The 113,969-nt window shown below is 35.1% G+C and overlaps 6 protein-coding genes across 13 annotated transcripts; 5 read left to right on the top strand and 1 right to left on the bottom strand.

Moving 5' to 3' along the window:
* Positions 1-3,401: 3,401 nt before the first annotated feature.
* On the top strand, positions 3,402-11,704 carry LOC138314779 (ATP synthase subunit beta, mitochondrial-like). Its single transcript, XM_069255311.1, has 10 exons — positions 3,402-3,560; positions 4,989-5,165; positions 7,513-7,687; positions 7,941-8,062; positions 8,533-8,717; positions 9,084-9,242; positions 9,653-9,775; positions 10,157-10,369; positions 10,738-10,939; positions 11,302-11,704. The coding sequence occupies exons 1-10, from the start codon at positions 3,443-3,445 to the stop codon at positions 11,394-11,396; spliced, it is 1,569 nt and encodes a 522-aa protein (XP_069111412.1). The 5' UTR covers positions 3,402-3,442; the 3' UTR covers positions 11,397-11,704.
* Positions 11,705-13,779: 2,075 nt separating this feature from the next.
* Positions 13,780-17,491, top strand: LOC138316495 (uncharacterized). The gene has a single exon (XM_069258188.1). It carries the CDS (start codon positions 14,246-14,248, stop codon positions 17,489-17,491), a length of 3,246 nt encoding a protein of 1,081 aa, XP_069114289.1. The 5' UTR covers positions 13,780-14,245.
* Positions 17,492-17,580: 89 nt separating this feature from the next.
* On the top strand, positions 17,581-19,662 carry LOC138316497 (uncharacterized). Its single transcript, XM_069258189.1, has one exon. It carries the CDS (start codon positions 17,581-17,583, stop codon positions 19,660-19,662), a length of 2,082 nt encoding a protein of 693 aa, XP_069114290.1.
* A 3,215-nt stretch (positions 19,663-22,877) lies between these two features.
* Positions 22,878-34,282, top strand: LOC138314781 (cAMP-responsive element modulator-like). Of its 8 annotated transcripts, none has more exons than XM_069255313.1 (7): positions 22,878-23,029; positions 24,940-25,145; positions 25,354-25,436; positions 26,116-26,258; positions 31,198-31,359; positions 31,628-31,772; positions 31,986-34,282. In XM_069255313.1, the coding sequence occupies exons 2-7, from the start codon at positions 24,948-24,950 to the stop codon at positions 32,128-32,130; spliced, it is 876 nt and encodes a 291-aa protein (XP_069111414.1). In that variant the 5' UTR covers positions 22,878-23,029; positions 24,940-24,947; the 3' UTR covers positions 32,131-34,282. The 8 variants fall into 8 exon arrangements, with proteins under 8 accessions (XP_069111414.1, XP_069111417.1, XP_069111418.1 ...); XM_069255316.1 differs by having other exon boundaries at positions 31,201-31,359; XM_069255317.1 differs by having other exon boundaries at positions 26,116-26,252.
* A 3,386-nt stretch (positions 34,283-37,668) lies between these two features.
* On the top strand, positions 37,669-48,175 carry LOC138314780 (phosphatidylinositol 5-phosphate 4-kinase type-2 alpha-like). The gene is made up of 9 exons (XM_069255312.1): positions 37,669-37,959; positions 42,621-42,718; positions 43,218-43,314; positions 43,715-43,864; positions 44,139-44,285; positions 44,695-44,733; positions 45,575-45,688; positions 46,708-46,984; positions 47,806-48,175. The coding sequence occupies exons 1-9, from the start codon at positions 37,843-37,845 to the stop codon at positions 47,988-47,990; spliced, it is 1,224 nt and encodes a 407-aa protein (XP_069111413.1). The 5' UTR covers positions 37,669-37,842; the 3' UTR covers positions 47,991-48,175.
* An 11,643-nt stretch (positions 48,176-59,818) lies between these two features.
* LOC138316498 (neuronal acetylcholine receptor subunit alpha-10-like) lies at positions 59,819-82,012 on the bottom strand. Its single transcript, XM_069258190.1, has 9 exons — positions 81,952-82,012; positions 76,803-76,948; positions 70,193-70,237; positions 66,751-66,860; positions 65,620-66,158; positions 61,397-61,590; positions 60,677-60,816; positions 60,343-60,463; positions 59,819-60,214 (listed from the first exon to the last, which is right to left on the bottom strand). Exons 1-9 carry the CDS (start codon positions 82,010-82,012, stop codon positions 59,819-59,821), a joined length of 1,752 nt encoding a protein of 583 aa, XP_069114291.1.
* Between the last annotated feature and the right edge of the window lie 31,957 nt (positions 82,013-113,969).

Consider the following 113,969-nt stretch of genomic DNA (forward strand, 5'->3'; position numbering starts at 1 on the left):
TTATATTTATATATAGAGGACATTGGAAAAATAATGATAAGCGTTTTCACTGCGGTAGCCACAGGCACAAGAAGGAGAATCAACAAGATTAACACGATACAAATCACAATTAAGGATGTATTCTTCTGAGGTTTCAGTCCCGTTGAAGTCTCGTTTCGACTTAGATCAAAGAAGTTATGAATTTTTCAAATACAATTTATCAATATCTGTAGCAAGTTGCCAGTTGTAAATTTTGTCAAAAAAATACATTTCTATCTTTAGAAGATTTTTTTAAACGGGGATTTTGAGAAATGACGCATTTGGCGGCCATTTTGAAATTGTGTCTTTTTTTGCTTTGAGTAGAGCCACATTTTTACCATTTTTTACTGAAATTGTTTTTACTAAAATCATCACTGCGCCACCATTTTTAGCTGTATCGAGCAAATTTTTGCTGTAAATCTTTACTAGGTTCTTGGTAATTAAAATATTGAGCATTAATGTGTGAAATGATACACTTTTGTCACTTTATTTTCATTTAATGGTAATTTGAGCACTTTTATTTTTTATGCTAAAATATTGAAAAATAACAAACATTCAAATGGGGCAAAAAAGTAAGCACACATTTTTCTGCCTGATTTAGAAAGAACAACCATTTCTCTATCGATTTGTAAAATATTACCAAAAGTTTAATACCAGAACTGTTTCTATAAAGGGTTAAATTTGGCAAAAAAGGTCGAAAATGACGCATTTTGTAGCTCAAAATTAAGGGGTAGGGGTAGCATATGTTGTTTTTCTGAGAAAAATATGAGTCTTATAAATCAAAACTGGTATATTTTTAAAGAAGACCTCCGGAAAATAAATTCTTCAAACATCCATACATATCAAACACCTAATTAGGAAATTATAGCTTAAATCTCTTATATGTATGGTCAAAACGGCAAAATTCCCATAAAATCCAATATTTTGTCAATTAGGCAACTTTGAGTGACAATAGCTCAAAAACGAGCACACGGACATATGTTTTTTCTTCCAATTTCTTTTATGGTGTGAACTCCAATTTCCAAATATTTATATGAGAAAAAAGTTTAATACAAGAAAATTTTGACTTCTCATGATCAGAGGAGTACATCCTTAAGATGGCTTCAATTGTGTCTAAGTTTAGTTAGTAGAATATTCAGATGACGTGGTCCGTAGTTGAAAAAAACATGGCGGCTTATGGCGTTCAGGAGTGATAGCAGCTTTAAATTTGCTAATTGTGGTTTGTTGCCTTATTGGTTTAGAAAGATTGTTCCAATTTACTGTGGTTGCCGGTATAAACGAGGACCTAGTACTAGCAAGACTATAATTGTGCACTGTATAGTTATTATTATTTCTTAGAGGGTATGGGTTTCTATCACCTACTAAGCTTGGTAGCAATGTATTAAGATATGGTGGCGTCATTTTATTATGCATTTTATAAAATAAAGTAAAATTTCTTCGTTCTCTTCTGACTTTTAACGTATCCCACCCGGTTTCAAAATACAACGATTGTCTACTGGCATATACCGGCAACCCTGTAACCATCCTTGCGGCTTCCAGTTAATTTTTTTCTAACATGTCAATATGAGTATTAGATAAGCCACTCCAGAGTTCACATGCATACTCAAACACAGGTAAAATGAAATTGGTATACATTTTACTAAGGGTTTTCCTATTCAATAGGAATTTTAATTGTCTTAAAGCATTTATTCTTTTAGACGCAATGTTACAAATATTTTCAACATGATCACAGCACATGATCTTGCGCACTGGTAATTTCAACTAATTTTAATGAAGTAAAAAACTTATTCAGACACAAGAAGTATACAATGGCAACGTAAATTCTGATACAATCTCAGTTTTTAGTCTAAGGTACAGAGGAACAGTGCTTCAATGGGGCGATTGTGGAAGAATGGCGGAAAGTGACGTCTGATTTAAAAAGTCGCCAACATTTTTTTTATTTGACATTTTAAAAAGTTGCAAGCTGATCTATAATTCAATTATGTTGTTTTTCATTGAAATTTGAATGGTCAGCTTAATAAATTTAACATCATATTATGATTAAAATTGGATTATAGTGTACTGCGCAGTATCATGTGCTGTGTTTACTTCCAGTTCAAACAGTCGATGTTTTTCGTTTAATTTTGGTAAACTAAAAAAAAAAAATTTTATTTTTGGAAGGTACTGAAAAACAAATGTTTGTTCCTTGCTGTCACCATGATATAACAATAAATAAATATTTAATTAATTATCTATCGGCTATGAAACTTTTATGTGCGCAAGATCATGTACTGTCGGCATTGTACTGGTATAAGGTACAGATGACCTAGATGGCGCTATGTATTATATAAAACTTTGTACACACTCTGTGTATTCTACCAATCAGAAGACATTCTTTCCATGACTACTGATTGGTCAAAAGGAATATTATTCAATGAACAGGGAATTTATGAATGGAAGTTTATGAATGAAATGGTTCAAGAGATCACCACAAGATGTCATTGTAGGTCAAGTCCTACAGTGTACAAATCAATAGTATACCAGATAGCAATAATATAAATGCTACACGCGTTGTATTAAAAAGGACAATTTATACACGAAGGCATAACACGAATATATCGCAGTCTTCTAAAACACGCACCATGCACCATGACCACGCACTTCATACATGCAACACTACTGCATATATATGGGAGGTCCTCCTTGCATGGCCTTGGCTGTTAATAGGGCGTTTATTTAATCAGACAAACAAACATTTACAGATTTAGAGATTAAGGTACCTTCAAAGGATCATCGATTCTCTTTTCCGAAACGGTTTTTAAATTTTAAAATGGGTGGGGAACGAGATTGATAATTTTGAAGAATCGAAAAAGTTATCAACTTACCGGTAATTCTACACTTATCAATACACTTATCATAACCTTCTGAACATTCTAATTAAAATAAATCAAATGTTAATTTTCGTCAAAACGTTTCCCGTCGTGCCCGACGGCGAAATGAAATCTAGGAAATTACACTGGTTTGGTGTTGTTATTTCATGTTTCGGAAATTAAGTGGGCCTTTAAACAACAAAGATAGACTTACAAAAATATATACACCGTCTAAACACAAGATATGTTTTAACTTGTGTGCATTTCTCTAGCTTACATCGTCGACGGTCCTATCAGAAACATGTGTTTCTGGGCCTGTATCAATCAATTTGAAACAGAAACAACAAATATACCTTTGTTCTCCTATATTTGAAAAATATGACTTAAAATATGTCACGATTTCCACATATGAGAGATAATCATCGTGTTGCTCGTTTTCTCTTCGTAGCACACTTTTCCGAAATATACTATAGTTCTGTCAGATTTTGTATATATGACATATCTGGAATTGACTATACATAGTCGATCCCGTCGTCCATTAGGTGTCACGTGACTATCGTCCTTACCCTGCCGCCATGATGCATGCTGTAAGGAGAGCATGTTCCGGGGCATTGAAAGCCACAAAAAGTGGTTTTTCAGCCCCAGCGACAGTACAGTCAGCTGTAAGAGCAGTACCTAGTTTCTTCACAACTCGTAAGTCTGTGTGTCGAAAGTAACATGTCCTGCAATTTGTTGAAATTTGTAATTGAAAAAAGCCGGTGTCTGCAAAAACATGCCGGGCCTCCATTGCTATGTTGTTGTCCTTGACTCTCGATAAAGGTTACTTTAGTTTCTTGAGTAATTTTCTTGTGGCTTAATACCTTAAAAGTACTTTTACCGTACATGAGTTTAGTATTATTTCTAAACACAATAAAAATGCTGTCAAATAATCACATTCGAATAGTTACCTCCTGTTTGCACTTGACGTGGCTCTGCAAAGGTCACAGTCCGTCAAAGTGACTAAAATCGTTATTTGAGAAATATTGATAAAACAATCGGAGTATTTAACAAGCTCTTTAAAAATGTTCTTTTTATATTAACAGTTTACCACATTATCGTAAAAAATATTTAATCCGAACGGAAATGCATTCGTAGTTTACTGTAACGGCATTCAAATCTAAAATTGATAGGATTTCGATTGGCTTGTCCATAATATTTTAATGACACACAGGACAGTTCCAACATTGGATAAATGAAAATCGCTCGTTTGTCATGATAACTAGACATTCGCATTTTTGTGTGTGAATAAAGTAATTTTCTTGTTTTATTATAATATAGGAGACACTGTTGTACAGGGTAAATTGATTGAAAAGTTGCATTTGAATAATAAATTCAAACAAATACACATACAATGGTGAGAACAATACTCGTCAAGTACCCATTCTCGCCTTTGATGTCAGTGATTTTTCTCCTTATATAACTAGGGTCGATAAACGACCCCATTCCAAATGCCAAACCCCCCCCCTATTTTCTTCCATATTACAATGAAAAATTACCAAATCAAATCGCTGAAAAACAAATAAAACTGGGAAATCTCTCCCCTTGTTCTTTAATCTATAAACAAATTACTCTGAATCTGTTGTGATGTTATCACCTTTTGATAAAATGAAACGGTTAACTGTTTTACAATTGATATCTAATCACCTATAATACCATGTTCAGTAATGGGTAACTTTTTCCCAAAACTTCTCTTTTTGCAATTAAAAATTCCCAATTTGTTACAAAAATTTTTATCCCAAAATACCCCGAAAAATCACTGGATATGTATTCGTATGATTACACACAAATTTCCAATCAATATTTTCGGGAAACTGCATGGAAGTGTCTGATGACGCTTCCATGCAGTTTCCACAAAATATTGCTGGGAAATTTGTGTGATGACGCTTCCATGCTGTTTCCACAAAATCTTGCTGGGAAATTTGCATGTAATCATATGAATACACATGCAATGGCGAGAATTGGTCGCCTGCCAGTAGGCCTGAAAGAGAAATGTAGTTGCGGTAATAAAAGGAATGTCTGATTAGTTGGAAGCTGATCTTCATGGACAATGAAAGAGCCTTAAAATTAATCTTTGTTTTGCAGGGGATTATGCAGCAGAGGCCGCTAAGGCTAAAGCCAGCACACCATCAGGAAAAGTCGTAGCCGTCATTGGTGCTGTGGTGGATGTCCAGTTCGACGATGAGCTACCACCCATCCTCAACGCCTTGGAGGTGGAAAACCGATCACCAAGACTTATCTTGGAGGTTGCCCAGCATTTAGGTAAAATATGGAATCAATTTTAAATCATGTAATTAATGCATATTCCGTTTATTGTTTAGTGGAATATTACAGGAAAAGAAACAGAACAATAACAAAAGTTCAAATAAAATACTCTATATTAACCTTGAGGTAAGAATGACAACAGTTGTTATGATGCTATCTTTCGGGTCAGATTCACAAATGCTGACACCTACCCAACGTGTACTGAACAACCGTTCTATCATAAATCGAGCTATTTTCAGATGTAGTAATTTGAGGTTTTTGCAGAATGTAGTAAATTGGTAAGTTTATGAGACCAAAAACCAATAGCTCTATAACATAAAATGTTCATAGCTAATGTTTTCATAGTTTGGACCTTTCAAAGTTGTTCATGGTTGTCTTTTGGAACAGCGATTCCAATATTCACGTTTACCGAACAGTGTTTTTCCTGCCTATATATTTGGGGCCGAAATAAGGCCCCATTCCCAATTGTATTTCTTGTTCAGTGAGTTGACGCCTATTTTGTGTGACGAAACAAAAAATTCCAGAAATCCCAAGTTTGAACGTCGTATTTTAGTATACATTCTTATACTTGATTCTTAGAGAAGGATAATTGTTTATTTCTGCCTTTTCCAAAATTTTCATAAACACTTAAAAATTTTCATTTCCTACTTTTATCGCACAAAACTTTCCAATTTTCACCAACGGCAATTTCCCAAAATACCCAGGAAAGACACTGCCGAATTTGTTAAGCTTTTATATTCATAATTCAACTGCAACTACAACAAAACTTTCTACACAACAAACATTTTATGTTGTATAACTACTCTAGAAAGTCGGGTCAAAATTTTGTTAATGTTTCATGGGATCATATTGTGTTCACAAATCAGTAGTACTGGAACAGATGTCATGATGCTATCTTTCGGGTCAGATTCACAAATGTTGACACCTACCCAACGTGTACTGAACAACTGTTCTATATCATAACTTACAGATCAAGCTAATCTCTAAATAGCACTGCAATTTGTCATTTGATTATAAAATGAAAATATAGCTATATAGACAGATTTTCTTTAGGTTTTTCGTTTGGATAAATAATTCATATTGTTGAATGTTGGTTACTTGTAACATTTTGTAGTTCGAACACAATTTATTGGTGTCTTGATTATGCAGAAGGTAGTTAATTGGTAAATTTCTAAGACCAATACTATAACATGAAATGTTTGTGAGTACTTTAACCATTTTGAGCTTTCAAATTAAAAATTTTCAAAATTTTGGTACAAAAACGTCAACAAAGCCGCAGTACTGGAACAGTTGATATGATGCTATCTTTCGGGTCAGATTCACAAATGCTGACACCTACCCAACGTGTACTGACCATCTGTTCTTGATATCATTCTTTCTTTGAAATCTATTTTCCTTAAGATTTTTGAATGTTGATGAAACTGCAGAGCCCTGGTTGTAATATATTGTGACCTTTTTGCTTTCAAGGACATAACATACATAACAACAGATGTTTTAAAATCATAATTTTATTGTGATGTAAAACAAAATGGGTGGGATTATGAGATGAAAAATTGAAAATGTTTTAGAATCTATAAACTAGAAATACTAACAGAAATTTCTTGTAATAAACACACTTTTTAAATATTTTTGATAATCGCAAATTTTGAGTATTTCGGATGTCATGATGCTATCTTTCGGGTCAGATTTACAAATGCTGACACCTACCCAACGTGTACTGAACATCTGTCATAAAGAGAGAAAATTGAAAATGTATCTTTATCTAGTGCTGTCAGAAGACATTAGCTGGTGTCATCAGGTTACATTTTGATAAATAAGAAAATGGTTTCCCAATTAAGTCAGTCGACAGATTTGTCCTTACAATGGTTGTGAAGTTGGATACACTATTCTCGGTAATGTGGAATTCATGCATTCATATTTATGGATTGAAAGTCCTACTTCATTCAACAATCAACTGTGTTTATACCCAAAAAACAACCGACACATTTGAAGCAATTCATCCTAAAACAGATGTCATGATGCTATCTTTCGGGTCAGATTCACAAATGCTGACACCTACCCAACGTGTACTGAACATCTGTCACAAAAGAAAAGTTGACTTCATTGTCTGTCATCATATATTTCAAAATTTGATCCTTACTATTAAAATAATTTGCTTGTCTGCTCCAACATTTTAATTTAACAAAAAGAGTTTGTGTAAGTCCTGATTTCTTGAGACATTTTAATCAAGGCTAGATTGTTATTTCTTGGCAATATTAATTGGCATGTATGAGATCTTGTTTATCAGATTGTTGTTACTTTTATTTTTAACAGATTTTTTCCAATGAGTATTTTGTGTTTATAGGAGAGAACACCGTACGAACAATTGCTATGGACGGTACAGAGGGTCTGGTACGTGGCACCAACTGTCTCGACATTGGCTCCCCTATCAGGATCCCTGTGGGACCTGCCACACTGGGACGTATCATGAACGTCATTGGAGAGCCAATTGACGAGAGGGGCCCCTTCAACACAAAACAGTAAGTACAGAAATGAGTTTGGAAAAGCAAAAGTATTCATGGGATTTAGCATCTTAAATAAATTGGTACTTTCTGTGGTATTGCTACAGTAATGTTATCAGTCATTCATTGTTAAACTTTTATATGAATTATTTTGAAAAAATGGATTCTGAATTGTTTACAATATGATGCTTTACCCTAGTAAAAGGTGAAAACTCATTTGTGGAACTTAAAAGTTGATGAAAAAAATAATTCATTGTGGTTTTAATTTCAGTTTTGCATCAATTCACGCTGAAGCCCCTGACTTTGTTGAGATGAGTGTAACACAAGAGATCTTGGAAACAGGAATTAAAGTTGTAGATTTGCTCGCTCCATACGCTAAGGGAGGAAAGATTGGTACGATGTATAATGTTTATGTTCCCAATTCAAAGTAGCCATATGTTTTGCCCAATGGATACTTCAGAATTATGAAATGATAAAACATAAAAATTGTCAAAGGTCTGTCATGTAATACATTTTTCGTCCTGTATAAGACCCAATTCCCACTTCAAAGTAGCCTCATGTTTTGCTAAATGGATACTTCAGATTTATGAAATGATAAAAGATATAAGATATAAAAAAAAAAAAAAAAAAAAAAAAAAAATGTACACAAGGCATGAAATTAATTTCTTTGAGAAGTATTAATACTGCAGCATGTTTATTAAATAGATTCACAATTTCACCAATTATGACATAACATTCTAATTCAAAGGGTCTTGTGCCATTTCTCAAACTAGTGCAGTGTGGTGTGTGGTTGCAATTTGTAAATTTTGTTAGTCCATATTTAAAAAATTTTGATGTAATACTGAGATGTTCTATATCTACAGGTCTGTTTGGAGGTGCTGGAGTAGGTAAAACTGTACTCATTATGGAACTGATCAACAACGTTGCCAAAGCTCACGGTGGTTACTCTGTGTTTGCTGGAGTTGGAGAGAGAACTCGTGAAGGAAACGATCTGTACCACGAAATGATCACATCTAAAGTCATCAGTCTTGATGATGACTCATCTAAGGTCGGTATCTTGTTAAATGGAAGCAAGAAACACTTGTTGGCCAAGATAGCAAAAATATATCTGAAGTTTATTATTCCACTTTGGCACTTTCAAATATCAATGCATCAACACACATTGGTGCAAATATATTAGATAAAATGTTACCACAGAATGCTTACCATTTTAACAAAAGAGCGGCTGCCATATAGAATTTTGAAATTTCATGATTTAAGTATAAGGAATTTGTCTTCTTCAACTTTATGAATTTCAGCATTTCAAAAGATTTCTGTATTTTTAGGTTTAAGCTTATTCATAAAATAAATAAATATATTGAAATGATGTGTGGTTAAAATCTCCACTAACTAAGACTTTCTTTCTCTATGACAGGTATCGTTGGTATACGGTCAGATGAACGAGCCTCCAGGTGCCCGTGCTCGTGTTGCCCTGACAGGTTTGACCGTTGCCGAGTATTTCCGTGACCAGGAAGGACAGGATGTATTGCTTTTCATTGACAACATTTTCAGATTCACACAGGCTGGTTCAGAGGTAATGATAATTTAATAGCATTCTATTCCGTATTTCAAGACATCTAAATGATCAGTAATAATAACTTTGGGGGGGGGGGGGGTGGGGGCGAAGAAGTCAGAAAAATGTTTAGATGAAGGGAAGAATTCCGTGCTAAAGTTTTGAGATAAGAATTTAGTTTGCAATTATATTACCCCTGCTCTATAGAAAGCTCCAGAATGTTATAGGAATTTTAATAAACTGTATAAACCAGTCAAATAGTATTATATAAATTAAAGGTCCTAATTCTCCAGTACAGCATAGAGACAAATATACCACTAATCTGCAGTCACACTATTTACCATATATCTACACTGGGAATGTTCAGTAAATGACCATAGCTGTCAATAAGATGGTATTATTAGTTCATGACCATTTGTTATTTTGTCCAGGTATCTGCCTTGCTGGGACGTATCCCATCTGCTGTAGGTTACCAACCCACACTGGCCACAGACATGGGTACCATGCAGGAAAGAATTACCACCACAAGGAAGGGATCCATCACTTCAGTACAGGTAGCCTCATTTACAATATCTGCTTAAATACAATGGATGTACAAATATAAATAGTATAATGTTCTTTGATTGGCCAAACTGAAAATGTCAAAATGAAATACTGTTTTTAGTTTGTTGATGTCATGAAAATCAAAAAAATGTATTGCTGTGAAATTCTGCAAATGATTTGATGCTGTTTAAAGTTACATACCTTACTGACAGCAAATTAATTGGCATCTGGAAAATAAATGCATTTATTTTGCTTGGTCTGTTAATAAAAACAATGAATTGAATTTCTGAATCTTGTGAAAACTACCAACTATTGTGAAAGATTGAAGTCTTACAAGTTCTTACAAAACAGATGTAGAACTGTTGTCTTACTTCTGTTCTGACATGTTCCAGGCTATTTACGTGCCTGCTGATGACTTGACTGATCCTGCCCCTGCCACTACATTTGCCCATTTGGACGCCACCACTGTGTTGTCCAGAGGTATTGCTGAGTTGGGTATCTACCCTGCTGTAGATCCCCTCGATTCCATCTCCCGTATTTTGGACGCTAACGTAGTAGGAGAGGAACATTACACTGTAGCCCGTGGTGTACAGAAAGTGCTGCAGGTAAACAACTGGTGAATCATGCTAAAAACCAGTCAGGCACAATAGATTTTAAACAAAACAAATGTATAAAACACAATGACATTTTGTGTACCTGGTAAAGTATCATGTTTAAAGGATGCCTGCTGTGTGCATTATCTAGTTTCTATTGATTACACAAAAATCAATCTTCAGTGCTTTGAAATGCATATACATGGAAAAGATATTTTGGAGGGAATACATAAAATGTGCAGGACAATGCAAATTAAATATTAAGTGATAGGTTTTAATTTAATTTGGTTGCATGACGGAAATTTCTTCAGCTGTCTCTGTCAAGTACGTTTAGTTGTGATCTACATACTTTGAGTAAATATATGACCTTATATTTACAGGACTACAAATCCCTCCAGGATATCATTGCTATCTTGGGTATGGACGAGTTGTCTGAAGACGACAAGATGACTGTGATCAGAGCTCGTAAGATGCAGAAGTTCCTGTCACAGCCCTTCCAGGTTGCTGAGGTATTCACAGGCCAGGAAGGCAAATATGTACCACTCAAAGAGACCATCAAGGGATTCAAGGACATTTTAGCTGGTATGTTTTCTCCTTGTTTACTGTGTAGAGTGTATAACTTTAATATTAAAATCTGTCTGGGATAAACATTCATGTCCAAATAAATTAGGGGGTTAGAAAATCGCATCAATAACAACAAGAAGAATCAGGGACACATAGTAGACACTCCGTTTACCATCAACAGGCATTCAAATCATGCCAGATATGTCAATATGAGATAGGTAGTTAGAATATCTTGATTTGGAAGTATATTTATTGAAAATGGGATTTGCCCGTTTTATAAAGAACTATCCAATTTAATCATTGTTTAGTTGTAATTTTTGCTAAATCTATCGTCTTTATTAGTTGTATGAGAATATTGAAGTATTGCCTCTGGTTTACAGGACAATACGACCATTTGCCTGAAGTGGCGTTCTACCTGGTGGGCCCCATTGAGGAGGTGGTGGCCAAGGCCGACAGACTGGCAGAGGAGTCGTAATCAGACAATTAACATAGACCACTTATTATAATATACTGTGTCAGAAGCTGAATGTGTGTGTGATACTTTACTGAAGAAAAACCAGCAAGCAAAAGTTGTTGGCTATTCGCTGTCAAATTGGAAGTCGTAATCGAGGAAGAGCTACGGTGATAATTCTATACAAGGATGTGTTTTTGTTTTACAAACTAAGAACATAGTGCTGTTTGTCTAGGTGAATGAGTTTACCAATTTCAGGTTGTGTACAAAGGGATGTTTTCAAACAACATGTCCCTCTGTCATACAAGTTGAAATAAACTATTTAAATCTAATATTGATTTCTTGTTTTTACTGTCCTTCACTACATCCGTTTGTCCATATCAGGTATCAACATTGGTGTTTCTCTAGGGCAGCGAGACATCATTTGACCAGTATAGTTATTAACAGTCTTTATTAAGAATCATTTGATATATTGCAAAGGTTGAGAACTAGATTGAGCTCTTCATACAGAATTTCATTTGGTCAAATCCTTTGGTCAATAAAATATTTTAGCATTAAAATTTCTGATCCTAAATTCTGCAACTGGACATTGATAATAATTCAATAAAAAATGAGGTGCATCTGTTTTAGATCTTGCTTTGGAGAATATATTTAATGTGTCAGGCACTAGAAAAAAATCAATTCTGATATTATTAACATTTTACATTTCCTAAATGTACTACTGTATTTTTAGCCTGTGGTCATCAGGTGGGCTATTCAAATTGCATTTCATCTATGGTCTGTCCATTGAAATTCTTGTAACCACTTTTTCTAGGAAAGTACTGTAGGGATATTTCTCATTTCATGTGTAGGGCCCTAGTTGTACAGATTGGTCAACAAGATGGCAGAAAGGCCGCCATCCTAGATTTTGATAGCTGAACTTCGTTAGCTATTTGTATGAAACTTCAGAAGGGATCTGTCTCTTATTTCATACGAATAGGCGGCAATAATGTCCTTGTGCACAATACAGATTGAGCAGACACGCAGCCATCTTGGATTTTGATAGTTGATGTTTGCAAAGTAGAGACAGATCCCTCTTACCATTGTGAGACAGATCACTCATTAGCGGGCGCCAAGATCCCTCGGGGATCGCTTGTTGAACCACGTCATAGATTGACCGTGGCTTGAAATGCTTGGGTTAAGGTTATGGTGCAAGTAATGTAATACTGTTATCTGTAACAACTAACATTAAATTCTAAAACAATTTTTGAAATATATAATTGTTGTGATGGGTATGGACAATCTAAAGGGGGAAAATGCTGGATTTTGACTTTTGAGAATTTCAAGAGCCAAACACTTGCGTACATTGCGATATTTTATAATACTGGTAAATTACAAGGAACCTGAATTAAATCAACAAATCTCCAGATCTTCAAACAGCTCTTGTAAGTTCAGTTCTTTATTACTTTAAACCATACACACTCCTGTAGTTCATTTTGAAAACCAGTACTTCGCATGCCTGTAACGTGCAATGGTGGAAGTAATCTGACTCTGCCCTTCATGCAATACGAATGTTGTTTAGTTTGTGCCCGGAAATAAACAACAAAAATCTTAATTTAAGGTCACGGGTTCAGTTATTCTTAATCTTCACTAAAACAAAGTAACGCCAGGAGAATAGAACATGTCCAAGAAGGGCAAGAAGAATCGACAAAACAGATCCTCTAGGGAAATGCCACAGCTAGTCTGGCTCCTGATGCTCTATGAGATCACAAATTCAACGGTCGAGGGGATCATCAATTGACATCCAAGGAGGTGGTTGGAAGTCCCCCAAGCTTTACAGCAGAACGGCAAAACTCCCAACTTCCTCTTTTTTCATTAGTTGAAGAATTCAGGACAGAAAAGGCACTGACAGAAAGTGGTCAGCACCCAGGGCAGTCAACGAAGCAGAGAACCGATTGCGACACAAAGAAATTGTGGGGACAGCCGCAAAAGGGAGGCAGGGCCTGAAATGAGAACAACTAAAAACACTCCCTTGAAAAAAGCTGATGTCACAGAGAGGCGATCTTCGGTACAGAATGATATAGGAAGTAGTGAAGAAGAAAGAAGACAAACAAAAGCAGTGGGCCTAGACAAGGTGGGACACAGAACCACGTGTACTGTCCTGGACATAAATCTAAGTATCCGCAATTCCAACTACAATTTCTCTTCCGTTCTGTGTATGATGTCCGGATTATCGAGGGTCCACTGTACTACCAACACCAGCAAATCTCTACAAATGGGTCCTTGTAGAAACACCGGACAGAGACTAAGAGGTACTCTCCACCACATACTCATCTCCTGTCATGTGACCATAGCACAACGGAAATATACATAGCACCACAACCAAATCCTAAGGAAGGTGGCAGATGTTTTGGAAAAAGAGCGAAAGAGCATTAGGTCCACTAAACCATGCATCCAGATCTGAGAAATCAACCTCCAACCTCAGACCGGATATGGTTCTTTGGTTTCCAGCAACAACAAAAAAAAACATCGAACTAACAGTCCATGAGAGGAAAGGTGCGGTGAAGCACGTGAAAGGAATAGGACATAGTATGAGACACTGCTGATGGGATGCATGAAGCATGGCTGGCAGACATGGAACTACCCTGTTGAGGCTGGATGCAGAGCCTTCCTTGGACAGTCTGTGTGGCGAATTATTGTGTATTTGGCGCCAACGTAATTGGCGCGACGTTATGCGACATGTACTTAAATGACGTCACAACGATTGTGACGTTATACGCAGTTTTATTAAATAGTCAGTTGATCAATGGTATTCAAACGCGTTGGTTGTGTTTTCTCTCACTCTATCACATTCATGACATTGGTGCCGTGACTAAAGAGACGTTTTTAAAAACATGGCTACAAAGTTAAAGGCAACCCGCGCAGGCCATAGAAGTGCAGTTACGAGGTTTTTAAAACGATTCGAGAACACAAAAAATGAAGAAGATGTTGACGTTGAAGAACTATCTTCCATCTTAGATGTGATTACGGAAAAGGAACAACTACTACAAGAACTCAATCAACAGATACTGGATCAACTCAACGACGATGAAGTGGAGGAAGAAATCGCAGATATGGATGAGTATACTTTTAATTTAAATTCAAAAATACGCAGCATGCGGAAGTTACTCAAACCCACAAACACACGCAGTACTACTTCGTCACTCAACGCAAACGCACAGAGTTTTCATATGCCAGAAAATGATGTTTTCAACAGAACACCTTACAGTCAGTCCATTAACACGGACTTGAGATTTCCCGACAATAGGTCATTTTCTACCATTTCGTCTCACTATCACAAGCTTCCGAAATTGGATCTTCCTAAATTTAGTGGAAACATTTTAGAATGGCATTCGTTCTGGGATTCTTTTGAATCATCTGTACACTGTAACCCATCACTAAGCGACGTACAGAAATTTAACTACCTGAAATCTCTACTCCAAAACGAAGCTTTACAAACTGTCACAGGATTTGCTCTTACAAACACAAACTATAACAAAGCAATATGTTTGTTACAAGAGAGATTTGGTCAAGAATACAAAATAAGAAGCGCACACATGCAAGCCCTTTTAGAAGTCCCAACCCCACGAAATACTCCCGAGAGTATGAGAATGTTTTACGACAGGACAGAGATTTTAATAAGAGGTCTAGAATCGCTAGGACAAGATCAGGACAATTACGGATGTCTATTGATACCGGTAATACTGAATAAACTTCCGGGTGAAATCAGGAAAAACCTCACGCGCGAACATGGCATGAACAACTGGACATTAGGAGAGTTAAGAAAATGTCTGTTCAAAGAGATTAGTATTATGGAAGCGGGACAGTCTTTTGATTCTCACACAAACACCCCTTCATATACAGCAACATTTTTCACCGGAACTGAATCGAAATCGAAAGACGCGAACAACAAAACGGAACAAATAAAAAAAACATGCGTTTTTTGCCAGGAGATACATGCTCCCAGTAGCTGCACAAAAGTTCCGGATGTAGAAAGTCGGATACAGATTATAAAGCGTGATAAACTTTGTTTCAATTGTTTGGGAAAACACAGAATCTCTGATTGTAAATCTCGGAAAAACTGTAAGAAATGTAACCGTCGTCATCATTCGAGTATATGTAACTCTACACATCGTCAAGACAACATGCAAAATGACGCGATCACATACACAACAAAACACAACGCGAAAGAACGAAACAACGAAAATGCGACAAATCTCAAAGAACCTACTACTTCAGTGATGTACACCGCATCAGAAGTACACTCTTCACAAGTATTATTGAAAACAGCCATCGCACCAGTTTGTGTGAACGGTCAGTGTGTCCAAAGTAACATTCTATTTGACGAAGGTGCACAAAGGTCATTCGTTACACAAGAATTGGCAGATAAATTACAAATGGAAACCACCGGGAAAGAGACAATTAATATATCGGGATTCGGTCAAGTCGGAGACAAGGTGCGTCATCTCAGCTCTGGAACGGTTTACCTACAAACCAATACACGGGAGAAAATACCGGTCAAGGTTTTAGTTGTACCGACAATAGCAGTACCGCTTAATTCCAATAGGAAGCACATTGCAAAATTACCACACCTAAAAGGTTTGAAATTAGCTCACCCCGTTTCAGCTGACGAAACGTTTGAGGTATCACTTCTCATAGGAGCTGACCATTACTGGGACATTGTCCAAGACAAAGTCGTGAGAGGTAAAGGACCTATTGCTGTAAAATCGAAAATAGGATATTTGTTATCCGGACCATACCAAGGAACTTCATCTCTAAATCAGCGACAGAACATGTCAGTTATGAACGTGCTAGTATCACATAAAAAAGACGAATGCGATTTAGAGAAATTTTGGAAGGTGGAATCGCTTGGCATACAGAAAAAAGATGACAAAACCGAAGATGAAAGCTGCACGTATCTTGAAAACTACAAACAGTCGTGTATAGAGTTTCGCGGAAATAAATATATCGCCAAATTACCGTGGCGAGATGACCATTCACCACTTCCCACTAACAAAGAAGTTGCTCGCCGGAGAACGGAAAGTGTCATAAACAGATTGAGCAAGGACCCAGTTATGTTGAAGCATTATGCATCGATAATATATGAACAGGAACAGAGAGGTTTTGTGGAAAAAGTAGAGAACGATCAAATTACAAGCGGTAAGGTGCACTATATACCTCATCACCCAGTAAAAAAGGACTCGTCAACAACACCAATACGGATTGTCTACGATTGCAGTTGCCAACAGTCGAAAGATAAGCCAAGTTTGAATGATTGTTTACGGAACGACCCGCCTTTGCTAAATGATATTACATCAATACTTCTGAAATTCCGACGCAAAAAATTTGCCGTCTCCGCAGACATTGAGAAAGCCTTTCTGCAGATAGAGCTAGAGGAAGAAGACAGAGATGTAACAAGATTCTACTGGCTCAAAGATCCCTCTGATCCTTCATCGGATTTAATAACCTACAGGTTTAAGGCTGTATTGTTTGGAGCGACCTGCTCGCCCTTCATACTGAACGCCACGTTGCTACGACATTTAGAAGATCACAAAAGTGACGTTACAGATATCATCAAGGATGATATATACGTTGACAACGTCTTATCAAGTTTTGAAAGAGAAGAGGATTTACTCGAATACTTTCATTCTGCACGATCATTAATGCTCAACGGAGGGTTTAACTTACGTTCTTGGGCTTCAAACTGTGATTCGTTGAACGAACTAGCCAAGTCAAAAGACGTGCTTGACAAGGACAAGCAAGTAAAAGTTCTCGGATTACGATGGGATAGCAACAAAGACACGATTACATACGTACAAAAGCCGATTTCTGATGTCGATGAAACGTTGCTTACCAAGCGAGAAATACTTAGCCAGTCATCAAAGATTTTCGATCCACTTGGGATTATCAGCCCGGTGACAGTACGCGGCAAGATACTGATGCAGGAAATATGGAGGAGGAAGTTCGATTGGGACGAGATATTACCAGAGGATATCCGGTGTCAATGGATGGAACTAAGTTACGATTTGAGGAAAGTCTCAACAACACTGAAATTCCGAGATATTATTTCAAAGACTTACCAGAAGACACAGAAAGCATAGGTACGGTACTTCACGTGTTTGTAGACGCCAGCAAGAAAGCGTACGGTGCATGCGCATACATAACCAGTGGAAATCAGTCGCAATTAGTGATGGCGAAAAACCGTGTAGCACCATTGAATCCCGTGACTATACCACAGTTGGAGTTATTGGCTGCTGTGACGGGAGCTAGAATGGCAAAGCACATATTGACAAATCTGCAGTGTTCGGATGTATTCTATTGGAGCGATAGTCAGATTGTCCTTAACTGGCTACATTCTTCCAAAAAGATGAAACCTTTCATTGGAAAGAGAGTTGAGGAAATAAAAGACCTCACACAAGAATTTACCTGGAGGTATTGCCCAACAAATGATAATCCTGCGGATCTTTTGTCAAGAGGAATATCAGCTACAAACTTTGGTAAGAGTACCAAATGGATAAACGGTCCAAGTTGGATTACCAATCAAACTCACTGGCCACAGTGGAATAGGAACGAATCGATCGTCCTCACAACAGTGGATTCTGATGTCACAAACAACAATGACAGTACGCAAACTCTTAATACAGATATCGGATGTAGTGTTATCGACATAACCAGATTTAACTCATACTCCAGGCTCTTACGGGTTACTGCCTATGTCAAACGATTCCTTTATAACTGTAGAAGAAAAGCAGAGGATCGGAAATCCGGAATTTTATCTCCAGATGAATTGAACAAAGCGTCAATTATTTGGATTAGAGTCGTACAAAACAACAGCTATCATGATGTTCTAGAAAGTTTGAAGTCGAATAAAAGCCATCATCTCATTCGCCAGCTTCGACTTTATTTGGATGATGATGGTCTTGTACGATGTGGAGGACGTATCAATAACGCCCCAATACCGTTTGACACACGATTTCCATATTTGGTTTCCGGGAAACATTCGTTTACAAGGCTTCTGATTATGGACACGCATAGACGAAACATGCATGCAAACAAAGGTACTACAATAACGTTATTACGACAAAAGTATTGGATTCCATCAATACGAAATGTTGTTGGAAATACTTTGCGGAAATGTGTACCATGTAAGAAAGTATCGGGTAAAGCATACTCGTCACCAGATCCACCTCCACTTCCCAAGGACAGGATGTCGGACGCTGCACCATTCACTGTTACTGGCGTAGATTTTACCGGTGCAATACATGTGAAACACAATGGACGGGACAAGAAAGTATATGTATGTCTATTTACATGCGCTAATACACGTGCAGTACACTTGGAAATCGTTCAGGATTTAACAGAGGAAACATTTCTCATGGCTTTCCGTCGTTTCATTAGCAGGAAATCCTTACCACGAGTTATGATTTCAGACAACGGAACAACATTTGTTAGCGCCGCAGAAGAAATAAGGAAACTTACGGAATCGACACTTGTACACCAATCTCTTAATAATTATGGAACAACATGGAAATTTATTCCAAAGAGAGCACCATGGTACGGCGGATTTTGGGAAAGACTCATTGGTCTTACTAAGAATTGTCTACGAAAAGTCCTCGGACGTGCATATGTGAATTACGACTTGTTAATGACAGTTATTACAGAGATCGAAGCTATACTCAACGACCGACCGCTCACATACATCGGTGCAGACGTTACAGAACTGTCACCATTAACCCCATCACACTTATTGTACGGAAGAAGGATTAACTCAGTACTTTACCCTTTGCAAGACACAGAAGATGAAAACGACAACTTTTTCGACATGGATACCCACAGAATTCTAAATAAAGAGATGGACAGACGATTCCAGTTAATAGAACATTTTTGGAAGCGGTGGCGCCAGGAATACTTAACTTCTTTGCGGGAATTTCACCGTGCTTCAGGCAGCAATAGTCAAGTTATCAAAGTAGGAGATATAGTTCAGGTTCACGATGATTCACCAAGGACGACGTGGAAAATTGCTGTTGTGGAGGATTTAGTATATGGTAGAGACAATCTTGTGCGATCTGCAGTAATACGCACAAGTTCTGGTATCACAAATCGACCGATTATCAAGTTATACCCTTTGGAAGTCCGTCAGGAAGACGACAGAGACGCCAACGATGAGTCTAGTGGAGACGAGAACGATGGACCATGCAGAGACGTGAACAGAATACCACGAGTGGCAAAGATAAAAGCGAAAGAAAACATTAAGAACTGGTGTAAAAGTTAAATACGCACAACATAAATCCTAATTTATTAAACTCTAATTAATAAATAATGTCTAAGTATATATATATAATTGATGTGAAAGACTTTAATTCCACTTTTTACTTTTAAATATTGTTTATTTACATACTTATAATATATATTACTGTGAACATAATATTCGCGAGGCCCCAGGATATTGTGTATTTGGCGCCAACGTAATTGGCGCGACGTTATGCGACATGTACTTAAATGACGTCACAACGATTGTGACGTTATACGCAGTTTTATTAAATAGTCAGTTGATCAATGGTATTCAAACGCGTTGGTTGTGTTTTCTCTCACTCTATTACATTCATGACACGAATGTTATCTGCATTAGGATTGTCCGGTCGGACCAGAAAGGCAGCAGCGCACAGGATGGCTAAGACAGCAGAACGATCTTCATGCAGACTGTTGATGAAAATAAACACAAGTAGCTGGACACCCGAAACAAGACACACACACACCCTACCATGTGAGTGTACCGAGTATTAAAGGGGTCGAAACACGCAATAAGTAATGACCTCGGTTGAGGACGTCAGTGTCGCTGCAGCATACCATCACAGCTGTACTCGGGTAATAATAACTGAATCCTCCAAGAGGCTCGGAGATCAATACATGGAAAACAGCCGTGAATAACCTCCTGGTTCAAATCTTTCAATGACTTGATATCTACATTAAGAACAGACCTTGCTACCAAATTCAAATTTTATCTTGCTGAATTACGTTTCTTCCCGTAGGCTCCCATCAAAATAATTCGAAGTTGCATTGCCTTCACTTTGTTTTGACTTCAACGTGAGGAATATAACTGGCACTTCGAGCTCCCTTTGTTTAGCTTTGATGAGGATTTATAAGCTGTAGAACTTCTGTTTACGAAGAATATTAAAGTTATATTTTTGATAAAGAATTTAAACTTGACTTGGTACGAAAGCCGTGAGGAGGGGGCTATCTATTTTGACCGCATCTTGGCGCTCACCCCTTTTTTTATTTCGAAGTAAGGTCATGTTCCCTTCAAATTCCGTTCTCATTTCGAGTTTTGGCGAAGAATCGATTAACAAGAGTTAATGCTTCCTTGTATATATTGGGTTTTTTTCGAAAAAGAGCGTAACTCAGCTGAAGTAAGCATTCCATTTTCTAGTTTTGGGAAAGATTCGTTATTCTAGAGTTATCGCACTCTTTTCTGACTTTCGAAAAGAGTCATTATTCTAGATTAAGCGCATGCATTCTATTCATTTTTTGGCTAAGAGTTATTCCTTACTTAGCGCCATCTTTTCTAATTTTGGTAGAGAGTCATTATAATTCTATTTATTAATAATAATTATTGTACACATTTTAATGCGTTTTATAATGAGTTACTAGTTTCAAGTTACTTGGAAGAAGGTTCTGAAATTGCAACATCCCTGGGGAAGAGACACGGGTTTTGCATAAATGGTGGCTCTGGCCATCCTGCATGGGATCGGGATGAATTTCTTTAAAAATCACTTCTTGTCGTAAAGACGTTGACGATTGGCCAGAAACATATTTTGGGAAAGGGGATCATATTTTGCATAAATGTTGATTTGAGCAATCACAGGGATCTGAGAATTAGTTACAGATTATATAATTATGGACACACCGGAGTGCCATAATACCATTTTAGGCGTTTTAGGGGTCTAGATAAAAAGAATCGGTAAAAATTATATATCTACTCTATATAGTTTTATACGTACGATTTTTACCGATTTTTTTATCTAGAACGCCTAAAATGGTCTTGGGCCAATAATTGTATAATCTGTAACTAATTCTCAGACCCCTAGCTGTGGGAACGATAAGGCCTAATAGAAAGAATTTCTTAAAAATATAAATCGCTACTAGTCATAAAGTAGATGTGGTCCAAATTTGAACTAAAACATCTTAAGAGAGACAAAGATGTTTTGCACTAGTGATAACTCAATGTTGCTGTTTCTAGAACCGGTATCTAAAGGAAAAAATGGGGATTTGACCGAAAGGTCCGAGTATATCTTCCGAGAAACTCATCGTCGTCATATTGTGACGTCACAAATGCAAGTTAATCATGTTGTGACGTCACAATCGCAATATTAACACTGTTTTGACATGACCACGGTCCAAACTAGATCTTTAAGAGTTTATGTTTTAGATTGCTAATACATGTATACCTGACATCTAAGCTATTGTAGACACGTAAAAAAATAAAATACTGATTACTGACCGATAGGAAAATCAATCTGACCGTGTAGGAAAATCGCCCTGACTATGTAGGAAAATCGCCCTGACTATGTAGGAAAATGTAGGAAATCCAGTCTGGCCAGATGGGATACTAATTTCGATTCGTAAGTTCCTGACGGTGGATTGTTATTAACCACTGGAGTAGGCCTAACGTTTTGTTAGATGCGCCCTACCCGTAATCCAACAATGTAAGAGGTTAACACGACAAAATACTTTTTAACATCGTGTTGTGTGACATATCCAACCAATGTAATCAGGGTAAAATGTACATGTACAGTTAGGATATAGATTATATATGTGTACATGTTTATGTAGATACGTCGCCAAGTAAAATAATTATGTTAAGAAGTTCATTTTCTTTAAAATATAAATATTTTGTTCAGTTACTTCAAAACAATTATTTTTTTCGTCGCATAATATAAGTCTACCTAATTTCATAATTTCCGGATCTGTGGTCTTAGGCTTAAATCGCCCACACGAATCGTCCATTAGGCCCTGAAAATGGAATAGTCCATAGGGGTGAATTATTTCAATTCATAATAGAACTTGATCAAAGAAGCATAAAGCACATATTCGATTCATAAAAGTATTACATAATTGTTTTCATTATCTCAACAATAACTATAAACGGGTATTTTCAAAGGACTTAACTTGTGTCTTAAATTGCTGTGTACAAGGGCCACCCCTAATGCCTCATAACCGAAGTACAGCACATTCCATTGCCTATATAGCCGCCAGCAAATATAGTTCGTAAAAGTTCTCACAAGGAACGAGTATTTTCAGAAATATTTATTAAAATTTTCATTGGAAAATATTAAATTTTACAATATACATGTACAAAAATGTTTATTATTATGTAAGTACCATATATTATTAAAGACGCAAATCACTTACGAGAACACATGAAAAAGTAGTTCTGAAAAGTGGATGAAATGACGTCATTCTATATTCAGCGACCAATCAAAGTTAAGTATTGTGGAAATCCGTGTGTATGAATACATTGTAATGCGGTCTTGTTGTTCATGATCGTGACGCTGCTGGTGTATTTTGACGTGGCGACTACGTATTCTGCAAATTTATCCACTCCGATTGCTGCAAAGTTGGTGACGAAAAGTACGTAACTGGTAAGTACTCGATTGACGAAACACAACAATCAAGCGTGGTGTCAATCATGATACCATCTCAGTGGATATCAAGTGTCAAATTCAGCAAAAATAATAAGCTTGAAAATGTTTTACCAAAAGAATTTTTTACTTGTCGATGGCTAAGCACGAACTTGTTTAGCCCTGACTTTTGACGGGAAGTGTTCTGCTAACCTCCGGAGTTTCCATGAATGGGACATTATAAATAGGTACGCTTCGTTACGTTGTCTTTACGTCAAAGACATCATCGGGTGCTTTCCATATTTGGGATTTCCTAACAAACTAGGCCTATATACGAATTTGACCAGAATAAAACTGCAAATATGAAAACAAATTCATATTGCACGCTTAGCATAGATGTTTTTGTTTTGATTTATATACATTTCAACTAAAAATTTATGATTTTTATGGTATACAATTCAAATTAATTGAGGCCCTCTGTACTAAGATAATTTAGGCCTAATCTTTCTTGCTGTATGCACATAGGCCTAGATCATCACAAAATACACAGCATACTGCAGTAGTCCCTAGCCACACATTTTTCTTTGATGATTTTGCCAGAATTAAAATTATTTTTATTTTATGCAAATTAGGCTTGATAGTGACACAGAAGAGCATGGGTTATTAGAGTATAATTATAAACAAACAATTTTAAAGTTTGTCTTGAAATTGTAATGTGTTTTCTTCTTATGTTATGATTTGCACAGTATGACTTGAGCTATTTTCTCTAAAATTATTCATCAGATATGAAATATCATTCTCTTTTTATTATTTGAATTCTGAAAAATTATTTAATTCTTCTCTATGTTTACACAGTTGCAGATATGAAGTTGACTTTTGGATATTTTTTTTGAGACAAAGAGTACTAATTTTTCTATTTCAAAGAAACATCACGCAGACTCAGTAGATATCATTATAAAGTAAGATATATCACTGTTTGGAATTTCAATAGGTCTAATTTATTTAAAAGAAAACATTTATGGGGAAAGTAGTCAAATTGTGGAATATAGCGAGATTTACAGCATAAACCAGATTATTTTATATAAATTTTGTACTGGTTGACGACCCAATCTTGTCAAATTTTATCACCATCACACGTAAGTCTGTAATGTCATGTTTTTCGCTGCTAGTCATTTAGACTAGTAAACACCAACATTTTACTTATCTGTCTCTTCAATCACTAGTTCAAATTAAATATATACTGTTTATACAGACGTTTTTCTTCAGTACTAAAGTCATCATCATTTCAGAATTCGGACTCTAATAATCGCATATGGAATGCACTCCAAATGTGTTGAAAAATGTAATTGATCACCACTTTTATAGTATTTTATACCAATTTTAATCGGGTGGAGCCAATAGTCCAATCAGACTATTTCATTACAGTTGGCACTAATCATGCTGTAAAATTGCTAGCCGTGTGCATCAGACTAGTGCTTAAAGTCACAGACTGGCATGTGTACTTGTATGGTCACTCAGAAATGTTCAGACATTTTTTTGTGGAAATCAGCATGATAAAGTCTTCTATCAAAATATGACCTTTAATTTATTGACCTGAATTTTTGTGGTAAATGTATATATACACAGATATAGATCTATGCAATGTTGAGAATTGGTACTTGGTTAGAATTAGTTGCTATCTAATAACATTTTTGAATGTCTTTAGGAAAAAGTAAACATAATTTTTTTTCTGTCACCAATGGATAACTATAACATTTGCTTTATGAATTAAATGCATCCAATTAAACAATTTGTGGCAGTGAAGATTTTAGGATATTAGTTATTTTATATATTCATCAAATATATTAATACTTTTCTTTTGAACTATTGATACACATGATATAGAAATATAATTTTGTTTTCTTTCTTCTTTTAAAAAAAATCTTTTGTAGCAGTTTAGATGTTTTTGCAGCCTTCTTCGAAGAGGATGTCAGAGAATGTGAATTCTGATGACATTGATGGGAACCCTGCTGCCATGTCTGTGGTACATATGCCATCCTTGAACCAACCAGTTCAAGTACAGTCTGTTATCCACTCAAATCAACCCTCTGTCATACAGACTGCAGGACCAAATATACAGACAATTCAGGTTGTGAGAGTAAGTGATCAAGCCTATAATTAAATTTTACACTATAGAGGTAATTCCAGGGAGTTTAAATACTACTGTATTTATTAAATTAACCTTTTTGATAGTTATCTGGCATGCTAATTCAGTTATTTGTTTATTCAAAATGTTCATATTGTGAAGTAAAAAAACTAAACATTGTCAGCTCAGAAACTTATCTTAATTGTCATTATTTGGACAGGTGGCAGCTGTAGATGATGATATGAATGAAGACTCTGAAGGGAAAAAGCGTAGAGAAATTCTATCAAGACGACCCTCTTACAGGTAAGAACTTCAGAAGTACCATGGTTGAGCAATTACAAAATTTGTATTATTCATTTTGTTTTCCATGGGTTTTATCTAGTCAAATTATATACCATATTCGACCCAATAGATACACACATCCCTTACCTTTTTTGAGATCTCAACTTCACATATACCTCAAATTAAATTTCAGGCTAAAGATACGAAAACAGTAGATTTCTTTGACAATTTATTTGGCAAATTGATCTATAGTTTACTTTGTGCAGTAATTTTATGGGAGATTTGTCCAATAATTAAGAACCTCTTTATTTATTTAAAAAAGTAAACATCTCGGGCAATTTGGTCAAATACTGTAATAATACTAATTTTGAAGATATGGTTGGAAAGTTGGGACTATATGGCCATCTCTCTTGATGCACTGTGATTTAAACATATAAAAAAAAATTGATGGATGATATATTAGCATACTATCATTTAGACTCCACATTTTGCAATTATTTAGTTTCTTTGTTCCATATTTACATTCCTATTTATTTTGAGGATGAATGAATATTCTACAATTTTCAACATTATTTATTTGTAATCTTCTGCAGATATATTCTGATATCAAATTACAAATGCGTATTAAAACAATTTGACACTTCATAATAAAAAATGTTTAGGAAAGTAAGGTGAAACAAAAACATTTTTGTCTTGATAGAAAAATATTGAATGAGTTGTCATCATCTCCGGTACCGAAAATTGAAGAGGAGTCAAATAGTAGCCAAAGTCAAGATGGAGAGAGCCAGGAGGCAGCTACTAATCTGTCCACACATAACAATGTCCAGTTCCAGCAAGGTGACTGTTAGTATTTCGCTTTTATATCTTTTGCTTTCAGTTCAAATATCTCCTTTGCTATATACTGAGAATTGGTCTAATTAAAATCATTTAATTTTGTTTAAAGAAAAGAGTGGATAGTTTTATGATTATCATTTTGTTATATATATGCAAATTTGTAATTTTTCTTTGATTATAATTTAAGCTATTTTCTTCAACTGTTTCCTGGCATACCCGTTGAGACTTTCTCTTAAAAGGTCCACTACCTTTATAAAACTAAAAAAAAATCTTAAGAAAATTTATGTTGATGGCCTAAGATGAGGTTACATTAATACAACATAAAAAATGTGAAATTCCTTGTGTAATCTGTGTTAACAGTGAAGATTCATTCTGTTGTTATGCTATCTGACACGCTGTGATTAGGACAGCGGTGGGAAACATAATACAACTCATGTTATAATAATTGACATGTAGTTAATCAATGATTTTTCTCCTTATATAACTGGGGTTGGTAAAAGACCCCATTCCCCATGCCAAACCCTCTATATTTTTCCCAATTACAATGAAAAATTCCTAAATCAAATTGCTGAGAAAAAAAGCTGTCCTGATAAAAGATTGTTTTGTTGACGCAATACAGGTCCATGTAAAAACAGCATGTAACATCAAATGAAACAGTTTTACAATATTTAATTACCTATAACACCATGTTCAGAAATGGGTAACTTATCCCAAAAAGCCCTGAAAAATCACTGTTAATTATTACTTATTTAGTTGTTCAGAAGGTTATGATTAGTATACTATTTATGGTAAGCTAATAACTTTTGCGACTGTACAAAATTACAGATCTCATTTTTCACTTAAATATTAAAAATCAAAAGTCATATCGGAAAGGTAGTGGGCCTTTAAGACTATAAATTTCTTCTTAAAGCGAATAGTCGGGCAAGTGACTGTAAAATTGGTAAAAATGGTACTAATATATCCGGTATAATTTCTTATGAATTAGAAAAATAAAACTTTCCGTCAAAATCGCTGTACATGCGAAGAAAATAATAATATCTATGGGAATCCTAAAAGTCCTCCCGGACGGCTAAGAGTGCAGTTCAATCTTAACGCATGCGCAACACCCACCACTCTCCGTAGTAAACAAAACATGGCTACCGTAGTTTTGAACCAAAATGTTTCCGCCAAAACAACCAACTGACTCACCTAAAATGCGAAAGGAAAGGCAATGGAGCAGCGACAATCCCAACAACTGACTCGGTAAACATTACGACGCATGGAGAGTGTTAATACAACTTGTTATAGTGAAGAGAACACGCGGCTCCGGACCGCTACTGTACGTACCTAGGCCTACTACGTACCCGGTACTCCCTGCTCAGCTGATTGTGAGTGAGTCTTCGTATTTTGATCATTATGTAAATAGTCCCTAGCAGTATTTTTTCATAAATGAGTGGTCACATATGGTCACATGTTTCATACCTGTTCCCCAATCGCGTAAAACGTAACCTTGGGGTAAATAGCGGTTCTTTAGTGGGGCCTCTTTAGGGGTAATGAATGCCCTGTATGCTACCGGCCAATTCATACAGTTCTGATGTATATATTTATAGATTTTTAATTTGTAAATTTTTGTTCTGTACATGTTCTGGTAGTGTTATACACATACATTGTATATAGGATTTACATTGTAGGTTAATTGGTAAAATTGTATTGTATATGTTCTGATATACACATATACATATGTACATGTAGGTTTTAGCTTGTTCTTTAGATATATTTGGAGGACACATACAATATTATTTCTGGTCATAATAATAAATAGTGTTTGTATATTTATTACAACTGTACCTGGTTCATGTGTATATGACAAACTTTACAGAGTTGAAATGTACTGCAGCCATGTATCATTTATAATTATTCTGAATTTTTGTTGGAACTATAGATAATGAATTTTGTATCTTTTTTGAAACAATATTCTATTCTATCAAATGCATCAGTGACACATTCACAACTTATAAAATGTTTTCTCTAAAATAAAAAAAACCCTGTAGAATGAACCTACATTTATTCATTTATATATATTTGAAATTGATCATTTCAATTTTTGTCATATTCAACAGATATAAAAAATTGCTGGTTCTTTTTTTCAGGCACCATGCATGCATAGTGACATGAATACAGAAAGTTCATCCCTTGGACCTGTATACAAGTGTATGTATACATATACATACAATTAGCATCATATGAAGACTGAAGAATGTTGATTTGAGTGCTCTTGAAAGTAAACTTTTCCAATATGGACCTAGAAGATCATGAACAGAACATTTAAACAGTATTAATTTATTAAATGTTCCTTTCAACTGTAATCATTAAATAAAATTATGATGCAATACTTTTTCATTGTTTAACTTTGTAGAAATATCTGTTTATATTAGTCCTCTAGATCTAGCTGCAATATTTTAGCTCAAAAGACTTTTTGACAGAAAATGGTGTCTTTAGAGCTACAATTGGTGCCTATTACTGCTAATGGAGCAAAGTAATGATAATGCAAACCATTATATAAAACGTGTTTGCATTTTATCGTACTTGTTTGATATCGCTTACCTACTAGGCAATAAAACTGAATCACATAAACTATCAAATTCTCAGCGAGGCATTAATTTTTTACATAATACATATGAAGGTCTTTCTGAAGGGAATTTATACGACAAGTTCACAAATTGTGAATTTGACGTCTTGTGAATGGTACGGTAGATATTAAGAATGGTAGTTATGTTTGTTTTGGACAAAAATAATATATAAATGCATGTTTACGCATAAAATAATTGGAAACCTACAAAAAAGTATAGAAAACTGTGCCCGAGTGATTTTCGGTGGCAGTGCTCCACTACGACACATAGGGACCAATTCGTACCCGGCCGAAAGGTATAGTGGGCCGTGTACGTATATTCGTTCTACTCTAGATCCAGTGATTATAATTCTTGCATCCATATGCCTGCCCATTTGTTTGTCAGGGCTTGTGAGATAGCTTTTCAATTACTATTAAAATATAAGGATTTTTTTTACATATAGCAATATAGATAACATTGTCTTAGGATTTCTAAATTCTACTTTACAAGAGAGTAGACTCAACATATAAATAAAACCATAAAACTAGCAAGTTATCTGAAATGTTAAAAATCTTTTTGTCTGAACCAAATTTCACATTTATTGTCTATGTGTAACTTGTACATAGACCATTTATGTATTAATACTGTAGTAACAGTGATTACAAACACATAGACTAAAATGTAGTATGTAGTACTATGTACATCTGTCTTTGATTTGAGTTCTAAACAAAAAAGTGGTACCTATTGGGAAGTTGTGACTTGGGCGGAGGGTGAAATACAGAAGAAATAGCTACACATGGAAAAAAGAAAGATATACAGTACCATATGGATTCAAAGTTGCTCCAAAATCAATGAGACTAAATAACCAAAAAAAAAAGCCATGTAAACCCCAAATATGCAATGACCAGATCAATGATAAAGCACCCTTCCACTTCCAGTTATCTGTAGCTATTTCTTCTATATTTCAACCCCCCACTCAAGTTACAACTTCCCAACCTCATGATTCTTCTGTCTTTTAGCCCCCCCCCCACCCCCCAACACACACATACCTGATTGATTGTCATGTTATTTCAGGTTCCTATTCAGGTATTATTCCTAAAAACCAAAAAGGGTATACACACTGTGTACTCTCAAAGGAGGGAAACCACTTCATTCAAAAATGGAATTTACAATTTCATCTTAATTTTGAAATTTTCAATTTAATTATTAATTACTGGACTATTAAAACAGTATAGAACCCCTCGGCTACAGACAAAGTACTGTGGTACACATTTCTCTTAATTAATTACTTTTCTTCAACTCAATCATCTTTTTCTCCAGAGCACAAAAAAGAACAGGAAACAACAGAAAAGGAAAGTAACATACATGTAGGCCTATATGTTTTCTGGAAATATATATGATGTGTTAATTCTCACAGCATAGGCCTACATGAATTTGAAGAATTAAATATTATCAATGTTCGAGAGAATTTCCTAGTTGTAATTCTATAGCAGCTACATGGAATGTACGTTTACATATATACATTGTACGATACATATACATCATAAAAGTTTCTTTCCTTCCAGCTGGACATTCATGTCATCTCTCTCCAGAACTCAAATATTGTTTACAAAAAAAAAAAAAAAACCAACCAGAGACATAGATAATTTAATTAAATCTCTGCAAAAAACTACACGAATAATTGAACACATATATTGTACTTGTAAAATATCTATGTATGAGCTAATTTATTTTCACATCTTTGACAGCTACATGCACGGACGTTCTATGGAACGTTTTCGTGTGGTTTTAAATGGGAAATTATGTTACGATTATTTGTATTTAACCTTCATGATTCGGTTGATGTAAAATACGACGAATGCTATGCTGCAATAATTGCCCCTTGCCGGGGCCCCATCTCTGCATCGGCCGAATATTTGTGTCGATTTCCATGTACAAGATGCTTTTATCGAAAAATGCTTACAAAGCATTGTCATTAATGTAAGAATACTTCATTTGCATCAAATGTATCATCTCAAAACAACAATTTGCATACCGCATTAGTGGTTTATCACACGAAACGAAACCGACACGACTGAGAAACACATGTCCATGTTGACATTTCCACGCAGCCTCGTTTTCAAAGAGTTTGGAGAATTTATATTTAGAACTGTGCTAAATTTACACGGGGCTTCCCCAAAATTTCAATGGTCAAAACTGGACACCGTAAGCAGAACTTGACCATCATTATGGTATAAAATGACTTTTGGAAGGCCAAAGAACGCATTTAGACTGGTTTCCTTTGCCCGACTATTCACTTTAAAATGTAATAAAAACCGGTTATTTCATTTCTCATAAATTATGATTGTTATTTGTTTCAGTAGTCCCCTCTGGAGCTATTCAAATAACATCTGATGGCACATCAGTAGCACAGGGTCTTCAGACATTGACCATGACCAATGCCAGTCCTACAACATCTGCTGCAACAGGTGCAACCATTGTGCAGTATGCACAGGGGCCAGATGGACAGTTTTACATACCAGGTACTTGACTGAACTAACCTATTGAAATTGCATCATTTGATCTTAGAATACAAATAACTAGAAGCTCAAATTTTTAATTTTGTATATTTTCTCTTATTCCCATAATGCTTTTCTAAATATATATGCAGTTACATCATATCACATATATTTATAATTATGTCCATAGAATGATGTTAAACACACATGAATACTTATATTAATATTCTTCAAATCTGATGCTCATTGTTTCTTCCTATTTAGATTGGATGTTCATTAATTTATTTTACAGGTACAGTACAAGCGTACCAAATAGCAACATCTGGTTCAATACCCCAGGGTGTTGTGATGGCTACAGCTGGCAGTCCAATGTCTAGTCCTACCAATATGGGAGAGGAGGCATCACGCAAACGAGAACTCAGACTTTTGAAAAATAGGTATACTGCATTCAGATTTTCAAAATGTTCTTTATCTTGGTTTTATCGGTGGAATTGGCCCCAGTAAATGCAGACAGAAAAAAGGTCCATGATCAATCTTTATGAACTTCTCTATTGTGGTTGATCACTACATGTAATATCTGTTATGAAAAGTTTTGTTCAGAGTGTAAAAAAACCTATTCTTAGATTTAGAAACAAATTATATGTTTACAGGGAAGCAGCTCGAGAATGTCGTCGGAAAAAGAAAGATTATGTTAAGTGCTTGGAAAACAGAGTTGCTGTTCTTGAAAATCAAAACAAGACATTGATAGAGGAGTTAAAAGCTTTAAAAGAACTGTACTGTCAGAAGGAAGGATAAAGGCTGCCTGTGATAATCCTTGTTATAATTATTAAGTGGTTTAGCCTGCACAGGGACCACGGAGGCTTTCTTAGAGCTACGCAAGAAGGTTGAAATCCCAATGACCTTTCACTGGTGAGTGCTAGCCATATGGCACCCTTGCTGGACACGGGTATGCCATGGTCCTGTGCACGACGTTGATCGTCTGATGCACAGCGTCCTGACAACTAAACCCACATAGGGTTTCTTACACAAGATCTCCGATGGAAATTATCACTTTTTTCAAACTCTACTTGTTGAGTGACTGTCTGAAATTCCTTGAGAATATAAACTGAGAGAAATTTCAGGGCAAAAGCGTTATGATTCACAAATATATTGATATTTTCAGTTCTAAAACCTTTACTGCAGAATTTAATAAGTTCACTATCTAATATCTGATTGAATTTTTTTACAAGTTTCAAAAATATTTTAAAATCTGAAAAGTCATTCAATGTAATAAAATTAATTTCCTAAATTTCTAAGAATGCTGTTATTATAAATATATGGCTTGCTGAGAGTTTTTCAAGGGCAATGTCAAGATTTGATTTATTTACCTTAATACAGTATATATTGTGCATCAAAGATCTGAAATTATGTATTTTTAATTTTCTTGTTATTTTCTGTACTTTCGGAAAATAGGTAAAAATATATTGTGCTGTATTTTGAGTCTGTAAGGAAGGAAAATTTGTTTCCTTGATAGATACTTCTGTACTTTAATTGAAATTAGGGTGCCTTATATACATAGCTACATGTCAAACAATTATCATGCATAAAGAATTACGGATCATGTACGTAGTAGTTATGGTTATGAGTTGTTAATGAGTGTTTATGGTAAAGTTTACTTGTTGTATCCTTTGCTCTTCTGTTAAGTTTTGCAAATTTATTGTAGTCACTGTCTTTTTCTCTTGACATTGAGTGGTATAACATTAGATAATCTTGTTTAGTCCTAAATATATAGCATTATGATTTTGTTATGTCTCTTGTGTTTTAATATTTCATGATTGGTTTTTAATTTTGCATATTTTTCAGTATGCACAATGCCATAGGTTAGTTTATGGAGACGAAAATAATTGGTATATTGTAAACTTTCAATGGGAAAAAAATCTTCGGTAATATTTGTATAATTAACTATCATAAATTATAAATGATGAAGGCAGTTTTGGTGCATCTATTCAGCTTGCCTCTAAAAATAAGATGCTAGTCAATTACAATCTTTTTAGGTCATTGCCAGGCTTTGTCTGTCTGATAGATTTTAATATAGAAAAAAAATGAATCTCAAACTAGATCAAACTCAATCTTAAGTGTTCTACACAGGGTAATGGTAACAAATAATTATGAAGTTAGAATAAAGATCACTTACAGTTGAACTGTGTTAGCTCAAAATACAAACTTTAAGACACAAATCTCATACATTGTGGCCCAAAAAATCCTCTTTTCAATCAATGTTCTGAAGATAATATGGGGAAAAAACTAGCGATATGAAACAATGTATAAGTTATTTGGCATAAAAAATACAATATGACAGAAATTATCTTAACTATTGCTAATATAGCGATAGGTTATTCATTAGAAATGAAATCAATGTTGTATTGGTTCTAAGTATATATGGTATTGGTCCTTTGCACAATAATAACATTGTCACCCAGATCTACACTGTCCTGCAGATGCCAGTTTATAAGGAATAACTATGTCTGATTCATGTAGCAGAAAATCGTTGCTTTACAAGATTTTCACTTCATTAAATTTGAGGACTACATTTTTGTCATAAGGAAAGTTTACAGTTAAATGCTAGGTAATATAAATAACATGACATGAAGGACTCCAGATTGAAGATTCAAGTCTATCATTTGTCATATTAAATGACATTGTTTTTAATCACATTTGCAGATGCTCAATTTATATCATTTTTGTGAAGTACTTACGAACATTAAAACAGCACAAATTCATATATTTGTGAAAATACTGTTCATTTTGAGATGATGCTATTTATTGTGAAATTTGAGTGATATTAACTTCATGGAAAGATAGTTTTTTTCAGCATGGACATCTTGATGTTTTAACTTAATTTTTACATAGCTGTTAATGATCTGTTACAGCATTGTCATCACCATAATAAAATGTATAAATTATTGTCCTACTGTCTTATTGTTGTTACTTAAATTATGTATAATAATTGATGTTCCCATTTCACATCTAGAGATAAATTTCATCTCTAAAGCATTCTTCATGTCCAAACATTTTGATATTTACACTCCCTTGTGAAGTCTGATAGTATTATATAGTTTCTATTTGATAGATGGTATAGAACATTCTATGCTATAATATAAGACTCTTTCATATGTGGATATGAAGGATAGTGATATTCTACCTGAGGGTCACAAAATGTAGTAAAACCCGAGGCTTGCCGAGGGTTTTACAACATTTTGTGATCCCGAGGGTAGAATATCCCTATCCTTCATATCCACTTAAGAAAGAGTATTTTTCTTTCATACCTCGACGTTTTATTGTAATTTTACAACTATAATATCCCGCCATTTTGAAATAAATTCAAAGAAATCCATGACTGGAAGTAAATTTTCCATACATATTTTCAACACAAATTCTGTGTTTCCATCTTTTATAGGAAAACCAGTCATATTTGTGGTAAAAAGTTAAAATTTACAGAGGAAATACAGATTTTGTTGACGCTGTGACGTCATGAGGCTTTATTGCATGGGTAGCTATGCAATACAGCCTCGAGCGACATGACTGTATTGCCCTAGACCAGCCAGTTTTACACGTTTAGGTATGAAAGAAAATCAGATATACCTACATCTATAAAGCGATGACCACTAGTCCACTATAGACGAGACAGAATAAGTAATTCTTATTTGAATTGTCATTTGCCAGGATAAAACTAGTCACTGGGACTGAGGACATGCACATACAATGTAGACGATTTGATGACCTATAGTCAGCATGCTCCATCGTTCACGTCAAGTTTTCATTCAAACAGCTTCTTTATAGCCGAAAGGCCTAGGGTACTAATGCAGGGATGAAGAGCTACAAATGAATGACCTTAACCTTCATACAATGAGACCGAGGTTTAAAGGCTAAAACCTTTAAACAATTTTTGTCAATATCTAAGGGCCCTAGAAACTTGATATTGAGCCTATAGCATGCTGGCAAGAAGGGCTACAAGGCTCAAATGAAGGAAATATTTGTACAGCTGGGGATAGACAATTGCTAGCAGATCTTGAGGTCTGGTACAGTTTCCAAGAGAGATAATTGTGATAAATCAAAGATCAGAAATTGTCATATGGTCTTTGTCGTCAAAATAGGTTTCCTCGGTTAAGTTGACCTTATCATCGGAAGAAAGGATGGATAACAAAGGTCTACTAGAGGAAGCGGGTCAAATAAGCATGATATATTGAAATAACTGTCTTAAAATCTGAAAGGCGACAGTCTGCTACTGTTCCATTGGAGGTCGAATGCACTAACATCAGAAACATGTATATATGTTTTTGCCAATATCGCTAAAATTTTACCAACAGCGTTAGTGGTTTTTTTTTTCATGACGTCAAACGGGCGGCCCCGGTATTCAAATCGCTTTTCGTCCGTAGTCCGTCTTACCACAGGTGTCTGCTTCTGGTTTGACAAAAATATAATAAACTACCCCTACTATAGTAGGTTAGGACATTGTATTTTTTCCAAAACCAGATGCAGACGCCTGTGGTCTAACTGTGCGCCTATTAAAGTTCTTGTTACAGCAATTTCTTAGAATGGACTGAAGGGATCTTTCTCAAATTTCATATGTAGGTTTATCTATGACCCTATACTCTCTGGTTGTGCATATTGCATTTTGGAGTCAATCGGTGAACAAGATGGCCGCCGGGCAGTCAACTTGGATTTTGATAGTTAAAGTTTGTAACCGCTATTTCTTAGAAAGCACTGAAGGGATCCTTCTCAAATTTCGCATGTAGGTTCCCCTAGGTCCCTAGTTGTCTATAACACATTTTGGTACCGATCTGTGAACAAGATGGCCGACAGAGCGCAACTGTTTAACTAATCAAATATATCTGAAAACAGCATTATTCTTTATTCTCCAATATTGATATTGGATTCGCAAGTCATGCAACTTTTACGTACCCGTATTAATATAAAGGGAAAGAAATTAAGCTGCCTGTTGGATAATTTACGTTTTATAATTTTAACCTCAGTCAGGACCTTAGAATCACGGAATTTTGGAGAGGTCTCTGTGAAATCTCTGGGAATCGACATCTTAATTTTAATTGCATCATTATGACGTCACTATCAGTCTCCTTCATTATGACGTCGTATGATTGTCAGCGTAAGTTATAGCCTTTCACTATCTAAGTGGGCGGTTGCTACAACTGACTTGAAATTGCAGATGTGAGCACGTTCATCCTCCAAAATAAACACATTTAACGAGCATTTGTATTGGCTACAATAATTTTAAAAATGTTATCATCTCATTCAGGACGTTACCGTTTGTCTATGATATTTTGAGACCAAAGAGTCCGTAACGCAATTTAAAATTCATCGGGCCTAGATTTAATTATAAATAAGGATTAACTTCGCGGTATATCTCTATAATAGGTTTTGCGCGTTATATCTCTATAACAAAAAATATATTAATCTAATTCTTAAATGAATAAAACTGAAAACATTTCATGAACTTTAAGTTCACTTGTTCAAATGTGTTATATATGTTGCTGTATTGATAATTCTGGAGGGACCCATTACAATAAATATCAATCAATGTAAGTCTTACGTGTGAGAATGCTGAAAGGTGTGAAATTTTGATGAACAATTGTGTGGAAATGAATTATGAAGCGTAGGTGCAATCAGCTATTGATCACACGGTCACACAGAAGTAATTATAACTTGACACGACAGCTGTAACAGTTTGCTTCTTTGTCCCGTGCGTGGTGACCTAGCTATCCTAATCATCTTTGTTTATTATGTAACTTCCAATAGCTTTTAGAGATAAACGATGAACATGATATGGTATGCTATCTTTAAATACGCACAGTGTACCGGTATCTATGCGAAGTTTACCTGAAAAATTTATACACGTACAAGTATGAATTTCCCTATACATATATATATATGTGCATATATAAGATATCTTATTTTACTAAGCGTCTTTATAGCTATAAACTTGTATTGGTTATATCATGTCAAAAAAACCTTTTACAAAACAAAACAAAAATGCAAAGTTTAACATTTGAGAAGATGATATCGAGTCATTTCTGCCGTGAATGATTTTTATTGAATGAGTTTACTAAAATATGGTAGACGATTTAATCAATTGGTCTTGTCTAAACACAAATTCTGATTGTAATTGTCATAATCACTATACCTTTTTTTTTTACTAGGACCGGTTTTTCAACTCCGTTATGATTTCCGAAGTCATGGTCTTTTGTATGTCTCGTTTATTTTGCAAATGCGCATTTTAGGTCCATTTTATCTGCATAATATTAGAGACGAGTCAGTAGGAGTTGCCTCCCTTCTCCATTACAGTCCACTGCTGGGATATTTGTTTTCGTCGCCATCTTGGATGTTGAGAGGTGTTGCAGCGATAATGGACCGTCTACATTGATGTGGATATAAAGATGTGTGGACTTCTTTACATTCTGTCATCTTGACAAAACCTTCCAGATCGTGATTTTTATCTAATTTACTCTAAAAATGGATAAGCTCAAGAAAGAGAGGATTCGGAAAGTGAATCCTGTGTCACAGAAAGTCAAGCTCTTCCGTGCTTCAGAACCTCTGCTCAGTGTCTTCATGTGGGGGATTAATCATACGGTATGCATTCAAAATAATCTTCAATTGAATCTGATATTTAATCATCGTTAAGAGATAATGTCTAATTGTATCTAAATTGAGCAGGGCGTTGTTTTGTGTTGATTGTTGTATATTGTAAATGAAGACTTGTAATAGGAAATGCCATTTCCGGTTTCTAGTTAGTAACTGTTTTGCAGCTTCTCACTCCATGATTACTTGGAAATGATATTAACATCACATGCTTTTTCATCTACACAACACGAAGTATCATTTGAAATGTCTGATTTATATGCATGTAATAAATATTTCCATTAATGATATGCGTGTTGACGTATTTAACACTGGCCCACAAAATGCAACTTGTCAACAGGTAGCCCTAAGAAAAGTAGCACCCCAAAATTATTGGTCACAGTAGCAGCTAGAATATAGTATAGGCCAACACATTTGTGTGGAAATCATGGATGTCTGTTGTATTTCCTTCATTGATAATAAACAGGATTTTCACTATGACACAGAGGGCGTGTCTTTCCCATATCTACAATGTATACATGTACATGTGACTCGAGGATTATCTCTATTGTGATGTCTCTATATTGCTACAATACCCATATGCCCAACTTTACATAAATCCACCCAAATCTACCCATAAATCTGTTATCCTTCTGAAATCAAACAAAATGTGATATAAAATCTATCCAAATTCATACCAAAATATTCCGATATTCATTTGACAAAGTTAAGTGGCATTAAAAGTATAGCAGCATGATAAATGCATGTTTATGATGGTTATAAATATCAATTATTTATTGCTGCTTGCAATAAAACATATCAAAGAAAATGAAACAAAATAAAATTGCTGTATAAATTTAATATCTGTCACGGAAGAGGAGAAAATGTAGCGGCCAGACAGAGGCTTGAATCCAGGACCTCCAAACACTAGCCGGATGCTCTATGTATTGAGTTACCATGGCCAGCTGGTAGTCGATGAATGACGGAATTGGACACAGTACAGGCCAGTCCCGCTACATTCTTAGCTCCCTCCTAGATTTCCCAAAGTCTTGGGCCTCAAAGCTTAAGACACACAAAACTCTTATACCGCCACCATTGGTATTTTGTTAGGCTAGGTACCGCCACCATTGGTATTTTGTTAGGCTAGGTACCGCCACAGTTGGTATTTTTTGGGCTAGGATGTCAAGTTTGTGACATTCAGAAAAGTTAAAGGAGAAAATGTAATGGCCTCACCAGGGCTCAAACCTGGGACTTCTGGACACCATAGCCGAATGCTCTACCAATTAAATGAGCTATACTGGTTGCTGATAGCTAATCCAGTCTGTTCCTGCTACACATCCTGAACGATGAATTTGAAGTAGCTAGCTATATAGGGAGATACCAATAATCTGTACTGATGTACAATTTCTAACGAAGTGAATAAATCAAATAAACTCCAAAAAATGTTTATTATAATTTGATTTTTATGTAGCTATAGCTATATATATATCCTAATCTATTTGACTAAATTAATATTTGGGTATATTTAGATGATTCATCGCTCTCTTATATTGAGACTTGAGTAAAGTGCATTTATCCAGTCCAGTATAGAAACTTGTATTAGTGAATATTGTCCATAAATCTCAATAAAAAGAGGAGTTAAGAGGAGTCATCAGATGGTGGGCTATTCAAATCGCCCTGCGTCCTTGGTCGGTGGACCGTCGGTAAACAATGCTTGTTATCACTATTTCTTAAAAACTACTGCAAGGATTTTGTTCAAACTTCACATGGAGGGTCCCCTTGGTCCATAGTTGTGCCATACAGATTTTGAGGTTGATTGGAAAAACAAGATGGCTGCCATGCATGAAAACATTCCTTGTCATGTCAGCAAGTTTGTTGTTCATTATAACCTCGCTTTCGGCCAGCTTTCGTTTTGTGCTCCAAAATTAGAATATGACGGTCTATGTTTATCTTTTTTGAGGTAGGTATTCTCCACGTTTTCCTGTCGTTTTAGATAACCAATCATTGTTATAAAATATTCCATAAACATCTAAAAACCATATCTAAGCATACAGAACAGCTTATTTAAAGTTCATGTCCCTTTAAATCATTGCTTTGAATGGATATTAGCTATATAGGCAGATATAATTATATGTTGAATAAATAATGTGTCACTTTGTGCAGGATAGTTAGGAAGATTGTGACAGTAATGTCAAAACAAGTGTAAATGCTGATATGTTTGCTGATTATTTCCTCACTCTCTATATATTATTAAGTCCATTTCCAAAGTTTTTATTGCTATACATTAAAGAATATCAATACAACATCTAGATATCAATAAGGACACACAGTTAAACCTTGAGAGTATATGTGTACAATGTACAACACCCAAATTCATGATATCTTGATGTCAGCTGACACGTCATATTCCCTAGCTAGTCTGAATAGTTCTGTTGAGCATGACCAATCCTCTATATGCCCCTTGAGCAGATGAACTTCAGAACTTTTCCCCTCTGCATATAACTTATACAGACATGCGGGTAAGGGTACTCTATAAAACAATAAATGTTTTGTAATTCTTATCATAAATTTAAACCTTGATATTCTTCATCATCATTTTCTTTATATATTTGTGGTCATTATATATTTCATCATTCATGTTTTACGGGAGAAGACGGACTATAAGTTATTCAACTTGTGTCTGATCCCATTTGTATATATGCAAATAAAATATGTTTAAATAAAAAAAACCAAGTGTAAACAGTGCAAGTTGGACCTGAGCTGATCACCAATATACTACGCACTGTAGTTGGTTGTAAACTTACTGCTTTAGTGTTTTGTACAGTCAACTTGCATTGACAATAGAGATATAATTGTCTGTTAATAATTGATGTTAATGCCAGTTCCCTTGTGTTTGAGACAAAAGTCCTGTACTCTATAATCAATGTTTATTGCAGATCAATGTAAATGCTGATATGTTTGCTGATTATTTCCCCACTCTCTATAATATTATTAAGTCCATTTCCAAAGTTTTTATTGCTATACATTAAAGAACATCAATACAACATCTAGATATCAATAAGGACACACAGTTAAACCTTGAGAGTATATGTGTACAATGTACAACCCCTAAATTCATGATATCTTGATGTCAGCTGACACGTCATATTCCCTAGCTAGTCTGAATAGTTCTGTTGATCATGACCAGTCCTCTATATGCCCCTCTAGCGGATGAACTTCAGAACTTTTCCCCTATAGTATATTAATGTATACTGCAGGAAATAAGCTATCAAACTTGATCCTTGGTATATTATTGATCACTTTCAGTCTCATTGTTATGGGGAAATTTCAGGGGTTTAAAAAATAGGGTCTTCACATATATATGCTGTATAAAAATTCAAGAATTTCAATAAATTTTTCATGCAATGCAGTAGTGAGTCGCTGACTGCAGGCAGACACTGCCTGCACTTGTATGTTGGTATGTTATTAGCTAAACAGTTAAATAATTTTATAAGTGGAAAAATATAAACCACGTGATATAACACTACTAACAGAATGTTGAGAGTGTTGTTTTCTTCTTATTTGATCAATAGTACATATTATACATGTTCTGATTTGGTATGCATGATTTTAATTTTTTTTCAATTAATGTACATGTAATTCTATAGCTAAATTAAATGATAAATAAAGTATATGCAGATACAGTACCATTTTTCAAAATAGGGAGTACAGGGTATATATGCATGGCATCTGGCATGGAGTAAGTAAAAATATAATGGTTATGAATTGCTATGCATATATATATTTATATACCAGTATTACAATTTATTTCATATGGCAAAATTTCTGTACAATATGTACAATACGTATATACATGTATGTTGTATATAATACGATCTTTCATATATTACCGGTAGTGTAATTCTTTGTGTTGACCAATCAAATCTGAGAGAATTATTTTATGTACAGTACTATATATACCAGAGATCTTAATTGTTAATTATTGATACTCTGTGTGTCATTACTATTGCCTGTTATATATTCCTGTCACCATATATGGACCCAACAGACCTAATTCTGTTTATATATAAGACAAGGCTGGTAATTAAATGCATATATATACATATTGATGTGAATATCTTATTTGATATCCCACATGTATCAATAGTATCAAGAGTTCGTGAAATAGCTAATTAAAGGTTTAATGATAGCTGACACCAATATATAATTATCACTAGGATTGACTGTCAATGATAAAATCAATGACCTCCGACTGTGGTGTAATGACATGTTACTGTGGTTACCTGTTAAGTGTACATGTTCTATTGTGAAAATATTACACCCATGGCTATAGCAGCTATAATATGATGTACTGCTATGGCAACCTTCAGTTTAATTTTCACATGTATATGCTGTGAAAAATACAGGGAAAGGTGATGAGTGTACTAAATGTGTACGTGATAGGACTTTGAATAGAATATTGGTCTTTGTTGAAATGCCAGGCTACTTTGATTCTGATCACTTGTGATTGACTCTGTCAGCTGATTATGATTAGGTATGATTGATGATAAGATTTTAACAAGTTACTCTGACCTTTTCTTTTAACAATTTTGATAAACACACACTTATAATTGTAAAGAATGGATGAATGTAGGACTTCATACAAATGATGTGTTGTTTTATATATCCTACAGATAAATGGCTTGAACCATGTGAACCTTCCTGTTATGTTGATGCCCGATGATTTTAAAGCGTTCAGTAAAGTACGAGTGGACAATCATTCTTACAACAAGTAAGTGTACATGCTCCAGTGAGTTGTTCTGGCCCAGCGCTAGTGTCATCACTATTTCTTTCAAATTTTCCATAGAAAGTTTCTTGTTAACTTATTTTGATGATTTATAAGCAATTTCTTATGGAAAGAAATATTGACAAAGAGGCCAGGACTGGTACTGTTACCATTACAATCTGAGTATATAAACATGGTACCAACCACTGACCACTATAATGTACATAAATATGTTTCAAAAGTTTGAAAACGATACAAGTACATGGACAGGGAAACTTGTTGTAGTGACAACATCCATATAAAGACTACATGGTAAATAATTAAGATCACTATCATGACCAGTTTCAACACAATTTGTCCTGTAAAACGAAGACTTTTTCTATAAGACTTCTTTTTGTAAGGCCTTTTCTAAAAAACAAACAAACCTTTGTCTTTTTTGAATGAAAAATGCCTTTATCGTAGAACTTTGACATCTAATTTGTCTTGCTTTATCTGATATATTTAGAGAAAGTATGCCAAGTCATTTCAAGGTAAAGGAGTATTGCCCAGTTGTGTTCAGGAATCTCCGGGAGAGATTCGGAATCGATGACCAAGATTATATGGTAAGTCATTTTTTTAGTGACCTTGTATTGCTTAGTTGTGTCCAAGGAGATTCTGAATGGATGGTTAGGAGAGATTCTGAATTATGATAAGTCTGACAGATTAGTTATTCATTCAGTCAGTGCTGATAGATTATAAATTATTGCAATGCGTTGTATTTATTTAAATGTGGTATTTAATGAGTGCTCTGTCATAATTAATGGGGATATGTATATTACAACTGCAAATATGACAATTGATACCTGTTATATGCATCGTCATGGACATTGTACTGTTGTTACAAGATAGGTGGATTTACAATTCACTAGATGTTAAGAAAGGCAGTATTTTGTATCCAGTTTGTGATAAAAAGTGAATTGCTGTGAAACCTTACATCAATTATTTCGCTATGTATGTTTCCAGAACTCCTTAACTAAGCAGGCATTGGATGTAGACTCCCCCGGCAGGAGTGGGGCTAGGATGTTGATGTCTCAGGATAAGAAATTCTTTGTGAAAACGCTAGTCAGTGAAGAAGTAGAACAGATGCATCACCTGCTTAAACAATACCACCAGGTAAAATGATGAAAAAAATTATTCAAAAATTTTTGTTGTTCAAAATATAAAGAGAACTTTAATTTGAAGAAACCATATTCTAGTACATTATGTATTGTAAAACAATTTTTGAGAGAAAAAAATGAACTAAGGAAACAAAGGCAAAGTTAAAGATTTCAAAGTTGATGTGTTAGATACGGTAGTTATTTGATTGTGTCTTGAATTTGAAGCCAGGAGAATAGAAACATCGCTGAATTACAATAATTATTTTGTAAATCTCTGTTCTCTTTGACAGTACATTGTAGAGACTCATGCCCAGACATTGTTGCCTCAATACCTAGGGATGTACCGCATCACAGTAAACGACGTCGAATCGTATCTCATCGTCATGAGAAATGTGTTCAGTCCCCGCCTGGTCATCCACAAGAAATATGACCTCAAGGTTAGTGTTATATTCTTGAACCAGGGCAGAAATAACGTTAAATTCTACACAACAGAGTTGAGAAAAGATTAATCTTATCATGTGTTCAAAATATTTTTGTTGTTTTTAACTTTCTATTGATAAAAAATTCTGTTTGATACATAATATCAGGGAAGGACTCGCTCAACTCTTTAACATCTAGCTTAAGGAAATTTTAGTTGTGATGATAATGTTTTAAACACCTAGGATGATATTTTGATGAACATTTTTAATATGCTGTCAGGTGATTAATTACTCCTTTATATGTATGAGTCCTTATTCCACCTGATTACATGAAACGGATAGGCATACATAATGTTTCAAAAGTGTCTCCTCATGTTAATCTCTAACGTTGTTGGAGTAGTAATCTTATACCTTTTATCTGTTTCAGGGATCAACAGTTGACCGCCATGCCAGTGATAAAGAAAAGGTAACCGTTTCATATGAAGCAAACAAATTTTAAATGCCATACTTTTATTAAGATATCCTATATTTAAAATTTTCTAGAAAAGGTCGGCCTTAAAGTGTCTTAATAAGGGCTGCTGATCAGAAATGAGAGAAGCCCCATAGTAATCACTGGTTTCATCTGTCTTGTCAGTCTGTCCATCTATAGCTACAGTTGGTTTTCTCATAATACAATACTTAATAGATCTATCCTCGATGCTCCAGGATTTACTATCACTGTCATTATATATTTATCCCAGGACTGTGTCATGATTTAAAACAAAGAGCAATCCCCGCATTTTAGGAGAAAAAAACTTACCTATTACAGGTCTGCAAAGACTTTCTTTTAAAAATTTTTTTTACAGAGAATGATGCCCAAAAAAACTTCAAAGCAATACAGTGTACAGTTAATTCCATTCTGTTTATGCACATTACAGGGCCAAACTACCTGTTTCATCTGTTGTCACAAACAGAGCCTTCAATTTCACTATGGCAAAGTCTAGAGGTGGATTATATATTAACAGTGACAATAACCCCTGAAGTATTGATGGATGAACATTGAATAACTGATTTATGTAGATGTGCGAAAGTATCAATTTTTTTTTCTGAAAAAAATCAAAGATTGCCACCTTGACCTCAAAGTGGGTAAAAATTAATAAAAAGATAAATTGATTTCAATGAAAATCTGTATACCATGGTTCTTGAGGATACTGAATATCAGTTTATAGTTTAGAAAGGATCCTAAACTTGTCTGGTGTAGCAGGGGCCTTTCTGACTCGTTGGTATTCTAATTATAACTATAACAGTGAGCTTATTTGTTTCCACAGGCAAAAGACTTACCTACGTTTAAGGATAATGACTTTATCAGTGACGGCCTGTCATTGAAAATTGGAATGGATGCCAAGGACAAACTCATGGCTACACTTACAAAAGATGCTGAGGTAATGTCTGGAATCTGAGATCTATCTATCGACCTATTAAACATTTGTAAACATGATCTGACCAAAAGGCTTAATATCCCGTATAATCATTATTCTTTCATTATTTTCGTCCGTCATACTGTATGCACTATCCCATATAAATTTTTAATAGCATAGAACATGTTATTTTTATGTGTCAAACATTTTCTAATTTTCACTTTGAATGACAAAAGAGGGCTTTGATTAATTCAAATTCATCGTCTATCTGTTTGAAGACACTTGATTTATCAGTGTTTACCCCTGTAATAATTTTCTTTTTAATTGATCAGATTTTTGCAATCGTGTCGTTTTCCTACAATATTAAGAAATAATCATCAACATGGAAATAAAAGGCTATATGGGATTCAAACTGCTTTATTGTGAAATTAACCTTCTGGAAATGATTACAAAATGTTTCTGATATATTATATTAGTACATTATATACCTGGTATTATTGACTTTGTGTGTTAAGATGTAGTCCAGGGAATGGTGAATCTCTTGTTGATTCTTGCTAACTTATTTTGTGACAGTCACATTTGAAAAAAAAAAGAAAATAAAGAGATTGATATATGATAATAAATACAGTAAAATGAAAATGACTAAAGTAAATCATTTCAAAACAAGGTAGCTAGGATCAACATTTGTATATAAAAATTGAACAGAAATTCTTAGCAATATAAATGATGTAAATGATAATTTGTGCAGATAAACTTTTGTGAATTTATTTGGAAGCCAGTAAGGGAAGAGGTATATTGTTCTTGAGAGTTAGGCCAAGCATTTGGTCCTGGAAGTCAAATAATGTAGAGAATTTTTGAAAAAGATTAAGGGGTCAGTAAAGTTGAAATGGTCAGGAAGACCAATGTAAGAGGAATGGAGGAAGCAGTGGAAGCAGGAAGCATAATTGATCTTGAAATTCGTGAAAGTAAATTCCTAGCAATAGCAAGTTGGTTTAAAGTATATAAAGACCATCACTGGAATAAGTTTGCTATGGATTTTTCAGTTTTTGGCCAGCCTCCATTTGATGGACTATAGTCTCATTGTCGGAATACACGACTGTGAACGAGCCGACCGCGAAGCTATCGAAGCTCTGGTCCAGGAGGAAGCAGGGGGAGGGGAAGAGGATGAAAATGACGCAGAAAACGGGATTTTAGAGGAGGATGAATATGATTATGGAGGCGTGCCAACCCCTCCTGATAGTCCACAACCATTGGCTATGCCACCATTTGTAGGCGAACTCGATAGTAACTTGGAGAGATTTGGTATTAAGAGTAGTGATGGTGAGTGGTGTCCGGTGAATGGTAATAGGTTTATACAGGTGTTCAATCTCATCTGAAGTCAGTCTGAGACCTTGTTGTAATGCTGTATTACAGTGCAAGAGACAAGAGAGTGTTTAGATTGCTATCCATCATGATTTGAAAAGTCATTGGTGAAAGACGTAGTTTTAACAGTTACGTAGTTTCTTGAATGATAAAAATCATAGGAAAATTTGTATAAAATTATTTTACAAAGTGATTTGCTTATACATTTAGAGCACTCCAATTTAAAATGGAGCATTTGCAGTAAAGTTTATGGAGTGTTAAAGATGCTCCACAGCTGACAATTGGTATTTTTTACTATCAAAAACAGGAGCAGACGATATAGTATTTTTCTTCAAGTAAAAAAGTTACTTACTATACACTATTACCACCATTGAAAAGTTTGAACTTCTGATTTTACTTCAAGTTAAAAATATAAAAAAATAATTAATTGCATTCCAAAAAAAATCTGTGGCACTATATTCTATATGGAATAAAGTACTAATTGCACATGCACCAAAGGCAAAATAGATTATTTATATTATTTTTTGTGTTCATTAGACATATATTCACTCGATTAAACACCAATTATTGTTCAAATAATGAATATCATTTATGCTCTGTCTGCGGTGGAGCATTTTTAGCAAGTATAAGTCACATGAAAATTAACATTTACTTAAACACATTCAATATTGGTTATAAGCTCAACAATCAATATTTAGAACTAAATGTTATGTATTATTCTTTATCATGATTTAAGTGCCAAATAAAAGATTTTCTGTATTTCCTTTTTCCATACTTAGATGCATCGAAGAAGGAGATCTACTTTTTAGCAATGATAGACATTTTGACTAAATATGGGGTGAAGAAGAGGACTGCTCAGGCAGCAAAAACCATGAAACATGGAGCCGGGGCGGAAATCTCCACCGTCAAACCTGAACAATACGCAAAGCGATTTCTGGACTTTATCAGCAAATGTTTAGAGTGAACAACATGTTGCATGAGGAGTTTTCAGTTACACCTGATGAAAATAATTCCATAATTAGGACAGAAACGGAAGAAGTGATTTCCATATAAGGAGAATACCCCTTATAATTACAAAGACATTATTCCCAGAGACAGAAAAAGTAATTTCCATTGATGGAATATATCCTAGACGACAGTATTCGTCTTGGGGATGTTCTCGTCTGCAACCTACATACATGTACGACCGATCGCTTCCGGTTACGTCAAGAATCAAATTATATGGTCTAATTACACGATGATCAGTCGATGCCGGCCATTATATGACATAGTCATTTTCTAAAACAATACATTGCTTCGGCTTCTTCATACAGATAATTTATGTTATCCGACAACTACATATGTAAATAAAAAAAAGTGTGATTTGAATACGAAACTTTCTCTTTATTACTAGCTCTGCTTGTTTTCCTACAGTAAACAAACCGCGTGCACATGGTAGACCTTCGTTAGATATCTTAACAATAGACATGATTAAATAATCACACCACGATCTCGGGTATAATTACCGTGTACCTATAGCCTTCACATCTGTATACATGCCCCAGGACATGTCATGCAACAACTATGGTACAGGTACGTGTGTATTTCACGGTCGGTTGATCAGACCTCAATTCAATCTATCGGTGTCGCTCAGGTCCTAGACGACAGTATTCGTATAATGAATAATGAGGATTGAAACCAGGACCACAATATAATTGTTTTTAACTTATGTATAGTAAATTGCTTATTTGCCTTTGATGCATATGATAATAGTTAAAAGTTAAGTCTATCAAATCATAGCATACTTCATGAAATTTCCTCTGAAACAAAATTGAATATATTATTGTATAAATGAAGTTTTGAAAAGCACTTGTACTCCTGAAACCATCTCATTGCTCAAATACAAAATCTTTGATCAACCAAATTTCCTTTTAAACCCAAGAAATAGCATTGTCAAATAAAAGTAACATCTAAAAACTTATTTGAGATTACTTTGATTCATTGGAAATGTCACTGCCCTATTGTTCAAAAGAAAATAGTACTAATCAAAGGTTAGAAGCAATTTTGACATAAATATTTTCTGTTAAAATAACTTATAAAAAATAAGTGCGATTTGAAAGTATTGTGCTTTTACTACAGGCCCATTTTAATGAAGATATAAAAACAGACTTTGTAGCAAATGAGAAATTAAATTCCCTAATAAGCTTATATCACCTTTTGAACAACTGGTTGCAAATGTACATGTCACCAAAATAATTTGAGTTTGAGAACAAAATAAATAGTTGAGCAAGATGACAGGTTTCTGAATACATGCTTAGCTCAAGTTTTGATTTTGATGGACAGATCAATATTTGTTGTCAATTTCATGAAGGTTTTATGATCAAGGCATTGTTTTATAAATGATCTTGTATCATTGTGCTCCATCCATTGTCCATTTATTGTTGTCTGTATTCATTGTCTGCCTTCAGGTACTTACTGGGCTCAGGTCATCTAAATGTCCCGTCCCCCAAAAATCACTGGGCAGATCTTGACCGAATTACTAATATAGTATCTAGAGCACTTAAGTATTTAAGCAGTTCTACAGATATATTTACTTACATTCCTGGGTGTTAAATCCCAGACTAGATTTCAATATTGGATAAAAGCTCAAGCTCTAGATAGCTAAGAGGAAGAATTACGACCAAGTAGCCTCATGCATAATTGTTTTACATTGTTTGAAGATAAAGTCTTAATTGGTATCCATGTAGTATGCATTTTCCACTGCAATGATAATATAAGTCATACTTCTTGGGTCTCAATATACAGTACTTTGGGATGGATGGTTCTTATATCACTGGTAATATCACTGGTAGAAAATAAATACTGGTCATACTTTCCAGTTCACCGACTATGTTTAAAATCTGTGGTTTGGGACTTTCTTCTCTCATCCTTTTCTAGAGATTTATATAACTTCTTCTCTAGCTTCTTAGTGAAACTACCAAATGTTTATATGATACTAGCTCTTGGATTCGGCTAGGATCATATAATATCATTTAAATTGAAAGCAATGCAGAGATGTGGATTTTTTTTCTATATGTATTAAAGTTCATGCAATAACATGTTGAAATGTTTTCCAGAAATTCTTCTGAAGGATTATAAGATTGAATACCATGGTCACCAGATCTATATTAATAACAAATTGAGTTAGGGAACAAAATTTAGCATATCAACTGCATCAATTTATCCTTTGAAGATATTAGCAAAACAAAATTCATTTCTTTGTATAAAGGACCTGTTATTTATGTGAATGATCTCCATACATTTTGTTAAATTTTTAAAGGAACATAATTATGGAAGATGGACAAGGGAAGTAACTCTTACCACATGAATAATAACATCACAAAAGAGAGACATAAAAATGGAACAGGGAAATTTTAATTTTGAAGAAGTAAGATAGTTCATTTGCTGGTGGTGTAAGAATCTGAAATACCTTCATAAGTACACGTATACATAATTATTAAAGTTTATATGTTATAGTGATCTTTTAAATGCTAGGTATGACCTTCTCATTGTCTGCTATCTAACTGTTGTGTATGATATAAGTGCTTTGGAATCAAAATACAATGTACAATTTATCTAGAATGCTTATTTAGTGCTTGTTGTTCATAAATAAAGTAAATAGGAAGGTTTCTTGATGTAAAATATTCATTTGATAATATTGTGAACAATAAGAGAATGATAATGGTGTAAAACACAGATGATTTTTGATGTTGATACTTACACGCTTGATATATCTTTGTCAGAGAATGAACACTTTGATACCAAACACAGGCTTAAGATATACAACTAGTCAATGCAAAGATAGGTTACCCAAATGTATCAAAGCTATATATTGTTTTCTTTTTAATCTTATTTGATGCCACAATGCAATGTTTGTCGTCTATTGTCCATTGTCTAGTTTGTCGTCTATTGTCCATTGTCTAGTATCTCTCTTAATTGGTGATAGAATTTTAACAGTATCTGGATACAATTTTATTACTAGACCAGCATGTTATTTTAGAGTGGTGTTTCAATATAAATTGAAAACTTGAAAATCTTCATGAATATGCTCAAGTTATCATGCCACCAGAATGAATTCTTCTTAAGTACATATTAGTGTTACAATGGAAATGATCTCCTAATTTACAAATTTCGAGTTTGAAGAGATTTATAAAATCAAGTTAGAAGCATTTTAATGCAGAGTTTGTCCTCAGCCTTATATCTAGAGTTAGTTGTATAGAGGAAATCAAATATTCTCTGGGGCATTACCATAAGATTTTAATTCAAGACACGTCTCTGCCAGAAGAACTTAGATCATGCTAACGTTTTCCACCTGTAATCATATATCTGTCACAGGTATGTTATTCCCTGGGATATACCCTGTTATAGTACCAGAGACGTGGAAGTGTAAGTGATACTGTTCTATGTGGTTATTTTGCCTTGATTTCTATGGTAACCAGGTGGGTGAGATTGGTCCTCAAGGATACTTTGTATGCTATCATTATCCGCTAATGTGATTTGTTCAGAGACCTTTTAAATCACTATATATATATCTGTATGTATGTATAAGTATATAGAAATGTATGTATGTAAAAGTACATAGTATGTAAATTAAATCAATATATTATGATGTTCATGCTTACTAGAGAAACAATTTGTCTCAATGATTCTTGAAAAAAACTTTCATTTATGAACTTAAAGCTTGTGTACAACACAATAGAATTTAATATAAATAAAATCATTGTTCTTTTTGACATATATGCATGGCCAGTTAATAATCATGGACATTGATTGAGTGTTGTTGAGTTTTAACTCATACAGCCCTGATTAAACTCATGGACTCTTCCAAACCTCAGAATGGAACAGCTCATTATGAAATATCAGGGGCATATGAGTTATCAATGGATTAATGCGGAAAGAACATGCACATTATGTAATTATCTTATATTATGGTTACAAATTCTTCTATCATGTTATTAGTCACATTTCAGAGCTCCTATATTAAATACTCAATTTTATTTCCTTATTAAAAAACAATCATTTGATCGTATATATTTTATATAATGCTGTGGAGCAAGATTTAAATGATTTTTTCTTGATTTCTTAACTTACTAAGGAACCATTATTAAGGAAGCAATTCCAACCCTTCCTGCCTTCTGAAGACAACCACATGTATTAAACAAGAGCCTAAAGTACTGAAGTTGTTCACTAGGTGTCGAGATCTCGTCATGTTCAATGTAATAAACACATTTATTTGGTGTATAAATATGACCATAATGATGTTGATAAACGTGAGAGATGTGCGTTTGGTTTACATTACATAAGTTGGTAAACGTGAGAGATATGTGTTTGGTTTACATTACATAAGTTGGTAAACGTGAGAGATATTGGTAAGCACAATAGAAATGTTTGATTTACATTACATAAGTTAGTAAATGTGAGAGATATTCATAAACACGAGAGATATATCTTTGGTTATGAACCTTGCATGAAGTGACTTTATGCCTGACTATTGAACCTATTTGATTAGTGGTTATCTCCCTTGTGAAATGGCATAATGGTATCCTAAATCAGATGTGTCTATTATAATTGAAAATGAAGTAAATGTGACAAATATGTATAAAAAGTGTATTTAACCAGTATTTTACATCATATAAGGGAAAAGGTACCTGTTATGTGTTCAGTTTGACATGCAAGTGTAATACTGTTAGTGGTGGTGCTTTGTCCATTGTCTAACACCCCATAACAAGGTTAAGACCAAAAGAGTGCTATTTTGGCTCTCAAAGGCTATGGAACATACAAGGTAATATTCTATCCTTTTCAAGGTTATTTAAATTCAATCAAATCCAAATAACTATAGACGACATGATGAACCATAGGCCAAGCAGTTGATTGAATGACTATTGGTGTAGAGATATAAAATAGACATGTTTAGTTAAGTTGAAGGCAAGGCGTGTACCATCATCGGAGACCCACATTAGGTTTCTGACAATGGGGGTGTACTTATAATGTATATATGCTTGATATTGTTATGTAAATGATTTTATCACCAATGAAATTTCCTGCCATTAGCATAGTGGATGAAATTATGACCAACATTAACTCAGTCATGGGGGTTGAAAAATTCAGACCTGTTATTTCAACTTGATTAATAGCTAGAGTAATAGCTAATTTCTAAATATCATGCCGTTTGGCCTGTGGACAAAGTACTGTCTGATTGTGATGTATATCAGGAGAGTGATCTAACCTGTAACAAACTTTTTCTCCGTATCATAGTCTAGTTAAGTTTATCAGTATTAAGACAGATTTGTTTTATACACTTTTGTTGGATAAGGGAAAAGAAAGACATTAAAACATCAAGCTTTTATGTAAAAATGAACTGCATGCATAGTGTTGTTTATAATATTTATTTCAGTGATGACATTATATCAGTAATTTTATCATTAGACAAGCCGACAACAATTAATTCTGTACCAGGCTCCAACCTGACTTCACGGTTCTTACCTCATTGTTCATTTAACTTGCCAAGTATTTCTCAGAAAGCACGAAATCTAATAAAAAAATAATCACATTTAAAACAAGTCGTCGATCTTTTGATTAGTGAACTGGATTGGCAACACTGAAGATATACTAATGCCTTCCAAATCAGAGGCCCGTGTTGGATAGTTGTCCTTGCCATTGTTTAGTGGCTTTCTTCAAGCAGTTAAAATTTTCACACCCAGAAATTATTGTTTTAGATGTTAAATGCACATAGCCATGCGTGGTTACGCAAGAATAGTATAGTGTCTTCTTTTTTATGAACAGAAATCGTCCACAGCCTGTGGTGTAACATGTACTTGACACTGCCATATACAACGTTGGATTGTGTAAAGGAAAGCATTAAAGAATGTAATAAGATTCCTTAATATTCCTGAAATCTCAGTAATGTCGCCATTTCGAAGTTATCTTGATAAAAAACAGGGGTATTATTGAAAGGCACATGTGATGAGTGCAAGTCAATGAGACAATGTGTTGGTTATGTTTTACCTTTTCTCGCTGTCTTTGAAGCGCTAATTCATGTACTTTGCTAAATTTTGTAAAACAGTATTCCCGGTAATGTATCACTGAATTCATATCCACATAAATATATCACAATTTAATGTTTTCGCATTTGCGTTACCACAAGGAGACAGACTCCAAAACCACAGTACCCGTATGATCTCCACTAAGGTGTGTCAATGGCTTTAGCGGTTAATATGACCCACGTCATGATCCAATGAGACGAGGTAGTGCCTAATTATTGAGGAAACCCATCATTAAAGTCTACCAGCAATAAAAACCACCGGGAGCAGTTCTTATACATGATATTACGGTATCTGTACAGGGACCGTTCTGTACTTCGACGGACATCGACGGTGAAGATCTCATTTGTCAACGCATGCTAAACCATACAAAGACTCAAACCTACAGTATTGTTGACGACCTCATGGAGTCAACCTTATCGAATAAAATAACTACCACTTTACATTATTGAATTCTCAAGGGATTTAATACTCATTAACGGATATTCTCACGTCAAATCTCGGGAGATGTCCAACAAAGACTTCTTTAAAGTCTGATTCAGAAATCATCAGATAATATGTTGATCTAAATAATGTAGGATAATAGGCCTACGATTGGGGAATGAAGCATAACGTTAAAAATGAGGCTGGAAGAGGGAATCAATGATGGATCGTAAAGGCTTCGATCATGAACTGACAATTCATGACAAAGTGCGAAATAATCTATCTAGACAACCTAAACACCCATATATTGATGATTACGAACAGTGATACCAGTTGCCCACGTTGCATTATCATACAGGCTAAGAATCTCTTTATTTCTTTACGATACATCAATCTTTTAGTTGAGGGCGTCTATGTGAAGATAAATCTGACTCAGGGTTCCGTCCCTTGGTCGTCCTAGACACACACTACAAATAGCTGTTCAAGCGAAGTATACAGGGAGTGTTATGTCCTAGTAACAACTAGGACATTAAAGGACACCTTCGCTGTATGCTGAATCTACTTGTAATAAGGTTTGCGCACAGGATGTGGAACGACTGGTTTGCTCGTTGTCGTAAAATGTGACAATCATTGGATGGAAACATTTCCATGTGAATTTGACAGTATGCTTCAGTGAGGTATTTCTCGGTCTCGCAAGAGTCTATGGATATATGGTATTCGGCGTCAAAAAGATGACTTGTTTTCATCTTGTAGTTTTAACGAATCCCTGTACAAATTTTTTGTTTTACACCTGCTTTGTATCTGGCTTATGATAAATTAGCAATTGTACATAACAAACACTACACGTTTACGCTAATGAAAATGCCAGAGACGTCTTGTGATAGCTGCTGCCATTCCAACAACTTTTCCAGTAATTGCTACGAGATGGAGAAAATGGCGATGAAGAACATAAGAACTGTTTGAGTGAGACCATGGAATTGACAGAATACTGGGCAATATCAATTAGCTGATTTAGCTGCTTAAAAGAGACCCACTTGCCTTTCACAACTACATAAAATGCCCTCAGCCATTTTTAGGTCATCTGACCTTTAGGATGACCTATAGTCATCGTGTTTCGTCCGCCGTCCGCCATGAGGTGTACGTAAAACTTTTCAAATATTGAACTTCTCAAATTCTACAAATGCGATTTTGACTGAAACTTCCATGAAGTGGGCCCAAAATGGTATCAAATCGAAAATATCCACCATGACATCATATCTAATTAATTTCCTATAGACTGTTACCAAGGTAGTCAGATGATCGTTAATGCCCTCGGCCCTCTTGTAGATCGTCAATGCCCTTGGGCCTCTTGTAGATCGTTAATGCCCTTGGGCTATTTGTAGACGAGGTCGTGAACTGGCTTACCCTAGACTAACTAAGAAACAATCCCACTTCAGAACTTAGATTCTAGTCTCAAGGCCATAGAGGAGGAGTACCTTTGCGAACAGATAATATGCCCTAACACAGAAGACGAATTGCTGATGACTGACTACTGATGTGGAATACCCTTTGATGATATTGATGGTAAGCACGTGGCTTGCAAAGCTCACCCATGTTAGGGATATTAAAAATACACGGCTACTTCAGCATCATACTGTTAGCATGGCTAATTCTGAATGCAAGATAGGCTAACATATCTGGAAATGGCGGTGCATCAGATGCCCAAATCTGCAATCACAATGAGCTGAAACAAGCGACAACATTATTGTCTGGACACGTCACCACTCTCTGACCAGTACCATGGTGTTCTATGCTTCAGTTTGTGGATTGCTGATGCTTTCTCTCTAAGAAAAGACCTCATGCAGCCACACATCTTAAACTCCAGATAAACAAGGCAAGAGAAGTGGTGGTGAGTACCTTTTGGTTGTTATAGACAGTATATACCATGCACTGCTCATCACCAAGCGGGACCAAACTGAAACAGCCAAGATCATAATGAAGGTTTTAATCAACACCCTAATACTCATCCATCTGTTACCCATCTTCGGAAATCCATGAGCCTCCGCTGTATAGTCTGTGACAAACAGTAACTCGTTGGTTACCGACTGTGATTTTACCAAGATCTGTAGAACATGGTAGGTATTTGGACCTTAGCTGTAAAACGGACAAATATAATCTGAACAACGAAGAAGGGACCGAAACCTTGCCGGCACTGGGATTTAAGTGCCCAACAGAACTTATAAAAAAACAGGATACAGTCCAACCTCATCTAGTACTGGTGCAATTTACCTGCCAGCTCCGTAGGCCATCAAAAAGCGAGTCTATAGTCTTTACTGTACCGCATTCCACAAATGAAGAGCGGGTTTTGGTAGGGAGAAAAGGATTTCCGTGTTATCTGTTACCCGCGAGGAATGGCCAAACATACAAGTTAGCGTCATCTTTAGATGGCAATGGCAGAAGACAAACATAAATAAAAGTTACAATGTATCCACTTATACCATATACATACCTTACTATAGACATGAGGGTTAAAAAGTCATCGTCATCGTATTCTCAGCAATGACAGTATTACAATGAAATCACACTCCTGTATCTTTTTGCAAGTCGTTCGAACGTTTGTCTCAAATATAAAAAAAGATAACAACGAGAGTTTGAGCATTTTAATCATAAACACGTACACTGTATTCGACATTAGATTCAAATTCATATATTCAAATTCAATGACACTAGTAGTAGTAAAAAGCATGAAATATTTTTTCTTTAAATTTTGAATCTGATTGAAAATTTTCGTTTTTTAACGAATGGAACAATTAGAAGAGTAAGAATAATAAAATGTAAGGTTTTTGATAAATGTACACAACCAGAATGTCATCGTACTTAGTTATCCTATGTTAAAGATTAAAAATGCTTGTAAAAGGAAGTACATGTTAACATATACACAAGTCTCCAAGTTTTAACAACATTCACCCAAACATTATTTATTTGATGTTGATATACATTTCACATAGACGAGGTTTACTTCAATATCGTACAACGAACACAACTCGTGTTTAGCAATGTGATTTTACAAATTCATCACATCATTCGCACATATTTTTTTAATTCAATTAAAAAATATAATCATATTTACATATTAATACTGAGACAGTGAAATACTAGCAATGGTACATGTTTGTACATGTGTGCATGTTTCTATCTTCAAGTAATTGATTTCGTCTTCATTTATATAACGATGAATGGAGATAGTTTTTCACAGCTATCATCAATTCCATAAAATCTGTTTCTGTTAACCTAATGTGTTTATCTATCATAGACCATAAGGCTCAAACTAAATATGTATCAGAAAATACATTTTGCTCTATTTTGAAATATATATGGAGCATGTTTTTGATAATACATAATACAACACGGAATTCGAAATTTGGTGTCTTAAATTTATAACTTGTTTTCAATATATCATGGCACACAGCTTACCTGTATACATTAAGATTGGATTATCAAAAAGTGTATATAATACGATTACTACAACCATACAAAGTCAAGTTCACACAAAAATTTTGAAACTGACAAAACATCATATAGACTCAAAAAACTAAAATTCTTCGGTGAGACTAGGACATTCAAATGATGATTTCAGAAGAACTCAAATTAAAACATAGTACTGGTAGCCCTCCATCTCTGGATCGCCACTTAAAGACCGCCTTAGGTCGATAATTGTCTCTAGAAATTCATTATTATCATACGAATATTATCAACTTAAAAACATAAGTTTATTTTATTTTACTATAAACAGAAACGCGCTAAAAATGTTAGCAATCATTATCAACAGAAATATAAAAACTAAATTATGATGATGGTGTGCTCGCATTTCTCTAAAAAATATAGTTATTTGTTTGTTGGGGAAATGCGATCATACACCACTCCACTTTATGATGTATGTAGTTCATTTTGTTGTGTAATGAATAATATGGTTAATTATACCATGGCAAAATGCGCCGTCGTGATGATGAAAGAGCATTAGAAACTTTAATTTAATATCTACAGAACTAGGCAGACACTAAAATTTTCTCATATATATGCTATATTGCTTCATCCGCCGTGAAATAAAATTCATTTGTTTACGCTCAAACAAACCTGACGCTCAACATTCACTTAGACATGTTTAATCATTTCGAGATTCCAATGATCTTACAAATTATATTGTAATTGTACTGTGTTAGACAATGTTGTAGTATTAAATGTATCCCGTTAAATGATCCTATAAAAATGATGCTAACACAATATATATATATAACAACGACAGTTTATGACCGAGTGTTCTTGTCTAATCTCCAAGTATCCAATTTTACCAGAAATAAGGATGGTCTGTTTCCGCCTATGACACAGTAAATACTATATGATATTGTGAGCAATAAGCCCAGATGTGTGCTATGAGATGTATGTAAATAAACTGAATTTGGAGGAAAATTCATTAAAAGTTGGAAATGGTCCAAGGGTCATTCATATGGTTAAAAAGGCCAGTATGAGTCTACACACAAATTTGTGATTCATATGGCATACATGTATATACATCGACAACTGATATTGGTGCTCTTCATTTGATAGGCATTAAAATCTGAATATTATATACAATTAGACAATGTACAGTTAAAAAGTTTTGTCTCGAACTAAACTGCAGAGCTTAAAGAGACTTTTATGATGATATTTCGTTGACCATAGGAAAGAAGTCAAACATCATGAACATTTATTGATTCCATAAAAATACGAGACAAAGTTCGTCGATTTAATCAATGTAATTTTGGCGATAATTGTTACTGTTCTATAACAATCAGTTATAGCATCTCACGCATAGTCGTTCAGAGGTCTTCACATATCGCTCAGCATAATTATGTTGCACTGAAGTTTTATTTAATTAATCCAGATATTTTCTTACAACGTTCTTCAAGCTTGGATGCAACGTTTTCACATATTAATCTCATGTTCTTTAGACAGCCATGGAGTATTCCCTTCCAATGTGTCCATTTCCGAACAAAGCGTACTTCTTTATCGGCATGTGTCTGACTTTGCACATTCGAAGTGCATTCCAATATTCATTCTATTAACAGTAGTTATTGCTGAATGAATTCAACTTTCGGTAATTCGTGTTATTTTGAAATTTGACAAAAATGACTAAAACTAGTCATAGTTCATAAGTGTCAATTCTAAGAATTACATTCTCGTTGATAGAGGAGATTGTTTTCTCACTCATTAAGCACTCCTCAACTCAAAAGGCGAAACACGCTCCGGGTTTAACAGAGCATTATACCAACCCTACTGACTATTTCATCGCCTTTTATTCTGGAGGTGGTGGTTTTTGAAACATAACAGCGCATGTTATGACAAGCGTCGCGAGCACGAACGCTGACAAAAGTATTCGATCAACTACCTGCGCCACTTGCTGCCATTCCATCTTGATGACGTCCTTCCGGTCTTGCGTAACAAGCCGCATTTCATTAGTTTCGATTGTCTGGTACACTTTTTGTAAGACTTTGTGGAAATGAGTCTCAAAAGATTCTATCGTGGTGGAAGCAGTTTGTCTGGAGGGACTACATTGCGCGGAAGGAGCAGGTAACCTCGTCGGTAACGGGGGTATAGGAGGTGCGCTTGGAATGGTACCGTTACACTGCTTGGAATCTCTTTGTGAATCAGCTTTTCTATTTGTCGTCTGCTCAGATAATCCATGATAACCCTACAACGAAACAGTGTTCATATATTATATGAAAAGTCACTATTGACATGAAAGTTGCATCTAAAAGTAAATGATAATTATTGAAATACCGGTTTAGGCGAATTTGAAGCGATTTATAATAAACAGACCAGAAGAGGGTGGTGGATATCCGGGTCCTGTGGCAGTCTGTATGTCTGTCTGGTGCCTTGGTCAGGCTCATTGTTCAGACAACACTTGTGTCTGAACAGTTCTGGCGGGTCGGTTGACATCCTGTGGATATAAGAGTCCTTGTATAGTTCTAAACGCCTTACAGAAGAGTATATCGTTCCTGATTTATGTAAAATATATATGAATATTTGTAGAATGCATACACTATACCCAGGTTGCTTGCAAAGATTATTAAAATAATAAACACATTTTTTCTGACTTTAGTACAAAATGGTAATTTAGATAAAAGCCATGTTTATCAGAAAACAATCATACCTGTTAGATGAGTGAATGGTCATGTCCGGAGGCTCAGTGGTCAGTCGATACGGTGGCCTGGTATGATCCGGTTCACTGGTCATCTTATAAGGTATATATGACGTACCGACGCCGTTACCAGGGTAATCTGAGGGAGTAAACTGAAAGGGAGATAACTCAAACTTTACAAATTATATACAAAACAATGTTAGTTCATAGAGAATGGCTACATAGTCATCGATCTCGTGACCAAAGGACGGAGGACATCTTGTAAAATGCTGAACATCTTTACCAATGTTCCCAATGTAGAGTAAACCCAAAGTATTAGACGCATTAACGACTCGTCCATCTCATCGTGCATTTTCCGCTGTTGATTATAACAAAGTAAAGCATCTCCTTTTGAAGTGTTTAAACAGTTGATAACATTTGATAATTCAAGCAATAGTTTATTTTTGTTTTTTTTATTATCGTCAAATATATACATACAACGGCATCTTTTTAGACTTTACTGATTTGTTTTACTCTATTTGTTTGTATCAATGCTTTAAATATCATGTTGTGTAATTTAGTATAAATTTTTATTTCAGATTTCATGTTTTAATTACTGTACATTTCAACCTCGTTGCCCCAAACCCAAATTACTCCACAATTTGGTACACTTTATTCCTTTAACTAAACATAACTTAATAAACTGTTACATATGAACCCATCAGCTTCTTTATAACATTCGACAGTACTTACGATTTTCCCTTTTTTGTCCACATCATTGTACTCCAGGCGCATGCACATTAGTTTTGCGAACACCCCGAAAAATATCTTCTTCATGGTTTTGGGTACCTCCCGTCCTCGATGGCCCTTGTGGTGTATGTTCAGCGTTAGGACAGTCATACCGGTGGCCGTGGATACAATGAATATTGTGATACCATAGTAAATACCTGAAACATATACAGAAAACGATTCAAGATTTTTTACGATATGGGTAACGATAGATATTAGATCACACAATCTGACATAACAAAATGTATAAGATGATAAACACAGACAGTTTCACCTTGTGAATTGTGCTTAATGGGATTACTTCATGGAATAAAACGATTCAACCCGTTATAATGATGTGTAGAGATTACAAGAAATGTAATGTAACACCAAATATAGAAACAATGTATTTATTTTAGCTACACCAGCGTTCCTATATTCACTGAGCTGGCATTATATCCCCTCTTAATCTTATGCATTATTGTCGATTTTTCTGTTCTTTTTCCCTACAGATTCCTTAATATTCATGCGGTTGCATGTCTCTTTTTGAATGAAATCACTTCTTGAAGTTTGACATTTGTTTTTTTCAACGAATGATTCAGGAAACACTATTTGTGTTAGGGTTAGAGCAGGCAATTACATGCGTGCTGGGAGTTTTGAAAATAAACAAAGAAATTACTTTACATTACTGTGAGCTGAAAGAAAATCTGTCAAATCCATTGAACACAGGAAAGAAATTTTCAAATAAAAGAGAAATGCAAGAAATTAAAATATCACACCCTTTACGATCTGTATCGATATGCCATTTTTCCATTCGAATGTTCTGAGAGTTTAACGTTAAGACAATGCAGCACCATACTTACACAAAACAAGATGATATTGGCCCTATATATTTTTACAAATTAATAAACAGTAATCGTTGTTTTATATCCAAATAACGTTGTAAATTTGCACTGAAGTTTTTGATTTTTACACTAATTAAAGTGACCCGCTAAACATATTGAAGTCGCATGTTTTTGTTTACAAAAACATAATGATTTACGCGTTTAGGAATGAATAATAATATACGTATAATTACAATACTAAAAGAACGAAACATCGTTTTATCGAGATTTCCCTTACACGTTTAGGTATCTGTTCATTGCTACGTCATTTTTTTGTGAGGTAAACGTCATTAATTTGAATAAAATTTTCTTACACAAAGCAGTGACGTTTCAATACTTGTTCATATCACGGATGAGCCTAGGTGAAGCATTCATTATTACGGTTAATTCAGTATATTTCATAGCAGTAAAGTAGATTAGAAGTGGTTAGAAGAGTGAATTCAATGATCCAACCAGTTGACGGACATCAAGGTCGACACTAAAAGTCATTTGAGCACTTAATCGACGTTTGGGTTATCGTCAGATTAACGGAGGAGTGGCATGGTAAAGTCGACATCAATCGTTGACTAACTTAATTACAAGATAATGCTCCGTTTTATTTCTCCTGATTTAACCTTCACTAGCTCGGTCTTAAAAAAAGGCTTGATTTCCCTATGCAACATGTAGCAAGATGTCTCTCAATGTGTCGACTGGGTCCGTATCACATATTGAGTGTCTTTTATGTTCTTCACCCAGATTTGACTTGCGGAATTTCAGGAACAGATTTAGGAACTGTTTTCAGTAGACTTTGGACTTTCTGACAAGTAACTAGTGACTGCTCATTTTCTATGATACGCAGATAATAATTAACCGTTGGTGTAAATATGAAATATTGTTTTTACTTGGTAAGTTTGTACAGACAGAGTGATTACAATTCTTAAAGATCTTCACTAAGTTTCCTTTGGCGGGGACGATAAGCACCGGAATGGGAATGGAATTGTTTTGTTCGATATTGTTCTTTTTATCCGTATTTACATTCTTAGAAATATTTTACAATTTCTTGGGTGCCTCGCAGGCCGAATGGTACCCATAATGATTTTGTCTTTTAAATTTATATGACATATACTTATGTTTAAATATATGACTGACAGCAAGCCCTCCGCCTCTGGGTTGCGAGTTCGACTCCAATGTTGGGCATTTGCCAGGTACTGACTATTGTCGGTGTTGTTTTCTCCATTTAATCCAACATTCCCCCACCAACATACCTGGCGCATCCTCAAATGACCTTGGCTGTTAAAAGGAATTTATACCAATTCATTTCTTTGTCTTTAAGTAGTATACAAGACTTAAGTAATACTTTTGGTACAATAAATTTGCGTTAGTTAACAAGAAACTTTAGTGCAACTATCAATTGAATTAAAACACGTGATTGATTAAAACTTGATTTACACATAAAGTAACAAAAGATTATCTGATCTCCTTGGTGCTATACACAGTTCCAGAATCACGGAGTGTTTGAAGGCCACTCTGTAATCAACACTAGCGAGCTATTGATGTACACGTGCTGCGAAAAAGGTCACGTTCTGAAGGCAATACGATATGGATTCGATATTAAGATAGTAATTAACTTTAGATGTATCCAGTGATTCTAAAACAGGAATCACTTCATCGGAAAATTATCAAAAATCTTATCTTATGATAACATATTGTCTTAAAACTGACTTCATAAACAACATTCATTTTCTAGATTTTTTTTTCGAGACAAATAGTTGTACCGAGAGACCTTCTTTGGTGCTATCTACAGCCAAATATTTCTAGAAAATGTTCATACTTTGTGTGTTGTAATCGATGACGGTAATAGTGTTGTGTCTATTTGTGATAGTTGGACCTGTGTTACCTACAGTGATCACTCACTGAATCATACTGTTAAAGACACAGAGTAGGTCACCTCACCTAGTGTATTTATACGAACCAGTCGTTCTAGTGATGGTCCTAGAATATATTTATTTCACCACTATCTAGTAGATAAAAACTAAGCAGAAAAAGTTTCTAGTGCACCATTTGACATTTTGTTTTTCAAATACCAAATGCCTATGGCGCATTCAGGGACGAACTGGAATAAATCACGCCAGGAAAAACTAAGACTAGTGCACGTTTGGCTTTGAAACCGATCAATATAAATTTTGCACGAAAATATATACATCAAAACAAATCCATTGGAACCAATTTCTTCCTGGTTTTGGCAATCACGTGATCCATTTTGAATGTTGTTGTTGTCACATCGTGTCTGATTCTTTCCTAAGCGCCCAATTATATATAGCCATATGTAATTTTAACGGAACTGAACAAACCATTTTATTTTCCATGCGAATGAAGCATCGCAGTTTAACTTTAAAGCAACAAACAGGATTAAAGGTGTGCATGATATAAATTGTTGTAGGACCGATTATGTTACTAGACTCTATATTTTTCAATAGTGCACGCTGTATACATGCACCTGGAACATACCACATATGCCTTATGACATCCCCAGTGTGGTTTAACACGAGTCAAAGGAAAAAGGCAAGACGAAAGTTATCTGAAGACTAAAAATGGCAAATTACTGGTATAAGGAACAGCAAATGGAGTCCGAAACCAAGGTAACCACTTCGGCGAACAAAACTTAATCATTAAGCGTTTACTACACAAAATCGTATTACTGGCTTTCTAAATGAGCGTCAACGTTCAGGAAGAGATAGGAAGGATATGAATTGTTGTCGCCACCACAGCATTTTGCGCTGGGTCAGTTGTTGCCTCAGCTTCTCCTCCAACGGCTGCAATCCGGAAATGCAGATCTTGATGGCATCTTGACGGATGCAAATTTCAGAGACGAAGTCAAGGATCGCCATGGATGATTATTTTGACAATCAAACTATAATCGTGCTTCCTGTATGCTTGGGTGACAATACCAGACCACGTTGTACTGTCCGTGGTGTACAAGATAAACTACAGTATGGTCGACTTATTTTGTCATTCCTTGGCATGCCGCCTTACCAGAAAAGAACTCCGTCTTTCAACTATGGGATCAAATCGGCGAAACCACTACTTAACTCGATCATCCTATTCAAAATCTGAATTTCAAAACCTGAATGAATTACAAGCCCTACTGCACTAGTGGCGAATGTATAGTCTTAAAAAACTTGGCTAGAGCATAGGACGCCATCATCAGGCATTGTGTCAAAACCGATTGGTAAACAAAGAGATGGAATATACTAAATACAATGTTTGATTTATTTGACGGTTTGAGTTAAGTCTAATAACAGCTAGATGTATGTCAAAAGTTGGAAGGAAACATTCAGTACCTACCTAGTAATGGCAGCACGTTTGAAGTGGGAGGCATATTCTCCGCTACTAACATCATGAAGACAGTCATGGACAGAAGGGTGGTGATCCCCATGGTAACCTTCTCCCCGGAGTCTGAGGGCACGTAAAACCCTAACAATGCCACTAGGGTTATCAAAATACACGGCATTACCATGTTAAATATGTAAAACAAGGGGCGACGCCGGATATGAATATAAAATGTAATATCCGGATAGGGTTCGGTACAACATGAATAATACACGACTTTACGAGAAACATAGAGCCTTTGTAAATCCCATTCACTGTTCTGAATGTAGTTTGAAATGTCCCCTTCATGCGTTACTAGAACGAGGTTCACCTGGAATCCGTCGTAGGTCCAAGACGCGAACTGCATGGAACAGTTTTGTTCATCAAAGGGGAAATATCGGACATTGATGGAACAGGAGCTCTTGAATATGACCATGGATAACCACGTGATATTGCCGTCATTAGTGACGATAATGTTGGAACTGATAGACGAGAAGTAGGTCGATACGTCGGCACTGTAAACAAACAAATAAAACATCCTATCAAAATACAGTCGGTATTTTCATATCTCTCTTACATTACATATGTTATCCATTTACTTTTCAATTGTATTATATTTTATGATATCATAATTTTGTTGCTAAGATTTCGTAATTCATTCTCTAGTGCCATCTGTTGGAATTCAACGTAATGACTCACTTTATATTCTTCCATTAAACAAACACAACTTTTACACGACAAAAAAGTATCAAATGGGTTTCTGAACAAACCAGGTTTTGTTAAAGAAGGCCTACAGGTATCTTTGTACGCAATGTGCTTATAACATTGTGCAAAACTACACAAATATGAAGAAAGAGGTTTAACATATAACTTTGTGAAGCAATTTATTTTTCGCTATTGCTTTCATACTTGCTGAATGATTTATATTGTAGGTATGGGTAGTCTAACTCCGTGTTATTATACACTGAGCGCTTTGATAAATCCCATTCGGTGTACCCATTTTGACGCTATTTTCATGAAAACGATACAGAAAGAAATTATTCAATAGAAATGTATCTATATCTTCAATGATATATAGTATATAAAAGCATCTAAGTAGCCACTTACTTGTTGTAGAGGAATATATCGGGCCGCCACACGCTGTCGTACGGTATCCGAGCCACTTTGATACCTCCGTACTCGTCCGGATTCCACCTTAGACTATAGTCTATCCACATCTGGAAACGAAGGTAGAATGTAATTAATAAGATGGTTTATATAAATGAAATATTCTTGAAAACAAAGACACAAGAGACATGTTCCACAAGAATAGGAGTTTTCTGCTTCTTCGACGATTCCAGCCATGGGAAGTTTGGCTCAAGCTCTTATCTGTCTTAAATGTTGCTTTCCTTGACGTTCTATCGGTGTACTTATTCCTATATATATATGAAATATAATTTTGTATCATCTTATATGATTTTATTGTAATTGCTATTGATAATTGTTTAATTCATTGAAGAGGCATTTTTTGTTGTACATTAGTTTTAAGAAAAACCTGTTGTAAAATCTTTTTTTCATAACAGAAATCGTAAGCCGCAGATACGTGAGTTTTTAAATCCTTTTCTGCATATTTTGACACTGCCTGGTTGACACGCATGCACTTGTGGGATTTTGCTTGATATGCGAACGCTTGGCATTTACAGTTTTCGCCAAGGTTTCCTTTTTGTCATGATCAACGCTTCAAAAGCCTCACGGAGATCTTGATCACATCACCGATGCCCTTCACTTTCCCTCGGGAAAGTGTTTTATTTGCTGCTCTTCATGAAACAACAGTGATAGCAAATTGCATTTTGTTATATAACTACCGTGTTCTGATCGTGTGATTGCTGTTGACCAGTCCAGTGAATTCAAGACTTTTTATATTTCACTATTTATCACACAAATGTTTTAATGTTTTTAATTCGAACCCGCATCCCAGTGGTGGAGGGCTTGTGGTAATATGTCTTTATATCTTAACCACTCGGCCACCGCGGCCTCAAAAATCCTGATATTGCTAAACATTAGTGCTAGACTTTTTTATGCAAATCTTTTTTTTTCTCGATTTGGAATACTTATCGGTATTTTAATGATCCTAGCATTAGAGTATTTTTGTTGAAACGTTCATATGAAGACAAATAATGCTTTTGTACTACTGATGAAATTTTCTTCACTTTCTTTTTATCTTACATAACTAAGAATGAATTAAACGATGTTCGCAAAGTTAAAGATCATGGATATTTTGACTCTAAAATAATTCACAAATAAATTGTCAATCTATTGTTCACTTTTGAAGCAAACGTATCAAGCTGTTTATATCATAGGATTTTAATTAATATGACTCCAAATTCTCAGCAACAATAAAACCTTCTGTACGAGATTTGAATCAGAGGGTGTTAATCAAGTATGATGTGAGACACCATTGTGAGTTTTAATTAACAACATTAAAATGCACGTGTAACTGTGAATTATTACGACTACAAATGTCAGGTCTAACGATACTTGGAAACTAAAACTGCTTCAGCACCGAATTGATAACGGTTGATCACGAACAGTGAAACGTTAAAGGATGTACCAAATCTGTCTCGTGAGTTGTGTCTGGCCTATGAATGTGGTATCATTTGAAGGATGTAGAAAATCTGTTCCACAATCAGCTATGTACACAGTTACCAGCGAATGAATATTCACTTACCAATAAAAGAATAGGCCCAAATGTTTACCGTTATAAACACTTAATAACTGGTTGGACATACCAAACAATATTTCAATGACAAATGCTTGCTGGCCTAAATTAAGACTACCTCATATTTATTTTGTCATCATTGGACGCATCAAGAGGTATGATATATCCAAAGTTCTATAATTTGCAAACCAAAACACGAAAATTTAGGATGTAGTTCATATACAACTATAAAACGACTCGGGCTGGTTTTTAATCACGTGTTATTGGAAATGTCATGAAAAGGGTTTGTCCATACTGATACGATAAGTCTGTTCGCACTGCCAAAACATGAACTGATTCCTCCGATATAGCAATGATGGATCGTCTTTGTCAGACCCAGAGAGGAAAAATAACTCTTTAATCCAGACTCTTAATCAAACTTAATTTCTATATTGGGGTAATTAATCAATCTTTGGTTTTACGTTAATTGACATTTCGAACCTTCTGAATAATAGTTTGTATGAAAAAACAGGCCTTTGTCGGTATAGTGTAATATCAGATGGGTATTGATTATGTGCGGAGCAAAAATGAGACTTGTTAGTTCGATTTGGTACATGGCAATTTCGGAGGTCTCCAGCGGTTTAGGAACATTGACGACCTTTACAAGAGTCTCTGGTTGATGAAACACCCTTCACCGTGTCAGACAACTCTATTCTGAATCCCATGCTGGCCTATAATTTGTAATAGAAAAACAAGTTCCCTCTATACTTGTGTTGTAATGGACATGGTTTTGTCAAACAATTTTGGATTTGGTTGTCGCATTTGCGCTTAATTTTGAAAATAACAGCTATATCACGACGACCCAGATCCAGTGGGATATACAAGCTCAGCGAAACACACCTCAGAGGTCAATAGTATATTTCTCTATCTTCACTTCAAACAGGATTTCTGCTTTGTTCTTACGTAACCTATCATCCTACGATGGATGATTAGACACTAAATCTTGATCAAAACATGGTTCTGGTTGAAAGTGCAAATTCGGCTTGATGTAGTCATGTCTTTATCTAGTATATCGGATTTATTTGAATATAATATACTGATAAGAGTTGGAAATCAAGTTTTATATGGAAGACTGAAACAGACGTGCCGAAACAATCTTCGCAGCTTTTTTATGTAAACGCCACACGCTTTTTGAAAATAGAAATCAAATAGAATCAAAGTCGTCCTATTTTTGTTCGCACGTCCATGAACATAAGTTCAACATGTTCATGTTTCTAATTTTCTTCAGTTTGTTTTCTATTAACAGCATGGGTCATTGGTGGTAATAACAGCCTTGCTTGGTGAATATACCACAGCCTTTTACAGACATTAACACACTGCAAGCAAACATTGGACGAGGTCTTTGAATCACTATAACGTCTTAGGAGGTTAGATTTAATAACCAAATCTACCATACTCAGATAAAAAATCATTCTGTTATATCTGGCAACTAGCACGGCGTCAACGCCACTGAGCTGAGGCGTTAGTGGTGAAAATTGCAGTTTTGTAAATCCATGCGCTAACGGGTCAAAGCAAAATGAAAGAAAAATCACCAAAGATTTGTTTGTTTGTTTGATTATTTTAACGTCCTATTAACAACCAGGGTCATGTAAGGACGGCCTCCCATGTATGCAGTGTGTAGCGTTTGTGAAGTGCGAGGTACGTGTTTTGGGAGACTGTGGTATGTTCGTGTTGTGTCTTCTTGTGTAGAGATGTTTATAAACGAAAGACATTTATTACGTATGGCTGCCCTTGAAGGAAAAAGCAAAAGAGAGTAATTATACAGTAAAATTCACTATCAACAGGAACAAAGCATTAATTAGCTTCACTTACCTGATTTAACCAGCAGTTTGTTGTTAATATCTGGTTCTTTTCGTCCTGAAAAATGTAATGTTTATAGTGGTTAACCCAAAATATGTATTAAAACGAGAATAATTAAAAATAATCCAACAAGCTATCCACCCGGGAATTAACATATGCTCAGGATCATTATTGAAACTTGCTATAATATGAAGCTTTGGTTTAAGGTTAATTAAGAAAAATAATCATAGCATCAGGCAATTCAGGATGACCTCCCCTCTATGAATGTGATGGTGTTAGAGACATGTATATTAAGAAGATTGTGGTATATTTGTGTCTCTTTCCTTTTGTATAGTGCTGTCTAATTAAAGCATGCTATTGAATTAATCTCTCGTACATAGTCATGTAGAATATTTGTTGGGTTACATGAGGTACCTCATTTCAGTCACATATAAATCATATTGTCAAAGACACGGAAAGACGTGTAATAAATCTACAGTGCTGTAAATTTCAAAAGTAACATACAACTTGTCTGATTTTATATCATCTACTACGCATAGCCATTTTCTTTTACTTTTACTCTTTGTACTCCCCCCACCCTTTAGATACAAAAATACTATATAAATACTACCTGCATTAGAGGGTGACAGTGCCTAGTGTCACCCCGAGGATATCACTGTCAGGCTTCGCTTCGGGTGACAGTGATATTCCGAGGGGTGACACTAGGCACTGTCACCCTCTAATGCAAGTAGTATTTATTTTATTATACCGAAAGTCTAGAAACAAAACTAGTTTTCAAGTGTTTGCAATCTATTGAAACATTTTTACTGATTTTAGCAAAAGTCGAACAGTCACCGTCGGCAGTAGAATAGCATACCAGCTTCTACTCAGTAGCACTAACTATCACTGCATTATGAAAAAGAATACTCACAATAAGCATGTAGTGAAAATTCTTGTTGTCATGTCTCCTGTGTTTGTTAAAATCTTAACGTTTTTTTTAATCTCAATGAATTTTGGTTTCGTCCCGTCGTCTGTTTACAACATTAGCAACGTCAAGAAGACGCTTGAAATCGCATGTCTTCCGTTCACCTAATCACCGACGGGTTCATATAAACCAAAATATAGCACTTGGACGGTAAGCGAAAAGGCGTAAACGAAAGCTCCGTCCTTAATTTTTAAAAAAATCAATAAACAGACTAATTATGCAAAACTATTACTAAATAGATCCAGATAAATTTTGAAGCATCGCTTAAAAAAACAAAGATGGCGTCGAAAAAAGAAACGAGTGCGCATCTTTTTCGGGCGGTTAATATTTTGCACTGTCAAAAATACACTATCACCCGTTGCTAGGGGGTTGCTACGAACGTGTCTATTGTTTCCTATTGTTCTAATGTTACCTGCCGTGTGATAGTGTAAAATACCAAATATCTCTCGACCAATCAGAATGCAGGGTTCTCACTTGAGGTATAATAAAGGAAATTATCGGTTGTTTGCTTGATAAGTTAACGTCCCATTAACAGCCAGGGTAATGTAAGGACGGCCTCCCATGTATGCAGTGTGTAGCGTGTATATAGTGCGGGAACGTTTTTTGGGAGGCTGGTATATTCGTGTTGTGTCTTCTTGTATAGGGGACAGAACCCATAGCGTACTTCACAAGTGAGGTGTTGCATAGCGTACTTCACAAGTGAGGTGTTGCCAAGGGAGGCGTTCGGAAGCATAAAGTAGGGAAGGAAGAAAGGAAAGATAAGATCCTAAATCAGGTCGCCTTTTACGATCATGCAATAAGGCAGCAGGTACAATTATAGGTTGCAAACTGGTTATATTGTCAGATACTGGTCTTAGCTTGTCAGAGCTTTCCGTTATAAATGTACGTGGCTTATATTGTCAACCAAGGATACCTCAACCAAACCATATTGATTTATTTATTTACGGATTCAAATCATATGGATTTTCAATACTTTTGAATATTCACGCCGCATTTGATGTTATTTTCGATTTCTCAAGATTTTCTACTCAAAATTAATATGATTATTTATTTGAATAGTTATTTTTAGAGCAAAAAGGAATTGATCAAATGATTTTCTCACAAACATAAAACGATAAAAATGACTGACCGAAGTTGCTCTTACATCAAACAATTACAAAAACTAGGATACATAACGAGGTGTATATACCATTCCATCCCCGAAGACATTATGCCCTACCTCCAGCAGCTGATACCTAAACCACACTTAGAAAACAGATGGGCTATGTGACAGGAATCGCCATTAGACGACCGGACCATGACCGACCTACACAGGCCAGCTATGCCCAGAGGTCATTGCTTCCCTTCTCTAACAATATGTGACGGATCAGGCCTTTCCCATTTAGAGTAATAGTCTGGTCCACTAATGCGGAGGTCGGGGATCCGAGAATCTTACTCTTCATGACGAATCCTAAAGCTTATTAACAATAGTCCAAGACAACCAGATTAACTTCTTAGAGGATTAATAGAATGGAATCACTGTTAAGTTTATTCAAGATCCCTAGTAGAAAAAAACTATATTAGGTAACGATAATTGGATGTAACCGAGAAAGGTACATAATGAATGTTTCCAAAAATAACACCAAAACTATAAATTGACAAGTGTGATTAGGTTTGTAGCCCCTTCCTGGGAGAGTAAACCATATTCCTATATATAACCCAGTCTGTTGATGTGCACTAGCCTACTGATAACCATAATCCAACTTAATCTTACACTCCAATAAGTGACACCACAGGGTGCTTTAAAATTGATTCTAAAAAGATTGAATTACCACAAAAATCCGCCTTAAGGTTATTTTCTTTCAGGTGAGGTTTTGAGAGTTAAGAAAAAATTGTGACAAAAGATTACATTTAATATAAGATTTGGCGACCATTTTGTAAATATGTGCATCTTACGAAATTTCACTTTTTTTACTAGATCTATAAAATTTCACTTAAAATTGCCAATGCGACGACATTTTAGTTCTATCAATCTTTCATTTCTGCTGTAAATCTTCGAAAGATTCACTGTGATTGCATTAATTGTAAAATTGTAACCAATTTTTTTTTTATTTTTTTTTATTTTTAATTATTTTTTACATTGATGAATAGCTTAAGTATTTTGAATTTTAACACAAAATGCTGAAAAATAACAAATACTGTAAGGGACAAAATTCAAGCCACCCGACTTCTAGTTTTAGAAACATCATCATTTGTTTTTTTTAAGCTACAACATATTAGGAAAAAAAAAAGGTTTTGTTGAATCTGAAAAACAGGGTATTTTGATCTTCGAAAGATATGGGGTATAGGGTAACCCATATTGTTAATCTGAGCAAATACAATGGGTTGGCAACGTGTTACTATTAGTATCAATTGTTTCAGAGGCGTCCCTCAAATTTTGTTCCGCTGCCATTTAGCTAAGCGCCAAGGAAGAGCAGTAACTGCCATTTTTATGGTCTGTCTGTGTAGGACAGGCAAGGGCAAAACGAAGCATATTTAGGCCATGTAAAAAGAGATATGGAGAAATATTTAGTCACCAAGTAGACAAAAGATGAGAGCTGTAATGCCTCTTGATAATTTCGGGATGTAATATTTGTGTTTTGTCTGTTTACAAGAAACCTATTACGTGTGAGCATCACATAATACTATGTAGATAAGTTACCTTCAGACATCAGTCCGACCTTGGTTTTGTTTACAATAGCAACATATAACGACAGAACCATATTTATCTTACTTCAAGGTTATCCGTCCATGTTATTAGAACAACTAAATCAATATGGACACGTGACACAATGTTTTATTGTGTTATTTCACCGGTCCTTGCCGGTTATTAAATTTGTTACAGTGCTATAGACTGTTTTAGAAGCCATTCTTTGGGAGTGGGACGACTGGTTCGCCAGTTGTCAGGATAAGGTGTGTTGTTTAAATGCTTGATGTCTGCGGTGGCATGCTTCAGTGAAATAACACCATAAAAGGGCAAGAGTTTCACTTTTCAAGAAGACACAACAAAGATATACTGCAGTCTCCCAAAACACACACGCTCTTAGATGACCATGGCTGTCAATAGGACGTAAAAGGAACAACGAACCAACTAATCTGTTCGTACTAGGTTAAAGGTGCTTGTAGGATAAATATCGAGAAACGTGACACTAAATAGAACATATGATCTAAACAAAAAAACTCCCCCCCTTGCATACATTTTTTGTCGACGAAAGAAAATTAAAAGTGAAATTTGTTTCTCCATTTAAAATGATGTACCTCACTAGACAGCGAATTAAGAATTTTTTTATCGCCCGTCCGACTTTTTCTTTTCTTGTCTGTCCTAATGAATTTGTGAAATATACTTTTATCTCTGTGTATAGCTCTTTATATCCCTTCAATTCTTTCTTTTTCTTCTTTGTTTTTTTATCGTTGTATCAACACTCTGTCTGTTTATTACGCATTATTTATCTCTCCATCTCTGCCTACACATATCTTCAGCTCATCTGTCTTTTAATTCTGAACTATTACTAGTACAAAGTAGCTCCAAGACTGCACAAAACAAGAAACAATCAGCACTTGAATGGCTTCTCAGATTAGTTATTTGAAGTCGTGAAAATGGTTTATCATCATAGTTGTAATTATTTATAGTTATGAACGATATTTGTTCCTGCTACACGTGTTTGTCCTTTTACATTTTTAAACCATTTCATCTTCTGGGCCCAGTTGTTCAAAAGTTGATCAGGCTAATCACAGTGTAACAATAATTTTCAAATCAAGATAAAGTAATTTCTGGTATTACAAATTTTACAAAATTTGACGAGAAACTTAAGGGCTGTATTCTCTACTTACTTGCTGAGTTTAGTGAAGATATAATCACAAATTTTCCAGAAAATGAGAAATGAAAATTTTACTTATCATGTGATTAAGCTAATCATGCTTTGAACAACTGGGATCTGGTATCCAAGTAAAACAATTGCGTATTTTCACCTGTATAAATATCAGCAGAAAAGGACAACGGAATGCATATTCATCAGTATTATGGATTTACTTGTTTGATTAATTAACGTCCTATTAACAGCCGGGGTCATGTAAGGACAGCCTCCCATGGGATCGTATGTGATGTGCTATTCTGTTACTAACTGTGTTAATCAGTGAGATCACACTTGAAAATGGACAAAGTTCCACCATCTCAAGGAGACACAACACGAACATACCACAGTCTTCAAAGTAAAGGATGTCAAGGAAGATATATAACAAAATCATACCACAGTCTTGTCTTCAAAGTAAAGGATGTCAAGGAAGATATATAACAAAATCCTCGTCAAATAAATTGACTATACTCATTTCTTCATGTTGAATAAAGTATTTCAAAGAAACAATAATTTTAATTAAACATATATTAATATGAGTTAAAACAGAGACCATCATCGTTCACATTAGCCTTATATTAACCTATTTCCCAATATGTTCTGCTATCGGCAATGCTTTAGATAAAGGAAATCGCGCTGAGGAGGCTCATCGCTTTCATATGTGTTTAGGCTCTAGCCTTCATATGTATACTACTGATAGTAGACTTAAAGATCATTTGATGGATGGGAATTTTCAAATCGTCGACAAATATATGTAGGATTGATGTGCCTTGGGAGTTTAATAATATATTATTCAAGCACTGTGACACTGGCCGAAACAAGAGTCGTAATTCGGATGAAGCATGGATGCGGTTTATGCAAAAAACGACAACCCGGTGTGACGTGATGAAATCCTCACACTCAGCGTCACTCTTCTACGATCAGGGAAGACGTATCACATTTAAGCTGAACAAGTAATTTATTTGACATTGATTGTTACAATTGTTAAGGTTTAAAGTCCTCTGAAGAGCTATGGACATTCAATTTGAAGGACGGCCTCCCCTGCATGAAAAGTGTTGGGTGTATGTATATATCGGTGTCTTTTGGGAGTCTGTGGTATTTTCGTGTTGAATCTCCTTGAAATGGTGTATGTATTTATGTTGTTGAATCTCTTTGAAATGGTGTATGTATTTACTTTCCAACATACTCAAAATTAGATACTGTTTAATAAAGGAAATAATCAGACCAAATAAAAACAAGGCTATTGATTTCATAAATTCATGAACTGATTTGCGTTGCTGGTTTATTTTTAATGATATTATGGCAGTTGTTATTGATACATCCTGAATAGAAAGGGCTTTGTCGTGCCATTGTAATAATGTCTCGACTTAAACGTCGAAATCTATGTATGATATAATATTTTCATATTTGTTTAACCGTTATCAAGCATAACTCTTGATAGTAACCTAGTTTAATTGAAATTTTTACTTTAGCGACTTTTCAATACAGACGGAATATCAATATTTTTACGCTCTGATTTGTAAGGTTGTTTCGATTTGCAAGGCTGTTTAGAGTTGTAAGGTTGTGATGATAAGTGAAACGATTGTGATGGATGATTTCAATATCACATTTTACAAAAATGATAAACCTTTGACATGATAATGAACGAATACATAATAAAATGGGCATCAAAAGTTAAGTTGTATCTATCTGTGTTAGATGTAAGTATACGCCAGGATCCCAAATATGGCCATCCTCGAAGTTTTCTAGACAAGATCAAATAATGAATAAATAATACGAACGTACTCACCACATCAATGATCTGAGAGAGGGCGAGCCCGAATGTCACGTTGAGGGCTTGAGAAGCATTAAGTGAGGGACGAATCCGTTTGTCGTATGTTCCTAGTAACTTGTTCACCAGTCGGTATTCGTTCACGTCAGCATGGGTATACAGAACTGTAACAAAACGGAAAACACACATAGAACTATTTTAAATGAAAGCCTAATGGTTGCCCAGACATAATGATAACTTAATATCATGGTTTTGGTTCAAGTCCACTTTTGACAAAGTTAATATAATTGAATTTAAATCTCTTTGCATCAGTTACACATGGATACGTATTGAACTAGAACAACACTTTCCCTTTTGTAATTAAGGGACATCACCCTACAAAAGATGAGCATATCTTGGTCAGATATAGATTATGCACATTTATACATATTGTATAGGATTGTTGCCGCTTAGTATAATTGAAATACATCCAGTAATTGAAAGTAATAGCTGTTCTATCATTTTTGTATCGATGGGGTATAATTCTAAAATAGGCGGAGGTGCCTTGTTCCGATATCAATTACGTACATCTATACTTTATAAGGATATGATCAACAAGGTTCCGTTTAAACCCTTCATGTAGTTTAGAAGTAGTCAGATAACCGTTTTGCAACAAAGGACATACATGTACCTCTAAAATGGTGGAGGTATCATGTTCCGATATAAATTACACACATCTACAATGTATCAGAATTATTGCCATCAAGTTTCGTTGAAATCCCTCCTGCAGTTAAGGAGAAGTAGTCGGCCAACCGTTTTGTAAACAAGCTTTCAGTAAGTGTTGCATGCATAGAAAGACAGACAGACAGACAAACGTACAGACGGACGGACGAACAGACGGGGACAAACCCTTAGTTATCTAAATATTTACTGCTAGGTACTAGCTACGTCGATTATGTAGATTTATCTTTAACGCCAACGTATGGGCAATTTAGTAGAAAATGATAAAAAATTAAAACATGACGAATGATAGAACTAACCCTCATGAAATGCAAGGTTAAAATCTCTTTTGGAGAATATGAAGTTTTTTTTATTACTTGTCTGCAAACTTTATGTTACCTAACATGGCAGTTTATACCCGCATCCGCATCGTCAGTATGAAACAATAATTGATAAATATGTCCTTGACACAAATCAGATTGTGCAGAAATACCTGAAGATTATCATTCTCTAGCACTTTTATTATTCTATCGCAATTTTATATACCTATTGTCCTTTGAATAGAGAAATATATTATAAAAAATCAGTTTGTTGCGGTGTGTAAATGTTTGTATGGGTGGCTGCATGTTAATAGTGTCGTGTTCCATTCCAATAATGGGACCCTTTTTATAGTACTATCTCACCGAAGCATGTCGCTGAAGATACCGAACAACACACTCCACCAGGTGACATTATACTGACAAGGGGTGAATTAGTCGTCCCTGTTCTCAAACATTTCACTTATAGGTTGATCAAGTATAAGAAGAAATCTCGTGTGAAGCTAATGACGTTTATCACATACGTGCACTGCAACCGAATAATTTCATTTTATCAATTTGCAAAGAACGGAAACCAATCACTGATTTCTTATTTATTGTTTTAAACTTAGACGTGGCAATTTAATCGTTTAAAGTCATAAGTCATACGTGTTTAGAATAAAATTCAAGCAAGCCCGAATGATAATTAATCCGCTGTTAGAATAAATGGATAATTACAGTTGTGATGGGGTTACGGTAATCGACAATTCATGAAAGTGGAGATGAAATTCGATTTCCGTGATACATCCTAGTGTCAACGTTTATAAGAAATCGCGTCTGTCATCGGGGAACTGGCAGTAGTTATCGCTACTTTATACAGGCCAGACGTATTTTGTGAGGTTATAAGATGATGGAACTGTAATGAATCCTTATGTATGTGTCACATGATATAGCCTAACCCGGGCACTGTAGTACAGTTGAACTAACAGTTTACACATTTTGGCTGGGTGCACGGTGACAAAACTCATACCTCCATCATCAGGAGAACAGTTCATATCTAATCTATCTAAGGAACATATCAATGCAAAAACCACGTACAATCGTATAAAGTCGGCGTTATAACTGTAACTGCTACATTGCATGGTGGTAAAAGGCGACTAAATAGAACATTATCTTTTATCTTCTTCGTAACTGACTTTCTTCTTCTACCTAACGTCTCCCTCGGGAACGTCCCACTTTTCGCCTTCAGTTGAGCGCTCGCCATTGTGATAATGTTCAGGGTTCTGACCGAAAAACATCATAGTCTTTAAAAGTGGAAGAGTCTGCCCTGCTTAGCACCCAGCACATCGGGAGTGGAACAAATGGTTTACTCCTTGTCAGTACAATGTGACCGGGTAGAGTATGTTGTACTGTGTCTTTAAGTCTATACAAACATTCATATTACACACATGAGAGACCGTCAATTAATGACCCTAGCTGTTAATAGGACGTTAAGCTTAAAATAAACTAACGCAAACCATGACATCACTGATTTTGGTTTTCAACTGGTGGTATCACATGTCAGCAATTCAATAAGCGATACCACCCACTCAAACCGATGGCACCACATAATGGTATCAATAATAAATCGGCACTCCATGCTAATTATGGACAATTAGAACGTGTGGAAATGAAACTGTTGCTATTTGTATTCCAAGGTGAAACAATAATCAACGTTTCTGCTTTTATAAAACCAGAACCTTTCAAGGTTTATGCTCTAGATTCAGTTAACCAAGCTTGTTATTTATGTAAAGGAGATTTTTTTGTCTATAATTATTATTGATGCATTTCGTAATTATATAAAAAATACTTTATACCGATGCACGCAGAACATCGATTATCAAAACTGAAATACAGAAATTTACTTGAGTCAAATTTTACACCATCCATGAAGACAACAAGAGTTACACTGAATGACAATTCAATTAATTATCAGAACTTAGGATCATACGATAAACATACCGACACTAACAGTCATCTGATATTTTATAAGGAGCAATGGCGATATTGGTCAAATTGATGTCGATAGTAGAATCATAACATCTTAGAATCGTAACTTACGAAGTGCTTCACCTAATGTTGCTTTATATATCCTTAAGAGTTATATCGATGATGGTGTGGCTTCCCAATGGCGCCAGTGTTTGTTTATAACAGCCAATGGATTATATCATTTAGCGACGTTCATTTTATGTCACCTCGGTTTCATTTATCACGGCGATAATTATTTTAAAGAAATTGTTTGCGGTTTAATTAATATAAATGAGGATCCATTTATGGAAAGAGACAAATGTTTGAAAGATTGCTGGTGAAGTTTTTATTCAATAAACCTGTTTCTTCTGCATTTTGCTTCGTGTTAAAAATTGTCATTTACAAAAAAGCGAAATAAAACTAATACAGCAAATCATGATGTAACTAATCATAAACGTTTGTTGAGATGACTTCAAGGACTATTCTACAAAATACGAAGAAATGTAGCGACATTTGAATTATCAGATAAAACTCTGGTTCTTAATAATTGTGCAAAAACGCAGATTATCGACAGATTTATGAAGTGTCTTGATAAAGAGCTCTCTTTTATAATTAAACTAGATTTCACCCCATCCCCAATCTTAACATAAAATCGACGATTGTCTTTGTTCATGGCCGCAAAGAATTGTCTCGCAATGTCTTTCAAGGTCAAATTGCTAATTCTCTGGTAACGTGTGTGGTGCGTGTATATATGTCTACAATACTGGAGTCATATTTCAGTGTTGTGGTTACATTGTTACAGAAAAAGGCCCAGTTTAATGTTTGATAAATAAAATATATGAAGACCTCTATGTAAGATTATCGAGTTTTCGTTTTGAAAGATATGAAAAATGTTATATAAATGTTTAAAGTTTTGTATCAATCATGACTAGAAATAGATTCTTGACATATCCATTTTCATTTAAGGATGTACTCCTCCGAGAAGTCAAAATTTTCTTGTATTAAACTTTTTTTCTCATAATTTTTGATTTTTGGAAAGAGGAGTTCATACCATGAAAGAAAATGAAAGAAAAAACATATGTCCGTGTGCTCGGTTTTGAGCTACTGTCACTCAAAGATACCTAGTTGACAAAATATTGGATTTTATGGGAATTTTGCCGTTTTGACCATATACACAACAGATTAAAGCCATAATTTCCTAATGAGTTGTTTGACATGTATTAATGTTTGTAGAATTTATTTTCCAGTAGTCTTCTTTTAAGATATACCAGTTTTGATTAATAAGACTAATATTTTTTTTTCTCAGAATAACAACATATGCTACCCTACCCCTTAATTTTGAGCTACAAAATGCACCATTTTCAGCCATTTTTGCCATATCTAACCCTTTATAGAAAAAGTTCTGGAATTAAACTTTTGTTTATATTTTGCATATCAATAGGGAAAGGGTTGTTCTTTCAAAATCAGGCAGAAAAATGGGGGGTCCGTGTGCTTAACTTTTTTGCCCCACTTGGATATTTATTATTTTTCAGTATTTTAGAGTAAAAAATAAAAGTGCTCAAATTATCATTAAATGTAAAAATAAAAAAGTGAATCATTTCACACATTAATGCTCAATATTTTAATTACCACGAACCAAGTAAAGATTTACAGCAAAAATTAGCTCGATACAGCTAAAAATGCTGGTGCAGTGATGATTTAAGTAAAACCAATTTCAGTAAAAAATGGTAAAACTTTTGCTCTACTCAAAGCCAAAAAAGACACAATTTCAAAATGGCCGCCAAATGGGCTATTTCTTAAAATCCCCATATAAAAAATCTGCTAAAGTTAGAACTGTAATTTTTTGACAAAATTTGCAACTGGCAACTTGCTACAGATATTGATAAATTGTATTTGAAAATCTCATAACTTCTTTGACCTTTTTCGAAATGAGACTTCAACGGGACTGAAACCTCAGAAGAATACATCCTTAATATGAAAATCAGAAAAAAATAATGTATACATACAGAGTTTGAAATTTATCCAATATTATACGTAAACCAGTATATTGTTAGACTACTCGAAACTGGTATTTGGTAGCAGGCCATTGTTGGGAATGTTATTGATGACACGCATCGCTGAACAGAGATTTATCACCTTTAGCCAGACAGAACAGCCTTACAGACCTCTAACGCCACATCTGGACGAGGATACGTCACGTGGCGACGGACCATCAGGAGAAGACATCTTGATAAAACACCTCGAAAGTCATAGTTCTAGCCAGAACAGTGACATCGCCGACCATTTCTCTTGGTAGAATGGTAAATTGACAGGCAATGACGGTCACTGAACCACAAGACACTATACTCGATCACTTACGTTGCCATGGGAGCCAAGTTATAATCACGTGACTGACGAACGACAACTTGATGATGTGTAACAGCCACGTTAAAAAACATCCATAAAATTTCGGAAAAAATTGACTAACTTAGAAAAAAAGTGGAATAGATCGTAAAATTAAGATTGTTGATAAAGCCTGTCCAGGTGAGTCCAGTGTTGTGTTCCTGTTTGCTGCCCCAATATGCATTTATATAATCCTTTCTGATGATTAAAAATGTGGATCTACTTCAATAAAGAAACAGAGAGATTCAATCATACTAAGCAATCGTTTTCATTCGCATTTTGTGATCAAAATATTACGATAATGACAGAATGATATATGAGAAGAGAAAAAAATGTAGTTTTTTGGGTTAAAAAAAAATCCATGCTCATTTTATGAAACGACAAATATAAAATTCTTCTATTCGGAAAAATATTGAAACACATTTCGAATTGTCTTGATTCAAATTACATGAATTGTTCAATTACACATAGACAAACTACTTTGGAAGCCATATGGTTTCTTCTGTATCCGTTTGGTGTTAAACTGGTGTTTCCTTTTCACACCAGCTATCCAGGATATTGAATCAGGGATATCAAAATCAGGTGGATGTTCATGGAACGAAGGATGCGTTGGTTTGGTTTGCAAACCATCATGAAACGAAGGAAGTCTTAACGATTTGAATGAATGTTGATGACTATTAGAATCCTGTCTTAATGGTAATCTTGTGTCAAAGAGACACTTGTTTCATTAAGGATTCCACTACGTGACAATGTACCTAACTGATAAAATATACTTTTCATTAGGCAGCGAGTACGAGGACACACAAACGGCCACTAAGCTGGTACTTTTACACCTGTCCAGTAGCACACTCGTACATAATTAGTAGTAGATGATGATAACTGATTCGAGATAAAATTCACTCCTAGTAACACTCGTGACTATACCGAATACCAAAGTTTTCATTTGTTCCCCACGCTCTCGTTCTCGCTTCCTTCAGATGCTTTCTCATTTCCGCTTGTTGGATTTACTTTATAGATTCTGATTAAGGGACATCACACTGGTTCTCAAACCGATGTGATTAGGAGGCCCTACGGGTTCGTCACTCCGCGTTCTGTTCCCTAAGTTACAATTTACATGATAAATGCTGATTGCTGAGTAAAATACCGCAAAGCCCTAGATTTCAAAATGCAGGTTGATGAATACGAGGAGGTTCAGCCCAGAACGACTTTGATGTTGGGTAATGACCCGTTAGTTCAGTTAGCATCTCTGCTTTCGCATTAAGATATGCGTAATCCCCTGATTCACGTAATACCACGTGATACACCTATTTAGTTATCGATGTTTCACTTCTGTATCGATAATTCAGATAATTCGATCTTTTCGTATTTCGCATTCGTTTTAATGTTATTCTACCTAATTGTGATTGCCTTGAAGGTTAGATCTACTTAGTTATAATTATAACATAAAATTAATTAGAGTGTTATTGTGACATGTTATCTGTATAAGATGGTAGAATGGTCCAGGTTTTTGATAATTAGAACAGCATGCTTCAAACAACTAGTAAAATGGACTGTTGTGCCTCTTAAAAGGATCATTATTTACATATTGTCCTATTTCAAGCTAGATGTCGTTCATTTGTTCACTAAACAGCAATAAACTTAAGTCCTAGAACGACGAAACTACGTATAATGATCTTATTGATACTGCCCCTACTGTGGCATATCTTACTTTTAACTTCCTGAGAGATAGAGCATAAACAATACCATTTGGACAATAATTGATGTTAAACTGTGCATCTTGTCTAATCAATAATTGGATTTTATTCGGGATGGAATTAGTTATTGTAAACACTTTTCAGATTATAAAAAAGCTCAATAATGTCGGTAATAGTGTAAGGTAAGTAACTTTTGTTTCTGAAAAAAAAAACAATACTAGTTCGTCTGCTTCTGTTTGTAAAAGATAAATTTACCATTTGTCCGTTGTGTAGCACCGTTAACTGTACCTAAAGACTCGTTTACGCACCTGTTTCAATAATTTCGAGCTATGGAATTTAAACTGCATTCACTTTACATGTCAATACTATATTGTTATGACAGTTCCAGCCCATGGAAACTATAATTTAGAAATTAATAGTAATTACAACCAAACGCCATCATTAAAAACGTAGCTAACACTTTATACATCAAAAAACAAATATGTGAACCACAAATAAATGTTTATGAAAACAGGTATAATATCGTGCGTTTTGCATCCGGTTTGTAGTACACTGTACATTATAAATGTTACAATGTTTAAACATAAGACATCATAATACACATTCCAAACCTGTTCACAAATCATGTCAGATATATAACAGCAAAACTAAATGTATTCATATAGGGATAAGTAGTATATTGAATGAATCATTGGCTATCTTCAAGTTAATATCAATGTACATTATGTTTAACTAACGACACTAAAGTAACATTTTTGGTTCGGCATATATTTTCAATCAATATGTTATGTTATACAAAACTAATGATTCTAACGCAATAAAACTGTACGACGTAATCTATCATAATACGTATTAATATACATCTACTTTATTTACTCTATATAAAAGTTACATGGTCAAATTGACTATCTCCCTACTTTTTCCAGAAACCCTTGCTCAGCTGTGTGTTAGTCTTTCGAACTAGCACACCCCTGGAAGCTAGCACATACCCGGACTCGACTATTTCCGTTTAACCAATCAGATTCGAGGTGGGCGGGACTTGTTTCCAATGACCATTGCCGTACGCGACAGGAAAATAGCGTATGAGAGAAATATATTTTTTAGTCTAATCATAGCTTTTGTATGTATCGAGATATTAAAATAATTAAAGTATGGGATTGAGTGATATAGCAAGTTTCCGGTTTCCCTCGAACTTGCCTATTTCCCACGGCTCCGCCTCGTCTCAAGAAACCAGAAATTTGCTATATTCCTCAACCCCATACTTTAACTGTATACTATTATCTAAATTACGCCTCCGATAAACCAATCCCAGAGTGACATCAGAGTGTACTAAACACTCGGGAGTATTACATTTGATAGGAGTGTAACGTAATTTATATAACTGAACTTTACATCACACTCGTTTATCTATTGATATGTCTGGTCCTGTTCATCTCTTCTGGACCAAAGCATTTATATAGTTTGACAACGATAGCCATATAGAGGTCAAGAACCGGTCTACAGTCATTCATTTTATTTGCGAATAAACAGATTATGTAACTTCAAATTCGTCTCTTTGCTCTTCATACATAACTGTTATTAGCTCGATACTCGTTCAAATAAGAGACTTGTAACGAGGTTAATTATATCACAAAAGAAATAAACTGGCACACAATCGACACATTTTTGTTGTTTACTTTCTTAGAATACAGATGTTACAGAAACTATTTCAGTACTTGGATAAATAGCACACTTAAGTTCTAATCTTATGATGCAATATCACTACTTGTGTAATAAATATCTGCCCTGCAAGTAGAGAGTTAGAATTGTACCTGCTGCCCCTATTGCATGATCGTAAAAGGCGACTTAGTTTAGAATATTATCTTTTCTCTTCTTCCTAACTGACTGTATTCTTCCTGACGCCTCCCTTGACACCGTCTCACTTTTGGCCTTCTGTTGAGCGCTCGCCCCGGTGATGTAGGCTCTGGGGGTCTGTCCCCTGGCCGAAACATCAAAGTCTATAAAAGTGGTAGTTTCTGCTCCTACTTAGGGCTAATCGTAGAATGAGTGGGACGAAAGTGCGCCCTTTGTCAGTATAATGTGACCGGGTGGGGTGTGTTGCTTGGTATCTTCGGCGGCATGCTTCATTGATGTAGCACTATAAAAAGGGCAAGAGTTCCACTGTACAAGAAGACACAACACGAATATACCAGTCTCCAAAAACCACGCAACTAGCACTTCACACACGCTATACACCACATACAAGGGATGCCGTCCTTACACGACTTTGGCTGGTAATAGAACGTTAATCAAACAAACATCACTTATGTAAGATTTTCATTATAGTTTGGTTTTGTATTATTGAATTACAATAATTACAATTATTATTAAATTTCCCCACATAGTCTGAACGACTTCACTGTTATTATTTAGCTGCCTTTACATGATGGTGAAATGTATCATTTCCGGTTGCACTGCCGTTTATTTGAAACAGATGATTTTATTGAATACTCTTGAAAGCCATTAATATTAAAGTTTGAATTCAAACCGTAGTAAATATAGAATGTTGGATATTAAGAATGCCTAATAAAGATGTTATTTTTTGTCTTTGTGATAGCCAATCCAAGGTGTGAAATACAGTTACTTTGGTACACTTACGTTAATGATAAGTGCCTCATGTCCTAAACCGAACTTATGGTCATTGAACTGTGAACCAAGTGATAGAGGACATAGGTGGTTGAGGCGATTTTGAATGGGAACTGTATTTGCTATAAGTGATGAATTGACCACGAACCCGCAACCCAGAGGTGGAAAGCTGTCTTGACAACCATCCGAAAAAGGGAGAATCAATGATATCCTCTTTAAATATGAAAAAAATTGTGCACACAACAATGCCGTGTTTAATGCTCTGGCAAATACATCAAAAACGTATATATATATATCTGATAGATTCAATGTCAAACTATTCGTTTGGTGCTGCATATAAAATCGTTTTACAACTGTATTACAGAACGCATCACCCCCATTTAGCATGCATTAAATGTTCTACACGTCAGTTTAAAGCCATGAATGTACATTAACATATACGTCAATGAACCTTATGTCAGCCCATCACATCGATTGAGAATCCAACTTTGCGGATCGACAACGTCTCTCCCCGATAACTCCATGGTGCATCACTGTAGAGTTTAGGTCCCTAAAGTCTCTACAAGAAAAGTCTCTTATTTCGCTGTAAATTTACTTAAATTGACATTACCGCCGGGGATTGACAGTTAAAAGTTCGCCGTGTAGACGAGAACGATTACTATTAATTGCTGAGGAGAGTGCTAGGTGTTGCCATTTACCGTATTACATCCAAATCTGTCCGAATTGATTTTAGCTGTAGACGAGAAAGTGTTTTTACATTTGGGGAATCGTGCGTAACCGGATAAGACTTGGCGAGATCAAGACTAGCTCTACGTTGATTATCATGGTGAGAATGTAATGACAACGGATATATCGTTCACGATACTTTTGTCACGGCCAAATAGCTAGGATGTTCATAGAACAAACGTTCACAAGAATGCGCTGACGCACATATTTCACGAAAGCGGATAAGCGTTGTGTATCAATCATGTAGATCTGGATTATTTTTTGTTTTCCTGGCATGTCGACGTAACGTTACATTGGTAATCAAACAACACCAGAATTGATTACCACATTATTATGACGGTAGTGTACAAGTTGTCGGCATGGGGTTAGTCTGACGAGTAGAGCTTTCAGACGGAGCAATTAACAGTGTCCAAGAAACAGCAGTGACCACACGTGAAAGGAATTCCCTCACATATAAAAATCTTTGCGCATGCGTAGTATCTGTGTAATAAAATGTTGTTTTTCTATAATGAGACTAGGTAATTTCTAGTAGCATTTAGTGTTATATAACAAGGGATGAATGTTAACAAGGGGCGTTAACCTGTACAGCATATCTGTGTTTAACTTCATTGTAGTGTTATCTCACTGAATCTTATTGAGGAAGACAACGTAACGTATGGCCATTAAAATGGCTGATCAGTCGCCCCTCTCCCTAATTGTGTTGTAATAAACGGGGAATATAGTCATGCTGGAGACAGAATTTTATTTCATTTCGTCATCAGAAATAAATGGTCAATAATGACAAGAAAATTGTGCTAGGGGAACAGGATATAAAGCTGGTTATAGGAAGAGAAGATAATTTTCTTAATTATGTCAATCTCATCTTCATTCATTAAGTGGGCAGTTTTGCAATTTCTATACTTTACGAACAACTATAAATTTTAATAGTTTCTTTTTCTGTGCTTCTAACTATCACCAGTTTTGCTTTGTTGAATTCACCATATCTGATCTTAAGGTAACAGAAACCTGACATATCATGATGGTTACGTGGCAGTATTTAGTACGCGTGTCTCGCTACTGTACAGTATACTATGTTTTTGTTTCCTTTTTTATGACTTCCGCTTGCATACAAATGGCCTAAACCTTACGTTCTTCTATTATATTTTAATCTTGCTTGTAAAGAGCATTTTCATTGGTTTAAGGAAAAAGACGTAGTTGTTTGTAATGTCATTTCTTATTGACTGATATAATGATGAAATGCTTTCATAGAAATAACGTCCCTCAATACATTTTGAAAGGCATTTTCTATAGTAGATTGAATTATTATGGTTAATTTGAAATACGTTTTTTGGAATGTGGAAATATAACATTGTTATCTGAGCTTACTCTTATTATAAACTGCTTAACGGTTTATTAAGAGTACACTATAAACAAGGTAAAACGTATATTCAAGTTAATCCTTAAATCATAGCATTTACAGATGACAATCGCCTAGTGACATGTACAGACATTTAGAAAACTGTTTCTGACAGTTCCACTGGTGACGTTAAAAAGTACTTTGAACGTTTCATGGTGTGGTGGTGAGGGGACAGGGTTAGCTAACTGCTCATAAAGGCTTTTCCGACCGACGTTGAAGAACATTTATTATTCTATAAGGATCACATTACTTACCAAGTGAATATGTGTCGTTAGCCGCGGGAATGTACTACACCGCATGGCTGTTTCGGATGTATTTTTCAGAATAGTCAATAAAACCTGATGACTAAATAGCGGCATCTTCTATGTGGCCCTCCCACATTGACAGATGATGATATATGGTCAGGGACTAGTCCTTTGATTGACAGAATGCTCAATTAACTTTTAGTTTAGTTTATGTTAACGCCTATTAACTCTTTCAGTATGTTCAAAAGTAAACAAAAACATCTAAAACTTTTAATATTTTTATTCTGGAAAACCATATTGTATATATATTTATCGATATTGCAGTTTCAGGTAGTATGTCATTCCAACGATTTTTAAAAAAGATTTTCGCTGGTCTTTGCTCTATATATCATTTTGATCATTTTCTATGATCTTTTAATCATGTAAACAGAACGTTTGACAGGACGAACCGTCAATATGGCCGACTTACATTTGTATTACTCTTAGGGAAAATACTAGTGTTCCTTTACACTGTAGGGTGAAGAATTGTGTCTGCTGTGCCTGTTGCATGCTCGTAGAAGGCGACTAAATTTAGGATATTATCTTTTCTCTTCTGTCTAACGTCTCCCTTGACACCGCCTCACATTTGAGCTCGCCCGTGTGAGTAGGCTCTGGGTTCTGTCCCTTTGCCGTAGTGGTAGTTGAATGGGTGATCTCGTTCGTTTTGGGAATGCTATGTAGAATAACTGGTTTCAACACGAGAAGCGAGTTGATATTCCACATCTTTTCAACCTCCAAATACGCCAAAAACATTTGACAAGTAACATTATATGATATATCGTGACATCGTAGGATAATGTGTAAGACTTTGGTGTTTTAAATTACCAAAAAGTCACTTCCGTGTCTAGGGCGTTAGGATTGTGTTTGCTGCCCCCATTGTATTGGAAAATGCGACTTAATCTGGGATGTTATCTAGTATGTTTTCCAAACGTCTCCTCTGACGCCGCTTCACTTTTAACCTTGAACTGAGTGTTCGACCTTGTAAAAAGGCTCTGTGGTCTGTTCCCTGGTCGAGACACGCCATAGTCTATAAAAACGATAGTCATTGCTCCTGCTTAACATACATCACGAAGGGAGTTGGACGCATAGGTGTGCTTGTTCGGTATCTTTGGCAGAATGCTTCAAGTGAGATAAGGCAAGAGTTTAACTATTGAGACACAAGACGAACATACTGGAGCCTCCCATAATATACAGACATTTACACATGCAACACATTCCACAGAGGCCGTCCTGAAATGACCCTGGGTGTTAAAGGACGTCTTATTAAATCTAACAAATTATGAAACTAAAATCATTATACTTTGTCGTGTCATACTTGATGTTGTCAGAAATCGTCAAGAACAAAACATATTATTTAACTGATATATAGCGTATTGATTTTAATAGAAATCCCGTACAATTATCCCGGATACTTTCTTGATTTGATGACTTTGATATATCGTTGACAGACTAGAAAGGAAAATAAGATACAACTAAATCAAAAACAGTAGCTAAGTTCAAGGTCAAATCCGTACTAGATTTAATCATGAAACGCTTTATTAAAACCGACACAGCAAAGTCTGATAAAAGCATAAAAGATCGTTTATAACAACATTTTGCTATTTTTTATTCCTACTATTTTTATTCCTACTAGTGGCTTTCTAAGATATCGATATAGCTGTTTGATATGTTCGAGTCATCTAGTCTCCCATTAAAGTAGTATTATGCTCGTGGTGACATTTCTGAAATAGCTTCTAAATGCATTCTATGGAACAATCGTCTATTCATCGTAGAAAGTTGTTCTTTTTAGCCCCATTAAGATAGTGACATTCGCTTAATATCTCAAAAACTCGAAACGGCATTTGAAAACAAAAGCAATGGAAACATCAACAAAGCATCTCATGATAGCCATCTAGTTAAAATATTTCCGATTCCTTTGAGAGGTTGTTTCACTTGACAAAACAAGTACATTTGTATTTCAATGCGCAAATAAAAATATTATTTCTACAAAGTTAATTGCATCATGAAGAATAGTAAATGCCAGCTAATACTATGGCTCACGTATAACATACAACACATGTGACACGAAAACCCTTCCAGTAAAGAGTGTTTCAATGACCCGATATGTTTTCACATGATTTAAGCTGAGGTATTAGACCAAATTTAGTTTTTAATGCATTGCAAGATTTTTAATTTGTAATGCATTACAAGACAGACACAGGTTTAACATGACTATCATAGGAAGATCATGGGGGAAAAATGTTAACATCCCGTTCTTTTCAAAGAAAAAATAATATCTAGTAAATTTTACCTTTAATCATTTTAAGTCATGTATTAGCTGCAAGTTTCTTCAAATAGAAATAAGAATTTTATTGTTTACATTTGATGATACTATTACCGCCATTTGCAATTTATTTCATTAGTTCTAAAATGAGGTTTTATTCGCTTCATTTATCAATATGGTGATCTGATAGAAATTCCGACTAGTTTTTGTTGGCGGAAAGGTTAAAAAGTAAACCTCATGTTAAAAAGGTGAATATTGATAAGATCTCCCGAAACTATGATGTGTCATTGCCTTGTTTATATTAGTAGATATGCAAAACCTTCTAATGGAATTCCATCAAATATATTTCATTTATTTTATGTTGCGTACGTTAATGCATTACAAAAATGACAACCAGACATTTGATGATCTAATAAAGGTATGCCTGGAGATAAACGAATACAATTTATTAAAAATCACATCTACAAGACGCTTCCGGAAATGTCGTGAACCACTACATTCCGGATCTCGAGGGAGAACTGACGTGGAATTAGATGACGCGTAAACTGTGGTTTCACTTTTAGTTCACTATCACACAAAACATCACACAATGGGATCGAGGATCGATGAGGGAGTATTGTACTGTCATCAGCACAGCCTTGATTAACCCTTTACATCGTATATCCCGTTAGTAATTATCATGCCAGAGGTTCCTCAGAGAATTGCGGACAAATGTCGGCTGGAGCCTTGCTAAATAGTGTGACGATAAAAGCATTGGTCATAATAAAATGTCTGATTTCTGTTTTGTGTTGATGAGGTAGACTTGAAGTGGAAATCTAGACTCGACAAATCATCGAATATAGCCTCTAGAGCGGATGTTACATAGAGGTCAAATAATGATTTATTTGGTGTAGGTAAAAATGTAGGTCAAATGACCACAGTTTGGTGCGATACCAAACCATACCTTGGTAAAAATATGAGCAGTTAATAAGTCGTGTAAAAGATTCCCTTGTTCAGAAGCACGAACTAAAAAAAGAAAAGGAAATACAAAACATTTGCATTCATTTATAACTAGGAGGGATTGGGTTGGGTTTGGCTATCGCAAAAAGGAAAATGATGAAGTTTTTAAATTGTGCTTTTTTACACAAATCATTTGTACTCTCTCAACAGTTATATATATATATAATACTGTATATTTAGCATTGACTATATGTCAATCCCTATTAATATTGATCTACGTGAATATCTCATTCGTGGAAACGCGAACATTTTCGTCTCATTTTTTAATAAATCGGTGATAAAACTTGCCAAGATGTTATCTTTGTTATTCGCGTTGTCAATTTTTTTGTAAAAATGATTTTCCAAGATGACTCGAAGAAAGTATACGGGCTTAATATGCTGATTACCCTCATATATAGAGAGAGGAAGTAATGAGTCTCCACAACATACGGGGCATACTTATTGCGTATATACCTAAAATATACTAAAAAATAATGGTAAAATGTTATGAAGTTTAGTAGTGTTGCTAACCGTGTGTAATATATTTATAACTATCCTAAATCATTACCATAAATATATACCAGCATACAAGCAAAAGTACCCTGTAGTATAGAATTAACTATAAACCGCCATATAGATCGTGTGAAGGTGTGCCGAAATATGCTGGCCAAGGCTATTGTTCTAATGAGCCCTTATATAATAGACATGTTTGCTGGTCTAATTTATAAGGTTTATACTTCGTTAAATTTAGTGATATTTCACATGCATATAAATCACTCCTTAGGTAGGGTATGTTTGCTCGGTATCTTCGGGAGCACATTTCAGAGAGACGGTACTATACAAAGGACAAAAGGTCTACTATTACAAGACAAAGCATCCTACAGCCTCCCAAAACATACAGAATATACAACAACCTCTCAAAGCATAGACATTCACAAACCGCAACACATTTGAAGGTCGTCCTTAAGGTGCTACGGTGTCAGCCATTGTCTCTTTATAATCTCTTAGGCATACTGCAGCATAACTTAGGTAATAAAAATAGTGTTTATATATCGTGACTAACCTAAGGTAATATTAATGACTGTAAAGTGTTGTTTATCTTGTAATTGTTAATAAAATATGCGAAACAATTTACATTTCAGGAAAACAAGCTCACAGCGTTCGGCACATTTTGTTTTACATTTTCTGTCATCAAATAAGCAAGGCGTTATGTTTAATAGTGTCAATTACAAGTACAAGGGGCGTTTGTTTGACCGAATTGAACTGAAAAATACACATTTAGTCCTTTTTGACATTTTAATGTAAATAGCGGTTGTAACAAACAAACGCGCTTTGTACCTGTCATAGTTGTCATAATCGAAGTTGGACAGAACTAAGTTGATCAAAATTGGGTAGGCATCATTTCTAACAATAGGTCTTGTGCTGAATTTTGAAAAGTGTAATCTTCAGGAAAAAAGTACAGCAGGCCCAGATAGCTCTCCACTAAATTACCACGCCATTATGATCACTAATGTCTATAGCAGGTATTTTCGCATTTTGTTTGGTAAGATTTACTTTTACGAAAGCATACACAATTTTGTTTTTAACTTTGCATGGAGATGACAGTTGTCACACAAAATTGGCATAAATGTCATTTTTCTAAATTTGCATTTTTGTAATAAATACAAACAAACTGTTTTTAAAAAATAAAAACCCTTTTCATGTTTCTGAGGTAGTATTCATTAATATGAGCATTCTTGATTATAGAAATGCCGTCCTTTATGTCACATTAGCGTGATATAATTTGCATACCAAGGTAAAAGGACTTAATGTGTATACTTGTGTGACGTCATATGAGTCATATTCTTCTCTTTTACATTGATCATACCCAAAAGTTGATGACACATTTGTGAACAATACGGCCTTCGATTATGTATACTATATATGTTACGAAAAGTTACGAATCCATTTATGCTTAAAAGTATTTAAGTATCCCGTACAATTTAACGGTTGTGTTCACGTTTCAGGTAACTACAAATACATCTGCAAGCAGGTATATATTCAGCATTTCAAACTAACGTGTCCAGAACTCAATAGTTTATACATTTTTTAGGTCACCTGAGATGAAGTCTCAAGTGACCTATTCTAATCGCTTTTTGTCCGTCCGTCGTCCGTCGTGGGTCATATGGCGATAACCAATTTACTTTTTCGACTTCTTCTCCAAAAGTACTGAACCAAATTAGTTGAAATTTTGTTGAAACCTTCCATAGCCAAAGATCAACCAAAATTGTGAATTATATGGTCCCAGCCCCCCAGGGGCCTGAGGGGTTGGGCCAAAAGGGGTCAAATAGGCTAAAACTTCAAAAATCTTTTATTTTTTAAAAAATTTAAGAAATGGTAGCATCAAATACTGTTCATAGATTGAAAGGTCTTGAGGTCCTTTACAAAAATTGTGAATAATATGACCCTTGGGTCTCACTTTCCCTCCTGGGGAGGGGGTTAAGTTTACAATAGTTTATATTGGGAAGACACATTTTGGAGCATCATTTGCTCATTTTAATAGGAAATTAGTCAATTGTTGTCAGAAATATCCGTAGAATGGCTACTGAATCCTATTAACAATTTTTCCACGGCTGACCCCCAGGAGCCTGAGAGGTGGGGCCAAAAGGGGTCAAATAGGCTAAAACTTCAAAAATCTTCTTCTCCACTCACAGATGTGGTAGAATCAAATACTCTTCATAGATAGAAAGGTCTCAAGGCCCTCTACAAAAATTGTGAATTATGTGACCCCTTGGGTCTCAGGTTTCCCCCTGGTCAGGGGGTTAAATTTACTATAGTTTATATTGGGAAAACACATTTTGGAGCGTTATTAGTTAATAGGAAATTAGTCAATTGTTGTCAGAAATATCCTTAGAATGGCTACTGAATCCTATTAACAAATTTTACATGACTGACCCCAGGGGCCGGGCCAAAATGTGTCAAATAGGTTAAAACTTAAAAAAAATTCTTCTGAAATTCTGGAACTGGAAGAATGAAATACTCTTTATAGATGGAAAGGGCTTGAGGTCCTTTACAAAAATTGTGAATTATATGACCCTGGGGTCTCGTGTTTCCCCCTGGGGAGGGGGGTCAAGTTTACTATAGTTTTTATGGAAAAACACATTTTTGAGCATTATTTGCTTATTTTTTATAGGAAATTAGACAAACTGGGTTAGAATTATTAGCCTGAAATATCATTTTAACACCATATCCATATTGGTCCTGGCTGACCCCCAGGGACCAGAGGGGCGGGGCCAAAATTGGTCAAAAAGGTTAAAATTAAAAAAAATCTTCTTCTGAATTCACAGGTTTGATGGAACCAAATAATCTTCATAGATTAAAAAGTGAAATTTATAAAATCACTGAAACTGACTGACTTCTAGTTTGGTTTTGTTGTTTAACCTTGGTAAAGCAAATTGGAATTTTAAGCATAAGGTTTGGTAACATAATACACTAACTATCAAAATGAAAAACAAAAAATAAAAATTCTAATACGAAGGTTCAACTTTAAAGTTTATTCTAATTTGTAAACACTTTTTACAAATTTGAACCAGCTTTGCAATGCTCTTTCTATATCAGCACTCAGGTGACCGTCAAGGCCTCTTGGGCCTCTTCAATTTTGTTTTCAAGAGAAGTTTAAGTGCATATGTGTAGGGCATTAGAATTGTACCTGCTGCCCCTATTGCATGATCGTAACTAACGTTATCTCTCCTAGTGCCTCCGTTGGCACCGCCTCACTTTTGGCCTTTAGTTGAGCGTTCGCCTCTGTGAGGAGGGTTCTGTGTTCTGTTCCTTGGCCAAGACACACCAAAGTCTATAAAAGTGGTAGTTTCAGGGAGTAGGACGACTGGTTTGTCCGTTGTCAGTATAATGTGACCTGGTGGGATGTGTTGCTTGGTGTTTTCGGCGGCATGCTTCAATGAGATAGCACTATAAAAAGGGCAACAGTTCCACTATACAAGAAGATACAACACGTACACACCGCAGTCTCCCAAAACAAGCACCTCGCACTTCATACATGCTACACACTGCATACATGGGAGGCCGTCCTTACGTGACCCTGGCTGTTAATAGGACATTAAAATAATCAAACAAACAAACCAAAAAGTGTATAGTACACCAATGTGACGTGGCATTTCCTTCGCAACATGTTTGCACAATGATTAATTAAGGTGTCCGACACCTTACCGTTTTCCCTCTAATCCTGAAACGTTGAGATACTGCTCTAAATGGAAAAAAAATGATATGCTCTCAAGGTCGGGAGATCAAAATGTAGAAATGTGGTCGATAAATGTTAATAAAATCGTCGATTTAGGTTAGCTCATAACCATACATGAATATATTTCATCTTTGGAAAAAGTATTATTTATAATTAAGGAAAATTGCATGAATTCAAATTTGACATTTGAAGAAGATCCTAGCATTTACACAAGATAAAAGAAGGCGAAATAAAGACTGCCTAAAGTACCCTAATCATCTAATTTAAGCGTCATCATATGAGATATTAATGGCATAAATACACATTAAATTTTTTCAAGACATGAACTAGAGGGGAGTTCCCGAGAGTGAAAAGCGACTGACATAAACTAGTATTCAAAGTGAGCGTACTTGTAAGACCTTCCAGTTCTACCAATCTGTTCGCACACAATGGGGAAATCTATCAATACATGTTCGGTCATGTTACACCGAAATGTTTTTTTTTTATCTTAACCCTGCACCAACAGACGTAGAGTACATAGTGATGGATTAAAGACATACCAATGCATTATCTACGTGCAGTTACAACTCAACTTGTGCATGTATTGTTTATGAAAATCTAAGCCGCAACATATGATAGGAAGTGATGTAAAATTGTATCGTGCTGATAATCCATTCACGCAATGCACGTGCACAATTTTCATTGTTCCGTCCTACACACTTGACAGGAAGGTGAACAGGTATTTATTTAACATTTCAACACCAGAATATAGACTTTTAAGAAATAATATTTTTATCACAATTTTTACTTGGTAGGGCGTATAAGATGGTCACGTACACAGGATGACGTGCTCAAAATAGCATAACAATATTTGATGAAAAAAGGTAATATTCAGTGAGATTAATTTTGTTACATGAACACAAAATAAGAAGTACAAGTATTGTTCTACATTCTTGTAAAAAATAAAACAAAAACTTATCTTCCAATTCTGCGATATTTTAACAATTAAAATTCATACTGTTGAAATTCCTAATCATATAACTATACGATTAAGCATGCGAGGAAGGCTCTGGGTTCTGTCCCCTGGCCGAGACACACCAAAGTCTATAAAAGTGGTAGTTTCTGCTCCCGCTTAGCGCTCAGCATAACGGGAGTGGGACGACTGATTCGCCTGTTGTCAGTATAATGTGACCAGGTGGGGTGTGTGCTTGGTGTCTTCGGCGGTATGCTTCAGTGATACAGCACTATAAAATGGGAAACAGTTCAATGTACAAGAAGACACAATACGAACATACCACAGTCTCCCAACACACGAACCTCGCACACATACACACAACACATCGTACACATGGGAGGCCGTCCTTACATGACCCTGGATGTTAAAAGGACGTTAATTAATCAAGCAAACAGCAAGTGCAATAAGTACGTTACATCCAAACAAATATCCGAGCCGTCGTCACACAAGTAAAACAAATACATTAAATAGCTGCCGAGGAGTTGATCAAATTGATTTTCAGGCCATATACCTAATAAGTTAGGACTAAAGTTGCTTTACTCACTGGCGCGGGCTAGGGTTCGTGGATATTATTGGAAAATTAAAGTGGTTTGCTTCAGATATACATACTTATGCAAATTTTTATTATTTTTTAAAAAAATATTATCTAAAACCAAAAAATTGTAATACATTTTGAAAACGGATCAATTTTTTTGTTTGTTTGTTTGATTACTAGTATTTTAACGTCCTCTTAACAGCCAGGACAGCCTTCCACGTATGCAGTGTGTAGCATGTGTGAAGTGCGATGTGCGTTTTTTAGGAGACACTGGAAACCCATTGCAAGCGTCAGCAATATTTTATTGGTAATTTTTGCAACCTTTTGGTAAAGAAATATATTATTGGGTGGTGTTCAAATAAAACATTATCCTTACCAGCTTCCATTACAATACCCTGACCAAAAACGGAATATCTGTTACGGAAATACAATTTCTTTCTTCTCAAATGGGGGTTGAAGTAAAAGATGGAGGTGAATACGTTCATTAAAAATAAACAAAAAAATACGACTCCAGTATTTCCACAGTGCATACTTAAATGCATTGCCTACAGTCATATAAGACTATGGTGTCTCGACCAGGAACAGAACCCAGAGCCTTCCTCGCCGTGGAGTGCGCAATTGAAGGCGAAAAGTGAAGCAGTGCCGAGGGAGGCGTTAGGAAGGACAAAGTATGGTAGAAAGAAAATAAAAATTAAGTCGCCTTTTACGAATTATTTTATAGGGGGCGCAGGTACAATTTTAACTCCATACCTGCAGGGCCAGTAAATGGTAAAGAGTGAAACCGCTGCATATGACAACTGCAACATTATTGGTCATTGTTGTATGTTATCTCCATCTTAAACACATATTTGACTTCTATGTCCTAAAAAGGAATTTATCAATCATATTTTATGTCGAGCAGAAAAAATAGTATGCGTTTCGGGTGAGCGTACTCAATTGACTGAAATCATCAATATATGACATCATTATCGATGGTAGGGAATGTCTGGATGAGGCCTTGAGGATATGTTTTATATCGTTCCATGGTCTCCCGTGAGAATCCTTTTTGTATAACTGAATAAAAAATCCACCTGATTAATTGTCTCGGTATCAAGTTATAGCAAATGAATGGCTTCACCTTTTCTTTCGTTCCATTATATGCAAGAATTGTCAATGAATTAACACAATTTTTTATTTATTCATACATTATTTTTGTCAAATGAAAACCCCCCCACTTTTTTCCGAATTATAATTTTTTAAAACAAAATGAATTCGACCGGGACCTAAAAATTATTGTGCCAGGTTGTCGAGTTATCAAGAGTTCGTATCAACCAATTTTCATTGTAATACTTATAGTTTACATAAGGCAGATGATGAAACAGACTCTACTTTTTAGGTATTATTAATCATCATCTTATGTTGATTTCCCACACTCGCTTTTTATTTCAGACTTACCATTACTTGTACGGTACAACATCATATTATGCTGACTTCTAACACTCGCGTTTCATTTCACTGAAATTGTTTTGAGAAGAATAGAGGGTTCACTTTTCAGATGCCTTTGGTTCCATTCTTAATGCTTTTAGATATATCTTGATGTCTCCTATATATTGCATTCCATCTCTATTTTCTAAATGTACAAAGTTACATTGTAGGTGCAAATCATAAGGTACATAATGAAGCAAAGCTTGCATAAGACCACGTCGTTTATGTTTGGTAAGATAATAAAGCATTGGCATTCTTTGTACCTCTAGGTTGTACAAAAATATTCTTGTTCTAGTAGAGAATTTTGATATCAAATCATAAACTGAAGTGTTAATGCAGTGTGAAAACAGTGCATTCATTGGCTAATTCAAATGTAATTATTTGTGAAATAGTTAAAAAATACAATGTACTTTTGGTACCATTATGAATACCACGAACATTGTTGTGAATTATTAATACAACTTTGTCGTTAATATGAATTATTACCAATAACATCAATAAAGTATACTTAAAGTTATATGTGCTATATCAGCGAAAATGTTGACATCAGTTTTTCTTACATAATCTATTTTAATCATAAGGTTTGTGAAAATCATTCAAATGGACAGAAAAAAACCATGTATGATGCCTTTTAACCATTAGTTAAATTAGAATTCATGCATTTTTGGAAATAGAATGATTTTCAGTTCTTATTTGTACTTGTAAAAGCCTTTTTATTGAAAGTACTGTAAGTCTCAAAATTATTGTAAGTTTCGGAAACGAATAACATGTTAACTGCTCTTGATTCGTGGATATGACAAATACGGCACATATAACTTTTAAGTAGCGAACATTTCGACTCTTATCCTGAACACACGGATTAAGCGCATAACCCCTCATTAGTAAAATATTTTATAAATTAGAAACGTGATCTTTTTTTAATTTTATGATTGTAATTGACAATATGTGGTAGACAATATGAACTGAGAATGGGAACATTACTATTCCCCAAGTATTCATGTCATCAAATACCAGCTCCTAACGTTGTATCGCATATATTGTATCAGAAAAAGGTGGAACCACGGAATTAACTTTTTATCAGTAAAGAAAGACCTGATGCTGTTCCTGGAGTAGTAAATGGATAAGGTCAACAATACAATGAATCCTACTCCCTATTACTTTTGGTACTCGTGTCACCATACTTCGAATCCGAGATTACCTTATTACAGTATATCGGCGACTTGGCTCCAAAAACAGGAAATACGTTTAATTTACTGCAACAACATTAGAGATTCGTCAACATGTAATAAAAAAAAACAATGTTCCTAATATCTCAGGAAATAAAACATCAGCGGAAGTACTTACCTTTCAAAATGAACCATTGGAAGAGGGCGATGACAAAACGATGTTCCATGCTTTCAGGTTTAACGCACAGACGAAGGAATATGTGTGGATCTTATTTAATTCCACTCCAGCATAAAGAGCTCGGCAACAGGTTTCTCGGAGGTTTAAGCTCGATACGTCATTCTCTGAAGACTGTTGAATGCCTTGAATATTTCAATATGAACAACGTTACTTTGATAATAACATTTTAAGGTGATCGAAGAGGGCCGATAAGTTGGAAATAGAACAGATTGTAAAGTATCGTATATCCCAATATTTTGTAGATAACTTCATAATAGATGTTTCTAAAATTCCATTTCTATTCCACAGTAATATGACTTAGCGATACATGAATCGCTTGTACACGTTGATGGCTAAAATAAATTTATCACCTGATTGTAAAATCCTTTCTCGATTGATCATATATTACTCAGGTGCGTTGTTTTTTCCTAATTTCATTTTTTGTTTATACGCATTATTTATACTTATATATATTTAGATTTTTGATGAATGGAAAGATTCCTAAAATTCAATGATATGCGTCAATACCAACGAAATCACAAGATCAAACTCTGAACAAATGTTGGAATTTGTCAATGGTGTTCATTTGAAACACTACAGAAGTTCCGCTTGCCTTCTTCCCATCGTTTTAACACATACCACGGTATTCATTTAAACACAAACTAATGTTTGTAGGTTTTAAGCAAGATCCATGCCAAATACCGGATAAACAATGTAATCCACGTCAAATATCATCTGTTGATGATGTCCATGAAATGTCGTTCAGTGAAAACGTCGTCGATTTGCTATTGACAGACTCAGGAACTAATAAGTTTGGCACCGATTCCAATTAAGCTTTCAATTCCCGTGGGGTTTTGGTATTTGGTTGAATGTTTCTTTGAGAAAAGCAGTGTTTCGTTTTTCTCCTCCGTACAAGCCTAATGTGGTATGTGCACGCCTAGTCCTCGGCATGGATAGTTGTGCTATGGCAGAACACCGGCTCGTGTTAGGCAGGAACTAGTAAGTACAGATCACTGCCATGAGTTCAATCATTTAATCAAGATTTATTCCATTATCGAATATCGATAAGATTTAACGAATGCATGGATTGCACAAAAGGCACACAAGATAAACTTTTTTTGTAATTGCAATGTACATCTATTTTGGTCTTCTAGTACCCGTCATCAGAGCCAGGACGCAAAATAAAAGTAAAGGCAGGAGGCTTAACACAGCGGAAATGCAAGGATAGAAACATGATAAAAATGCAAAAATCTGTCATACTTGCATACTACTATGCAAACTTACAATCGTTTTTGGCACAAAGCATCCATAACAAATAAAATTGTTATGCATAAAAATATAATTTGAAAAACAAAATCGGGTGTTTTAAAAGATCAAGCTCGATCCCTTGTAAATTTGGTTACGGTCAAATCTGGATAAAGGTAACATTAACAAAAATATGTTTGTAAACTAATCACTAAACATGTAATTTCATAAGTAACATAAGCTTATAATACTTCTTACAATGTTTGTTTTCAGTCTGTGTAATCACATTTTTTGTGAAAAATGACGATATTGATTTACTTCATTGTACTTTATTGTGCGTACTGAGCTCGGGCCAGACCTAGCTTAATTTTATATCATCCTAATGTCGTTTTCGAACCTTTGTCCCCATTATGTCTGTGACATTACGGTTTCGCAGTTAATAAAGGACACCATATTGTCTCTGTCTTAGAGGTCTGTATTATACGAACACCGTGTTACAGCAGAATATCTTAATTTAGAGAGCATATAAAATCGACGTTTCAACGCGTGTTTCTCATTGGAGGAAATATAAGTCTTGTTATCTCTCGCGATAAAGATAAGTATAGCACTTTTGCTAGTCCGGATTTTATGATCGATCGGACATGATATTAGTGTAACACTTTCCTGTTCTGTCTTGACCATAACTTTTATTAGTCTACAATAATGTAGCCGTCTAACTGACATCCATTACAAGACTAGGTTCAAAAAGTAGATTTAAAAGTAGAATAAAACATTCACCATGCATATAAATCACCGCACTGAGAACTATTTTCCACACACGGAACCAACAAACCAATGTAATATATTGGTCCCAGATAACTCCTTCGTAGTATAGATTAGCTTAACATTCAAACAGACCAGTATTCACATAATCTGTAATTTGTTGTTTTAATGTGAACCTTATTCTCATTCCAGGTAAGGTGTTAGAATTGCATCTGCTGCCCCTAATGCACGATAGTAAAAACCAACAAAATTTAGGATATTATCTTTTTTATTCTTTCTGATTTTCTCCATCATAACGTCTCCCATGACACTGCCTTTTGGCATTGAGTTGAAAACTCGAAGAAGGTTCTGGGTTCCCCAGGCCGAGACACACCTTAGTCAATAATCAGGGCAGTTTAGAGAGGAAACTAGAGAAATTTTAGATTGATTATTTGATGTTGTTCAACGTCCTAATTTAAATAGCTATGGCCATTTAAGGATCACCTCGCACGTATGTAGTGCGCTACGTGTGATGAATGTATACTTTAACAAACTATCGTATGTTAGTTTTGTATCTTGTAACATTGAAGACGTTTGCTTATTCAATCTCACTGATAACAGTCCACGCGGCATCCAAATGATTACGGGCATATCTGACCACCTACTCTCTTGATGCTGAACGTTAAAGAACGTAAGGAAACTTGTAATGTTGTTCATCGGCCATGCAACGTGATGCAGATCATTAGTCATATTGGCAATTTTGTTTTACACATTAAAATCAGTATCTCCGGCTAAAGTTGGAGCTATGTAAACCGAGCCATGTATAAGCTTCATTGATACGAATACAGTAGACTAAAAGGAGACATAAACAACATAACTAAGACCTATACAGAATCCGTTCGTACTAAGGATGTACTCCTCTGAGAAGTCAAAATTTTCTCGTATTAAACTTTTTTTCTCATATAGATTTATGGAAAAAGGGGTTCATGCCATAAAAGAAAACAGAAGAAAAAACATATGTCCGTGTGCTTGTTTTCGAGCTATTGTCACTCAAAGATACCTAGTTGACAAAATATTGGATTTTATGGGAATTTTGCCGTTTTGACCATATACACAAGAGATTAAAGTCATAATTTCTTAATGAGGTGTTTGATATGTATGGATGTTTGTAGAATTTATATTCCAGTAGTCTTCTTTAATAATATACCAGTTTTGATTAATAAGACTAATATTTGTTCTCAGAATAAGAACATATGCTACCCCTACCCCTTAATTTTGAGCTACAAAATGCACCATTTTCAGCCATTTTTGCCAAATTTAACCCTGTATAGAAAAAGTTCCGGTATCAAACTTTTGTTAATATTTTGCATATCAACAGGGAAAGGGTTGTTCTTTCTAACTAAAGACCCCTTTACTGCAAGAATTGCAAGTCGATCGTAGAGAGCAAATACAATTTGTTCTCAGGGCTATCCTGAATTTTAGAATTTAACACGATTTAAAACTTTGGTGATCTTGTAGCTAACCGCAAATACTCACAATGAGGAATAAATACTAGCAATTGTATGACTTGCATTTAATCGTAAATACTTACGAATAGAGGAAATATGTATTAGAAAATCAACAGTTTAAGCAAATGATAACAGATATTTCATACATATCTCTTCATGGCTGGCTGAAACTAGAACCACTTGAGTTTATGAATTAAAAATATCCAGGTTGTAAAAAAAGATTTCAAAGGAAGAAATGATGCTGTAGTATCATAAGTGATTGGTTTGGGAATTCTGTCTGAGCTACGTACGTAAGTATAACATTGGTATGTATATTCTTACGAAACATTTGTAGTATGGTGGCAGCATAACGATTATATCACAAATCCTTTAACATTACAATCAAACATTATCCGCAACGAGTGATCTTCAATAAAGTACGAATATATAAATCAATCAATTGTTGAGTATCGAAGCGAATCTATAAAACACAGAAACTCAGACTATGTAAAGCAAACGTGTAACCCTACGCTTTCCCTCCTAGTGTTCTGGTACAAAAAACACAGTGATCGATTTTTCTAATAAATCTATTTTCATTTGCTGTCAAACATGTCATTTGAATTAAATATATATCTCAATTATGTTTTGTGAAAGTTGATGTTTTTGTCGAAAATACTACTGACATACTCCAGATATGTTATATCCCGCTCAATGAAGAAATATGTTTCAATTTGACTGGGTATGGTAATGTAATGATGCAATATATCACAGCGTCTAAGATGTCCTCTAGATATCACTTTGTAACCATGGTAGCACACTTTAGCTGTAGTACGGTACTTTGGAGTAGGGACAAGACACGGTTTCCGCCAAATAGTGACAGTTATTGTCAATTAACTGTTGGGTGTATTGACTTAAATTGACGTCAGGATCACCAACAAGTGCTCAGTTCCTATGTACTCATCATTTGCGTATTGCATGAATTCATTTTGAGACGAAGAGTTGTTTCCCCTTGACAGGAGGTATTACGTCCCTCGCGTTAGATCTGTACGTGACTTTACTGATCAACTTTACCCCACGCTTAAAAAACCAAGGAAATATCAACCCAAACCTGCTTAACATCTCGAGAATTTCGATATATCAGTTAGATTTCATATTATATTTTCTTGTTATTACCGATCATCTGAGTTGTATTTCAGAAAGACAAATTAAATAAGCATATACGCAAATAGCTGTATACCTATTGTTATGGGGTTAGACATGTATCAATATATCACATGTTGTAATATTGCATATGATTGAATAAAAATATATATGATGATTTTATTTTGCTTAAAGGGACAATTCAGTCTAGGAGAACATTAAAATTTGTACATATATCGGAAAAAACACAGTTCTAATGGAAATTAGATCAGTCGGTTTTACTGTGATATGCCTGAAAAGCCCATGGTTGTGACATGTGTGTAAATGTTCATACTCGCTCACTGTCCGCCATTACACATTGTGGTCGAACTTCTTGTATGCCGAACCCTGTCCCTTGCTCGTAGAGTAATGCAATTTTTGTCTAGAACTGCTCAAATCGGTCTGACAGTAGTGTTTTTACCTTATTAAGTGAATTGTCTTGCCTAAAAATCATTTTATCACCTTCTCAGTGGTTATGTAGTTTATTTGTTTATTGTGCGAGACTTTGGCTCGGGTATGGGTACAGCGTCCATATTGTACCTGTTTAATCGTATTGATCAACGATTTGATATTTTAACGATATTAATTAAAATACTTAACAATGTCGTGGAATTTGTCAATGTTTTACGTTACATGTTTCATAAGAAATGTAGAACAATACATTTATGCCATATTTTGCTTCTTGGTTATGTAAAAGAATTAGCCTGAGTGAATTGTCCCTTTAACGACTAATCGATTAAAAGATGAAAACATAAACTTGGTCTATGATGTGTGTGATTCATGTTGGTATTAGAGTTTATGATATACAGGGATTGTCTAACAGCGATGACGACGCAGAAGGGTTGTTTTTCATTGTAGATATTTTAAAAGATATACTCGTACAAATATATATACTATGCACACTGAATCTAGGTTAATGCTAAATCATTGTTCCTGTTTTAGTTTACAAATCACACGTACTTATAAAAAAGAAATATGAATGACAAATTTAGTTCATCTGAGATGAAGTCCCATGTGGCATTTTCTAATCGCCGTTTTTCCGTCGTCATGTGTCGTCCGTCATGTGTCCGTAAACAATTTACATATTCAAATTCATCAAACCTGCTTATGCAAATTTAATGAAATTTGGCACAAACCTTCTAAGGTGTAAGGCCAATCAAATTGTAAAGTATACGAAGTATGACCCCCACACCCCAATAAGAGTAAAAATGATTAAATTGATTATTTAAGCTGATTATAGTTATTATCCTGAGAAAACTTAACATATTAACTAAATTAGTCCTGGTTGACTCATAAGACCAAATGGGCTTAGCCAAAAAGGCCAAAAGTTCAAAAAATATTGTTCTGACTTAACAGTTTTGCTTGAACCAAATACTCTTCATAGCTTGAATGGTCTAAAGATACTATAAAAATGTGCATTCCATGGCCCTGGGGTCTCAGATTTTTCTTAGGGTGGGGGTCAAATTTACTTTACATATGTTTTCATAGGGAAATCACATTTATGAGCATAATTTGCTCACTTTTCATATGTAATGAATCAAACTTGGATATAATAATTTGAACATCATATACAATTTGGTCGTGGCTTACTCGTGGCTTACTTCTGAATTCACGGTTGTGATAGAATCAAATATTCTTCATCGTTTACAAAAAGTCAAATTGATAAAATCACTGACTGACTTCAAGATTCTGATGAGTGCAATGCTTCAATATATAGTGTTTATATGTGTTTGTTTCATTCTGTAACGGTACTCATTGATCAAGTGACCGTTTTTGCCCATAGGAATCTTGTTCATTTAAACATCATTTTCACGCTTGTAATATATCATAATAGAACTTCCCTTGCCTATCGAATTCTTGGTGTGCACTAAAGTACAAAGGTGTATAGCTGACACATTTCATCTCATTTCGTTAATAGTTTATATTATACATGGCAAATTTGAAACAGGATACATTTTAACAGAACGACTTAGTTTAAAAGGGGCTCCGCGATAAACGTATAAAAGATGGTCTGATCGTACTTGGAAAGGGTGCCTAACGTTACAAACCTTAAAACTAAATCACGTTGGTTCCTTTTTTATTTTTTATCTCTCAGTGGATTGCATTACGAGAATTCTTCAATGGTATCATTTCCTGTGTCTTTCTTCCAAAATTACATCATTGAAAGGATCAAATTTCCTCTGTCTCTTAATTTGAAATCTTTCCGAATATTTAAATTGGATTTCGTAAAATAGTGACAACCGTTGTTCGATAAATGGCCCGCTCGACAGTGTTGAGTTAATAGCAAACACTTTTTATCATTAAAATGAGAGCGAAAAACGTCGTCGCTGTTATTACGAAATATTTGCTGAGACTGCCAAACTACCTAAACCCAATGCCTAGTCATACATTTTGCTACATTGTAAATGTCCAAACACTTTACGTCCGTCTTATTGGGTGTAATTTAGAGAATTCAACGGAAATGTATATCTATAAATTTAGTGCGTTTTCATGAACACGTTTTGAAACCAGATGTGTTTTAATATATGTTCTTCTCTCAAATTATCCATACTTAGACCACGGTATGCTTTTGAATAATATAAATACATTGAATAAACTAAAATATTATTACAAGTCAATATAAGCTACACAGCAATAATTGCTTCACGCGCAGACATATTGACTTGTAAAGTAACATTTACCAGGATATAAATTTAAGACACAGTGATCAGAACATATAATATAGATGAAAGTTATTTTCCCTTTTACCTTTTCTACTACACTTTTACTTCTAGGTATAGGTCAATAAAATAAATTTTGCGTTAAAAATAGGAAACATAGGTACGTTTTGAATGGCTTGGTTTTGTTTGTCCTATAACTAGTTTATGTCATGTAAGCAGGCAGACCAATCTATATGTTGTATGACTGAAATGATATATCGTTGACTTATGCTTTTGGTCAATGCATATTGTTACCAATCTTGATATCAATCAAATACTGTAAAACAAACCTTTAATCTAAAATGTAACATTGTTGTAGGTGCAAGCATGTTAGTATCCAACTTGTGGTACAAACTTACTTTATTAAATAATCACATGTGGCAATACACTACTTTCAGGTATATGTCGGACATTTCGGGGAAAAAACATGTTGCTTTCTCGGCCAAATCAGTCTGATCTATATATATTGCCGACATGGATGCGTTGTACACCGGACCGGAGAAGACACGACAGATAACAGCCAAGTTACCAGTCGGCAGGTTGGGGCAAGTAACGTTTTTCGCCATTTGAACAACCTAATGGTTATGGTATCACTGTCACAACCATTTATTCTGTCTGCACTTCCGCGGGAACCGACTTTAGAGTATGGCTTCAGTACTTTGCTGATTTCATGAAATCACATTTAAACTCTGGAATGACTTGATGGAATTATTTTCACTTAAAGAGCGGTGCAAACTGATTCCAGCTCGCAGATGGTAAGGTGGAATCAATATCTAGTATAGATTAAATACGACATCCGTGGCCAAATCTGTGAAGACAATTAAAAACTTTTTTTTTGTATTTAAATCGTGACTTGCAGTAGGACTTTCTTGGCAACATGGTATGTAGGAATACCTTAGCAGAGACTTTGTTTAATGTAATTATCACATGCAAAAAGTTTGTTAATTAGAGTAAACAATGAGGGACAGTGACCGAAGTCATTATCAGATAGGGTCGTAATGGAAATATGGACTTCTGTTGAGGCTCTAGGAAATGTATAAGGGGAAATAATTAATTCTATATGAAAAACATCTGAAAACAAGACACGATTTTTGTCATGTCCTTTGCAAACGATATATAACTGTTATGAAGTAATGAGGTTTGGCAGATAGTATGCCTAATTTAGGCGCCTTTTACCATAGTAAGTTTGGAGGTGTGAACCTCTCTTTCGATGCTAGGCAACAGGTTAAAATGTCGATAATCATCACATTTCTCGAACTCTCGTCAGTAGAAACATGGATGTTTTGATTCTGTGTGTACGAGAAAGAGACCAGGATGTGATTGATGCAGGCCTGGCCTGCTTTGTTGCTTCACCACTTTGGTGTTTAATCATGCGTAGGGGGAGAGGGCCATCGACGGATGTGATGTTCATGTAGGCATGGGTGCCTTATATATTCTTACAAGAGGTCGGTAAAAATACAAAATGCGATTGTCCGTCAAATCTTTCTATGAGCTAATAAGACGTAAAAAGGACCACTGATATTGTATATATACCATATGTTCTAAAGCAAATAGGACTTAAGGATGGTAGTGTTTTGATCTGAATAACGTCCTATTAACAGGCAGGAACATTAAAGGACGGCCTTCCATGTATCATATATATGGGGGAATCTGTCAAAATTTGCATTAAGCAAAATAGAACTAAATCCACCATCAAATATCTAGCTTCACTTCCTGTGGTTTTAGCTGGTGTGACATTTTTTATAAGATCTGTAATAAAAACCCTGACTAGAGTACAGTTTTAACGTACTACCAAGAACGGAAGGACTTGTTCTTATAAAAGATGTTTCTCTTGCGTTGCTATAATGGCAGATTGTGACCTTTTGAAGTAATAAGCGACCTCCTACATGATTTCGTTGTCTCTTTGGTTTCCGAGAGGAAACCCAATTATGATTGTTAGGCGTCTATTATCGCTGTTAGAAGTACAGTAATGGGCTTAACTTGCAGATCAACTGACCTGCGGCTATACGGTGTCGCTATATTTACCGACTGTCCATTTACTTTGACCATATACGGTCATTTGGAAGAATCTGACCAGTGTGCCATCCTGCAATGATATTTGCTTTTTGTTTTGATATCGATTTGCTGTCATGTCGAGTACATCAATAACAAGATAGAATTATCCTTTCCCTTAGACCCGGAAGCTGTAAAAATATACATAGGACATATTTTCTATTTCTGTATATTCTTTTTTAAGCTGAAATAAGTTAATTTTATCTTTTTGTCTGGAACTTAATTAATCATACAAGATCGACAGTTAAAATGTCCGGTTTCAAACTATGACAAACAATGCACGGCAATGACATTTTAATTACCCTATCTTTCAGCATTTGGATTTCTTTATTTAAGTGTTGTATTGATAGCAATCTCAAGTTGAAAAAATGTATAACATAAATTTAGCGTTTGGAAAAGCTAATGAGAAAGCCCTAAATCAAATGTCATTCACATCAGAGTAAGCGCTCGTCATCTAGGTTAATGTACAATATCCATATTGGTCAACAAGGAGTACATTTTCTATTATTTAATTATCACAAATTATTTAAAACATTTACAAAATACATACTCACAATAAAGTTATTAACCAGCATATTTACGGACATAAGGAATGATATCTATAGATGTCTATTTAGTATTTACGAGTAAAGTTACAAAATACAATTTACATGAAAAGATACGGAACGCACTGATAAAATGTACTTTGCATATATCGTTTGATATCGTTTACATCTTTCGGCAAATAACATTGTGTTAGCCTGTCGAATGAAACCAACGATGAAATTAAAATAAAATAAACTTTTATAATTAGGCGGACGTCAGCAATATCTTCCGCCTCTTTTGTCATTTCACAATGCGTACTTTCTATTAACACGGATCAACAACTTCCGTATTTACAACGAAGATTATTACGAGAGAAACATTAATAACTTAATGCCTTTTCTGAAATATTTAAATAAAGTTAGCATTAAACAACGGCTTGCGATCGTGTAGGTAGGTAATAATGACACCGTTAATCCCTTAATTACCTAAAGGCTTGACACGCCAATTGTATAAACACAAGATCGTGAGCAATTATCCATGTTGGTCGGTGCAGTCAGGTGTGACACAGGTAAAAAAAAATCTCAAGGGCCGAACACCTGTTCGACGAATACATGGGTAAATACTATGTATTTGATGCAACGGGGACATATTTCTGTTCGAGGAATAAGGGGTATTCGACGAATAGCTGTTCGAGCTATCCGGGGTTTTGTTACTTAGATTATATAGAGAGACGGTCGGGACCGTACGACCAGTTCGACGAATAGGGGGTATTCGAGGAATCCGGGTTCGAGTTAGAGGGGTTTTACTGTATTTTAATTTGAACATAATTTAGATATTCTAAAATAAAGTTTTCAAATAGAAGCGTTCAATTCATGTGTGAGACTTTTGTCAGTTGACATATTTTAAAAAGATCAAACGTCACTGAAATTGAAAACTAAGTTGATCTATGTCAAGTTGTCTATCTCTGGGAATGGATATAAAGATAATCCAGAAACCAATTGTCGCGAATCTTCGTATCTTCCAGTGACATAAATCTTAATTGATACCATGATTGTAAACACAATTCCCATTGATGGCGTTTAAAGTAAATTGTTTATTAAAAAATGGTTGAAACCAATAAGCTTATCTAATAAAAGGCATTAAACCATGACTCAATATGTCAATTATCTTTTATAAGCGAGAGAATAGTTATAAATATTACCATAAAATGGACCATTGGGAATTCTGTATACGTGTTATGAAATGTAGAAGACGTCATTGGCATGTTTTATTTCTTTTGTCTGTTCACATGTTGTATATGCTTTATAAGGCTAGTTAAATAAATGGACACTTTTTATTTCAATAACTCTGTGATATTATGTCTTTCCTCAGATTTTACATTTCTGTGATGTTTTAAACAAAAATCATTACCAGGAGAAGATATCAGATCTTACGAAAAGTGTTCATATGGTTTGATGAGCCATATTTATGAAAATATAATGGTTTATTTACAAGAAAAGAATATGTTAAAAGATAAACAACACAAACATTATTGACCTACCGGTCTTTAGTTTTTTCAGCTGCTTGAATTTTTAACCGTGAGAGATTTCTCTGTCAACCCCTAGGTTATGACAAAGGACATGCGCTAACCGTTTGAACAGGAAGTTTCGGCAAAACAATTGCGTGACGTTATAGAGTGTAACTGTGATTATCGATGTCGTCATTTATGTTGACCTGCATTCGACGGGCCCATTTCATGAACGCCCGGCTACCTTGGGGGCATTGAGGAGAACTTCAAGAACGTCCAACTGAAGTCATCGAGTTGTGTTTTTGTTGTCACAATCTCAATATAGAGAAAAATGGTATTAGTTCTCAAACGCATAAAAAACGCCACACACAATATTAACTTAAACAATTTTGATTAAGATTCGAGTTTTTTAACAACAAAAATTAAATCGATGTTTGAATTTCTTTTTTTAAAATGTGTTTGAAATCGTGCACAATCCCCTGAAATAATGATAAGTAAGTAATAAGTAATATGGCGTTACAAATTTTATAGCATCAAGTCTGGCACGTTTTATTGAGAGAAAAACTTATTGAGCTAAATCAAATCTCCCCACCACATTTAGATTCGAAATGAAACAAACATTGACATAGCGCGTAAGACGGAAATTTGCAAGCAAATCATCAAAAACCATTTAGACCTGTCCAAGGACATGGATAGCGTGAAAGATTAAACCCAGCAAAGTCAACATCATTTAAAGGAAGAAAATCAATGTATGTTCAGCACTGAGATGAAAGCAAAAATAATGCTAGATTATAATACAAAAGCATTTGCCTTAAAATCATCTTTTAATGAAAAATAGGACTATTTCACTCCTAGTATACGAATATCAAGGAATTCTACTCCTTCGGAGTTCAATTTATCATTCTGAAAGAACTTGGTACATTTCCAAACCCCAACACAATATTATATGATGATATAAAACAAACGAATATCGAAAGATTTACTTATTTGACATTAAGATTAACACTACAAAATATTCACTAGATGTACTATTACAGGAGGAGATAACTCGAACATACCACAGCCTCCAAAAACAAACATTCCACCCCGGGAAGGCTTAAGAAGTTTGTTATATATTATTAGCTGATGGTTATAAGATGATCTACCAATCAATTACCAACCCACTAAAATCTTAAACAACCAAGCACTAACAATATGAGACGTATGACATGCAGAGGAGCATTTAAGAAAATATCTGGCTGTTTTATTCTAGCGATTTGATGTGGATAACAGTGTTTTTTAAGGCATATTCCTATACATAAACGAACTTTGTTTCTACGTGAATGCAAAACGAGCTTGATAATTTCGCAAAAGTTACCAAATCTATCACTGTTAAGTTGATCATTTCGTTTTTTAAGCTAAGCCTATCCAGTGGTTCAGCTGTCGTCAATGTTACTAATGTGTTTATGCCACTGGATTTCAAGGCGACTCTGTGCTAGGCTTCAATAACACAAAATGTTCATGTTTTAGCTCAGTTCCATTTTACATAAAACACCGTTAGATATCAACTGACCTGGGGCTTGATATGTATTGCACTAGTTTCTATTTAAGTTATTGCGAATAGTAGTTCATGTTTCTAACTCTCCTGCGAAGTATTCAACAGATAAGTGGAGGGACGACTGGCTCCCTGATATCAGTATGCGTGACCAGGGTAAGCTAAATGATACATTAACCTAACGACACAATATGGCCTGTCCTGCAATAGCCACAAAACTAGCTTTAATGTAGTTCCATTCTTCCTTGGGGGT

This window comes from Argopecten irradians, chromosome 2 (assembly GCF_041381155.1).
Source record: "Argopecten irradians isolate NY chromosome 2, Ai_NY, whole genome shotgun sequence".
Classification (NCBI taxonomy): domain Eukaryota; kingdom Metazoa; phylum Mollusca; class Bivalvia; order Pectinida; family Pectinidae; genus Argopecten; species Argopecten irradians.

What these genes read in the sequence shown, in the direction of transcription:
- LOC138314779 (XM_069255311.1), top strand. Translation starts at nt 3,443, where the DNA reads ATGATGCATGCTGTAAGGAGAGCATGTTCCGGGGCATTGAAAGCCACA. An exon ending in GGCCCCTTCAACACAAAACA is followed by an intron (nt 7,688 to 7,940) that starts GTAAGTACAGAA and finishes TTTTAATTTCAG; the next exon opens with TTTTGCATCAATTCACGCTG. An exon ending in GTGTACAGAAAGTGCTGCAG is followed by an intron (nt 10,370 to 10,737) that starts GTAAACAACTGG and finishes TTATATTTACAG; the next exon opens with GACTACAAATCCCTCCAGGA.
- LOC138316495 (XM_069258188.1), top strand. Translation starts at nt 14,246, where the DNA reads ATGGCTACAAAGTTAAAGGCAACCCGCGCAGGCCATAGAAGTGCAGTT.
- LOC138316497 (XM_069258189.1), top strand. Translation starts at nt 17,581, where the DNA reads ATGGCGAAAAACCGTGTAGCACCATTGAATCCCGTGACTATACCACAG.
- LOC138314781 (XM_069255313.1), top strand. Translation starts at nt 24,948, where the DNA reads ATGTTTTTGCAGCCTTCTTCGAAGAGGATGTCAGAGAATGTGAATTCT. An exon ending in AGACAATTCAGGTTGTGAGA is followed by an intron (nt 25,146 to 25,353) that starts GTAAGTGATCAA and finishes TTATTTGGACAG; the next exon opens with GTGGCAGCTGTAGATGATGA. An exon ending in CCAGTTCCAGCAAGGTGACT is followed by an intron (nt 26,259 to 31,197) that starts GTTAGTATTTCG and finishes TATTTGTTTCAG; the next exon opens with TAGTCCCCTCTGGAGCTATT.
- LOC138314780 (XM_069255312.1), top strand. Translation starts at nt 37,843, where the DNA reads ATGGATAAGCTCAAGAAAGAGAGGATTCGGAAAGTGAATCCTGTGTCA. An exon ending in ACAAGAAATATGACCTCAAG is followed by an intron (nt 44,286 to 44,694) that starts GTTAGTGTTATA and finishes TATCTGTTTCAG; the next exon opens with GGATCAACAGTTGACCGCCA. An exon ending in CACTTACAAAAGATGCTGAG is followed by an intron (nt 45,689 to 46,707) that starts GTAATGTCTGGA and finishes TGGATTTTTCAG; the next exon opens with TTTTTGGCCAGCCTCCATTT.
- LOC138316498 (XM_069258190.1), bottom strand. Translation starts at nt 82,012, where the DNA reads ATGTCTTCTCCTGATGGTCCGTCGCCACGTGACGTATCCTCGTCCAGA. An exon ending in GATATATTCCTCTACAACAA is followed by an intron (nt 66,159 to 66,750) that starts GTAAGTGGCTAC and finishes GTTTGTTTACAG; the next exon opens with TGCCGACGTATCGACCTACT. An exon ending in ATATCCACCACCCTCTTCTG is followed by an intron (nt 60,215 to 60,342) that starts GTCTGTTTATTA and finishes GTTTCGTTGTAG; the next exon opens with GGTTATCATGGATTATCTGA.